Source organism: Notamacropus eugenii, chromosome 3, assembly GCF_028372415.1.
Source record: "Notamacropus eugenii isolate mMacEug1 chromosome 3, mMacEug1.pri_v2, whole genome shotgun sequence".
In the NCBI taxonomy this organism is placed as follows: domain Eukaryota; kingdom Metazoa; phylum Chordata; class Mammalia; order Diprotodontia; family Macropodidae; genus Notamacropus; species Notamacropus eugenii.
This window is the reverse complement of record NC_092874.1, coordinates 194,544,629-194,685,691: the sequence shown is the minus strand read 5'-3', so window position 1 is coordinate 194,685,691 and position 141,063 is coordinate 194,544,629. Positions and strand designations below refer to the sequence as shown.

Below are 141,063 nucleotides of genomic sequence, written 5' to 3'. Positions count from 1 at the left end.
TGGTGGATGCAGGGACCACCCTGTCAGTCTTGGATCCTTGCAAATTCCCTGCCTCCCTCCTTCCCCCTCCGGAATAATGATAGTCTGTTGTGGCAGGGGATTTCTAACAAGCCCCTCTGAGATTTTTGGACTTTCCCTTTTCCTGTCGTTCTAAAATTAGACTTGCATGTACTTGTCAGTTTGTCTGTGTGATGTTTGTGTGGTGAGCTAGATTCTGTTTCCTTGAAAGATTTAATACTCAGCCAGCCCGAAAAACTTCGAAGTATTGTAGAAACTGGGGAAGATTTATTAACTTTAGTAACTGCCACCTTAGGCTTTCCATGGAAGATTAGTTTCAAAGGAAAAAAAGAAAAGCTGGTAAAATGTGTGCGTGTGTGTGTGTGTGTGTGTGTGTATGTGTATGTGGTCCCAACACTGGTCAAGATTGTAGGAGAGAACTCCTGAGACTTCGGAGAATTAAGTAAACCCCTCTGTCTTTCCCACTCCCTCTCCCCAGAGTCACAAGTATATCTTAGTATGAGGATTGCTAACAGTCCATGGCTCCCCTGATAACCCTTCTCATCTCAGATCAGATTAAGAAAAGAGAATGCTGGAGAAATGTGTATATATATACATATATAATATTTGAATCATCCTTCCCCAATGGCAGAAGGGGGAGGGCAGCCATAGCAGGGGCCCCACTGGAAGTGACCCCAACTGCCCTGTGGCCCTGGATATTCTGCAGCCCACCCCTCTAGGCAAACCTGAAGGTATCACTCAGGTGCAGTATATCCTACCCACCCTGCCCCAGCCTCAGCAGCACCTGCAACTGTGTGTGTGTGTGTGTGTGTGTCTGTGTGTGTGTGTGTGTGTGTGTGTGTGTGTGTGTGTGTGTGTGTGAGGGTAGAGGGAGGTGGGTCAGTTCCCACGGTCAGCATTCCCTGAGCCCTACCACCAGGAACTACTGAGAAGGTCCCAGCACCAGCTACTCTATCCCCTAGGCAGTGCCCTCTGTTGTACCCCCCTCCCCCCCAAAGCCCAGTCCCCAGGGCAGGGCCAACCTTCAGCAGGTCCCAACTAGCTGCTACCTGGCAGTGCCTAATGTGGCAATAGCCAGCCCCTGCCCTTGGTAAGTCTACCCTTCTCTGTTCCAGTTGCAAAAATGTATTAGCTATGTAATTTATGGCAAGTTATTGTATCTCGGTTTGCCCCAATTTCCTGATTTATAGAGAAAAATAATAATGGTTGTTGTGGGATCAAAATGATATAATGATTATAAAATGCTTAACACAATGACTGACATATACTAAGCACTAAGTTATTATAATTTCTCTATTTTAATGTAATTGTTCCACACCTAATATCTTTAAAATTTTTTTAAAATGCCAAAGGTAATAAGATCAATGATTTCTATATGTGATAATTTGGAAATGCAATTGATGTCATCTGAAGTTTACTGTTTTAATTATTGTATTTCCAAATTCTCTTATAATGTAAAATTTGAGAGACCATCATAAAACAGAAATTGTATTAAACGAAGCAATTTTTAATCTGGATTTTGTTGAATATGAGTTGGACTTTTAAAAGATTGTGATAAAAAATTAGATAATTTGAAAACTGTTAAATGTTTAGTGATGTAGATTTAATTATAAATAGACAACAACAGTAATGGTAATGATAACAATAATATTATTATTGTTATAATAATATAATAATATTATCAAATATAATAATAATATTAATAATTATTATTGTTAATTGTAATAATTATTTAATTGGTAATTAAATGGTAATGATAACAATAATTTATTATAATAGCAATTTTTCATTTGGAAATTTTGGCTATTATGAAAGTGAATAGGGCAGTTTAGAGATAAAATTTCAACATATTAATGATGTCAACAAGCAGGTATTTGTTGTGTATCTGAAGCCCCAGAATATGGGTAGTTTTAATTTACAAGTAAAAGATAAGTGAAATGTTAACTGTTAAGAAAACATCAAGAAAGATATTCAAACTCTAAATTGTGGTATTGAAATTTTGCTATTAAAAGTAAAATTCTTGAGACTGTAATTTACTTTGATTATAGGGGTAGTTGTCTGAATTGTCATAAAGCCAGTAGTAGAAAATGGCATGTGCTTCAGTCTGGGAACTGCTAAAGGTGAATGTCTGTACCTGGGAAAAGTTTTGGGGATGACTGTGGCATGGCCCTGGTAGGATCCTCTTGACTCTGTTTCCCCATTGTGCTATTTCCTTTCTGAAAAAGAAAATTCCTACCTGGTTAATCCTGAGTCTTGCTTTTAACATCTTGTAACTACATAATTGACTATCAGATATGACTCATACCTGGAATCAAACACAGGCAAGGAAGTTTTTCCCCTCTGTTATGATATATGACATTATTATAACTATACCCCTCTTTTTCCATTTATAGAAAATTTATATAATTGAGAAGTTTTGTAAATACAATACTAAATCTATTAAATAATAGATTGATACTGGAACATCTCTGAGTTACTATAATTGGATGCAAACATGAACATCTTACAATCTTAACCTATATTGATGTTCAGATAATAATATAGCAATGATATACTTTTAAGGGGGAAATGATTAGACAAAGTAATAAGACAAAGATGTCATGTGATAGCTTTCTAATTAAATGGAATAATAAATTTTGAGAAAAGTAATAGGATTGGACTATTTTCTCTAAGAACCATATGCATATGTATGTGATTGGTTTCTAAAACATATCTATCATGGAAATTCCCATTTTGAGCATGTTTTGATAATAAATTCTCAAAATTGGATTTTACACATAAATTGTATGGATAATGAAAAAGAAAGTGAAATTATTTTCCCAATATTAAAGTATTTATCTGATAATTTTAAAAGGCAGAAGAGCTCAATTTATGGGTGGACCCTCAAATTTTTAAAAGATTTTTATTTCAGGTACAGGATTTAGATAAGGAAAGACACAGCAAATGGTATATAAACTGAAATTTTCTGAAGTTTAAAAATTGGAGAACCAAATTTAATTGATTGTACTAAATTATACTAAGACACAATTGTCTAGGAACCTTAGATTTGGAGCCAGAGAAGCAGAACCCAGTTCAGAACTGTTCTGAGAATAAAGCCAATAAAGTCCAAGAAAAGATATCTAGGGACCAGAGAACACATGAAATATCTGGACCTAAAAAGTACTGATTAAATGGACATTGAGAATGGGTCACTGGGATACAAGACCTGATGTTAGTTAACATTGGTGACAATGATTGTATTGCTTTGCATGCTTTATATTTAAGTTTCCTTGGTTACCTTGGTGATATGTAAGTCTCCCTTGTTAAAACTCCCTTCTAAGTAGTTTGATCTGTACCTGACAATATAATTAATGCAATTATGGGAAGTGTGAGAAAAACTTCATTGTGTTGTTTGAAGCTAGCCCTGACTGGGAAACTGGACCAACTCTATGTGCCTTTAACCAAGGACCTATGTTATGCTACCAGAAACTCAGATTCAAAGATTGATGCAGGGAGTTTTCTCAATTGTCAACTCATATGTCTTCTAAGGGCCCCTCCCAGGTCCTTCTGACCACCACAGCTGCCAGACTTGTGGATGTGGACTCCTGGATCATCTGACTATGATCCTACTCCTACTGGAAGTCTGCACCCATTGGAGGCCTTTCCCTTCATAAGGGCCAGAAGAGGACAACATCTGAGGCAGATGGCTCTCCCAAGAATCTGGACCTGTGAGAGGAAGGGTTCCTTGTCCACTTTAGCCCCCCTTCTCCAGATCCTTACATGTCATATGCTCTTTACCCATATCTCTTGGCTGCCCTGGCTTTGATTTTGGTTTGCTTTCACTGTGTTTTTCTTATACTATGCCCCTCATTCCCCCTACCTCAGGCTTCTTTTTTGTCTCCTTTTACTTGTTTTTGGTTGCATTGCAATGGCTGCTCATCAACTTGAGCATCTGACCACTCTGCCTGAGTCCTTCAATGGGTATGCTCCTTTTCCAGTCCTCACTCCTATATAATGATACCTCCCAAAGGAGACTGAAAACGCCAATTTGGGGCTGGGAAAATTGACCTCCATCAATCAGTTCCCCAGCTCTCTCTTGTTCTCTCTCAGTGTACCATCATCCCTGGCTATGTTCTTCATGTGTGGCACCTACGTGCCACTTGACTGAGGGAGTAGCTGTTGGAAACCAATGGGATGACATATTCAGCTTCCTTTGCCCCAGAGTAGGGCATTTAACCAAGATCTCTCCTTCTTACTGTCTTTGCTTTTATCTCTGAGAAAGAGTAAGGTTTTCCTCATACCTTCCTTTGGTCTGTAGATGGTGCCTTTCATGCCTCTTTGACCAAAAGGAGGGAATGTGAGACCCACTTGAGCCCCTCATTACCAGAAGAAGGTCAAAAACCAGGACTGGGCAATCAGAGAGGACAATTTGAGCTCTTTCGCACTGACATACCAGTAATGCTCTCTGAATGAACCTGAAAATCTTCCCACTATGTCAGCAACCACAAGACTAGTAGAACCTTGCACAGACATCCTGAGTCAGGAGCTCTTCCTTGCTCCATGGCTTTATAATCTGTGCAGTTATAACGCAAAGTGAGCTCAGTTACAACTGCATTCATATGCATGTCACCCACATGGAGAGAAATAAACACACATACAGCCTCATTCTGTTGTTCTTTCTTAGATCGAACACTGGAGGTTGATAGTCCTCAACTCTTGGCTTTTATTTATTTCAGGACTTGACTCTGTGAAATCAGGGCTTGATGTATTGTTTTATTGTCTAAGGCTTAAGAAAGTGTTGGCAGAAGTGTTAATTATGCAAATTAAAAACGTGTCCTAAATTTTTAGAGAGTTGGTTGTTAAACATTTACCAACACATTGCTGACTTTATCCCATATCAAGCTAGAAGAGTTTTTCCATAAAAGGTATTAAAACCATCCTTGAGATTTATCTGACCCAGGGGATTAAGGCTTGAATTATTGATACAGCTTCCTGGTGGACTAAATATAAACATAACCCATGCACAAGATGGCAAAGCATGGCAAGCAGAGGGAGATAAGCCCAGTGAATCCTTACTGTATCCTTGCTCGATACCATTTTCATGCTATAGGTGAGTAAATTTCTTTTTGTTCAGTGTTAAATGGTCTGTAAATTTCTCTTTTTTTTATTCCAGTACTGACTTGAACCACTAGACCCTCCTTAGTTAGGCCTGGCCTACATTATTTGTTGTAAGTTAGTAAGCCTGGATCAGAATGTGATTCCCAAGGAGAGGAATAGAGAGCTTTGGAGGAAGTTGGGTCTTGAGGATTAGCTTTGTGCAGAATGAAAACAAGCTCCTTGAGATTAGGAACTGTTTTATTTTTGTCTTTGTGACTCCAACATCTAATATAGTGTGTGGCACATGGCAAGTGCTTAATACGTGTTTTATTTATTGGTTGACCCATAAAAGTAGAACCGAAGAATCTTGGTTTGGGCTTTGTGGTGGGAAGGGGAAGTCATCTCTTTAGCAGTGGTAGTACTCCAAAATCAAAGGACTTTAGGTATCCAAAGAGCCCACCAAGGAGGTACTTACTTGTTCCCTAGTTGGAGAGCAGTGTTACCTTTATGTTGACCTTAGGGGAGATCTTTCTGAAAGCCTTGTGAGATTAAAAATGCTGTAAAGTTATTTCATGAAGTATCCGAGGATGACCCTAGTTGTGATCTAGGGAAGCTGTTTTGTGGACTTGCCCCACAGACAGAAAATTCTATGACTTGAGCTGTATAATTACTTTGTGTCTGTGGGTAGTGTTTTATTCAATTTTGTATCTGACCAAAAGTTCTCTCTAGTGCTTACAATTCCTCTTTCACTTATCTGAGGAATGTCAACAAGTCTTCCCTTAATATTATCATCCTATGAGTCAGGATTTAACTAGGAAATGTTAATACTAACAGAAAACAGGCTTCAGTTAGTCAAAATGTTTCAGGAGGAATGAAATAATAAAAATTAATAAAAGGAAATAAAAATGAAAATTATTATCATAATACAGTATGTGCTTAGTACATATAGGCACCTCATGCACAGGGCATGTGAATGTCTCCCCTGGACCAGCTGCTCAGCTGGGTTTGTTCTTCCTAGAGTGTAGAGTTGGGCTTTCTCCTCCTAATGTGTGGTCTTTCTGCTGTACTGGTCAATCCCCTGGTCTCCTAGCATCATTTTTTGCTTGGTAGTTGTTGTGGTTTGGGATGCTGGGAACCTTGAAATGCAAGGATACAGGGAGTCTGCCTTGAAAGAATCTGACCACTCAAGCCTTTTTTCAGTAAGAGTAGTGAGATTTACTTGTGAAGCCAATAGAAGCAAGCTAGGTTCTAAGTGAATCTGAGCCATTTAGTGGGGCTAAAATTGGTATTATATGTAAGAAAAGATAGTAAGAAGATGTAGATGGGATTAAAGAGTGGTAAAGGAGCTGGGGTGGGCCAGGTACAGATAATGAAAGGAATTAAGTGGTCAGAGAACCACAGTGAAAGGGCAGTTAAGAAAATTATTATCTAGGTGGGCTGGGATGGACTAGATGCCCCATGCAAAATGTCAGTATGGGAAAGTTCAGGGGGTTTTAGCATGGCCCCATCAGTAACTGTGGTCTTTCCCCACCTTTAACCACTGGCTGAACTCAGTCATTTAACACTTCTTCAGTTGGAGCTTATAGGAATGAATAAAATTCTTCCAGCTAAGTCCATAACCTTTATCTTGGGTTGGGTGGAAGCTTGTTTTATTTGCTTTTTCAGAGCCTCAACTCTGAAGTTATTTGTTATCACCTCTGGGAAGAGCCTTGCCTATTCCATCAACAAATTCTTCTAACTGACCCAGTTCAGTCATTTTCACCTCCCTTACAATTTTAAGAATCCTCTAGATGTGTGGGTAGGTACAAGAGTATGAATGCAGTGTATGGCCTGGAAGCATGTTCATTGTCTTCTGGCTTTTTTATATGCAATTGAAATATTCAAGTCTTTTGGCCTTTTTCATATGCAGCTAAGATATTCTCTCTGCCTCCAATAGTATTTTATTTTTTCTGATTATATGTAAAGATAGTTTTTAGCATCCACTTTTGTAGGATTTTGAGTTCCAAATTTTTTTCTTCCTCCCTACAGGCCCTCCTCTCTCCCTAACACAGCATGCAATCTGATATAGGCTATACATGTACAATCATATTAAACATATTTCCACATTAGTCATGTTGTGAAAGAAAAATCAGAACAAAAGGGGAAAGTCATGAGAAAGAAAAAAAAGAGAAAATAGTATGGCTGCAATCTGTATTCAGACTTCATAGTTCTTTCTCTGGATGGGGATTGTCTTAGATCCTTGCACTGATGATAAGAGCTAAATCTATCAAAGTTGGTCTTTGCACAATGTTGCTGTTAATGTGTGCAGTGTTCTCCTGGTTCTTCTCACTTCACTCCACATCAGTTCATTAAAGTCTTTCCAGGTTTTTCTGAAGTCTAACTGCTCATTATTTCTTATAGCACAATAGTATTCCATTACATTCAAACACCACAACTTGTTCAGCCATTCCCGAATTGTTGGGTATCCCCTCAATTTCCAGTTCTTTGCTACCACAAAAAGAGCTGCTATAAATATTTTTGTACATGTGGGTCCTTTTCCCTTTTTTTTATTATTTCTTTGGGATACAGACCTAGTAATGGTATTGCTGAATCAAAGGGTATGCACAGTTTTATAGCCTTGTGGGCATAGCTCCAAATTGTTCTCCAGAATGGTTAGATCACTTCACAACTCCACCAACAATGTGTTAGTGTTCCAATTTTCCTACATCTCCTCCAACATTTATTATTTTTCTTTTTTGTCATGTTAGCCAATCTGATAGGTGTGATGTGGTACCTTAGAGTTGTTTTAATTTGCATTACTCTAATCAATAGTGATTTAGAGCATTTTTTCAAATGACTATAGATAACCTTAATTTCTTCATCTGAAAACTGCCTCTTCATATGCTTTGACCATTTATCAATTGGGGAATAACTTGTAGTCTTACAAATTTGACTCAGTTCTCTACATATTTTAGAAATAAGGCTTTTATCAGAGACAATGGCCGTGAAAATTGTTTCCCAGCTTTCTGCTTCTCTCTAATCTTGGTTGCATTGGTTTTGTTTGTGCAAAACCTTTTACATTTAATGTAATCAAAGTCATCCATTTTGTATTTCATAATGTTCTCTGGCTCTTGTTTGATCACAAATTATTCCCTTCTCCATAGATCTAACAGATGAACTATTCCTGCAGTTAAGATATTCATCTCCCATCCTTCTGTTACTGTTCAATGGTATCTGATTCTTTGTGACCCCATTTGGGGTTTTCTTGGCAAAGATACTGGTGGGGTTTGCCATTTCATTCTTTAAGCTCATTTTTCAGATAAAGAAACTGAGGCAAACAGGGTTAAGTGACTTGCCCAGAGTCACACAGCTAGGAAATGTCTGAGACAGGATTTGAACTCAGGTCTTCCAGACTCCAGGCCCAGTGGCTCTCTCCACTGTGCTGCCTCGCTGTCTTCTAGGGTGAGGAATATCTGTTTTGCGTCTGCCGGCTTTCCTTCTTATTTTTTTGATGTATTTGTTGAAGTTTCATTGGTGCACCCTTTCCCTCCCCCTCTTTAATTCCATTTAATCCACTTAATAAATTTCAAATCTGGCCAGGACCCTGTTCAGCATCAGGGCTTCAAACTGTGCCCTGTGATCTTATAAGGAGCAGTTTAGGCCTTTGAGGGCTGTGTGACCCCTGGTGTCCAGAGGAGACACTGCAGCCTTTAGGAAGATTCTATTTATCTATAGCGTAAATGTGCAAGCTGAGGTTAGTAGTGCTCCAGGAGAGCAACACCTGGTGGACAATTCAGGTATTGGACCCACTCACAAAATAATACAAACATCCCATTGGCAACATAGTCAGTCATTTTGGACTATTGTCACTGCTGTAACTCCCCAAGTTTCACATAACAGGCAACAAAGTATTACATTGATAAGAAGAGAAAGTTAATTAAAACATTTCTGAAGTTTCATCTCACACCCAGAAAACTGACCAACAAGATAAAGTATGGAAACAATCAAAGTTGGTAGGGCTATGGGAAAACAGGCGTGCTGACATGTCTGTTGGCCAAGTATTTCAAAAAACATTTTGGAAATATGCTAGAAAAATGACTAAACTTCCTGTACCCTTTGAACACTGATATCCGTACTCAGCATTTATCCCAAGGAGAATTAAGACAGGTCCCATATTCAACAACGTTTGTATAGTAGGACTTTTTCTGGCAAAAACAAAATGAGAAACACAGTAGGTATCTTTTGACTGGGGAATGGCTGAACAAATTGTCATATACGAATGCAATGAATGTTATTATACCGTAATAAATAAGGATTATCAAGTCAGAGAAACTTGGAGAGATTATGAACTAACTCAGACAAAAATAATCCGAACCAAGAGAACATGATATACAATGGCAACAGTAATGTAAAGGAAAATGGCACTAAAAATCAAAATTCACATCAGTGTATTAACAGATCTTCAGAGGACTGATGATTAAAATATATCTCAATAAAGAAGAGGCAGACTACTGGTATATGTTGTTAGACATGGTTAATGTCTGTATGTGCTTTTGACTTGTACTTCTTTGTTAGTTGGGAGGGTTCTATTCATGTAATGGCATTGAGAAATTACAATGAGATAACTAAAGTGATAGGGAAGATCACACAAGATAAAACGAACATTTTCGATCATATAAAATTTAAAAGATTTTGCACAAACAAATCTAAGATAGTAACAATTAGAAGGGAAATGAGTAATTAGGGAAAAGTCTTTGCCACAAATTTCTCTGATCAAGGTCTTATTTCTAAGATATATAAGGAATTGAATCAGAATTTTAAGACTAAGAGCCATTCTGCAATATTTCAAAGGATATGAATAGAAAGTTTTAAAAGCAAGAAATCTAAGCTACCAACAATCATATTAAAGATGCTCTAAGTCATTAATAATTAAGTAAAAAGTAAAACAATCCTAGGTTTCTACTTAATGTTTTTCAGACTGACAAAGATGACAGAGGAAAATGACAGTTGTTGGAGGAGCAAGTTCAACAGATGCACTAGGGCGTTGTTGGTGGACCTATGAACTAATCCAACCATTATGGAAAACCATTTGGAAAATCACCAAATTATCCATATCTTTTGTTCTAACCATACCATTACTAGGCCCATACCACAAAGAAATAGAAGACAAAAATGATCTATATGTAGAAACATATTTATAGCAACATAGGGGTAGCCCCAAATTGGAAACTAAAGTGTTATCCTCCTTTTGAGGAATGAATGGCTAAGCAAATAGTGGTATATTAGTATAATGGAATAATAATGATAGATTACATTTATATAGTACCTTATGGTTTGATATAATATAGAAAATATTTATTAAAATATTGTAATTATGAAATATTTATAAATATTTCTCATTGATCCTCCCAACCTGGAAAGGTAGGTGCTATTTTTATACTCATTTTTACTGATGAAGAAACTGAGTCAAACAGAGGTTAGATGACTTACCCAGGGTCATACAGTTAGTAAATATCTGAGGCAGGATTTGAATTCGGGTCTTAACTGCCATTATGATGATGATGATGATGTCATAAGAAATAATGAAAGACAATTTCAGAAGAAATTAGTAAACTTTTATGATTAGATGTAGAAATAAGTGATCTGAAGAAGGAAAGCTATATATACAATAGCATCATTAAAAAGAAGAACAACTCTGAAAGCTTTTAGAATTCTCATCAATGCAATGAGTCCAAAAAGAATGAAGAGGAAATATGCCACTCATCTCCTGACAGAGAGGTGATGAATTTAAACTGCAGAAAGATTTATACATTTCAGACATAGCTAAAGGAAGATTTTCTTTTTCTGGACTGTGTAGATATACAAGGAAGCATTTAAAAATGATTGCTCAATGGGGCAGTAATGGGAGGAACAGATGAATAAAAATGCCTGAAAAAATTCCTTAATACAGTTTTAAAATGAATGCTAATGATATAAAAATAAGGCATAAATAAAGCATTTGAAATATTAATGGACTAAATTTGTGCATAAAATAGAAGATAACCAAGAATACTAAAAAAGAATTAAATGACTGTACACAGGTATACTTAAAATGAAGGACTGGAATAAAATATAGTATTATTGCTAATATAAGTACTGAATGTATTATTATATTGCATATCCCAAAATGATTGTTATTTAACAACAAAAGTATTCCTAAAATTAAAAAAATATATTAAACAGAATAGGCACCTGGAATAAAAAATGCAAACAAAACGAAACTAATATACAAGAGCTACAGCAGTGTAGATTCGATCTCTTAAAGCCAGCACGACTCAGATCACATACAATGGACAGTGATGGTTCCAGATTAATGATAGGAACTGAGCCCCTAGAGGATTTCGTTGACGTAGATAACTAGAAGGCATTGTTGAAGACAAGGATAACTGAAGGAAAAGGTGGGCCAATCATGTGGCAAGAAAGAAAGAAGAGCCAACAACAGACAGTCTGAATGCTAGATTGGGACCGCCAAGACAATAGGAGAGGCAGAGGAATGCCTCTGGTTGAACCTTACAGGCAATATTTATGGAAAAATATGTACACAGTAATCTCACAGGATGACTGCAAGGGTGTGGAGAATTTACGACCTGCCACAGTGGATGGAATAATATTGTCTGGGTCAGGCCTGAGCCAGGAGAGTCTGCTAGTTCATGTTCAGGATTGGGACAGAATGAAACGCTCAGTCATAGACTATCTAACAGGATGTCCAGCAAGGACACAACAATGCTTCAGCTGAGCACAGCAGCCCTGCCTGTGCCTTTGACAGTGAGCCATTGGTCACTGTCATACACAGTGTATGAAACCTGAGGAAGGATCCATGAGTCCATGGTTGTTAGCTCTTGTACTCAGGAGACCAGCCCACCATATCAATGGTCTGAACCTTAGTACCCTGGACCAATCAGATTTTGAGGAGTTTTACTCTTTTAAGGAAAATTAGCTTAGCCTGTGGTAGATGTTTCTACTTACTCCTTAAAGGTAAAGACCTAGAGTCATCCAGAGAACATTCCACCCTTTAAATGGCCTTAGGGCCATGACTGGACCACTGGGTTAGCCCAGGGGATAATAAAAAGTCTGGCACAGGCAGCCCTGGAAAAGGAGCTTTGAAAGAGGAGCAAAGAAAAACAAAAATGGATAGTACAAAAGACAACAAGTGATGTAATAGCCCCAGGAGGAGTGATTGAATATGGAGAACTGAGCCCAGAAAGCCCCAGACTTCACCATCTTGGTCCATTGGAGGGACTGGGTCTCACATCTGTTCCATATGGTGAATGAGACCAAAATTTAGTAGTTCACCATGGATCGTCAGATGTAAAGCAGAAATAGCACCAGAAACATAAGCGTCACAGGATGATGAGGACATGTCTGGCTATCACCAATCTTCAGCGTGAGCCAGAGGTCAGGACCCTGCTGTAAGCAGGCTGCCCCGGGGCAAAGGTCTATACCTGTGTAACATTGCCACTCAGGACCTTCCTTTAGTAAGAACTGACCTCTCTGGGAGCCCCATGAGGTGGGGGTAGAATCCAAATCGAGGCAAAATCTCTCTTCTGAGGGACTACCTCCTTTTTTCTTCAGGGGTGAGGGAGACATTTCACTTTCTATTTCCAGGCAGAAAAGCACCGACTTTTTGTTGTTTTCAGTCATGTCTGACTGTTTGTGACCTGATTTTTTTTTTTTTGTAAACATAGTTGAGTGGTTTTCTATTTCCTTCTCCAGTTTATTTTACAGATGGGGGCAGCTAGGTGGTGCAGTGGATAGAGTAGGAGTCAGGAGGACCTGAGTTCAAATCTCACCTCAGACACTTGACACTCACTAGCTGTGTGACTTTGGGCAAGTAACTTAACCCCTAACTGCCTCATCCTGGGTCATCTGCAGTCATCCTGATGAATATCTGGTCACTGGATTCAGATGGCTCTGGAGGAGAAGTGAGACTGGTGACCTGCACAGCCCTCACTCACTCAAAACAAAGTCAAGTGCAAGTCATGTCATCATGTCTCTGATGGCATGGTCTTCTTTGGGCAACAAAGGACGAACACACACATTTTACAGATGAGGAAACTGAGGCAAACAGGGTTAAGTGATTTGCTCAAGGTCACACAACTAATAAGTGTCTGAGGCCAGATTTGAATTTAGGTTATTCAAGTCTTTCTGAGTCCAGGCCCCAGCGCTCTATCCACTGAACCACCTGGCTGTCTTTTGCAACAGCTATGTCCTTTTTTTCCTCCAAGTTGTTACTAATGAAGAGTTGTCTGATGACCATTGGATACTATACTGGTAACAATGTCAAAATGTAACTGCTAAGACCACTTTACAGTAAGCTCAGGACTACCACTGGCCTGTCAGCCTATTGTGCTGGGACTTATAATGGCATCCATTCCATTGCTCTCCTTTGCCAAGATTAACACTGGCCTCTTGCTCCCCATATTGTACGGCCAGAGGGCTGCCTCTGCTCCCCAGTGCTTGGGCCCGAATGATTCTCCCAAATCTGTTAACAGTACATGCACAGGGAGGCCTACTATCACATGTTCTTAGATCTGCATTTATAAAAGGAAAGACAACTTTTGAGGAGTCAACAATCACTTTAATTACATTCAACAAACAGAAAATACAGAGAAATCAAAATCAAGAGACAGAGCTTCCAAACTGTCTGACATAAGCAACACATATATCATAAACCAACAGACAGAGCTCTACTCCCTGAATCAAAGCAATATTACTATACACTTTACATATATCCCTGGATCGAGAGAGCTTTTACATCTGAACAGTTGGGGGTCTGAACATATAGCCACTCGGAGTCTCAACCAGGGAATCACAAGATCCTCCTCATAAGCAAACTCTCAAAGTAAAATAGCAACCTCCCAGTATATACAATGAAGACTCAGCTCCTGATTGGCTGAGTCAGCAAGCATGAAACTCACATGATTCAGCATAGTTGTGCACCAGGGCTCAAAGGGGACCGAACCCCCCAGGTGCTCACAATTTAGTCTGAGCCGAGAAAACAACCCCCTAAAACCAAATCCCACCACACTTGCTATCACAATATCCCAATGTGCTGTGCTGCCCGAAGTTAGGGCTTGCATGTCAAGACTCACTGCCCCTGACTCATGTACCGTATTGATGGTGTCAGGAACTCACATATGCGATAGTTCAGGCAAGCCCAAGGGGGTTCTGGTCCACCAGGCCAGGGTGTGAATTCCTCATCCTGTCAGGGGTCATTCAGTCCATTTTCTACACGATAACTTCTGCTACCAGTCACTTCTGATTAGGAGACCCAGGAGCTCATGACCTCTTGAAATCACAAGAGTGCTACCAAGGTTAGGAATGTTCATCTCAGGATTGTACTTCATCTACCCATGCTCAAGGAAAGAGACACAAAGCAGAAAAGGTGATCCAGTCTTAGTCATCTAGGTCAGTAGATGTGAGAAAGTGTTAGAGTTCATAATTCTGGAGCAAGAGGGGAAGTTTTCTCTCCTTTTTTACTGACACAGCCCCCCTCCCCACCTTTAGAAATCAAATGGGATGCATTTGTCCATTATCTCCAATTTTGGAACAGTCTCTAGGGTTCTGAGCATATTTCCTTTCGGTGACTCAGTGTTTTTCACCAAAGAATCCAAGAAATTTCACATAGCACTACTTTCAGTGGTCTCCCAGACACCATATTAAAAAGTTCCAAGTAGTTCATTAAGCACATTTCTCAGAAAAGCCTTAACTGACCAGTTTTCAAGGAGGGCCTTGCCTATCACAGCTGGTAGGTCTAGAGGTCACAACCAACCCCACAAAGTTATACGGATTTGCCAAATGGCATTTTATGATGTTTATTATTGTCAAGACACAGTACTTAAGGATCCCCAAACACACGTGTTTAGTCTATCCCATAGATCTTTTGATTCCTAAACCCTTGGGTCAGTGTGGCTTCCAGTCAGAATCGCAGCCAGAAGCATCAGAGCACCTCATCACCCCTCTTTCTCCATGTTGCCTTCCCCCACTTCAGACATGAAGTCATTCTCATTCAATCCTCATAATTAACACCAGGCCATGTCTGATGCAGAGCCATTCCGATTTGGAATTAAAATGAAATACTTGAGAGGAAGCTTATTTGTCAATGACATGGAAAGGATATTCAGCAAAGATAGAGTGTTGGTAGAGTTGGGCAGATTGTCTCCACATTTGCCATGGTGGTCCCTACAAGTCAGAAGCATGTGTTGAACATAAGGAAGAAGACTTCTACATCATACACTGGCTTTGGACTCTGGTGATGAGAAAGTTAGATTGATAGTTTGAACCTTACTCTTCTGAACCAATCAGATCTTAAATATCTTTTAAGAAAGAGCTAAATTTCTAGCCTGTAAGAGGCAGATCTTGCTTCTACAAATGTTGCCAGACTCACCCAAGTATATAATTAATGGTAAGTTATAATGACTAAATAGTTTTTAAACATCTATATGAACCATGTTAATAGTTGTTATTGATAAATGACTCCATCCACCAAATCCAATCATATTCATGTACTGAGGTAGATATTTGGGGGTTCCTCATCATGGTGATTCCATTTGGATACGATACTTCAGTGTAAATTCTATTCATTTAAATTCAAACCAAACATTTATTGAGTTAAAAGCACTCCTTTTATGGAAGAGGTCAGATGGTACCATCTGCTCTAGCATTTTTTTCAGGTGCAAGTAGTCTCAATTAATCATTAGTATGAAAACTTGAAAAGATTCAATGGTTCTTTGCCAGGGAAAACAAAATATTGGTTCTTCCTGTAGGTAACCCTTGTTGCATGCAGATGCCTTTGCTGAAGTCATTTGGTTTTCTTTATGAGCGAGAATATAAGTTTAACTCTTAAGTGTCAAAAGACCTTATCCTCTTGAAAACTGACATTTAAAGTATATGGAGCCCACTGCAACTCTTAACATAGGATTATTTGCACCCATAGATACTTGTAAGAGGATATGAGAATAAACTGACATCTAGCACTTGTCAAAAGCTCATTTATGACATCTGATGCTTCAGAAACACAGCCCAATGGAGAGACTAGAAATCCATTCATCTAAATTTTCCAAGTTCTGTCCTTATTGAGATTATCTGAAAGGCAAGTCCCCGAACTGCATTTACTCAGCAGAAGAAATGTTTTCCCTGTATTTAATGTTCTATCCTATGCCTTTATAGAGAGTCCTTAGAGAATTATCTGTTCTATCAGCGTGTTTCTAAATCCTAAATGAATAAAAAAAAAAATCTTTCAGGCTTTCAGTCATCTCTTTATTTCCAAGTGGTTACACAACAATTTATAAATATGCCCACCATTTCCCTCCTCCCTACAAAACCCTACCCCAAATCTAAACCCCCAATCCCACTTAGTGGGACACCTTCTTTTCTTCTAGGAGAGTTCTTCCATTTGACCTCATTTCCAGGCTAGCTCTGTTGCAGTCCCTGGAGAGGTACTTACTGAGGCACTTATCCCACCCCTTGGGTCCCTGAGGCTTAGGGACTGGGATGAGTGTGCTTGAAAAGTTCCATCATCCCAGAAGTCATGGGGTGGGAATGCCTCAAGGCCAGTATCCATTCTGTGCTGGGTGGTGGTGGTGGTGGTGGTGGTGGTGTGTGTGGCAGAACCACTAGGCAAGCAGGAGTTGGCATCAGATGCCCTCACAGTATCTGTGGCTGGTATGGACAAGTCCCTGATGAAGTCTAGAATGCCCTTTGATGCCCTACTAGGTGCTGAAGTCCCTTGGCAGGATATCCCACACCTGTCCAATACCCATAGTAGAAACTTCACCTTTTGCAGTGTCTCTGATTCAACCCAGTGGTAACTCTGCCTTCCCAGGGGGCTGTAAGTCAGACTCCCCATAAATCCTGTGGAAGCAAGACTGCCTCAGGTGACATTTCCCTCAGGTACTTTCAGGAATAGTCAGCAAACTGTAATCCCTTCATCCCCAGCTAGTGGTTGTGGCATCCCAGGGTCTCAGTCTCAGCTAGATGCCAGGCTTTGCCGTCCTCTTGGTGTGGTCCACTGAAGTTCAGGGAATTTGGGGTACCCTCCTCTGGGATCGGGTAAGGGGGCTCAGGGGGTAGTGGAGGGTCTCCAGGCCCTCGTGTTCCTCCCAAGACTGGTCCATTATAGATATAGATGTTGCCTGTGACAGTGACTGAGCCACCTGTCACATGGATACCATTGGTACCTGGTAGAAAAAGGAGCAAAAAGTAAGGTAGGAGTACAACCTCTTTTGCCTCACCCTGCTCAGAAATCCCTTCTTTTCCAATTTTTTCCCTCTTCTCCTTTTAGGCTTTTAATATCTTCTTTTGTTGCTTGGGTTAGTCTCTCTCTTTGATTAAAGCAATTTCTGCATGAGACTCTCTCTAGCTGTCTGTCTGGATCTCTCAGTCTCCTTTTCTCTGAATTTGTCTGTTTAAGGATATTCTGTGTCCTTAATCAGCCCCCCTCCATGTGCTATCCCTCTCTCTTCCTACACCTTGTGCTCCCTAGCCCATCTTTCATCTCTTACCCCTCCCCTCTCCCTATATTTACCATGGGGCAGCTCCTGGCCCTGCTCCCCAGGCTCTGTGCCCTGCTCTCTGCCCTGGCCCAGAGAGCTTTGTTGATGTAGGATTTCCGTTTCCACTGCTGGTGGGGGAAGACGTTCATTGGGGGCCAGAAGGGCATCTCCTAGGAGTGGTTCTACCAAGTCAGGGAACTTCTGATTTGTTCTAGGGACATCTTGGTTTGGGGGAGGATTCAGATCCCCTCTCTGCAGGAAAAGAGAGCCTAATCAGTGACTTTGCCTTAAGACTCCAACAGTTTCTATGTACCCTTACTGCCCAATCCTGTGCAGAACAGCCCTCCTCCCCCAATACTGCCCAAAATATCTTTCCACCCCAGGTTGCATATTTCCCTCCCCTGTTCCTATAGATTTTGTTCTGTTTTCCACGCTGCATGCACCCTCAGTCTCTTTCCCTCCTACATTCTTCTTGGCTCTCTTTACCTCTGGTCTCCTCTTGAGTAGTAACCCTGCAACGAAAACAAAAATGACCTAAGGTCCCCGTTCGTCTCCCCAGGCCCCATCCTCTTCCTAAGTTCCCACATGCCATACCATTCACCTTTCTCCCCATCTAGAGGCCACAACTACTCCCCTCCCCACTCCAACCTTATAAAAAATAAAATGGGAAAGATGAGTTGGACCATTGAGGGTACAAGAGAATGAAGGGGAACACTGTGGAAATGGGGCATTCATTGATGCATCCATCCAGATCAGAGGCCCCAACTCCCTTCCCTCTCCTAGCCCTACTCCCTTTTACCCAGTTTCTGGCAGAGAGAGGGGTGCCTCTTCCAGGCACAGGAGAAGACAGCGATAAGGAGTAGAATGGAAACCATGGGGACCAGGATAGAGAGCAGCAAAATTGTCCCTATAAGAGAAAAACATAGAATTGAGATTCCTGAGCCTGAAAAAGAGGAGGCAGACAGGAGATCCTAAGGTGAGCTTCTGTTTTCCATCCTTTTCCTCTTCTGCCTTGTAAAGACAGAAAAAGGGAAAGATAGCCTTGTATTGGAACAAAAAGGAGCTAGGTCAGTATAACTGGCTTCGAGTGGGAAGGCATCTCGTTGTGTAGACAAGAAGACTGAGGCATAGGAAGGTTAAGTGACTTATCTAAGGATCTGTGGGCAGTGGAAGAACCAGGATTTGAACTGAGGTTATTTGCCATTACATTCAGTAATTTTTCCACTGTGCCACATGGATTCGAGGTTGTGATGTACCAGAATGAGGTTTCCAAAGAGGACTATCTCCTTTCATGGTGATGTTTGAAGATAGAAGAGATATCCCTCCCTCCCCATATATCTACGATGAGGATGGGCCAAGGAATAAGCCAGAATGCTCTGGCCCTCCTAGCTTCAGAGAATATGAATGACATTCTCATGTCCCTAAACCAGAACAGCTGCTCCCTCTGCTGGTACTGGTCATACGTTAAAGCATATAGAAGGTCAGACCTCCTGAATCTGAAACTTCAGATAAGAGAGGTGACTGTTCCTCTGAGCACAATCATCTTCTCTAGCAGGAGGAATCACCCCCAAAGGCAGCAGGGATTAGTTTCTGCCCTGTTGGGGAACCCAAACTTTGTGCATTTTTCAGGGGTACTTTCATAAGTTAGTGGATATTTGCCTAGCTTCATTTGTGAATATCTTCAATCCTCTTCTCCAGGCAAGGGAGTGGGTATGGGTCTTATGCATTCTACTAGACACTTGTAGAGAAGTCATAGGTTCAAATTCAGACGCTAAGATATTATGTTGGGGGTAGCCAATTTCCTAGCCCTTTGGGGGTCCAATTGTCTTATGTCTATAACTTAAGGAGAAAATTCCTTCTCACTCCCTCCAGAGAAAGTCCCAGGACAAAAATGTACACACACACATACATATACATGTATATGTATATACATTGTATATGAGTATATATATATGTATATATGTGTGTGTGTGTATAAAAACCTTGAACATTAAAAACCCAATAAACTCTATGTACACACACACACACACACACACACACACACACACACACACACACACACACACATGCATTGAAACCTCAGGAGCATTACTCTGGAAGCAACTTGACCTAATAGATAGTATTAGACTTGGAGTCAGAAAGACCTGATTTGAATGCCGACTCAAACATTAATGATCTGTGCAACTCTGGGTAAATCACTGAATTTCCCTCAGCCTGTTTCCTTACCAGTAAAGTGGAGATGATAATGCCATCTCCGTCACAGGGTTGTTCTGGGGATCTAGTGAGATCATATATGTAAAGCTCTTTGCAAACTTTGAAGTGCTACATAAACATAACCCGGCTATTTCTCATCCTAACTCGTGACTTAGGGAACCAGCACAATAGAATTCAGTTCCTGGGGGAATATGCATACAGAATGGCCGAAGAGGAAGAAGGTAAGACTTGAAGGTAAGAGATCTAGTCTGAGTTCTGATATGAACTAGATATTTGACCTTGAAAAAGCTACTTAGCTCTAAGGGCCTCATTTTCTACATCTCTAAAAAGAAAGGGTTGGATTAAATGATTAGGTTATATTATTAATAATTATTAATTATTAACAATTAGCACTGTGTCTGGAGTCAGAGGACTTAGGTTCAAATCTCCTTCTCTGATGATTACTACCTAGGTAGCTCGGTGTACAGAGCGCTGGGCTTGGAATCAGGAAGACTTATCCAACCTCAAAACTGGCCTCAGACATTTGGTAGCTTGTGTGACCCTGGACAAGTCACTTAACCCTGTTTGCCTCAGTTTCCTCATCTGTAAAATGAACTGGAGAAGGAAATGGCAAACCACTCCAGTATCCTTGCCAAGAAAACCCCCAAATGGGATTATGAAGGATTGGACATGATTCAATTAATCGTTAATCCTCCCTGGGTCTCAGTTTCCATATCTGCAAAATGAGGGGATTAGATGAGATGGCCTCTGAGGTTCTTTCTAGTTATAGATCTATGATACCTTTGGATACGAAACTATTAGTTCATAAATCTAGGAAGGATAATTACAGAAAAATGTTTTTATATACATATACACATATAGATAGAAATACATACATGCACATATTTATCCATATCTGTGTCTATCTAGCTATGATTCTAGTAACAATATTAAGTAATATGGCCACTTATAGTATACAAATTACTGTATAGGATCTTATCTGATAATAATGATGATAGAAATAATAATATTTAAACTATATACATAGTGGGAAATTATTTGGCACATACATTTTTGAAATATATATGTTTGTATGTAGATACAAAATAGTTAAGAACACACCTCGCAAGTCTTCTTTAAGGAGCCCTTGCTACCCCTTCCTCACCCTAACTTTGGGAAGAATTCGGACACTGATTTCTCCCCATTTTAGAGGTGAGGAATCAACTCTATATGGCGGGAAAAGGTATTGACTTCAGCTCTGCCTCACATTGCCCAATTCATGGACTCTCACCTGGCTTCTTCCAAAGTGAGATCTGGCATCTGGCATCAGACTTGGCAGTACCAGGAACAACAGTCACCAGGCCCTGTGCCTCACAACTGAGGAGAAAAGAGCAAATGGACCATGTACTCATTAACACTTTTGCCCACTATTATTACCTGGTGGGTCAGATCTGGTATAGGTTGGCCTGCCAACATTTTGTGACTCCCAGAAACAGTGGGGAGAAAATAAAGGTATGGCCACAAAATGCATGAGGTGAGTTAGAGACAGCTCATACTCAACAGGGAAGGGAGGGAAAAGAAGGCTGGCGACTCCTATTTCAGGGGAAAAGGCACTCACTTGGTATGAGGCTGGCACCGAACGTCAGGAGATGATATGTTCTGGAAGTACCCCTCTCTACAGGGAACACAGCTGTTGTCAAACTCTCCAACCTTATCTGCCAAAAGAAGTAGATGTGAGATGGATAATACCCACCTAGGGTATGGGTACCTTGCTCACCTGATGTATACGCATCTTCATGCCCTTCTGTTACTTTCTAATCTCCCCTGTGTTAGATTTGTCATAATCTGAAAATTCTTCCCAGTATTAGCTTCCAATTTGGTTTCTTGGTTTGTTCTATCAGCAAGCAGGACACAAAATCTTCACTTACCTGCTGTTTCTCCATCACTTTCTTACATCAATTTCCTTTCTTAAATCAATTTGGCCTCCTCCCTGCCATCATACAAGGGAGGTAAACATATGGGATAGGAGGGTTTTTTATCAAACAGAAGATCCATCTAGTACTCATTCAGCTCAAGATAGACTCAAGAGAGTGAAGGTATTACTGGAGTCCCAGAGGCTTATCATCCCCGCCCTTCCCGCTTTCCCTGGCTGCCCCCCCCCAATCCTTCTCCAAGTATCCAGTCATTTCCCTCTTTCTCTCAGCAACCTCTGACCTGTCAGTTCTGGTTCTGTGCCTGGTGGGCAGGAGCTGAGTGGCTCACAGTGTTCACATTCAGTACCCCTGTTGGGGCAGTACATGCCCTGGCGGCATCGACATTGGGTTTTCTTGCTGGCGTTGCAGGGAGTTATCTCCTCAAAGCCTAGCACTGGGATGGATGGGGAGAAACTCAGAAATAGTAGTATGGTTCCCAAGGAGAACTTGCGTACCCTGTATCTCACACGCCTCCACCCAGGGATTTCTCCCAGGCACCGTCTTGTGGTAGCTTACCTTCATCACATTGGCGACAAAGTTGGCAGCCACTGAGGTGGTTCCAGAATTCATTATAGGAGCCTGGCTGACACACAGAACATGTGGTGTTTCGGCGTCCATCACAGTAATTACTGACAAACATACCTAGAAGGATGGGGGGTGAATTAGCCTTGGTCTGTCTGCCCATCAGGGCTTCATGACACTGTTAATGAATACTGGAGTCAAGACTCTTAAGGAGGCTTCATTTTTAACCCTTAACATTTTTAAGTCTCTGTTTTCGTGTATGTAAACTGAGGCAATCTGCTTCTTGGGGTGTTTTGAAGAAAATATAAGCTGATAGGTATGACAGTTCTTTGAAAGAGGCAAAATACAAAAACAAAGTCAGGGTATTATTTTTTTTTCACCATCCCTGTTTCTTAGTGCCCACTCCAGGTTTCTCCCTGGTGGGTGATCTTCTCACTCCCACCTGGGGCTGGCCTCCGAATCCTTTCCTGAATTAGGTGAGAATGCCCGCCAAGGGAGGAAGAGGAGGATGGATTTGGGAATCACTGAATCCTGTTGCCCTGCATGGATCCAGCCTCTCCTCCACCTCTCCCAATCATCCTCTGCCTTCTCCAGCCCAGCTTCCTCCCACCATCTCAGTCTCTCACCTGGAGGGCAGCGGGAACAGCATATCTGGTGTTTGGCTTCATAATATTCCTTGTCTCCACACTTTGTGTCCGGAGGCCCCTGAGGGTGGATGCAAAGATGGGCTTCATTAGGGGTAGGGAGCTGATGGGATGGTAGACGGAAGGGAGGAATGAGCCACCTACCCCTTCTCCCTTTGCCCTGGTCCACCCTTTCCCTACTTGCCTCACCTGTCTGAGTTGATGGCCAGCCAGAAGCCCAAAGAGGCCTAGGATGAGAGGGCCCCAGACCAGGCCCTGAAGGGAACAGGCAGGGGACAGGCGCATGGCGTCCATACGAGAGAGTAGGGGAGGGGCAGGGGAAGTCAAGACTTGCAGAGGCCTGGAGAGGGACCCTGGGTATGCGAGTTCCACAGCCCCAAGCAAGGGAAAGCAGGGGGGCTTGAGATGCCCCCAGGGGGCCGCAGGGAGCGGCGCGGGCCTGGTCTCCCAGGCTCCTGGTGCTTAGCTCAGGAAGTGGGAGTGGAGCTAGGCCTCGGGGCGGGGACAAGGAGAGCTGGGAGCTGCCCATGGAGCCTGTTGCAATCGGGAAGAGGAACAGGCTGGGCCAGAGCCCACACTGGGCGGCTGTGTGTCTGGGAAAGCACGTGAGGGCAGGGCTAAGCTGGAGGAGGGAGGAAGGAGGGGTGAGCAGAGCAGGCCACAAAGACACAGAACCAGGGGCTGCCAGTATTTGGGGGGTCCAGCTGAGAAGGGAGCCAAGGGAGGAGTCTTCAGACAGACCTGGGACAGAGAGACAGCCAGGTCCCCAGACAGACAGACAGACAGACAGACAGACAGACAGACAGACAGGAAGACAGATGGAGTACCAGATAAGATGCAGGAGAGAAAAAGACTGGGGAAACTCAAATATTAAGATGAAAGAGTTTGGGGCCACAGCCACCTGGGATAAAGACCAGTAGCCTGGGGAGTCCAGGGGAAAGGGAATGGCTCCCTTAGCAAGTCCCCTGAAAAGCCCAACCAAGATATATTTCCCTTCTGCCTACACCCCTCCTTTTCAGGCATGCCCAATTCACTTCAAGCCTGGGGGCCGGAAGAAGAGGAAGGAGAAGCCCCCAAACCAAGAAGCTTACATCTGTCCACTCCATTCTCCTTTCCTCATATTCAGTGAATTCAACATTTGTTAAGTGTCTGCTGTGTTCCAGTGCTGGGCACTGAGTATATAAAGACCATACAATCACATATTCCCTGCCTCAAGTACTTTACACTCTACTGGGAGAAGACAACAACTCCATGACGTAGACAGTGTAAGTATTATCCACACTTTACAAGTGAGACACCTATACAAACATCTTAGTCTGAAGCCTGGTGACCCCAAATTCTCCAAGGCTATGTCAGTGGGGTACAAACAAGGAGTGATTCCCACGCCAATCCTGCTAACAGCCTACATTTGCTTTCCAAGGATGTTGGCCACTAGGATACAAATTTCAGGTGCGTGGCAACCCACCAAACATATAAAATATAAAATTTTCTTTAGAATTGGGCAGATTCCTATATCTTTAATAAGAGCAATGGAGTGGCAGAAAAGAAGGGAGAAGGTGCTAAGAAGTTGCAAAAAGGCAGATTTAGGTTTAATGTCAGAAAGAGTTTCTTAACAATTGGAGGTAACCGTAAGTGGAATGTACTTCCTCTAGAGAGTGGATCCTCTCACGGAAAGTCTTCCAACAAGGGTGGGATGAACACTTGTTGGCAATGTACTGGGGATTGCTTTTTTTTGGTATGGATTAGACTAGATGGCCTCAGATGCAGGCCACCAACTCCAAAATTCTGTGATTCCATTTTTAGGCCATCTAAAAACATTATTTGTATTGGTGGTGGTGCACTCCACCCCCAGCCCCCAATGTTTAACAATTTCACCCGCGGGGAAAAGATGCAAGCAACACATTCTTAAATTTAATTTGCATTATTAACACTTTCTTTAAGTCTAGAATATCAGCAAAACAATAAATCAGTCCTGAGTTGTAGCATTTGCAGATTGTTCTAGATAAATTTTGTGGTTTAGTCGTTTTCAGTAATGTCCCACACTTCTTGACCCCCTTTGGGGTTTTCTTGGCAAGGATACTGTAACAGTTTGCCATTTCCTTCTCCAACTCATTTTACAGATGAGGAAACTGAGGCAAACAGGGTGAAGTGACTTGCTCAGGGTCACACATTTGACTGCCCTTTCCAGGTAAATACTCACACTGAAAATTAAACAATAATCTCTTTGTAAACCCCTGGTTGTTATTCAAATTGATAGTCTATTAGAGGACATGAACAATATCCATGTTGTGCCATTTTCACTAAAATGAAATCAGAAGCCATAAAAAGGTTGAGGATAAGTAAAAGGACATATATAATCAGAAAAAAAGACAGATTGGTCACTGAGTCATAAAATAATAAATGACTCACAGAAGGGCCTCCATTGTGTTGGAAAAGTCTTCATGGACAAAAGTCACACTGGATGAGAAGGTACAGAATAGTTGCAATCTGCATTGGTGATGGGAGTACTCATACTGAAGAATTCTGTCAGTGGACAGATAAAGTGACTTGGCCAGGGTCATCCTGTTAATCAGATCCTCTTAATCAGAAGTCTGGAGGCTTTTTACTATGTTCTCAACTGTAGTATCAACAACCTGTTCCATGTCTCTAAAGGAAGAGATAGGAGAAAGGAGAGATGTATAGAAGTGGTGGAGAGAGCAATGATTGGAGCTGGGAAGTATGAGTCTTGGGGTTCCAGGTTTATCTCCAAGTCCTTCCAGGTAGCTCCTGTGGTTTGTGGGGTGTCTCTCTGTGGTGCAGCACTGACAAATCTAGTCACTTGAACAGATATTCCCTCGATGTCTATTGCCCATTTATTTATTATCCTGGATGCCCAGGGTGGTACTGTAAGAAAGAGAAGTGGAATGTATTGGGGTGTAATCATCTGAGGCTTTGGTTGTAGGTGAGAAGGAAGATATCTTTTGCAGTTCTGGGCACTTCATCCTCAGGCTGCAGCTAGAATATACAGACTGAAAGACTGGAATAAATAATGTTTTATCAGGTAGTGGACACCGACAACCCACTCCCCTTCCCTATTTGTACAGGTAAAGCCAGGTTAAAATGAACATTAGAGGGCAGCCTTGAAAAGCAGAAGGAGTCACAAAAGCACACGAAACTCACAAAGCCACATGGAAGAGGGAAATTGAAGCAAGGGATCATGGTTTGGTTTGGTGAAAAGTGAGGAGACTTGTGTTCTAATCCCTCTAAATGACCTTGACTAAGCTCTTTGGTCGTTCTTTGTCTCAGTTTTTTCATTTACAAAATGGTAATAATATTACCAGTTCTACCTAAACTCATACAAGGTTCAGTTCCATTCACCAAGCAAGCATTTATTAAGCACCTAATATGTGCTTATATTAAGTACCTAATATACCACAATACCAAGACAAAAAATGAAATATGGAAGATCCTCTAGAGAAGGCCACCCCATGATATTCTATAGGCCTGCATCTATTAAGCCATAAATGTTTCTCTCCTCTGACACCCCTATCATCCTGGTGCAAGCCCTCATCACTTCACACCTGGACAATTGTAGTGAACTTCTGGTTCTTCTCCTGCCTCACTTCTCACTCCACTCAGCTGTTAAATTAACCTTCCTGAAGCACAGTCTGAGCATGCCACTCTGCATTCAGTAAAGCCCAGTAGCTCTCTGTTGTCTCCAGGGTCAGATATCAGCTTCATTCTTTGTGTTCTTCACATGCAATGCCCCATAGCCCAACTCTGAGTATTAAAAGCTTTCTCCCTCCTATCTTTCCTTGGGTCTCAATTAAAGTTCTACCCTCAGCAAGAAGATGTTCCTGATCACCCCTAATGCTAGTACCTTCACTCTCTTGATTATCTCCAATTTATCCTGTCTATATCTTGTTTGTGCATAGCTTTTTTGGGTGTTGTCTCTCCCTTTAAAATGTGAACGAGGACTGTCTTTTGCTTTTTTTTTTGTATTGCTATCACTGAGCAAAGTACCCAGCACATAGTAGGTACTCAGCAAAGGCTATTTAGTTGATTGATTGTAAAGCACTTTATATATATAATTATATATATATATCATTTTAGCCTTACAACTCTGGGAGCTAAGTTCTTTTATTATCCCCATTTTTTACAGAGGAGGAAATTGAGGCAAATAGGACTGGATTAGTTATTTATAGCCAGAGGCCTGCTCTACTCCCCAAATTTTGATGTGGTCACCAAAAGTGGCACCTGGTCATGCTCCAAGAGTGAGGTGGAAATAGCACTCTGGGAGACTTGCTACATGAGTCTTCATATGCATCGAGGAGGCCTCTGTCCTGTACTTAGTGGCTGTTGTTGTTCAGTCATGTTCGGCTCTTTATGGCCCCATTTGGGGTTTTCTCAGCAAAAATACTGGAGTGGTTTGACATTTTCCCCCTCCAGTTCATTTTATAGATGAGGAAACTGAGGCAAACAGGGTTAAGTGACTTGCCCAGGGTCACACAAGCTAATAAGTGTCCGAGGCTGGATTTGAACTCAGGAGGTTGTCTTCCTGGCATCCAGGGCAGTGCACTGTGGTGCCACCTAGCTGCTAGACTTTTGAGAGCAGCTAGACTTTTGCAATATTGCATAGTGGATTGCATCTTTGCCATTATGTTAGGCATGTATCCGGCAGCCCTCTCCTTTCACTGGTTCTGGATCCAGGTCCTGCTGGGGGTGGGGGAAGCTTTTCGAGGGCTTGGGAACTCCCATTCCCGCAGCAGTTGCCACCCTCCGGTTTCCTTCCTCTGCTTCTCACTCACTTCCCTTCTGCCCCTTCTTTGAGGATCTGACACCGGAAGAAGGGGATGCAGCTAGTGATCTGGTCACAGCACAGTCTGGAAGGGCCCCCCCCCCTACAACTCTCGGGCAAATTTCTCTGGGGTGACACTCTGCCTGTTCCTGAGGTGCTTTTGCTTGACAGAGCCAGACTCCTTTCTTGGCTTTCTGCCTTCCTCCTGTTTGCCTCCGGGAGATCTACCTTCTGTCTTCCCCTCTAAGGACTCCAGCTGGTTGTAGCTGGGTTAGGGAAAAGTCCATTAATCCCCTTCCCTGCCTTGGATTCTTCTGGCCACTTTGTTTCATTAGCTCAGACTATTATGTAAATCTGGAGCTCTGGGTGGTATTGCTAAGGAAGGCAAAATGTTTAACATTTTAAAAGAATAACAAAGTGTGGGGCTGGGAGAACCTGGTAGGATTGGAAAGACACCTTTTTAACCAAGGAAGGAAGGCTGACAAGGTTGTTTTATATTTTGAGGAGAGGGAAAAGAATGAACTAAAAGGAACCCCTTGAAAAGTTTGTGTTTTTAAAGTAAAGTCTAAGTGTTAATTAAAAAAATAAAATCCCAAATTGTGTTAAATTTTAGTTTCATTTATTTATCACTAGTACCTAGCACAACACATGACAAATAGTAGGTACATAATAAATTCATGTTCATTGACTGATCACTAAAAATATGTTCTTTATGCCTGCACATTCAATAAATACTTGCCTTAAACATTAAAAAAAAAATCCCTGGGTGCACACCCTAATGTATCATGCAGTACATGACCATGACCTATGTACAATTGAATGAAAGATGTAGAAAATACAAGATTCCCCTGTTCCTATTGTTAATTTTTTTTGGAGAGGGGAAAGGCAATTGGAGCTAAGTGATTTGCCCAAGGTCACACAACTAGTGTGTTATTGTTGATAATAAAAAAGTATTTGATATTGTAAAGTAAAATACTGCCCTAAAGGCTCTCTTTCATCAAGGTGCCTGCATCCATTCACCCAAATCATTCATGGTTCCTTGAAAGATATAACAATTTCACAAACCTCTGAACATAGGAAGCAGGTGAGCATAACATATGGAGATGCATGCTTACCAAAGGTATTTGCCACTGTGATGGAAGATGTCCAGTGCAGAGTCCAAGTTGAAGAGAAATTACCTGTGGAAAGTCAAGTCCTCCAGATGACTTTCTTTGCAGAAGTGATGTTCTAGAACATTTCAGAACCTCCTAGAAGATATTTGGTAACCACTCAAGACCTGAAAGATTTAATATTTGGTAAGCGTTTGTCTCCCTATGTTATATTTCACCTGTTTAGGATCAGAGGATTATTGATATCTATTGTTATATTTTTCCAACCTGATCATCCACATAGGACAAACTAAGTGGATGACAAATGTCTCTTGCCTAAAATATAGGTGTCAGTTGAATGGAAGACTATAGGTATTGTCTACCAATATATAAATCTGGACTAGATAGTATAAATGGACATTGGGACCAGAATTAAGCAGGCAAAGAGGAGTAAGCTGAATTTTTTCAGGAAGTTGCATTGCTCCTTTAATGACTTTAAACTTCTCTGTGAAACAAAGTGTTACTTGATAATATTTAATATAAATTTTAGACTTTGATAAGGGCCAAAGTTTGAATTAAGAAGAGCCTGGACCTAATAGTCTCCTTTGTTATCTTAAGTAAACCCAGAGAATGCCTTTTGGTCTGTCAGGGAAGCAAATGGGGCTGACTTAGTAATTTCCTAAGGAGACTCTTTTCTTGGCATCTTAGTGATAAGGAAAAACACAGATGTCCTGGGTTGTAATTTCAATTAAAACTTTGTTAAAGCTACCCTTTCCTTGTCAGCAGGATGTCTGCCAGCAGAGTGTTGGGATTTTCTCCTTAGCTTATATCTCAGAGACATACGCTACAGAGAGGAAATTCACACAGCATGGAAACATAAAACTCAATGGACACTATTTTGTTAATTGTCTTATCTTACTAAATTTATGATTTGTTCAACTAAAAGAGTTCCTTTCTCACAGCAAAATTTCTGTACCGGACAGTCAGATAATTTCTGGCTCCATAATATTATGATTACCATTATCTTTAAGGGAATTGTTTAATTAATTAAATCATAAAATGTATGCATTTGACCTATTGCCTTTTCTTTAACCAAGTTTTCAGGTCAACATGCCACATGGCTGTAAGACATGGAACACAACATCCTTTGAAGAATTGAAAATGAATATCCCATAGTTGGCAATGGGGAGGCACCTGGAACTTTGACAACCAGGTATTAAGAATTTCATCTGAAAATAGGTGATAAAAAAAGATGAATTGGTCAAGTGGTAACAGTGAGGAATGTAGACTTTCCACCTGCTCCTCTGGTATCCTTTTGAAGCTAGAGTGAGCAGAGGAAGACCTCCTTTTGGGAGGATATGGACAAGAATGACATAATCTGAACCACTGTGGATGGTCTGTGATCTACAGAGTTAGAGGATAGATCCAAATTGATGAGATCATGGATCCATTTCTGTTGTTGAGTGGAAAGAATCAAAATACCTTAAAAATACCTTTCTGGCAGGGTGGGAGATGCATGATAGTGAGAGGTCAGTGAATCCAGAGGTAAGCCTACTTAGTGAACCTTGATTAATTGGACAGTATTAGGTGCTCTAAAAAGAATCAGTTCTGTGTTGTGAACCACTGTGGGGCATGAGGGAGGGAAAGGGTAGGGACCTTTCCTGCAGCTCCTGCCTATAGGTAATTCCTGGAGAAACCTTCCTGTGTCCACCACTCATCTCCATCCCAGGCCCCCATCCCTGGTATGAAGACATAATAGAAGAAAAGGGAGGAGCAGAGAGAAAGTGAAAGCATACATGGGTAAGTGTCAGCTGGCTGACTTAGGGGCACCTCTTGAAGTTTGAAAGAACTAAGAACAGGGATTGTGGGTAAGGTCAGGCAATTTTTCTCCAAACCTACTACTCCCCTCCTGTATACCTGTCTCTCACTCTGGAGCTCCCCCTCCAAAGACTCTACGCTTTTATGGAGTTTGTCCATTTCTCAGCTTGCTCTTCCCTCTACCCTTCCCCAGAGAGTTTCCATATTCTAAAATTACTCCTTATGGATCCCCTCCCCCTTCCATCAAAATTTCATCCTTCAGTTAGTCAGTCAGTCAGTAAACATTTATTAAGTGCTGTCTACAGGTCAGGCACTGTGCTAAATCCTGGGAGTGCAAAGAAAGGCAAAGACTGGCTCTCACCCTTGAAAAGTAACTGTTATGGGGCAGCTAGGCAGTGCGGTGAATGGAGCACTAGCCCTGGAATCAAGAGGACCTTAGTTCAGATCTGACCTCATCAGCTTACTAGCGGTGTGACCCTGGGCAAATCACTTAACCCTGATTGCCTTGTTTCTCCTCCCACTTCCTCCCAAAAGAGAAGTACCTGATAAACACTACCTCTTAGTGCATCATCCTTTCTAGGGCTATTATCAATTTATCAAGGACAATGCCTTAGCCCAAAGAAATGGAGCTTAGATGTGGAATTTTAAGTAACGTGGTAGGTAATGGAGGAAGATCTCTTTTTTTTGGTGGGGGCGTGGGAGAGAAGGGGAACTAATCCAGAGATATTTTATGCAAAATACACTATAACCATTAAGCATTATTAAAATTTGAATAATTGATAATCAGTTAATCTATAAGCATTTATTAACCATACACCAAGGCACTATTGATCAACTAGGTAGCACAATGGATAGAGCACTGGGCCTGAAGTCAGGAACACTCCTCTTCCTGAGTTCAAATCTAGCCTCGGACACAAGACTAGCTGGGTGACCCAGGGCAAGTCACAATCCTGTATGCTTTAGTTCCTCATCTGTAAAATGAGCTGGAGAAGGAAGTTGCAAGTCCTTCCAGTATCTTTTCCAAGAAAATCCCAAATGGGGTCACAATTAGTTGGACATGACTGAAAAAACAACTGACCAATGACAAGAACAAGGTCCTATTAGGGGTTGAAGGTACAAAGACAAAAATGAAACAGTCCTTGTCCTCTATAGCTTGCATTCTTTAGGGGGAGACAAGACATCTACCTAGAAGGATGTACAAAATAAACATAAGGCACTTTTGGAAGCATCTGGGCGAATCCAGAAAGGCTTCCTGTAGAGGACTGATGTTTGAGCTGGACTTTAAAATATAGGATTATTATCATCATTATTATTCCCAGCACCTTTAGAAATCATATCACGCAGGCTGCCATCTATTTTACCTTTGTCCAAGGCCACTCCTGGGATCAAATTTAGGAGAAATTAAAGAAAGTGCTTTATAGAATACATACCACAGTTCACTCAGTCAGCATGAACTATTGAATTGAATTGAAACTAATTGGTCTGAACTGACTACAAAGCCCCAAAAGAGGGATGCAGGATGAAAACAGAAACAGGTCCAGAAAAGTTTCAAATAAACCCAAAGAATCAAATACAACTGAAAATGACCGAACAACAACAAATCATAATACTTAAAATGCTTCACAGACTGTGCTACATATATGTAGGCATTATTATAAGGAACACCTGGGTTCTGACTCCCAGTGCAAAAGACACTTTTTCTCTGAATCAGTTCAATTCAAAGAATGTTTGTTGTGTACAGGTCTCTGTAGTAGGCACTGAAGAAGCTACAAAGATGAACAAGATATAGCCCATGACCTCAAGAGGCTTACAAAATTTAATTGGTGAGATAAGACAAGCATTATAACTAGTCCTTCTCTGTGTACGTGTTATTCCCCTCTTCCCCCAAGTAAAATGTAAGCTCCACCAGGGCAAGCCTATTTTATTTTTCTCTTTGTATTCCTTGAAAATAGTTAAATGAATGTTTGTTGAATTGAATCTGGATAGGTGAACTTCAATGAGCAGAAGTGGAGATTAGGTAGGTTATAGATCTTTTCTTGTGGGACATAAAGCCAGAGCAAAGGCAGAACGACTGAAGTGGTGACATTAGACTCATCTCAATAATTTAGTATCAAGAGGCCTGTAGTGTGCTTCAGTCTCCAGCGCTGACTGCGTGATCCTGAGCAAATCACTTAAATTCTCTGGGCCTTGGATTTCTTATCTGTAAAAAGATCTCAAAGGTCCCTAGGAGCCTCTCTATGCAGAAAGTACAAGCAATGTTTCCTAGTGGACAGAGCAGTTGTGCACAATTGATTTTGGTAAATGAGACATTGTGTTATGCCTTGTTTCCTTGAGAGCCGCCAAGGCCCTTAGGCAAGATTATGAAATAGCCAGCTTATCTTCTCCTGTTCCAGGATCCTGAGCCTTCCTCCTTTAAAATCTGCTTCTAGGGAAGGATCTGATAAACCTATTTACTCCAAAGTATAAATGGCTGGTGATACTTAAGTTTGGCTCCTATGGGGAGTTTTTGCATTTTAAGAGGCATCACATAGTCAAAAGGAGTAAACTTGTAATTTTAAAATTCCAAGTATCAGTCAGCAGTTGGGGCTGGGGCTGGGCTGTGTGTAATTTTTTTTTTAGAAGGGGGTGGGGTTAGGACATATTTTTTTTTTTGAAAGGGGATGGAGAGCAAATGAAAGATGGCTAGGTGGCTGTCTACTCTGCAGATAAAGCAAAATTATTTGGGGTTAGAACTGGGGTTACTGGGAATATCTAGTTAAGCTAACAATCAAATGGGGATTGTGTTCAAAGATTTAGCAAGACACCTATCCTAATGATCCAGAACCGGATTGAGGAAGTGTTGATGTAATAATACAAGTTTATTTGGGGATACCGGCTCTCCCTGTTTCCTCTTTGCTCTTGTGTGGAGTCAGACCCAGAGCATCATTTTACCACAGATTGGTGACTGGTTTAGCGCAGGAAGTGAATAACAAAGATAAAAGATATCTGGGGATATGGACTAGATCTGGCTTTCAATTCTAACTCTGTGGCTAATTTGCTATGTGATTTGGGGCCTTTGTTTCCTCATCATTAAAACAGGGGGAAAACCAACTCTTTCGAACTTCACAGAGGTATTATGAGCAGGTATTCTAATAAGAAGGAAGTGCCGAGTTGAAAATCCTTAGGATCTCTTTGATATCAGTGCTGGTCATAAAGGGGAAAAAAGACTATCTCTGGAAGAAAGCTTGTGTGTAATTAGAACCAGGGCCTGGATATGTGATTTCACTGGTGAAAGGAACTCCCAGGAAGGAAACTCCCTTGACCAAGGCAGAATGTCACCTTTACCAATGCATATTGGCATCTTCTCTGCCACTTAAGATCTTAGAAAGCTACTCAGAGCATTGGGAAGTTAAGTGACTTGCCAGTACGTCAGATAGCCAATAAGTCAGAGACAGGACACGAACTCAGGATTTGCTGGCGTTAAGGTTGGTTCTCCATCCAGTATGCCATGCTGCCTCTCCTGTGTAAATATATTAGATTGTTGGTGTCATGTCGCACAATTTAACATGTTACTTGCAAGTCCATATATGTTTGTGTGCTAGGATGCGGTAGCTATTTTATAAGAGTTTGCCCATACGTTTGTTTCTCTCTGTCCCTTCATCTTTAAAATGAGGGAGTTGGATTAAACAAAAGATTCTCAACTTTTTTTGTGTCATGGATGCCTTTGGCAGTCTGGTCAAATTTATGTACCCTTTTGCAGAATGATATTTGTACACGAATAAACTAGTATTGCCAAGGAAATAAATTATATTAAAATAGTTATTAAAAAAATTCAGGCACCCCACGCTAAGAACATCTGCATTGCATGGTCTGTAAATTCCATTTGTCTGCTACAACAACCTTCCTTTTCTCTCCTTTGCCCCTCCTTTCTGGCTGCTCAAACATTTCTTCCCTCCTTGGCCCAGCCCTCCCCCCCCCCCCTCCTCCTCCCCACCTTCAGAGGACAGTTCACTATTTACCTTCTAGATGGATTAAATTCTTTGCATAAGATAAGAGAAGAGAAGACTCTACCCCAGCGCTGAGCTTCGTTTTCCTTGCAGTCTTCTCTCTCCTTGTTCCCCATGTCAGTTCTGTGCACTACCTGCGCCACAGCTTCTGTAGTTCAGGGTACTGGAATTGGCTCTGTCTATGCCCACTGTCTGCACCCTGTTTTTGTCATTCTCTGTGCCTCTCCTCTCTCCTTGTCCACCCGTGGGCCTTCTCTTAGCGCCCTCCCATCGTCCTGTCTTTTGCTTGTCCCTGGTTCTACCCTGATCCTGCCTGGCTCACTTCCCCATGTCCACATTCTTGTCCCTTTCTGATCACACCAGTGGATATTACACATTCCTAGCCTGGCAGTCAATGGTGCAAAAAAGAACAGAATGTCCTGAGCCCTCACCCATCCCCCAAGCCTCACCTTGGCTCCTTCCCAGCAAAGCCAGTGTCTGAGAGGAGGAGGGAGAAGGGAAGGAGATGGTCTGGGCAAAAGGGAGAGGCGGGGTGGAGCAAGGAAGGGTTACCAGCATTAACCAGCAGGGAGGGACAGTGCACATTCTCCCAATACTTCCTCTCCCCTGTCTCAAGCAGGGTGGAACCAGCAGCCCACCCTAAAGGATGCTCTTTCCACTCTACCCTTACTTCCTCTTCCCTCTTATTCCTGAAGGCAAACTAGGTCTCACGCTTTACTTGCCCAGTTTCCAGCAGCTGGGGAGCCACTTACCTGCTGCTTGTCTCCTTTACCCTCTAATCCCATGTACCCCTAATGACTGATCTCTGCAGCTCTCATCCTGTTATGTCTGTCTTCCCTCACTCCATCACCCGAGGTTCACCTCTTACCCTATTGTCTCTTCCTTTCCAAATCCCTTTGTTCTTTCCTCATTCTCTTTACCTACTTCCTCTTTCCTTCGGTTCTCTCCCCTCCAGCATCTTGATTCCATGAGTTTCCCAGTCCCTTGCCATCTGTGAGACCTTGGCAAGTGGACTGCCCTCTTTGGGTCTCAGTTCCCTCATTTGAAAAAATGAAGGGATTGTATTAGATGTATTGAAAATATAATGCAGGACTTGTATGAGATAATTGATGAAGTCTCTTTCAGCTCTAAATCCTACGATGCTATTACCTATCTCTCATCCCCATTTACTTATCCCTGGTTGTCCTCAATTCAAAGTTCCTGTTCTGTTCACCTTCTTTTCCCCTGCCCTTCTTTTTGTCTCTGTCTCTTTTTACCTCTGCTTCTCTTTTCTTTCTGGTAGTCCACTCATCTCATTGTCCCTACCCCTAGACTTTCTTGGCATCTCCCAAGCAGCTCTTACACTGTTTAGTTCTTTGGGTTCTCTATTCCTTGTCCACCTTCCTCCCCATCAGTCCTGGCTCCTCCTCTGCTCCTCCCCTCAGCCCTACTCACCTTTAATTGAGATGCTAATGAGGCTTCTGTCACTTCCATCCTGGGCGGGCTGGCTGGCGGGGCCACTGCACCTGTCAGGTGAGGGGGAGGAGAGACCCAGCTGCCAGATTTAACTGGAAAGAAACCAGTCCCTGCCTAACTACGCTTGGGAGTAGGGAGCAGGAGACAACTCAGACCTCCTGGAAATCACAACCCCTGAGGCTTGAGAAAGCTGAGTCGAAGCCTGAGTGGGTAACTCAGAGACAGAGGAAGAGGTGGAGATATGACAGACTCAAGTGGGAGAGGGTGGGGGGGAGGAGGAAGGAGAGAGGAGGAAGGAGAGAGAGAGAGAGAGAGAGAGAGAGAGAGAGAGAGAGAGAGAGAGAGAGAGAGAGAGAGAGAGATGCAAAGAGACAGACAGTGAGGAAGAGACAGATAGAGAAAGGGATAGAAACAGAGAGGGACAGAAACAGACAGGAACCCGGAATGAGACAGAAAAAATAGAGAAAGACCTGTAATGCATAGGATAGAGACCGGAGAATCTGGGACAAAAGAGAGAAACTAAAAATTAGCCAGAAAGCTTTAGAAAATCACTCACTCTAAAGGGTGGAAAACAGCTGACAGAGAAGGAAGACGTGAACTAAATACTCTAGGACTGGCACTAACCCGCCCAAACCAGCAAATTAGCTGGTTCCAGAAGAAAAACAGGGAAGGCTAGGTAGGTGGAGAGGAGTGGGAATGCCCTCTCTCCTGTCCCCCTCCCCACCACTCCAGGAGGTTTGGTCCCAGTCCCAGCCTGGGGAAAGGAAAAGAAGAGTCTAGGTCTATGATAATGAAGGTAAGCAAGTCTATAGCCTAGCCCTGACTCACATTATCTACTCCTTAGCCAAGGCCCCATGAAGGAGGACAAAGTTGAGCATGAGGGGCAGCACCCTGAGCCAGGAGGCCCCCAGGAGGAGGAAGAGGAGGGTCTGATTGAGTTCCACCATTCCTACCGAGACCTCTTCCAGTTTTTCTGCAACAATACCACCATCCATGGTGCCATCCGACTGGTCTGCTCCAAGCACAATCGAATGAAGACTGCCTTCTGGGCTGTGTTGTGGCTCTGTACCTTCGGGATGATGTATTGGCAATTTGGCCTGCTGTTTGGGCAATACTTCAGCTACCCCGTTAGTCTCAACATCAACCTCAATTCTGACAAGCTCGTCTTTCCAGCAGTCACTGTCTGCACTCTCAACCCATACAGGTCAGTCTGCCCTTACTCTTGCTTGCTAAATCTCATTGGACAGAGGGACACTCTACCACCCCTTCTGCCATGGATAAATCCTGACTCCCAAGTGGAGTGACAGATGTCATTCAGAATTCAACATTGAGACAGACCCCAGCCTCAGCTAGGGCTAAGCCTAGCCTGTCTCTCCAGCTCCCCTTGCAGCCTGTTCTGGTTAGCAGTCACTTTCTGGGTTCAAATATTGGCTCTAATGCTCATTAGCTGTGTGACCTTGGGCAAATCCTTTAGCCTCTCTGAACCTCAGTGACCTCATCTGTAAAAAGGAGACAATAGTACTTGAATTCTCTACCCCCTATACTTGTGTCCCCTAAACCTTAAAGCACTATGTGAATGGGAACCCAAGACTGAACAGGGTAGAGAAACTCTGTCACACATCTGTTCCTTCCAAACCAAGAAGAGAGAAGGAGAACCTCTTTAAATTCAAAAGAGAGAAACTGATATGGGAAAGGGTAGTAGGAACTGGAGGGAGGTGGTGGTGACTGGCAGAAGCTGGCTCATCGTCTTCCTTTGGGGAGTGGATTGCTGTAGAGGACAGTCAGGTGGTGGAGTTGGGACTGCAAAGCAATGAGTGATCCTACTGGTGGAGAAGAGGAAGAAAAGGGAATGAAAGGTGAATAGCAAAGGGGGCATGAGAGAGCAAGAAAGCATCTCTCTTAAAGCCTGCCTGGTCCAAATGCCCATGCTATGGGATTGACTTGGAAGTGGCTGATCTGACTTTATAGTATTGCTCTGTAAAGACTTACAGTGTTGCTTCCCACACTGGAGGTCTGGACCTTTTAGTCTGCAGGAAGTTCCTTTCACTTCCTCTTTCTCTCTTGGCTCCTTTGTCCTTTATCATATGATATTTATCTTATCTGATCCCCTCTATTTCACTTCAGATTCTCCCTCTTCACTGACTCTTCCATCTCCTCGGCTCCCTTTCCCCCATGACCCCTTCTTTCCTCTAATATGTCCATCCTTGGGACCCAATTTGTTCGGAAGTTTGGGGACTCCATTATTTTCCATTGCCAGTTTTTGACTTGGGGGCTGAAAGGAACAACAGAAGGTAGACAGCAAATGAAATGTGTTGTGTATGTGTATACATATACATTTACAGTATCTCATTTAGCAAAAATATTTTGAATTTTATCTGTGAAGAGACAGGGTCCCTGCCCTCCAGAATACAATCCTGTATGTCTATGTAGTTTTGTTTTGGGGTGTGCATACATACACTGTATATCTATCCTGTGGGTGTAAATATGTCTGAGGGTGGGGAGTTTTCATGGGCAGGTAAGTGGCTATCCTGGTAGATGGATGTGGAAGATGGAGGTCCTCCCGTAAGTCTTCTAGCAGGTTCATAGGCCCCTTATGGATTGTAGTGGGGGTAGCGAAGTGGTGCAGTGGATAGAGCCACCGGGCTGAGTCCAAATTGGGCCTCAGCTTTGTGACCTTGGGCAAGACACTTGACCCTGTTTCCTCATCTGTAAAATGAGCTGGAGAAGGAAATGGCAAAGCACTCCAGTATCTTTGCCAAGAAATCCCCAGATGTGGTCATGAAGAGTCAGAAGTGACTGAAATGACTCAACAACAACAATGAATTGTAGAATAGGGTCCAGGTCTGATGTGTCTTTGACTAACCTCCATTTGTTCCTTCAAGTGGGAGGCATGGATGGTCCTATGAGGATGAAGGGATGAGTGGAGAGGCATGTAGAGGAATATGTACTTAATAAGTGCCATTTAGAATTATGTTCACATAATTTACATAGCATTATATTTACTCATGTGTGACAAGATTCCCTCTAGGATTTTGTCCTTTCCTTTCCTTTTAGCCCCCCTCCCAACTTCTAGGTCCCTTTGTTTTTGTTCAGTCACATCCAAATCTTCATGACTCTGTCTGGGTTTTTTTTCCGTAAAGATACTGGAGTGGTTTGCCATTTCCTTCTCCAGTTCAATTTTACAGCTGAGGAAACTGAGGCAAACAGGATTAAGTGACTTGCCCAGGGCCACACAGCTAGTAAGTGTCTGAGGCCAGACTTGAATTCAGGAAGAGGAGTCTTTCTGACTCCAGGCATGGTGCTCTAGGTCCCTTTACTAGGTCTCTATTCCTCTCACTTTGACACTTCCAGGCTGGGCTCACTTACCATCCTAACCTCTGGCTTTTTTTTATTCCTAAATGGCCTAGGCCATGCTTCCCTAAGCCTAGGGGGGTGGAGTGGGGGAGATGGAGTGGCCTAGCTGGCTCAAGCTGGGCATTTGGCCAAATGGACTTGAGTTAAGCTAGTTAGCCTTGAAGGCACACCTAGCTTGGAGGATCACTTGGCCTGAGGCAAGAGAAGGAGAGAAATTGGGAGGAGGTGTTAAATGCCAGTGTTTGTCACTAAACAAGTAAATGAAAGAGGCCCTGACCAATCAATTCTCTCGAATACTCGATTTATGGCCGTACTCTGCCAGGTGGGGGATGGGTGAGAATGAGAAGTTTTGGGTTTGTGCCCTCAAGGAAGTTATCACCTCACTGGGGAATCAGAACAAATACATAAAAAGTTAAATAACAACAGGAGACTATGTAGGTTTCAAAATAGAAGTACTTAAGTGCCACCTGAGTTTGGTAAAGTGAGGGGAGAGATCTTTGTGGGCTGGGATAGTCCAAAACAACTTCACAAAGGAAGTGAAATTTGGCACTTGAAAAACTGACAAGCCTGGGAAAGGTGGAAAAGGCAGAGGGAGGAAAGTCATAACAGAGTAGGGGAGTGGTGTCCCCTAAACCAGAACAGGGCAAATGTTCTTAGAGAACAATGAAACCAGTCAAATTGCAGCGGAGGCTCATGGAGATGGGGAGGCTTAGATTAGGGAGGTAAATTGGAGGAGAGTCTGGGAAGGGATAGAGTGAGGGAGGGAAGGAGAAGGGAACGGTGTCAGAGGAGGAGAACATGGTGGCATCATGGCCTGACTTGCAGGTTGAGGGAGAGAGTCAGAGTAGGAGGGGCAGGTTTAGACAGATTATATGGGTGATGACCTGGGCCTGAATCAGAGTTTAGTGGAAAGGGCAAAAGAGGGAGGGAGAGATGGGTGATACCACGTGGAAAAAAGGAGTAGGATGTGGTAATGGATGGAATATGAAGATAAGGAGGGTGAGGAGCTGGAGCAGATAACTATGTGTGTATGGGCACGCAGAATCTGCTCTCCCCATGAATTCCAAATACTCCCCCTCTTGCCTCTCTCTTGGGCTAGGAGAACTAGGAGAGGAGATGAAGGCAGTTTGGAAAGTAGGGGGAAATAGTATAGCTGAGAAAAGAGGCAGGAGTTTTAATCTTTTAGTTTGCAAAAGGGAAGATTAAATATTGGAGAGGAAATTATTTTAGCACTTTTTTTTTTGGTCATTGACATATTTTATAATTTAAAGTAGGGGGCCAGGTGAGTTCTATTTCTACTGGAATTAGAGCAAAAGGAAATTATTCCTTAGCTGAGGGTAAATTTGAGGAAGAAATTGGGGGTCTTTAGAGCAATGAAATGGAATGCCAAGGGAGTTCATAGTGATGTGGATACAAACAGTGTCCTAAGGGTCAGTAAGGGACACTTTCCCAGACTCTGTGAGTGGATTTGAGGCTTATTCTATAAGCCTATGCTGTAACTTGAGGGTGTCCTAATGCCCCTTCCCCCTTATCCTGAAATATCATGAGACTTGTACCAAAAGAATTGTTTTTGTGCTCCCTATCCTGTCATTCATCTTCCTCATCCTGTGTCAGGACAACTTTTCCTTATCTTGCAAGCAACCACCTTCCTCACCTTGTTTGTACCTATTCTGTTCCTAAACTCTCCAACCCCCATTAGAAACCCTAAAATTTACGTCATCATCTTACAGGCTGTACAGTTTCTGTCTATACAAATCTGCTTCTTTTCCTATATCAGTGCCTTTGTTTAGCTCCTTGATAAATTGCAGGCCTGCTGCTTTTGGGTCTATAAAGCTCCCAGTGGCTACCAAGAAGGTCTAGGTGAATGCTTTCAAATCTGAACCAGCTCTCCCAATTCTGATCCCTCATCAATAGTGCTGGGGAGACAAGGGCAGAGAGACTGAGGCAATGGGAGTAGGGAGTTGATGACTGGATTGAACATCGAGTGAGTACAAGAAGACCCCTAAAGAGAAAAGGTCATAAAGGGATGGAGAGACTCTCAAGTCATTGAGTACCATGATTTGAACACCCACCAACCTATGCAGGGCCTTATCTTTACAGTCACTATATGTCCTGGATGTTCTGAGACTGCATTAATTTTCAGGGGGAAAAAATGGAGGCTTTGCTAAAGAGTTATCCTTTGTCAGACAATGCTTAGTTCAAGAATTATGGTCACTCCAGTTCTAGTAGGGGATGAAGCAGTATAGAGAGAAGAACCATAGGATTCCAAAATAGGAAAGGAATTTAGAGTTTACCTAGTTTGAAACTCTACCCTGTAATACCCCATTCCATAACTTCCCTTGATAAATGGCATGCAAGAGAGCTGGTCATGGAGTCAGGAGATTTGCAGATGAATCCTAATTCTGACACTCACTGCGTGACTACGGGCAAATCATTTCACTCATAGTCTTGTAGTCTCAGTTTCCTAATCTGTACAACTGAAATAATATTTGTACCATCCACTTCCCCCGTTGCTGCAAAGTCAATGATTATCCCTTTAGTCAATCTCTTCCAGTATTATCTCTTGACCTCAGCCCTCTGCCTCTCAAGGCCTCTTCCATTCTATTTACAATTCTAATCCTTTAATTGTGTGTCGTGGATCCTCTGTTCAATAATTTCCCAAAGTGACTTCAGCATCCATGTAGATGACCCTTCCAATACTTTGGCCTCAATCTCCTCTTTTCTGGTGACCATCACACCAGCCTCCTAGAATGGGGGGACCTCATCCTCACTATTCAGTTTCTCCCTTCCCAATACCACACTTCTGACCAGTGCTTGTGAAACATGTTGTTTGATTGGACCTGCTGCCTCATGCTCTTTGATCTCATTTGGTTTCCCGCTGGGGCAAATGGAAAGTCCTTTCTTATTGACTCCCTATGGGGCTATTTTGACCTTTTCCCACTCTTCCTCAAACTTCATATTCAATTCAATTAAATAAGAGTTGATTAAACACCCATGTGACTTCCAGGGAATGTGATAGACCCTGAGCATACAAAGTTAAGAACAAAACAGCCCCCATCCTCAGGGGGGATGACATAATAACATGGATGCAGATAACTGAATATAAAAATTATTTAAGACATAAAGTAATTTTCTGAGGGATGGGGGACACAAACAACTGGAGAAATCAGTAAAGGTCTCTATAAGAGATAGTACTTGAGCTAACAGTTCTAAGAGGTCAAACCAAAAAAGGAGAAGCTGGGAGACACCCCATACCAAGGCAAAGTAAAGGGAGATAGAAGTTAACAGGAAAGAGGCCAGTTTGATGGGAACATAAGAAGATGGCAATAAAGTGTAGTTTGCCTGGAGAGATAGGTGGGAGCCAGGCTGTGAAGGAATAACTGGAGGCTATGAATTGGGGTTTGTATTTTTGCCTAGATGCAGTAGGGAGCCATTGAAACCTCTTGAGCTGGGGAACAACATTAAACTTTAGGAATATCAATTTGAACTGGAGGAAGGGAGCCTAAAGGTAGGGAGAGCAATTGAGAGGTGATACAAATTGAGAGGTGATAAGGGCCTGAACCAGGGTGGTTGTGGTATCAAGTATAGAAAAGGGGACAGATGTGAGAAATATGGTAGTAGAGGCAGTATGATTTAGCCGCAGACTAGATATGGGCGAGGGGAGGCTAATGAGAGTAGAGCAGACAGTCACTCCTTGGTTGCACACCTGGATTATTAGAAGAATGGTCTTGCCCAGAAATAGGGATGCTAGGAGTCAGGTAGGTTTAGGTCCATATTTTGGACATGCTGAATTTGAGATACTCCTGAGATCTCATTGTGGGGATGTCCAGTAAGACAGTTTGAGATGTGAGACTGGAAGTCAAGAGAAAGAAGAAGATTAGATATGTAGATTTGGGAGTAAATGGCATAGAGATGATGACAGAGAAGGATTGGTCTGAGAAGCAGGAGGAGTGTGTGTCTGGAAAGAGGAGCTGGCAGGGTTATAGGCAACAAGGAAACCGCAGTCAGTGGATAAAATTGCAGGTCTCCTGTATAGACAGATTATTTTTCCATTTTCACAGTTTAACAGAAGAGACTGGTATATATGAAGCAGAAGTAAAATATATACAATGAGCCAAGTGTGAATGACTATGGTATACAGTACAGGATTCAGTAGTGAATAGATACACATGAGAATAGGGAGTTTTATTTGCTTTTTTGAAAGGTGAATGTTATTGAATGGACCTTTTCCCCATCAAACTAAGGAAATAAATTTTGACTAAAGAAACTTAATTTTTAAAGCTAGCAACTGGACTTTACTTCAAAATAAAAACATCTAAAATGAGACACAAAATAAGACTTTTTTTTGAAGATATAATGGTATACCTGGGCACAAATCCTACATGCCTGTTGAAGACATTATGCTAAGCAGTAGAAGGACATCTACAAAAATGAGATTGACCCTGTCCTCAAGAAACCGTGTTACTGTTTTTCAGCTGTTCACTCATGTTTGACTTATCAGGACCCCATGGATCATATAGCACACCAGACCTCTCTGTCCTCCCTTACCTCTTGAAATCTGTCCAAGTTCATGTTTGTTGTTTTTATGACACTATTTATCTCATCCTCTGCCATCCCCTTTTCCTTTTGCCTTCGATCTTTCCCAGTCACACACACACACCCTGGCAGGAACGTTTTGGTTTGAAAAGGAGAATACTTCGACCCACCATTTCCAGTAGCAGTGGGAATATTGACTTGATTATGGTTCCAGGACTGCAAAAAAGCCAGGGCAAAAGAGGGATGAAAGACAAGCAGATTGTAACCTGATGTCAAGAAAATGTATATGAGCTGGAACCAGCTTAGACATAGAGTAGGGCAATTAGGGCAGTACAAGCTGAAAGGATTAAGTCCGTTGTGGTCTAGATCTTGTCACCTACAGATAATAGAGCTGCGGTGAAATGGTCAGGGCTGTCGGATGACATGGGGTCACAGGAAGTCCCTTGATAATAAATTAGTGACATATATAATACTTTAGCTCTCTCCTTAGGGTTATAGGAGTAATGGAGCCTTCCCCTAAGTATCCCCACAAACTGCTGAAATAAGATATTCAGGCTTAGACAACCTTAGGCAGTGAAGTGAGAGTGGTTTCATGATAGGAAAGCATTCAGGGACTTAGGCCCCTGTGGATCTCTGTCTCTGGCCCCAGAAAAAGTGAAGAGGGAAAATGTTTCTTTACATACCACTGGACAAACAGCCTATTGCCTTCCTCATTGTTCCCTATTTGTTAGAGAAATTAAGCTCTCACTGGGAGGGAGTCAGATAGAATTTCTTGGTAAACAGATGTTCAATATATGTAGTTGGTTGACTAATTACAAAATTTACCAGCTTCCATATTTCAACCCCAGAAAGACACATGTGCCTTTCATATTTCCCCTCTGCTTTCTTCCCCCCATTCTTCCCTGTCCCCAGTGTGAAAACTTTGGGGGTAACAAGAGGACCATGAAGTACAGATCATGGCACTGGAAACAGAATAGCTGAGTTCAAAATTCAGGATCTGAAGACTTACTAGCTCATTGATTCTGGCGGTCACTGGATTTCTCTGGGTCTCAGTTTCTTCATCTGCAAAATAAGAGTGATAAGGAAGTGATACATTTCAGTGGGAGGTTAGTGAAAATAAAGATGTAATTTTTTTTTCCCCATCTAACTTCATGGACTGCTAAAATCTTTCCACATTAGATAAGGTTAAGAATCCCTGGGGCCAAACGATTCCTTCCAGTTGTATGATTCTGAGAATAGGGGAATCACCTCTATTCATGTAAATGTGACAGAGAGACACTTCCCACTCTGTTCCTGTTTTTCCTTGGAACACGAGTAGTTTTGTTTTGTTTTGTTTTTTTTTGCAAAGACATTAGGATTAAATTAAGTGACTTGCTCAGTCTAGTAAGCGTCAAGTGTCTGAGGCTGGATTTGAACTCAGGTTTTCTTGATTCCAGGGCCAGTGCTCTATGCGTTGTGCCACCTAGCTGCTCCCCTCCCCTTTTATTTTTTTGTGAGGGACTGGTAGTCTCTTGACAGGACTCCTACAAGAAACTTGTCTTTTCCAGGTACACTAAAATCCAAGAGGAACTGGAAGACCTGGATCGCATCACAGAACAGACGCTTTTTAACCTTTACAAGTACAACTCATCCCATAGCTCCTCCAACAAGGCTCGGCTCAGACGTGAGCTCCAGGACACCCTGCCCTATCCTTTAGTTAGGCTTCCGGACCCTCAGCCCAGCCACCATCACCGAGCCTCAGGTGTCCAGGAGAACAACCCTCAGGTGGATAAGAACGACTGGAAGATTGGCTTCATCTTGGTAAGTCCCTGCTCAGACTCTTGTCTTCATCTACTCCCCTGGCTATCCTCATTTCCAGGTCTCTTTGCCCCCCTCTACCCTTCAACTCTCTATTCCAATTTCTTTCCTTAGTGAGGTCCAATCTCCTGATTCTATCCACTCACTCATTTGTTCATTTATCTAATAAATCTTTACTGAGCATATGTTATATGAAAGACATTTTACTGAATGCTGCAGGACACACAAAAATGAATGTAAAACTCAGGACTCTAACCATATCAGAGCATTTGAGGGACATTGAACCATTTGGGGATGGAAGTGCTCCTTAGATCATGACCAAATGATCTAAGAAGAGTATAAGATACATGAGCAAGTAACTTTAAAAAAAATATTTTTATAAATTAATATATTTTTGGTTTTCAACATTCACTTCCATAAGCTTTAAATTTTCTCTGCCTCCTTCCTCTCTCCCCCTCAAGACAGTGTGCAATCCAATATAGGCTCTACATATGCATTCTTATTAAACATATTTTCACATTAGTCATGTTGTATAGAAGAATTAGAACAAATGGAAGGAACCATGAGAAAGTAAGTCACTTATACAAGGCAGAATACAATTTGTATTCCTAAGAGGAATGCAAGAAGCATGCGCAAATAACTTGCAGAACATAATTTGTGCTGTTAGAGAAATAGAAAGACATCTAGATGTCCCTTGATGAATGAACGACTAGGCTTTCCCAGTCCACTTTTAGGGTTGTAGGGTTTTAACAAGGTGTGGTGAACAGGACTTTGTCTTAGGATGCTAGAATTTAGAGAGTGCTGACAGTGTTTGTAATCCTTCAGCAGTGTAAGAATGGACAACTTAGCTCTTTGTTAGCAAGAATTATTAGTTAATAGGAGCCACAGGAGCTTCCTGCATCTCAGGTGAGCTTGTATCCAGTTCCATCCCAAGTCTCCCTACCTTTGGATGACCTTCTCAGCAGTGGCTTCTCAGTGTGCCAGGGTCTTTCTCTCCAAGATGGCCACAACCAAGGTAAGCTCCCCCCAGTCCCAATCCCATCTGCTTTCCCAGTAGCAACCCTGGACTATTCATGAGTCCTCCACTCCATGTAGCTCATGCTGTTTGCTCCAGTTGCAAAAATGACTACTTATAGTCCTGCTTCGTGGTACCGTGTCTTCCTTAATTGCTCTTCTTCTATCTGCTCTTTTGTTTTCATCTACTCTAAGTTTATTTTCAAATGTTTTTAGTCTGGTGACAGGACCTTTCTCTCCTTCTTTTCTCTTTTGTCTCCTGGCTTCCTGACCTCCTCAATCAACATTCTAGTCTACCAGATGCTAGGACCTTCTCCCTGGCCCTCCTACCCCAGTAACTGTGGGTTAAAAAATAAAATCTGTGCTGTTTTTTCCTGTGTTGTTGTAGTTACAGTTTGTAAAATATTCATTTGGCTCTTTGAGTTATGGATTGAAATCTGCTTTGGAAAATCCCTTATAAAGAAACAACATACTTGAACGTAAGGGTTCTTTAGCTTTTGGGTGTCATGGATCTCTTTGGCAGTCAGCCTGGTGATGCCTCTGGACTCTCTCAGAATTATGTTTTTAATTTCATTAACTGAATACATAGGATTGAAAGAAAACCAATTATATTGAAATACAGATGTAATTCTTTTTCTGTTGAAGTTCATGGACCTCCTGAAACCATGTTGGTATGGTTTGGGGACCAGCCCAAGTCCTAGGTGGAGGCCCCTTCTCTGCTCTGGGCACCTTGAAATGGGAAGAGCAGCCACGTTCAGGTTGGGGGAAAGGTAACAAGTCTAGAAAGGGTAGAAAGAGAAGAGGAAAAGAAAGAAAAAAGTACACGAAGGAGAGAGTGATTATTACCTCCATCAGTGACTTCAGGGACTACCACAAATTTCAGGCATTTGGTCTAATGGAAATAGCTCCAGACTGAGATCTATTCTTGACTTGGACACCATTTCACCATGTGACTGAAACAAATCACTTTAGCTAGGTAGAACAGTGGCTAGAGGACTGGACATGGAATTAGGAAGATCTGAATTCAAATCCTCAGATACTAAACTAGCCATGTGAACCTTAGTAAGTCAGATAACCTTTATTTGCCTCAGTTTCCTTATCTGTAAAGTGGGAAATTATAATAGCACCTACCTCCCAGAGTGGTTGTGAGGATCAAATAAGATTATATTTGTAAAGTGCTTTGCAAATCTTAAAGTGCTATATGAATGCTTATTATTAATTAACAGCAACAACCTCTTTGGACCTTCCTGATTTTTAAGTAGGAAAAAGAAACCATTTCCTCTTTGCCCCACTTAACTGGGCTATCATAAAATAAAAGTGGTCTAATAAAGGAGGAAGAACTTTGAATAATAAAGAAGTGCTATACCAGTTAAATATATTAAATAGGAATTATTATTATTTCCTTCCATCTATACTATAATGCTAGGAGTGGGGAACCTGTGGTCTCAAGGCCACATGTGGCCCTCTAGGTCCTCAAGTGAAGCCGTTTGACTTAATCCAAACTTCACAGAACAAATCCCCTTAATAAAAGGATTTGTTCTGTAAAACTTGGACTCAGTCAAAAGGCCACCCCCAAGGACCTAGAAAGTCCCATGTGGCCTTGAGGCCACAGGTTCCCCACCCTTGCCGACTTTCCTGAGCCCTGTTGTCCCTATGAAATGTTCTCTTTTCCTGCCACCTAGGCTGATCTACTAATTCTCTTCCCCACTTTCTGGACTGGAGCTTAATCCACGAGCTTCTGTTTTCTCTTCTTGTTCTCTCTTCCTTCCCTCCCCACCACTGATTACCTGATCTCTTTCAATAGCACTCTAGTGTCTCAGACCTGAGGATTTCCTACCTGGTCCCTGAGGCCACCCACCTTTTCTTCTCTTCCTGTCTCCTTTCTGCCTTTCTTCTAACCCTTCTTTGGTACTTTTGTCTCAGTGTAACAAGAACAAATCAGACTGCTTCTACCAGACCTACTCTTCAGGGGTGGATGCTGTTCGAGAGTGGTATCGCTTTCATTTTATCAACATCCTGGCTCGTCTGGACTCCCAAGATTTGAATGAAGCCGCATTGGGAAATTTCATCTTTGCCTGTCGCTTCAACCAGGCATCCTGCAATGAAGGGTAAGTTCCTTTCCACTTCTTCCCCGCTTTCTCCCTGCCCCCCACCTTTTGGCCCTCTTCCTCTTAGACTGGGGCTCACTTTCCCCTTGAGCACTCCTGTTCATCCCCAGGTGCCATGATAACTTAACTGCTTCCCCAACCTTTGTGGATTTAGAGCAATAGGGCCTAAGCTTGCACCCTTGCTTTTCTTGTTAGTAAATGAATACTCTTAAGCAGTCCCATTACTACCTGTATAAAAATCCCTTTCAACTCTGAATCCTGTGATTGTGTCTGAGAACTGGGTTGTGTGATGGTTAGGGCAGTCTGTAGAGAACTGGTGTGTTGGTCTGTCTGTTTAGTTCCTATGTCGTTGTTATTTTCTGACTCTGCATAGATCCCAGAGAGGTTCCAGCAGCTGCCCAATTTCTTAAGGGGTTTAAAAAGGGAAAGTTTGTGGACAAGTTAGGGTGGATGAGAGACCTGCTCTGTATCTTGTTCTCCCCTCCCTTTTCCTCCCCTCTGCATCCTCTCAGGTTGCATTAAAAACAGGTTCAGAATGGGGGAAGTGGTTAGGATTGTTGTAAATTGGTCCTCATCAGACTAGACCATATCCATAGTATTATGTTAATTAGCTTCAGAGGTTGGGGGTGGGGTCACAGATAAGCCTGAATATGTCCAGAGGAAGATGACCATGTTATATAAGTTGAAGGAAACAGGGCTGGCAAAGAGAAGACATTTTGGATAGGGTGTCAATTGATTTCTGCACATACTTGAAGGGTTATCAAAAGGCTAGTGTGATAGAGGGGTAGGACATTTTGCATAGACTCAGCGGGGTGAGCTAGGACTAGTGGGTGGATATTTCAGACAGGCAGGTTTTTATTCAATATAAGGAAGAACTTCCTAACAGTTATAGCTATCCCCAAATGATGTGATCTTCTTGAGATGTGGTGGGTTCTGGCTCACTGGAGGGGCTCAGAGAGAAGCACTTGGCATCTGGTACAATGAGGATTGTAGCCTGAGGGTTCAAATGAAAAATATTTCTATTACAAACCATTCCAATATACCAGGGTAAAAATAGTTTTCAAGGCAGTTAAAAGCAGTTCAGGAAATAAAAGTAATAGGCAAGGAGGTTAAGAGCAGTCTACAAGAATGTTCCCTATGTGGGGGTCTCAGCTCCTGCCAGAGTCCTAAAAAAACACCTTTTGTTATTCTTGTTCTGGGGCCCAGAGCTAGATCTCAGGTCAATCCACCTGGGGGAAAGGTAGTTTACACTATTCCAGGTTTGAACTATAGTTTCTTGGCTCACATAGTGTAGGCTAGGATGTGGTGTGTGTGTGAGTGTGTGTAGATGTGTGTGTGGGGGGGGTGGGGCGGGAGGAAGATTGTTGTTATTTCAGGATTCTCTGTCTCCACCAGTATTCTGGTCTACAACAGAAGTCATTCTGGAATGTTGTAGGTCCTTTCCAACTCAAACTTCTGTGATCTGCTCCTACTAATTTAACCTTTTCCTAAAACTTCTTCAGTAGAGAGTCCTCACATGATCACTCTCATCCTCTCAAAATCCCTCAATAGAATCTCTTCTAAGGTAGCATCTGATACCTATTATACTGGGTCGCTAGGCCTTGCAAGAAAACAGCAAGTGTCCCAACTGCTCTGCCCCCTAGCTATCTTGTGACACCCTTCTCTCCCCATTTCTCCTACTTTTCCAAACCACGTTTTCTTTTCTAACTTGAAGCTGATGTTTGTTTAAGGACAGATCTTGCCACCTGGGAGGGTGTGGTATTCAGAGCACCTGGCTCTTGATCAGCCCATACCTCCCTCACAACTCCACCTGGCTCTGACTCTCCCCGTCTCTAATCTGTCTCTCATTTCCTGACCTTGAATGGTTCTGAAGCTCTTCCTTCTTGCCCTTGTTCCTCCCATCATGGACTCCATCTTTCCTAATAGTTCATAGTTCAGTTATACCTTGACATTTAGGATAAGATCTGGGAGAGTCTGGGAGGAGGAGTGTGAAAGAGATGAGTTCACCCTAGGATAATGCTAAAGCTAGAACTCAGAGAGAATTCAGAGATTAGATAGTCCAATTTTCTCATGTTAGAGATGAGAAAATTTAAGTCCAGAGAAGGTAAAGGATTTGTCCAAGGCTAGTTAGTGATAGAATCAGAACTCAGAAACTCAGGTCTACTGATACCCAGCTCAGAGTTATTTCCAACATACAATACTGCCTTCTTGCTCCTAAAGTCTATAAGTCATCGACAAATAGTTACAGAGACTCCGCAGCCTGGGTCTGTGCAGGATTTCCCTCACTCCTACCAACTGTCTACAACCAGATTTAGGGAGGAGGGGAAGATGGTTCTTCCAGTTACAGAAACTATTGATAACAATGATAATTTGGATTGTGGTGGAACCTTCTCTCAGAGCTCAGAGTATTATTGGGAGGGGATGGTCAGGGGGCCTTTTAGTCAATAGTCCTCTTTCTAATCATGCTTTATTTCTCTTTTACCAACCCTTTACTTTTCTTGAGAAGACTCTCTTCCTGCTCTTTCCTGAGCCTCTCTCATTCAAAAACTGGTTTGGGAGCAGAAACTATGTACAGAGACTGTGCTAGGTGCTTTCTCTCAGAGAATTTATAATCTGATAGCATATATAACACTGACTTCTTGAAAAGTCAACTGACAAGGCAAAAGTTTTAAGTTGCTGGAAATGATTTTTTTCCCCAAATGCCACTTTGTGTCACTTATTGGCATTTATGTTCTAAAATATACTTATTACATATTGTAGCGCCAATGTGATATTCACAGCACCTACGGTGGCTATGAATATCCTGGCACAATTCTGAATCACTATATACAATAGCCTCTCCACATGGAAGACAGAACAAAAACATTTATTCAGACACCAGAAAGTCAAATCCATTATAGTAACAATAATAATGCAGAGAACAACACCATCCCCAAGCCTTCCCCATGCTAGGCTTCTCCCACACCAGCTTCATTAAACAAATCACAAGTAGGTTCCCTTAAACAAAATCACAAACAAGATCTTTCACTCACAGTAGCCAGCTGCCTGCTTGCCTGCATCCTTCCTAGCTCTGACTAGATTCTGACCAATTCCCTCTTAGCTCTGCTCTAGTTCCACTTCTTCTTATTCCACCTATTCAGCAAGCTCCTCCATGTGATTTAAGCAGGTCACATGAGCCTATGAATGAATGGGAAAGATCTTCCCGTTTAAATTACCATTACATGTATCTTCATGCCTGCTAGATTGTAAACTCCTGGAGGGTAGGGATCCTGTCTTGTTCCTCTTTGTTTTTCTGTGGTTTAGCAGAGTGAATCCACCTAATTATTTGTTCAATTGGATTGACTGTGAGTTGTCAAATAACAACCAAACAAGTGGCACCAGACAGTAGGTACTACAGGAGTCCAGGGGAGAGAAGTGAGAGGTTCTTCTTGTACCCAGCCCAATTCCCATTTCCTTTCCCTGTCTCTTCTCTTCTTCCTCTAACCCTATTCTCTCTCCACTGCTCAGGAATTACTCCCAGTTTCATCACCCCATGTATGGAAACTGTTACACCTTCAATGGCAAGAATGACTCCAACATCTGGATGTCCTCTACACCTGGGATCAATAATGGTAAGACACTCCTAGGCTTTCTCTCCATTCAGCTACTCCTGTTCCTCACATCTTACCCTGTTTTCCCCAGTCCACATGCCAGGTTTCCTCAGCTGGATTTCCTTTTCCCTTAGTTGCAGTTCCATAGCAAATCCAGTCCATTTTGGAGGGGCGGCATATTGGATTTTTCCCTCTCACATGAGTTACATGCCCAAATTCATCACAGAACTGATAGGATCTGGTTCCAATTGTTCTTACTGATTGGTGTTATTGCCATGACAATGGTTCACAAATTCTGTGACCCTCCTGACCCCAGTTCTTCCTGACCTTATTCCCTTAAATTTTGGGGAGCTGGAAAAGATTGGAGTGAGGCAGGGATGATTTACTTCCCCTTAGTCCTGAGTGCCACATTCTCCTTTTCATAAATTCTTTCTTGCCTTGCCAACCCCTCTAGGTCTGTCCCTGACACTACGAACAGAGAGAAATGACTTCATCCCACTGCTGTCCACAGTGACAGGGGCCAGGGTGATGGTGCATGGGCAAGATGAGCCAGCATTCATGGATGATGGTGGCTTCAACATTCGACCAGGAGTGGAGACATCTATCAGCATGAGAAAGGCATGGGCACTATGCCTAGAGCCTTGGGTGTGGGGTGGGAGGAGTATAGGAACAAAAGAGAAGAAGCATCTCAGGCATATGAAGAGTACAGATGGCAATTAAGATGGCTGGAAAGGGCCTCAGCAATAACTTGGGACCACATTCTGAAGGGGAATAATTGTGTCTCAATGTCAAATTAAGAGTAAGTTAGAGTGTAGGGTTCCTACAGAATAAATATATAGAATGTGCATCCACTAGGAGTTGGGGATCCTGAGGAGCAGACATCAGGGACATGGTTATCCTGGGGATTAGGAACTGATGGAAAGGGGCATTCTGAGGATCAGAATCAAATGATGTAACTGTTAGTGCTTGGAAGCTAAGAGGGAAGAAAGGCTCTGGAGGACTTGAGAAGAATAGGGAGCTAGACATTGGGATGACGGCTGAAAGACATAGGAATTTATTAGTTGTCATAGGATTGTGGGGGCTGGTGGATTTAAGTGTAAGCCCTGAGGATCCAGCCAGGGAGAACAGAGCACTGGGGTAGGGAAAAGGCTAAATGTTTTGACTTAGACCTTTCTGGATTTGGGTGGGGTGGACAGGAAACCCTGGACCGACTTGGGGGTAACTATGGGGATTGTACCAATAATGGCAGCAGCGACGTCAATGTCACCAACTTCTATTCTTCCAAGTATACGCAGCAGGTGAGGTCTCAGTTCTATGACTCCTCTCTCCTATGCTCCCCACATCTTCCAAGTCAGTTCAAGACTCAGTAGCCAGGGTCACCCTCCCCTTCCCCAGGTTGTTATGAATTGTGGGAATACATGGTACAGAGGAGTTTGCCCTTTCTTTCTCTCTTCTTCTCTTCCCTGAGGTGGGGTTGTCACTAGGGAAAGGATGTAGTCCACAGTCTGAGCTCCTCCCCCCCTGCATTGCTTTTCTCCCCTAGGTGTGTGTCCACTCCTGCTTCCAGGAAAGCATGATCCAGAGGTGTGGGTGTGCTTATATCTCCTACCCAAAGCCTGATAATGTGGAGTTTTGTGACTACAAGAAGCACAAAGACTGGGGTGAGCCACTTGTCCACTTTTTGCTTTAGCACAGGGCTCCCATACTTGGAACCGTCTCCCTTCCCTTTTGTCTCTCTCTGTTCCTTGACAGCTCATCCCTCCCTTTGGTCTCTTGTTTCTCACTTTCATAACTTTCTTCTTGGCATTTTTCGTCTCTGTGTGCTTGGTTCTGCTCTTGTTTTTTTTTTCTTTGAGTCTCTGTTGTGGTCGCTCTGTGTTGATTATCTTTCTCTTTTCTTAATCACATGTTCTTGTCTCTGGTTTGTTGTTTCTCTTTCTGGATCTCTGTTTTTGATTCCACTTTCCCCCAGATCTCTGATGCTCTATCTAGGTTTCTCTCTTGGTTTCTTTTTGAGTATCAAAGAATAGAAGGGTTGTAAGGAACTCAGATCCTCAAATTTAACTTACAGTTCAACAAGAATCTTCTATATAACACAATTCTTATAGAATAGTAGAGCCTAAGGCATTTTTAGAGGTCATTTAGTCCACTTCCCTCATTGTAGTCAGTCAGTTGACAAGTGTTAATTAAGTACTTAATATATGTCAGGGACTGTGCTAACTAAAGAAAAAACTGGGGCTCCAAGAAGTTGTGACTTACCCAATCAAGGTCACACAGACAGATTGCAAATGGCAGTTCTGGTCATCCATCTTCCATTCAAAAACTTCCAGTGAAGGGGAAGGAACCATAGATCATTCCACTTTTGGGCAGCTCTTGAGCTCAAATCCATCTCTGCAACTTTTCTTATTGCTCCTAGTTCTGCCCTCTGAGGCCAAGCAGGACAGATCTGCCATTCTCCCAAATGATGGCCTTTCAAGTACTTGAACACATCTACCATGTCCTTGCCAGTCTTTTCCAGACTGAATATCGCCAGCTCCTTCAACTAATCGTTTTACAGCACAGTCTCCCCTTCACCATCCTGATTGTCTTCCTTAGGAGGAAATCAGAATGGGACACTGGACTCCAGATGTTCAAGTAGGGTAGAGCATAGAGAGACTATTATTACCCCTTCTGAACACCATGCCTCTCTTAAAGAGCTTAAGTAGCGTTAGCTATTTATATGATGAGAGATATGCTATATGATACTATTATAGCATTGACTTATACTAAGCAGGAAGTCAATGGAAACCCAATCAGTAGTGTTATCTGGCTGTGCTTCTCCCACAGAAGCTTATGTAGTTGGTGTTTTGAACCAGAATATAGGGGTTTGCATTTAGTAGAGTCAATCTATTGGTCTGCCCTATTGAGATCTTGTTCCTTTGTTTGATACTGTCTTTCTTTCTTTTCTCTCTTTCTTTTTCTTTCTTTCTTTCTTTCTTCCTTCCTTCCTTTCTTTCTTTCTTTCTTTCCTTCCTTCCTTTTTTCTTTCTTTCCTTCCTTTCTTTTTTCTTTCTTTTTCTTTCTTCTTTCTTTCCTTCCTTCCTTCCTTCCTTCCTTCCTTCCTTCCTTCCTTCCTTCCTTTCTTCTTTCTTTCTTTCTCTTCCTTCCTTCCTTCCTTCCTTCCTTCCTTCCTTCCTTCCTTCCTTCCTTCCTTCCTTCCTTCCTTCCTTCCTTCCTTCCTTCCTTCCTTTCTTTCTTTCTTTCTTTCTTTCTTTCTTTCTTTCTTTCTTTCTTTCTTTCTTTCTTTCTCCTCTTTCTCCTTCTCCTCTTTCATCCCCTTCTCCTTCTTCTTCTTTTCTGCTCTTCTTCCTCTTCCTCCTCCTCCTCCTCCATTCTCTTCCTTTTCTCCCCCTTCCCACTCTTCCTCCTCCTTTTCCTCTTCTCCCCTCCCTTCATTATTGGACGTCATCAGTCCATCAGTCACCAAGCATTTATTGAGTGCATACTTTGTGCCAAGTGTACTGGAGAACCAAAGACTGAAACAAAACAATGCTCACTCAAAAAAGAGGTTACACTTGGTCCAGTGAAACAGTGTGTTCTCATGGGACAGAATCACTAGCAGGTGAGGGATCAGGAAAGGTCAGCATAGGAAATGGCCCTTAAATGGAACTTGAAGCAAGCTAGCAATTCTAAGGAGTGGAAGTGAAGAGCAAAGACATTGCCAGGGTGTGTGTGTGGGTCAGCCTATGAAAAGACTTGGAGACGGGAGGAACAATGTGATATAGAAGGAACAGAAAGTAGGCCAGTGTTGCTAGCATTCAGAGTTCATGAAGAGGATGTAGTACAATATGATATGGCACAATACATTAATATAGTAATGTAACAATAATGCCACATTAATATAATAATGTAATGTATTAACATGGTAGTGTATTAATATAATTAATATATTATATAATACAATATAAAACATAACACATATATTAATATCATAATACCATATAATATATTAATAAGCTTGGGAAAGAGTTAAGTTAAATTGTGAAAGGCTTCCAATGCCCTCCTCTTCTAACCTCCTGGCAGTCGGGAACTGCTGAAACTTGTCAAACAGAGGAGTGACATAGTCAGACCCATACCTGAGGAATATCCCTTTGACTGCTATGTAGAGGATTATCGAGAGGGGAGAATTATGGACTGGGAGTCAAATTAGGAGATAAGTGGGATAGGAGAGGGGAGAAGTGAGGAGGGTCTGACTGAGGGTGGTGGTCATGTGAGTAGAGAGAATGAGTAAGGGATGAAACATAGAGGATGGAGGGGATAGATTTTGGGGAGAATAATTTTTAAAAAATGAAGGATGGTCCCTAGGTTCCTAGTTCTTCCTGATTCCTAGGAAGTAAAAAGTACCTGTGGCAAATGAACCCTGAAGCAGGTTGAGTGAGGAAGGCCTATTGAGCATTTAAAGGGTTGGACATTACCCAGAGGATGGGAAACAATGACTTTTCGTACCACTTAAGGGTGGTTCACTGACAATTGATAGCAAGAGGGATTTAGATTATATAATGATGATGATGATAGCTAGTATTTCTATAGTACCTACTATGTGTCAGGCACTATGCTAAGCACTTTACAAATATTATGTCATCTGATTCTTATAACAACCCTGGGAGGTAGGTGCTGTTATTATCTAAATTTTACAGTTGAGGAAACAGAGGCAAACAGCGGAAGTGACTTGCCTAAGGTCACATAGCTAGTTAGTATCTAAAGTTAGATTCAATTCTAAATCTAAAGTTGGATTCAGGTCTTCCTGAATCCTGGCCTAGTGCTCTATCCACTATACCACCTAGCTGTGTCTAGATAATGATTTCTTAATGAAAACCATATGAGACTAGAAGAATGAAAAAGTATGAGAAATTCCCTTCCTTGGAGAATTCTTAGAGGGAGTTTAAAGAAATAACCAAGGATGGCTTACAGTTAGGTGAATCTGAAATTGGTTGAATAACTGGATTCATAGAGTAGTCACAAATAGACCAATATCAACATGGAAGAAAGTCTCTAGTGGTGTGCCCTAAGGATCTACTTTGGTCCTATGTTGTTCAACACTTATTTTTTTGATTAACTAATTTATTTCCAGTTTTCAACATTCACTTCCATAAGACTTTGAGTTCCAAATTTTCTCCCTCTCCCTTTCCTTCCCTCACCCCAAGATGGTTTACAATTTGATATAGGCTCCACATATACATTCATATTAAACATATTTTAATATTCAACATTTTCTTATCAATTTGGATGAAGCAGATTTGTCAGATTTGATGACACAAAACTGGGAGCAATATCTAACACACTGGATGATAAATAATAAGTATTCAAAAGAAATCTACAAGCTAGAATTATGGTCTGACTGAAATTTAAGATATATTTATATATATACATACATATATATATACAAACATACATATATATGTATATACATATATGTGTAGTCTTAAACTTTGGATTAAAAAAATAATCTTCACAAGTATGGGATGCAGAGGTCATAAATGGACAGTTATTCCTGTGAAATTGGTCTGAGGTTTTAGTGAATTACAAACTCAGTGTGACACAGGAATCAAACAAGCTATTGCTATCTTAGGCTACATTAAGGGAAGCACGGTTTGAAGGAGGTGATACCACATTTGACGTATTTTATGCCACTTGTTTTTAGGAAGGATATAAGAAAATTAGAGCATAGCTAGAATAGACCCATGCTATAAGATCAGTTGAAGGAACTGGGGATGTTTCAGAGGAGAAGAGCTATCAGGCACATGAAAAATAGCTTCAAGTATTTGAAGGATGGTCATGTGAAAGGATTAGATTTCTTCTGTTGGCTCCTGAGAGCAGACCTAAGAGCAAGGGGCAGATTTCAGTGTGATACAGAGAAAAAACGTGACAATGAGAGCTGTCCAAGTAGATTCCAGCTTATCAGAGGTCTTTTAACTGAGTCTGGATGACAAAAGTGATCTTTTCTTAGGTATGGGGTTACACAAGATGGCCTGGGAGGTCCCTTGCAGCTCTGACATCATGTAATTCTGTGAATGAACAATAATAATGAAGACTATGGTGTATTGATAGAAATAGAAATAGAAGCTAGAAATTAGAAGAAACCCAGTCTAACTCTCAGCCAATGAACATGAGGGACAATTTTTGATGGGCAGACTTTTAAGATTTTGTGTATCTTTGCAACTTGTTTTACCCCTGCTTTTTTATTTGTAGAAGATCTGTTAGAAAATCTAAGAGGTGCTTGTGTACTTGCTTCAAGGATAAGTGTGTAAATAGATACTAGGAGATTGTGTTCCCATTTCACAGGGGACCCAGGAGAAGACAGACTATAGTTGGAACTTAGGAAGACTTAAGAACTCTGATCAATACAATGATCAGTCATGACTGAGGACACATACTCCCCTCATCCTGACAAAGTGGGGATGGACTCAAGATACAAAATGAGATACAATTTTTACCTGGCCAATGGGGGAATTTGCTTTACTTTGACTATGCATGCACACACATACACATATGCACATGCACATACACACATACACACGTGCACACACAGACACATATATCTTCCTTCCTTCCTTCCTTCTTTCCTTTCTTTCTTCCTTCCTTCCTTCCTTCCTTCCTTCCTTCCTTCCTTCCTTCCTTCCTTCCTTCCTTCCTTTTTTGGTTCAAAGGGGTAAAGTGGTGGGAGGGAAAGAAAATAAAATACTTGTTATTTTATTATTTTTAATACTCAGGACATTTTTTCCAGTTTATTTATTTTTAGTTTCCAAAATTTATTTCCATAAGTTTTAAATTTTCTCCCCTTCCCTCCCCCCTCCCTCCCCAAGACAGCATGCAGTCTGATATGGACTCTACACATGCATTCCTATTAAACACATTTTCACATTAATCATGTTGCATAGAAGAATTATAATGAAGTGGAGAAACCATGAAAAAGAAAAAATAATACCAAAAACGAAAATAGTCTTCTTCACTCTGCATTCCAACTCCATAGTTCTTTCTCTGAATGTGGATGGCATTTTCCATCAGGAGTCCTTTGGAATTGTTTTAGGTTCTTGTATTGCTGAGAAGGGCTAAGTCTATCAAAATCAGTCATCGCACACTGTGACAATTTTTGTGAACAATGTTCTCCTGGTTCTGCTCGCTTCACTCAGCATCAGTTGATATAAGTCTTTCCAGGATTTTCTGAAGTCTTCTTTTTCATTTCTTTTAGTACAATATTCAACCATTCCCCAACTGATGGACATGCCCTCAATTTCCAGTTCTTGGCCATCATAAAAAGGAGTACTATAAGTAATTTTGTCCATGTGGGTCCTTTTCCCATTTATATGGTCTCCTTGGAATACAGCCCTAGAAGCAGAAGTCAAAGGGTATGCACATTTTTATAGCCCTTTGGGCATAGTTCCAAATTACTCCCCAGAATGGTTGTATCAGCTCACAGTTCCACTAATGATGAAGTAGTGTTCCAACTTCCCCATATCTTCTCCAACATTTATCATTTTCTTATTTTATCATGTTAGCCAATCTGATAGATGTGATGTGGAACCTCAGAGCTGTTTTGATTTGCATCTCTCTAATCAATAGTAGTTGAGAGTATTTTTTCATATGAATATAAATAGCTTTAATTTCTTTCTCTGAAAACTGCCTGTTCATATCTTTTGACCATTTATTAATTGGGGGATGACTTATATCTTTGTAAATTTGACTCAGTTCTCTATATATTTTAGAAATGAGACCTTTACCAGAAACACTAGTTTTAAATTTTTTCCCCCAGTTCTCTGCTTTCCTCCTAATTTTGGTTGCATTGACTTCGTTTATGGAAAAACTTTTCAATTTAATGTAATCAAAATTATCCATTTTAATGTTTGTTATTTAAAAAAATAAATTAAATTTGAAAAAAGAAATTGTAATTGGAAGAATGGATAGTGGCATCCAAGGAGGGAAGCAGGAAGTCAGGTAGGTTAGACATAGTATTATAGGATTTAAAGTCAGGAAGGATCTTATGACCATCCAATCTAATCTTTTCATTTTACAGATGAAGAGAGGTCCACAGAAGTTATTTGCTTTAGATTACATTGCTGAACAGAGCTCTTGATTCCAACTTAGTGTTTTTTTGTATTGGACAAAGAAACGATCTAGGAGCTGCCTTAGGAGTAGGGCTTGTTCCAAAAGGTCTCTAGGTTTTTCTCCAAAAGGAGAGGCTTCCCTCATTCAGTCTAGACACCAGGGAATGACCCCAGGATGTATGTAACTTTCTCTTTCCTTCTCCTCTCCTCAGGTTACTGCTATTACAAGCTCCAGGATGCCTTCTCCACTGATAACCTGGGGTGTTTCGCAAAGTGCCGTAAGCCGTGTTTGTGAGTGTTGCCTCTTCTTTAGGAACATTTGTCTGGATACTATGAGGTCTCCAGCTGAACTACTCCCAGCCACCAAAGCTGTGAGGGAGGACTGTGGGGCTGTGGGGTTCTCTACATGGGGGATGAAATGGAAGGAGGGTGGGGTAGTTTCCCATTCTTTTTCCCTCACTCTCCTCCTCTCTCCCTAGAGTGACCAGTTATGAGTTATCTGCTGGCTATTCCCGCTGGCCCTCTGCAACATCGCAGGTAAAATGGGATGGGAAGGCATGGGAGGAAGTGGGTTAGAGATGCGTGCACCTGCCGTATATGTGTGTTGGCATGGGTACCGCTATGCTTGTGTGAGTGTTTGTATCTCAGTGTTTGAGTGGGAATGTCTGAATATGTGGAAATGTGCAAATATATAGTTATATATGTACATATATATATATATATATATATATATATATATATATATATATAGTGTATATGTGTGTTTGTGTCTGAAGTGGGAAGGAGAGAGGGAGGGAGGGAGGGAGAGGGAGAGATGGAGGGAGAGAGAGAGAGAGGGAGAGGGAGAGGCAGGGGGAGGGGGAGGAGGAGGGAGAGAGAGAATGAAAGTGACCCTGGTTGATTCCCTTTTTCTCAGGACTGGGTGTTCCAGATGTTGTCAATTCAGAATAATTATACCATCAGCTCCAAAAGGTATTCTGTCACCTGGTCCCAGGCCTCAGGATAGGTGCCCTGTCTTGGGGAGGGGCGATCCAAAGACTGGGGAAAGAAGAGGGGCTGGGAATAAAAAATACTTTATAAATCTCAAAACATTTTATGAACGTCAACTACTATTATTTTTATTCTTCTGCGTAATGGGTTGAAGAGGGACCAGTGAAGCATGGATTTGAGGATCTCTAAGTTCCTTTCTCTAATGCTCTGTATGAGGACACTGGCTTTGGTATTTGAGAGGGGAGGGATCTGTGGACATTTGAAGAGAGTCAATTACCTAACTTTATTTTCTTCCTCCTTCTGTCCATGTAGTGGTGTTGCCAAACTCAATATCTTCTTCAAAGAGCTGAATTATAAAACCAACTCAGAGTCTCCCTCTGTTACGGTGAGTCCCTTCTGGGGGGCTGGGCAATGGGATTAGGGGAGGAGTAGCTTGACAGCTCATTGAAGGGATCCTGGGGGCTGGGAGGGGATAGGCTTCCAGGATGGGAATGATAATGATAGGTTGGAGTGGGAGGAGCATATTTTAGGAGAGGGTGGATAGATAAGAGGGCCCTTGAAGGTCATGGGACAAAGGGGGATCCAAATAGGGGAGGTTAGTAAAGGGGGAATAGAATTTGGAAAGTGGCCAGGCAGTAAGAGTTTGGAGATCCTGTAAGGAAAGGATCAGAGGTTGGAGGCACTAAGGATGGGTGGACTGACCTTGGGAACAGGGGAAAGAAGGGACAGAGATTGAGATCCTGGGAGAAAGGAGCCAAGGATCCCCTCTGTCAACAAGCAGATCTCTAAAGTCCCTTCTAGCTCTAAGAGTCTGAAAATGGGTTGGGAACACTGGGGAGGGAGGGTCAAGGTCCAGGGACCCTGGAGAGGGGAGAATAGAAGTTAGGGATAATAGGAGAGGGGCCATGGGTTTGGGATGCAGAAGAGCTATGTTTGGAACTGGGATTGGAGTATATTTTTATGCTTGATGAATAAAAACGTGAGAGGAGTCGATATGGCTGAGTAGAAAGAGCCTTAGATTTGAAGTCAGAGGACCTGCATTTGAATCTTAACTTTGCTACTTACAACTAGTGTGACTTCAGGTATCAGTTTCCTCATCTGTAAAATGAGGGGTTTAGACCAGTTGACTTCTAAATTCCCTTACAATTTCTTCAGTCGTTTGATGAAAGTTGGCATTTCCATGATCAGCTCCCATGATCTTTTTCTTTGAGCCCAGGGAAGTGCCTTCCTGACTATCATGATCTCCTTCATGTCCCTCCCCTTTGCAGATGGTCACCCTCTTGTCCAACCTGGGCAGTCAGTGGAGCCTGTGGTTTGGCTCTTCAGTGCTTTCTGTGGTGGAGATGGTTGAACTGATCCTTGACTTCCTGGTAATCACCTTCTTCTTGCTGCTCCGAAAGTTCCGAAGCCGCTACTGGGCCCCCAGTCACACAACCCAGGCAGGCCGGGAGGTAGCCATGGACTCATCACTGCCCTCTTGATTCTCCTGCCACTCAAATGCCTCCTCAAACCAGCTTGGCCCTGATTCTTCTGCACCAGTCCCACCATCTGCCTATGCTACCCTGAGGCCCTCATCTGCTAATTAAGACAGACATGGTAGCCAGGACAATAGCCTTGAGGTCTAGTCTTCCTGGTTGATGCCAGACATCCTTGGACCTTCCAGTTGATGTGCTCCCCTCAATTCCATCAACCAACTATGATGTTCTCTCCTGTCCAAACTCTGTCTTCTTCATTCTTTGAGAAATTTGAGTAAATGGTAGCAATTTTCTCATGACATTCCATTCTCTGGTGTAACTTTTTCTTCATGTATCCATGGGCCTTGGATGTGTACTGGCTTGTGAGATTAAAGAAATTTTAGAATTTCTTTGACTGAATTGACTGATTTTGTCTAGGGCTTGAGGAAGGAGATATTTCCCTTCTGGTCAAAGAAAGGTCCATGTTCAGGGACTTCAGTGTAATCCACACCAACACTAACACCATTGCTCCAGAGATCCAAAGGGTCAGAGTTGGCCCAGGAGATGAATGTACAGAAATTATGGCTTGGAGCCCTGAGAAACCATTATTCTTCTATCAGTCCTTATTTACTGATTTGCATGATATCTAGCAAGATTTTAGGAGTTAAGGGTTGGGGGTAAATGCTGAAAAAGTATAACTCATTTTTAGTAATCATCCAATTCAGAAAACATGTATTATTTCCCTGCTAACTCCCTCTGCACACTCATCTTTATCCTACTCAGCCTTACCCCTCAATAGTCCTTTTCTTCTGTTCTCTCCTTCTACTGTGAATTTCTGGAAACCAACCACTTTCTCCCTCTATTTCCCTTCACCATAAATCTCTTTATCTTATTTTATAGATGGAAAGAAGGCCATTTAGTCTGTAGTAGAGCCAGATGGTCTGACTCTATAGCAAGCATTTTTCCTTCCATCCCGTATGACACCCCATCGTGATCTGGCACTTTGAAATCCCTCTCTCCCCCTCCCTATGATAATCTCCTTTCCTTCTATTTCTCCTTGCTTTGTTCTTCCTAAACTTTCTTTTTTTATTAAATACATTTATTTTTCTGTTATTCTGAACTTGAGATACATGAAATGGCGCTAGAGAAGGAAATGGCAAACGACTCCAGTATCTTTATCAAGAAAGTCCCAAAATGAGGTCACAAAGAACCAAATATGTCTGAAACGACTCAACAAGAAACTCTCCCACATTCCCCCCCAACAATCATCATTTTCCTCTTTTGTCATATTTTGTCAATCCTTTGGATATGAGGGAAAAATTCAGGGTTGTTTTAATTTGTTTTTATCTAATTGTTAGAGATTTGGAGCATTTAAAAAATATGGTTGTTGTATTATCCTTTCATTATCCTTGGACCATCTGTTTAGGGATGGTTTTTGTTTTACTTATTTGGATCAGTCCTCCATGTATCTTGGATAGAAGATCTTCATCGGATTAACATGTTCTGGATCTTCCTTGTTTTTCTTCTCATTTTAACTGTATTGTTTTTGTGCAAAAGTCAATTTTATGTAATTAAAAGTATCCATTACATCACCTATGATCCTTTAGTCCTTTGGGCAAGAATTCTTCTAGCCATAGTTACAACTACAGTTCTAATGTCTTTCTTAGTTTCTCTGATGTGACCTTTTATATGTTAGTCTTATATCTACTTGGAACTTATTGTGATATATGGCATGAAATATTGTCTAAACCAAACTTTCTTCAGACTATTTTCCAGTTTTGTTTGTTTCTTTTTAGCAGGTTTTGTCAAATAGTGAGTTTTCCCCCTCATATTTAGGACCTTTGGGTTTATTGAACCAAAACCTACTGTTTTTTTCTTTTGAGTTTTGTCTCCTAAACTGTCCCATTGATCACCTTTTCTATTTTTTGGATAGTGACAAATAGTTTGATTCTTGCTCTCTAGTGTAGTTTAAGATCTGATACAGCTAGATCCCTCTTCCTTCCCACTTGTTTTTTTCTTAATCTTTTGTTAAGATTCTTAATCTTTTATTCCTCCAGATTTGTTGTTGTTATTATTAGTACTAATTAGCTCTGTAAATTAACTCTGTAAAGCAGCTTGTTTGAACTGTCATGAGCAGTCTTACTTTCTGAAGTTGCTTCCTCTCTCAGGGGGCTTTCTGCTTCCATATTTCCATGTTGGGTTTTAAAAAAAATTTTATCATTAAGTTCTTAGAATGTATCCCTTCTCTTCTCTGGAGGCATTGGTCCCTACTGGTTTAGTGATATGGTGGCATGGTTGCTAGCAGTGATGGGGGGTGGGAGTGGTGAGTGTAAAACTCTGGACTCAGCCCTCTCCCTTCTTTCCTTTAGGTGCATGGGTTTATTTTTTCAAGGTATTCCCAAAGCTGGAGTCCACTGGTTGATTGACCTGATGGTTAACCATTTCTGCTGAAATTCATCTGGCTATTTAATGCACTGGCAGCTAGGTGGAGAAGTAGATAGGTCTTGGAGTCAGAAAGAACTGAGTTCAAATTTGGCCTCAGACACTTCCTAGCTGTGTGTGTTCGTCCTTCATTGCCAAAGAAGACCATGCCATCAGAGGCATGATGACATGACTTTCACTTGACTTTGATTTTTGAGTGAGGGAGGGCTGTGCAGGTCACCAACCTCACTTCTCCTCCAGAGCCATCTGAATTCAGTGACCAGATATTCATCAGGATGACTGGAGATGACCCAGGATGAGGCAGTTGGGGTTAAGTGACTTGCCCAAGTGCCAAGTGTCTGAGGTAAGATTTGAACTCAGGTCCTCCTGACTCCTGCACTGGTGCTCTATCCACTGCACTACCTAGCTGTCCAACTTCCTAGCTGTATGACCCTGAGCAAGTCAGCTTGCTCATCTCTAAAATGAGCTGGAGAAGGAAATGGCAAACCACTCTAGTATCCTTGCCAAGAAAATCCCAAATGTGGTCAGGAAGAGTTAGACATAATTGAAAAATGACAAAACATTTAAAGCTCCCAGAGGTATGGTTAAATTGATTAGTTAGCCAATCAGTCAGTCAATCTCTTCTTGACCCAAATCAAGAAGTTCCCATCTCTTAAAGAGATTACAAGGGTGTTTAGGCATTCAACACTTCATCTTTGCCCTTTCACTGATTACACTGCATTAGCTGAGGTGGGGAAGGGGTGTGGAACACCTCCCTCACTCTGAGAAAATTGAGACTGTGCATTCTCTCACTTCCTCAACTTCCATCTCAAAACCCTTCTGTGTCATCTCTTTTGTTCTAGTCTCTGAGAAAGAGGTATCCCTTATCCTGGCCAATTCCTATACCTGTGTCCTTGACCCTTCTAGGAGCGTGCCCTGTTATTGAACATTCTCTCCTTACCTTCAAATCTCTTCCTATCCACTGTCTCTTTCCCTGATTCCTGCAAATAAACCCTAGTCTCCCCATCTTAAAGATTAACTTTCATTTGACCCTGTTGTCCCCTCCATCACTGCCAACCTGCTAGGGTATGGTTTACTTTTACTAATATACATCTTGACCACCAGCTCATTTCTTAACCCCTTAGGATCTAGTTTCCACTTCCACCATGCCACTCTTTTTAAGGTTTTTTTTGTTGTTGTTGTTCAGTCATTTCCAGTCGCATCTGAGTCTTCATGACCCCATCTGGGGTTTTCTTGGCAAAGACACTGGAGTGGTTTGCCATTTCCTTCTCCAGGTTCGCTTTGTAGATGAGGAAATTGAGGCAAACAGGGTTAAATGACTTGCTCAGGGTCACACAGCTAGGAAGTGTCTGAGGCTAGATTTGAACTCATGAAGATGAGTCTTCCTAACTCCAGGCCCAACACTCTATTCATTGTATCACCTAGCTGCCCTCTTTAAAGTTATCAACCAACAATCTAAATCCTGTAGCTTTTCTCAGTTCTCATCTTTCTTTACTTCAAAGTTTCTGTTACTGTTAGTAAGTTCCTCCTTCTGAATACTCCCCCTCCTTTTGTGATTCCCATCTACTGATTTTTACTGTCCTGGTTCATCATGGATCTCTCACCTTTTAAGCCCGAGTAACCAAGACACTGGCCTAGGCTTTCTTTTTAAATCTTTGTATACTTTAGTGATCTCATCAATTAAGATGGGTTCAGAGATTATATCTATGAAGATAATTTTCCAACCCGTATGTATATCCAGCCCTAACATTTCCATTGAACTGCCATACTGTATAACTCCTCCCCTAGCCCTGCCCCAAACCAAGCCTCAGTTCTTGGTCAGGGGACTCAAGACTTTCCAACTACTAGTCATTTCTGTACGTTGTTCTTAGGGAATTCTTACTCAACCTCATTTTACTTGGTAGAAATAGAGGTACAAATAAGGAGAAGTAGATAATTGGAAGAGGGGGAGGGGAAAAGGGAAGAGTAGGGGTCAGGTCTAGGAACTGATGTGATGCCTCTCTACTTCCCTTTTCCCCTCAGAGCCTGACCGAGGGGTTATGTTGATTATGGGCAGAACTGTCACAACTTCACATTACCCTGCTCTGCCCACACTGGGCTTCCCAGCTCTGATTGCATACCTTTGTCCCCTACCCAGCGTTGACCCACACCCCTCAACATCACGCCTAAAGAGACTGTGTGACTCCTTAGCTGTCTGCTATTTTCTTTCCAAGGTGGTTGGAGTATGTGTATGGGAGGAAGCTGGGTCTGACTTGGAAGACAGGAAACAGACACCATTTCCTATGCTCCTCTCTACCTATTCCTACCCCTCCCTTCCTTTAGAGCCCATCCCCAGGATTCTCATCTCTCTCTTCCTTTATTCTTTCCATCTGGCCTAGGGGTCCAGAGGATTTACAGCTAGAGACTCATACTTTGAGAAGTTAAGTAAGTTACTCAATGTTGAATGGGAGTCAGTGACCTCGTAGGGTCAAGCCTCCTAGGCCCCCCAGTCCAACCCCTTTTCTATCACGCTTTGCCATCTTGCCTGAGGCATGTGAGGGGAGGTGCTGCTGGTGATAATACAAGTGTGTGACATGGAGTTGGCCAGAGTAGTTCTTTCCCAGTTTGCTTTCTGTAAAGGCTCTTTTTTTGTCATCTATTTCCTGGTCCATAATCATGTGTCTGACAGTCCTTTCACCATCTTCCTGCCCTCAAACTGTTATTTCTTTTTTTCCTCTCTTGTAACTTGAGGATCTTTTCCTTTGTCCAACTCTCTCATTTTCTTATTCTTTCTCTCCTCTCTCTATCATCTCTTATTCTAGGAGGGATCTGAGATTTCTGGACAGGGTTATGAACTAAGGTCCTTATAGCTCAGAGACATTTCTGTTTTGTAGATCCTTTGGTGGCTACATTTTCATAGGTATAAACTGAATATATTATGCTTTGTATACACCCTTGACATAGGTATATACATATACATGCATGAGATACCATGTTTTATAGTGGGGCCAGCTTCAGAGGCAGGACAATCTGGGTTCTAGTCCTCACCATGACACATATAGGTTGTGTAACTCTGGGCAAATTACTTAACCTGTCAGTAACCTAACTCTGCAAGGCTTTAAGGTGGATATCAGGTGACAATCTGTATTGGTAGAGAAAGTTTCCTTCCTGAACAGCACCCTATACAGATAAAACTAACGTCTACACATTCTGTCTCTCTGTGTCTAGCATTTAGCTATGTATGAACATATCTCCTTTAATTATGCTTTGCTTTAACAAGCTTCACAGATATTGAGTTATTTTCTCTCATCAACTGAAGATTTATGGCAACCTTGCATTGAGCAAGTCTATTGGCACCATTTGTCCAACAGCATACGGTCATATCATGTCTCTGTGTCACATTTTGGTAATTCTCACTAATATTCCAAACTTTTCCATTATCATTATATCTATTATAGTGGCCTGTGATCAGTGATCTTTGATGTTACTGTTACAATTATATTTTGGGGCTTCACAAACTGTGTCCATATAAGGACAATGAACTTAGTTGATAAATGCCGGGTGTGTCCTGACTGCTCCACTGACTCTTTTCTCTATCCCTTTCCTCCTTTTCAGGTCTGCCCTATTACCTGAGAAACAATAATATTGAAATTAGGCCAATTAATAACCCTACAGTGGTCTCCAAGTGTTCAAGTGAAAACTTCATTGTTGTCTTATTTTAAGATTGCCACAGTCACCCCAACCTTCAGCGATCACCACCCTGGTCAGTCAGCAGCCATCAACACTGAGGCAAGACCCTCCACCAGCAAAAAACTTACAGCTCACTGCAGGTACAGATGATGGTTAGCATTTTTATTTTTAGCAATAAGACTTTTTAAAATTAAGGCATATGCTTTATTTTTTTTAGACATAATACTATTTTACACATAATAGACTATAGTATAGTGTACATAAAGCTTTTATATGTACCGGGAAACAAAAGAAATCATGAGTCACTTTATTGTGATTTTTGCTTTAATGTGGTGGTCTGGAATTGAACCTGCAATATCTTCAAGGTATGCCTATATATATATATATATATATATATATACACATGTGTATATACACATTTACACATACACACATACATATAGCTATGTATGTAGGTGCATGCTGCCCATAGAGGTTATGTATATCCACATGGATTGTCTTAACTACAACTTTCAGGGAAGCATTGGTAAATATCTTTTTAGTCTTACACATGTCTCTCCAAGAGAGGCTTCATTTCCTGCCTGGAGGGGAGTAGGAGAAGGGGTCATGAGGTTGGTTGCTCTGTTTTCCTCAGAGAGAGGGGTGCCACACTAGAATTATAATTTTTCTCCACTTAAATATTGCTGATCTACAAGTATACTTTTTTGTTGTTGTTGTGTTAGATGTAAGCTGCTTTCCTGGTTGCTCTCCCTTAAAGGGGAAAGGGTAGCCCCAAACTTATACCTACAGACTTTTTCCCACCAATGTTAGTTACACAAAGACCATCACAAATAGTGAATAGAGAGTGAATCCATTTTTTCCAAGTTGGTGGTAGCAAAGAGAAATCATAAAAGTTCTACAGATTAAAATGTATCACAAGATGCAGGAAAGTAAATGAGCTCTTCAAGAGAGAATCAGCTGAGATCCTGCTCAATTAAGAGAGTCCCTGATTTTCTAAAGTCTCTGGGGAAGCGTACTAGATATCAGGGACCTACTGAGGAGTCAGTTTTCCCCTACATGTCTGCCTTACAAAGTCTTTTCTCCCTTTTCAAGGGTCTCTTCCCCAAAGAGATTCTGGAGCTGCATTTATCTCTCTCCCAAAGTAGAAATGAAGAATATCTCTCCTCTTCACAGCTTTTCTACCAACTTCACCCCTCATGTCTACCAGGCATTCTTATCACCAATTCTAAATCACATTCAACAGACAATAGGCAGCACAAGGCTGTATGTTCCAACCAAGCCTGATTGGGAGTTGTGTTACAAAGCATGACTATATGTATGTAATAGGGCTAGTCACTCCCCTACCTCTAACTAGAACACCCCCAGCATGTGTTGAGCTCCTCTGGCTACTTGTGGTGGAACATACATGTACTGACTCATTTCTGAGGACTTGGCATTTTGGCATAATGTAGCAATTCCTCCCTCTGTGTGATAGCTAGCAAGGTAATGTAGGTATATCAGAAGAAGCCACTGAACTTGGAAGAGATGCCTACTCAGAATTTAAGGGAAAAAAATATCTGTTCTTGATCTTTCTACCTCTCTCCTGAATATATGGGATCTCTTTCTTGGATCTCTGATGATGGTACATTGAGTACCTTTCTACTACCTTTTGGGGAGATCTTATATATGAATCATATCTAAGCTTAGGGTGATTTCCCTTGGGTCTCTGAGGTAGATGTATCAAGAGCCAGAGATAACAAGAAATAGAATCTCAATCTTCTCTTTAGTGGTCAGGTTTCCTTAGGACTGAACACAGTTCGTATGTATGAGCCTAGAGTTAGAGAGGGCATCCTCCACCACTCTGGATCATCTCCAGTCTAAATATTGAAAAGACGTCGATAATTTTTGTAAACCTCCATGCCTATTAGATAGTAGGACTGAAGTCAAGAAGATTGTAAAAGCTTCCTAACTTTCTATCTTTCTATCTCCAGTTTCTGTGATTCATTTGTATATGGCCATCAGAGTCATCTTTCTTAAGGCTCATTTGTCATTCCCTTGCTCAAAAACTTGCAAATGCTCAGTGCCTTGTCTTTGTATACTTCTGGAGTGTCATTTTTGAGGTAATGGCTTATGTTTGTATTTTCTTGTTTTCACCTTGGGGAGGGGGAGTGGACATTAGGTAGTTAGGAATGTGGGTAAAACACTTAAAAATTTTGCCAAGCAAGTGAGAACCTTCTGAATTGGTTAAGTGTGAGTCTAGGGTTGGAGAATGGGGTAATGCATATGATCCAAAGCTTAGTCAATGTATTGCAGTGTTCTGGCATAGAATATCATTGTATTATGATGTTCTGAGAATGCTAGTTGTGCCGTGGGTCTACGGAAGCATGGGGAATAGATAGAATGGACTAAAATTTAGCATTTTATTTTAATTGCCTATAATCTTACTCTGGGGAATTGTTTTCTTACTTTGCATACTTTCTCCCTTGTAAATTGACCCTTTGTAAAAAATAGCAAGAACCCCAACATACACAGGAAGGTCTGCTATCACAGGTTTTTAGATCTGCCTTTCTAAAAGAAAAGGCAACTTTTGAGGGGTCAACACTTTAATTGAGCACATGAACTTTGGAGAAAATACAGAGAAGTCAAAATCAACAGTCAGGGCTTCCAATTGCCTGACAGTAAGCAATACATATATCACAGATTAACAGACAGATAACTGTCTGACCATACATACAGTTATCAGAGAGGGAAGCACCAACATCTGGGTTTGCAAAGAGGGGAAGCTGCTTAGTGACTTCCCAGAGTCTCATCTGGCACATAAACCTTCTTCCAAAAACTAAACCCCAAACTAAAACCTCACCTCAGAGTATTTATACATTTTTCAGAGCCAGAGGGCATCTCAGCCCTTGAGAACCAGTGCCTCATTAGAAAATTAACAAAAGGTGTGGGCCTCCCCTAATCAAGCTTTCCTTAATGGGCAGGCCCATTAAAGATGGGGAAGAGCTTTAAGCTTTTTCATGGTTACTATTACACCTTAGAAACCTGTTTTTGTGGTTTGAAGTAGGTAGCAACAGTAGGTGGCAAGGAAAGAGGAATAGGCAGGATGGCAGCAGTTATAATGGCAGCAGGAGGATGAAAAGACTTTAGGGATCTAATATAGGGCAGCTAGGAAGCAGATAGAGAGCTGGGCCTGAAGTCAGGAAGACGAACCTTCCTGAGTTCCAATCTGGCCTCAGACACTTCCTAGCTGGGTGACCCTGGGCAAGTCACTTAACCTTGTTTGCCTCAGTTCTCCAGCAAAATGAGCTGAAATGACTGAAAAACAACAAAGCCCATCCAGGACCAGAAAGACTCAATAGGTTCAGACCTTAAGTTAGGACCCAGTAATCAAAAGGCTTAGGAGTTAATAAAGGTGAAAGTCCTGGGAACAAATGAAAAAACAGAAAGTTCTAATCTTCAGGAAGTTAGTTGAGGTCAGTGAAGCTAAAGATTCAGTGTTGAATGCTTTAGAATTGCTCCCAATTACCTATAAGATAATATTTATTCTTTATTATGACACTCAAGGCCTTCTATGATTTGCTTCCTATGTATCTTTCCAGACTTATTTGATCCTTCTCTCCAAGGGTATACTAGAGCCAGTTCTAACTGGTTTGTAAAAACTCATTGTTAAATTTTCAAGTGTCAGCTTTTATACTTCAGAAATCAGGAGCTGTTGCAAATCAGGGTTTGATTTACTGCTTTGCTTATTGACTAGACTTAAGAAAGTATGTATAATGCACTGAACTTAAAACTGTGTGTACATGCACTTTTTGGGGGAGAGGGGAACGGTACATTTCAGTTGTTACCAGACCACTACCGCTCCTTTTCTTCATGAATTTCTCTTTATTGTAAAATGAACTACTGGGGCCATGGAGTTAAGATAGAGGAGTGAGATGTGATGTTTTCTCCTTCGCTCCTCCACAACAACATAGAAACACTCAAACCAAATAGTAATTGGGAAAGCCAAGGAAAAGTCACAGTGAGCCATTTTTTCTAGTTCAGAGCAGCTTTGGAAGAAAGGCTGAAAGGTCTGCAGACACTGGTGTGGGGGCACTGTGTAGCAGCAGGAGTAGAGATAGCTGTAATCATAGCTTTGTCTGGGAGCAGCCCAGTGCCAGGGGATAGTAAGGGGACTGAGCACTAGATAAAAAGATATGCCACAGGACCCCTGTAGTAGTGTAGGGAGCAGGAGCTGGTGCCATCTGGCAGCTTTGTCACTCATTACTCAGTTCCAAGATAGAAAGGGGTGGTCATGATTGTGAAGGAGCAGGGGCCTTTCTTATGTAAGGAACAAGGAACAAGTTCCAGAACCATAATTGTGTGGCTCTCAGTCCAAGAGCAAAGCAGAGTTTCAGTTCTAACCTTTAACCCTGCACATAGGCCTGCAATGGGATAAACCAGGGTAGGAGACCAAAACTAGGGGTTTTGGTTAACCAGAAGTTAGTCACTCTGAACCTACAGAAACTTCTAATGGGCTAATAGTGATTGAGTCCAGAAGCATCTATGGAAACTCAACCACACACAAGCCGACAGACGCAAACCTGGGTTAGCCACTTGCAGAATGAAAACCAAGAATGCAGTGAACAGACTTCTCCCTGGATCTTTGGAAGCACAGAAAACTTACAGGCTCTCAGACTGAGCTGTAAAAGCAGGAGAAGGAAATAAAACACCAGAAGCTCAGGTGAATCTTCACCCCCATAAATGAGCAGAGCCTAACATTAATATAAAGTCCAAAGTCAAGAAGTAGGTTGAAAAAATGAACAAACAAAAAAAGAACTCCACTATAAAAAAATATGACAGACAATCTCAAGATACAAACACAGGAGAATTCAATGACTTGAAAACATCTATAAAAAAGTGTCAAAGAAAAAATGCACATTGAACACAAGTCCAAAACGAATTCCTAGAAAAGTTAAAAAGACTTTAAAATTTTTTAAAAACTTATTTATTTGATTTTAGCTTTCAACATTTGCTTTTATAAGATTTTGAGTTCTAAATTTCCCCTTCTTCCACTCCCCACTCTTCAAGATGATATGCAATCTGATATAGGCTACATATGTATGATCATATTAGACATATTTACATATTTGTCATGTTGTGAAAGAAGAATGAGAACAAAAGGGAAAAGCCATGAGAAAGAAAAAGCAAAAGACAACAAAAGAAAGAGAAAATAGCATGCTTCGAGAGCTGTCTAACAAAGTTGGTCATCACACAATGTTGCTCTTACTGTGTACAGTGTTCTCCTGGTTTTGCTCACTTCACTTAGCATCAGTTCATGTCAGTCTTTCTAGGTTTTTCTCAAATCCATCTGTTCATCATTTCTTTCTTTTTCTGCGGGAAATTGACTGGGCCATTCACTTTTATTGTCATTATTTTTCCCCCAAATTTATTAATTTCAATGAGTTCCAACTTTTCTCCCTCTCCTTCCCCTCCCTCCCCAAGAACATGCAATATTATATGGGCTGTACACATACATTTTTATTACAAACATTTTCACCTTAGTCATGTTGCATAGAAGAATTAAAATGAATGGGAGAAACTGGGAGAAAAACAAAATAAAACATAACAAAAGAGAAAATAGTCTGCATCATTCTGTGATCTGACTCCACAGTTCTTCTCTGGATGTGGATGGCATTTCGCATCATGAGTCCTTCGGAAATGTGTTAGGTCCTTGTATTGCTGTTAAGGGCTAAATCTATCAAAAACAGTCCTCACACACTGTGGCTGTTGCTCTGTATAATGTTTCCCTGGTTCTGCTCATTTCACTCAGCATCAGTTCATATAAGTCTTTCCAGGTTTTTCTGAAGTCCTCCTGTTTATCCTTTCTTATAGCACAATAGTATTCCGTTACATTCATATACCACAACTTGTTCAGCCATTCCTCAATTGATGGGCATCCCCTTGATTTCTAATTCTTGGTGACCACAAAAACAGCTGATATAAATATTTTGTACATGTGAGGCCTTTTCCCATTTTTATGATCTCTTTGGGATCCAACCCTAGAAGCAGTATTGCTGGGTCAAAAGATATGAACATTTTTTATAGCCCTTTGGACATAGTTCAAATTGCCCTTCAGAATGGTTGGATCAGCTCACAGCTCCACAAACAATGAATTAGTGTTCCAACTTTCCCACATCTTCTCCAACATTTATCTCTTTCCTGTTTTGTCATGCTAGCCAATCTGATAGGTGTGATGGGGTACCTCAGATTTGTTTTGATTTGCATCTCTCTGATGAATAGTGATCTAGAGCGTTTTTTCATATGACTGTAGATATTTTTAGTTTCTTCATCTGAAAACTGCCTGTTCGTATGCTTTGGCCACTTATCAATTGGGGAATGACTTGTATTCTTATAGATTTGACTCAGTTCTCTATATATTTTAAAAGTGAGGCCTTTATCAGAGACTCTGGCTATAAAGATTCTTTCCCAGCTTTCTGCTTCCCTTCTAAACTTGGCTGCTTTGGCTTTGTATGTGCAAAAACTTTTCAAAGAATGTAATCAAAATGATCCATTTTGTATTTCATAATGTTCTCTATCTCTTGTTTGGTCATAAATTCTTCCCATCTGCATAGATCTGACAGGTAAACTATTTCTTGCTCTCCTAATTTGCTTACATAGTTTCACCTTTTATGTCTGAATCATGTACCCAACTTGATCTTATCTTGGTATATGGTATAAGGTGTTGGTCTATGCCTAGTTTTTGCCATATTGTTTTCTAGTTTTCCCAGCAATTTTTGTCAAATAGTGAGTTCTTATCTAAGAAACCGTAATCTTTGGATTTACCAAATAGTAAATTACTATAGTTATTGATTACTATGTCTTGTGTATCTAACCTATTCCACTGCTCCACCACTCTATTACTTAGTACTAAGTAGTTATGATGGTTGCTGCTTTGTAATATAGTTTTAGATCTGGTATGGGTAGGCCACCTTCCCTTGCATTTCCTTTCATTAGTTGAGTTCCTTGATATTCTTGATTTTTGTTCTTCCAGATGAATTTTATTATTTTTTTCCTAGCTCTATAAAATAACTTTTTGGTAGTTTGATTGGTATGGCACTGAATAAGTAAATTAATTTAGGTAGAATTGTCATTTTTATATGAGTTTGGTCTACTCATGAGCAACTGAAATTTTTCCAGTTATTTAGATCTGACTTTATTTGTGTGAAAAGTATTCTGTAATTGTGTTCATATAGTTTCTAAGTTTGTTGTGGCAGGTAGACTCCCAAATATTTCATATTGTCTACAGTTATTTTAAATGGAATTTCTCTTTCTATCTCTTGCTGCTGCACTTTGTTAGTAACATATAGAAATGTGGATGATTTATTTCGGTTTATTTTATATCCTGCAACTTTGCTAAAGTTGTTAATTATTTCAAATAGTTTTTTAGTTGATTCTCTAGGATTCTCTAAGTACACCATTATGTCATCTGTAAAGAGTGATAGTTTTATTTCCTCATTACATATCTAATTCCTTCAATTTCTGAGATTTTTTTAGAAGCCAAAAATTTTAAAAAAGTAGTAGAGGAAAAATTAGAAAAAGAAATTAGAGCTTTGCAAAGATAATTATTGAGACAACAAATAGTTTAGTAAAAGAGGTACACAGAATACTGAAAAAAATAACTCCTTAAAAAATCAGAATTGAACTATTGGTAAAAGAGGTATAAAACTTCCCTGAAGAAAACACCTTAAAAGTTAGAATTAGCCAAGTGAAAGCTAATGACTCCAGGAGACATAAAAAAACAATAAAACAATGTAAAAAGACTGACAAGACAGTAGAAAATATGAACTATATCACAGGAAAAAAATGCTTTTGAAAATAGGTTGAAGAGGTAATTTGAGAATCATTGGACTATTTGAAAACATAAAAAAAGAGCCTATACATAATATTTTAATTACAAATAAAAACTGCCTAGATACCTTAGAATCCAAGGGCAAAGTAGAAATTGAAAGAATCCACTGGTCACCTCCCAAAATGAAAACTTCCAAGAATATTAATGCCAAAATCCAGAGCTTCCAGGTCAAGGAGAAAATACTGCAAGCAACCAGAAAGAAAGAATTCAAGTACTACAGAGCCATGGTCAGGATTACATAAGACTTAACAGCTACAACTTCAAAGAAATGGAGGGCTTGGAATATGATATCTAGAAGGCAAAGGATCTAGGACCAAGAATAACTTTCTCATCAAAACTAAACATAATTCTGCAGGGGAAACAGTTGATATTTGATGAAATAGAGGACTTTCAAACATTCTTGATTAAAAGATCAGAGCTGAATAAAAAACCTGACATTCAAACACAAGACTCAAGAGAAGCATAAAAATGTAAACATGAGTGAAAAGTCTAAAAGGACTAAACAAGGTTAAACAATTTACATTATCATAGGGGAAGATGATACATGTAACCCCTCAGCACTTTACAGGTATCTTAGAGGGAATCTACTAAGAATGAAGGCCTAAGTATGATTCTACTGTGTTGAGATGATCTCAAAAGAAAGATGGAAGGATGAAAAAGAGGAATGCCTTGGGGAAGAGAAGGGATAAAAAATATAGAGAAAATGATATCATATAAAGTGGGGTACACAAGGAAGACCTTGTACAATGAAGTGGAGAATGGAGGGAGTGGGCAACAGTTGAACCTCTCATCTGAATATGTTCAAGAAAGGAAGAAAGAATATGTATACACATAGCTGGGTACAAACATCTTATCCAACAGGAAAATAGGAGGAAAAAGAGGTTAAGAGAAAGGAGGGAAGGGATGAAAGAGGGGTAGATTAAGGGAGGTAGTGGTCAGAAGCAAAAGAGATTTGAGGAGGGCACAGTGTAACAACAGAAAAGGTTAAATATAAGAGAATAGGATGGAGGGAAATACACAGCTTGCAATTGTAACTGAGAATGTGAATGGCATAATTCACACATAAAACAGAACAAGAGGGTAGAATGACTTAGAAACCAGAATCCAGTAATAGGTTGTTTACAAGAAACACACTTGGAACAGAAAGATATGTATAGTGTTAAATTAAGGGACTGGAGCATAATTTATTATGCTTTAGCTGAAGACAAAAAAAAAGCAGGGATAGTGATTATAATCTCAGAAAAAGCAAAGGAAAAAAGTGGATTTAATTAAGAGAGATAATCAGGGAAATCTTATTTTGTTAAGATGTACTGTAGAAAATGATGAATTAATATTAATACTAAAATATATGCACCAAATGGCATGGCATCTAAATTCTTGAAGAAAAAATAAATGAAATAAATAGAAAAATAATGGAATAAATAAAAAAAATAAACATGAATAGATAGAAAGCTATGTGAGTGGGGGATTTATTCCTCAACTATCCCTGTCAGACCCAGATAAATCCAATTATTAAAAAACCACAAACAAACAAAAAAGTTAAGGAGATGAATAGAATTTTAAAAAGTTAAATATAGTGGGGTGGAGGCAAGATGGAGGAATAGAAAGACGCACATATGCTAGCTCTTCCCACACAGCCCATAAAATACCTGTAAAGAAAGACTTTTAACAGATTCTAGAGCAGTAGAAGCCACAGAACAATGGAGTGGAGGAAATTTCCAGTCCAGGGTGACCTGGAAGGCCTATGGGAAAGGTCTGTTGTAGCTGATGTGGAATGGAGCCCAGTCTTACAGCACTGGGAGGCGAACCGGAGCAGGCCTTGGGAGCGGAATCTCGGGTGGTTCACAGATCCCTCAACCCACAGGCGCCAAAGGTCAGTGAGAGGGTTTTTTCAGCTGGCCAAGAAGGGAGCAGGGTCTTCCCATAACTCTGGCCCCAGGAGAAGCCCCTGAGGGAATTGAGCAGCTGATCTGAATCTCAGTCCCCCAGTGCTGGCATAGTGGAACTGGAGGCAAGGTGGTCTTGGACAGGAAACTCTACTATTCTCAGATTCTGGGCACAAAAGTTTTGAGTTGCTCCCAGATTGGTCTTCAGGCTTGATTGTGCCACGTTGGAGGAACTGAGATCTTACAGATTCCCAGAGTATACCCTACTCTTGACAAAAGATCCAAAAGTCAAGTAACTGGTTGAGAAAATGCCCAAGAAAGGGAAAAAAATACGACTATAGAAGGTTACTTTCTTGGTGAACAGGTACCTTCTCCCCTCATTTTGGATGAGGAAGAACAATGCTTACCATCAGGAAAAGACATAAAAGCCAAGGCTTCTGTATTCCAAACATCCAAAATAAATATTCAATGGTCTCAGGCCATGGAAAAGCTCAAAAAGGATTTTGAAAATCAAGTAAGAGAAGTAGAGCAAAAATTGGGAAGAGAAATGAGAGAGATGCAAGAAAATCATGAAAAATGAGTCAACAGCTTGCTAAGGGAGACCCCCCCCCCCCAAATGTTGAAATAACACCTTTCAAAATAGGCTAACTCAATTGGCAAAAGAGGTTCAAAAAGCCAATGAGGAGAAAAATGCTTTAAAAAGTAGAATTAGCCAAATGGAAAAGGAGGTTCAAAAGCTCAATGAAGACAATAGTTCTTTAAAAATTAGAATGGAACAGATGGAAGCTAATGAATTTATGGGAAACCAAGAAATTACAAAACAAAATCAAAAGAATGAAAGGAAGATAATGTGAAATATCTCATTGGAAAAACAACTGACCTGGAAAATAGATCCAGGAGAGACAATTTAAAAATTATGGGACTACCTGAGAGCCATGATCAAAAAAAGAGCCTAGACATCATTTTTCATGAAATTATCAAGGAAAACTGCCCTGATATTCTAGAACCGGAGGGCAAAATAAATATTGAAATAATCCACTGATCACCTCCTGAAAGAGATCCAAAAAGAGAAACTTCTAGGAACATTATAGCTAAATTCCAGAGTTACCAGGTCTAGGAGAAAATATTTCAAGCAGCTAGAAAGAAACAATTTGAGTATTGTGGAAATACAATCGGGATAACACAAGATCTAGCATCTTAAGGGATCAAAGGGTGTGGAATATGATATGCCAGAAGTCAAAGGAACTAGGATTAAAACCAAGAATCACCTACCTAGCAAAAATGAGTATAATACTTCAGGGGAAAAAGTGGGTCTTTCAATGAAACAGAGGACTTTCAAGCATTCTTGATGAGAAGACCAGAGCTGAAAAAAAAAATTGCCTTTCAAACACAAGAATCAAGAGAAGCATGAAAAGGTAAAGAGGAAAGAGAAATCATAAGGGACTTACTAAAGTTGAACTGTTTACATTCCTACATGGAAAAATAATATTTGTAACTCTTGAAACTTTTCTCAATATCTGGGTAGTTGGTGGGATTACACACACACACACACACACACACACACACACACACACACACACACATATATATATATTTATAGATAGATAGAGAGAGACAAAGACAGAGAGATAGAGATTACAGGGTGAGTTGAATAGGGAGGGATCATATCTAAAAAAACAAAATTAAGGGGTGAGAGAGGAATATATTGGGAGGAGAAAGAGAGAAATGGAATGGGACAAATTATCTCTCATAAAAGAGGCAAGAAAAAGACTTCAATGGAGGGAAAAAGGGGAGAGGTGAGAGGGAAAACGTGAAGCTTACTCTCATCACATTTGGCTCAAGGAAGGAATAAAATACACACTCAATTTGGTATGAAAAATCTGTCTTACAATACAGGAAAGTAGGGGAGGGGGGATAAGCAGGGTGGGGGGGATGATGGAAGGGAGGGCAAATGGGAGGAGGGAGCAATTAGAAGTCACCATTTTTGGGGAGGGACAAGGTCAAAAGAGAGAATAGAATAAATGAGGGGCAGGATAGGATGGAGGGAAATATAGTTAGGCTTACACAACATGACTATTATGGAAGTCATTTGTGAAACTACACATATATAGCCTATATTGAATTGCTTGCCTTCTCAATGGGGATGGGTGGGGAGGAAGAAAGGAAAAGTTGGAACTCAAAATTTTAGGAACAATTGTTGAGTATTGTTCTTGCATACAACTGGGAAATAAGAAATACAGGTAATGGGTTACAGAAATTTATCTTGCCCTACAGGACAAAAGAGAAGATGGGGGTAAGGGAAGGGAGGGATGTTAGAAGGAAGGGCAGATTGGTGGTAGGGGTAATCAGAATGCTCAGCGTTTTGGGGTGGGGGGAGGGATGGGGAGAAAATTTGGAACTCAAAATTTTGTGGAAATGAATGATGAAAACTTAAAATAAATAAATCATAAATTTTTTTTAAAAAAAATGTTAAATATAATACACCTTTGAAGCATATTGAATGGAAATAGAAAGGAGTATAGCTATTCTCAGTTGTGTATGGTACCTTCACAAAATTTGGCAATATATTATGGCATAGAACTCTCACAACAAATACTGAAAGTAATAAAAATTAAATTCATTGTTTTCTTATCACAATGCAATAAAAAATACATTGAATTACATTGAAAGTTGCATTGAAAATAAGGCCTTTGAAATATAGATTAAAAATTAATTCAAAACTAATCTAATCCTAAAGAATCAATGGGTCAAATTACAAATCATAGAAATAAACATAATTTAATTAATGATAATGAAAATTATGAGACAACATACCAAAATTTGTGGGATGCAGCAGCAAAAGCAGTATTTGGGAAAAATTTTATATCAATAACAGGGACACAGAACAGATAATGAATTAGACATTCAGCTAAAAAAACCCCTGGAAAATAAAAAAATTAAAACCTCCAACTAAACATGAAAACATAAATTTTGAAAATCAAAGGAGAGATGAATAAAATTGAAAGTAAAAAAATCCCCATTAAACTAATAAATTAAACTAAGATCTATTTTCCCAGAAAAAAAAGATAAGGAGGCAGGTGCTGGGGTTTAGTTTGATTTTAAAAAAGAAAGAAGAAAATCTAATTTTTCATATAAAAAATGAAAAGGATGAGTTCACAACCAATGAAGATGAAATAAAGGCAATTATAAAGAACTATTTTGCCCAATTATATGCCAATAAAACTGATGATCTAAGTAAAATAGATGAATATTAACAAAACTAAAAATTGCTAAGAACAGGAAATAGAATACTTAAATAACCTTATCTTTGAAAGAGAAGCTGAAGAAGCCACAAATGATCTCCAGATGATTAGACTTCTCTAACCTCTATCTAATCTAATCTCTAATCTTACTATATATATGATTTTGTGCAAGACACCTTAATTCTCAAGACCTCAGTTTTCTCATTTGTAAAATGAGGGGGTTGCACAAATTGACCTTTAAGATCCCCTTGAGCTCTAATTATAAAGTGGAATAGTCATCCTGATCTCTCTCACCTCACATTTGCTCATCATCCCCCATCTTCCTCCACACCTCCACAATACTTCCAGTTGGTCAACTAAGCCATCTTCTTGCTATTTTGCCCTGACACTCAACCCTTTTGGACCATGCCCTTGTGGACTTAATACATCTAACTTTGGAACTCCTGCTCTGGGATTGAAGTGTCCTGATTGATGAGCCAGATATAGATATAGAGCCCACTATATCTGGCTGGCTAAAAACTATCAAATCATATCTCCAGAAATCTCTCCTGAAATCTTCTTGACTTGCTTATGTCCTGGTTCCTCTGACTTCTCACCTTCACCTCTTGCTCTGAAAACAATAACCCAATCAATGCGCCCATTGTTTCTAGAAAAGAACATAGTGTTTACTCCACTATGGTTCCATTCACTATCGTTGTGACTTCTTAGACCAAGATATCCTTCCTTGGCTGTTGTTGTTGTTCAGTCATGTTGAACTCTGCCAGTGGAACTCTGTCCATGAGATTTTCCTGCAAAGATACTGGAGTGGCATTTCTTTCTCTAGTGGCAAACAGAGAATAAGTAACTTGCCCAAGGTCACACAGCTAGGAAGCTTCTGAGACTGGTTTTGAACTCAGGTTTTTGTGATGCCAAACCTAGCAATCTTTCCACTGCATTACCTAGTTTGTCTCTTTCCCTGTCCACCATTCTCCTATATGTATGTTTCCTCCTATTAGAATATAAGCTCCTTGAGGGCAAGGACCATCTTGTATTTGTATCCCCAGCATTAATCACAGTGCTTGGCACATGGTAATCATATGATAAATACTTTTTATCCATTCACTTATGACAATTGATTCCTTCTATTACAGTCTAGTTCAACTGCCACCTCCTTCATGAGGTTGTCCTTTATCCTCCCACCTAGGGTGGAGCTTTCCTCTTCTAATCTCTTATATCTCTGACCTCAACGGTTATTTTTAAAATTCTCATTTGTAGAGTATTTGTGACTTCTTTTGTGAGGCACAGTAATCCCAGGATGATCAGCAGCAGGTATTTGGGGAAAAACCTTGGAGGCTTGTGCATGCATGTACATGACTTGGTTCAAAGATTGCTGGGTAGAAGAGATGGGGGTGGATGGAGAGGGAGAGAGATAGAGAAAGATAGAGAGACAAAGAGATAGACAGAGAAAGAGACACACAGAGAGGCAGAGACAGAAACAGCAAGAGACAGAGAAACAGAACACTCAATGGAGGGTGAGAGCTGATTAGTCCAGTGAAAGTCTACAACCACTGATTTCTTTTCTTTTTTTTTTTTTAGTGGTTTAATATTTTCCTTTTTTTCTTTTTTACTTTTTTCAATTATATGTAAAAACAATTTTTAAGATTTGTGTTTTTTTTTAAATTTTGCGTGCCAAATTCTCTCCCTTCCTCCTGCCCCTCTCATCTCATTGAGAACCCTGAGTGGTCACACAAAACAATTTTCCATATTAGTCATGTTGTGAAAGAAAACACAGATTCCTCCCCCCCACAATAGCCAAGAAAAATAAAGAAAAAAAGTATTCTTTGATATACATTCAGACTCCCTCAGTTTTTTCTCCTGAGGTGGATAACATTTTCTCTCAGGAGTCCTTCAGAATTGTCTCAGAGACATTGATGTATTTTCTGATTTCAAGGAGCAGTACTGGAGAAATACAGTTCATTGACATCTTCCTTGTGGTTGGGGGGAAAGGGGGTGAAGAAAGAGTGATTGCATGGGGCAGTCTCACTCTCTGGATATGATTCCATTTACTTCTTCCACAGAACAGCATCTTTGCGGTCATTGGTTCTCACAGTCCTGCTGGAGGCAGGTGCTGGGGAGACCTGGGATGGGGTCTCCTTGAAGTAGCCCACATGTCTTTTCTCAAAATGAAAGTTCCTCTACCCTTTGAGCTTGTATCTCTCCCTCTCATCTTCTCAGAAATCTCTGAACCAGTCCAAGTCACGTACACACAGTCACACATGCATACAGCCTCTGGGGTGCTCCCCAAACATCTGTTGCCATGCATCCTGGGATCCCTATTCCTTGCAAAGTGTATTACGTGCTAATTTGGTTATATGGCTCATCTCCCTACTAAATCAAAGGCTCCTTGGGGACATTTCATTGTAGTATCCCAATATTGAGCACATATGCATACACGTATTAGGCATGTAAGCCATGCATCATACCTCAGACACGGTGGTTCTCAATAGTAATCTCTACAGTTTGTGTCCTACTTCTTTCTTCCCCCATCTTTGTTCATCGTAGCAACATCAGAATCTGACTGGTTTGGCTTTACTGCATACAACTTCCCTACAAATACTCAAACTGATGAATCCATTACATTTGGAACAGATTTTACTTAGAGAAAAGCAAGTTTTCCCAGGTTTGGTATAGATCTCTGTAAGCTCACAGCACTATGTATAGTTAAGTTGTTTGTAGGAGAAATTGAGGCCCTTCTCCATAGACCCAGCTTCAGTACTGCCATCTCTCTATCTGACATCTTCCGTCTGGGGTCTATACATCTCTCCTGCTCCACTATCCCCATCTCTGCAGTGGTGCCAGCAGGAGCACCAAAGCACAGGAAGCTTTGATAATAAAAATATCCATCGTATTGGCCTCTCTATAGGTAAGCTGAGTTTCCTGATGTTCTGCTTTCTATCTGCCACTCATAACCCAGTCATTCTGACCCTCAGTATTGCCTCTCCCTACTCCCCACCAGCTCTTTGTTCCACATGGCCCAACATTCTGGAAGAATCTGCCCTGGGCTTCCTTTCCATGAGTCTTGAGGGCCTTTCTCAAACAGAAAAAAATACTCCTAATGCATGTCCACTCCAGGCACTTAATATATTTTCCTTTAATTAAATTTTTGAGTTAATATTAATTATTTTGGTCTAGAGTTTTCCTTCTGTGTTTTATCTTTCCCAAGTTTAGGTATTAGATCTATTTTTGTTTCATAAAAAGATTCTGGTAGAGTGCTTTCTTACTCTGTTTTTTAAAAAAAATTATTTATTTTTAGTTTTCAACATTCATTTCCACAAGATTTTGAGTTCCAAATTTTCTCCCCATCTTTCCCTCCCCCCACCCTAAGACACTGTGCATTCTGATTGTCCCTTCCCCCAATCTGCCCTCCCTTCTATCACACTCCTAGCTTCCCTTATCTCCATCTCCTCCGTTTTCTTGTAGGGCAAGATAGATTTCTATATCTCATTACCTTATTTCCCAGTTGCATGCTAAAAACAATTTTTAACATTTGTTTTTTAAAAGTTTGAGTTCCAACTTCTCTCCCTTCCTCCCTCCCCACTCATCCCCACTGAGAAGGTAAGCAATTCAGTATAGGTTATACATGTGTAGTTATGCAAAAGACTTCCATAAAAGTCATGTTGTGTAAAACTAACTATATTTCCCTTCATCCTATCCTGCCCTCCATTTATTCTATTCTCTCTTTTGACCTTGTCCCTCCCCAAAAGTGTTTACTTCTAATTACCCCCTCCTCCCATTTGTCCTCCCTTTTATCATCCCCACCCACTCCACTTATTCCTTTCTCCCCTACTTTCCTGTAGTGTAAGATAGATTTTCATACCGAATTGAGTGTGCATGTTATTCCCTCCTTAAGCCAAACATGATGAGAGTAAGCTCCATTTGTTCCCTCTCACCTCCTTGCTTTTCCCCTCCATTGAAAAAGCTTTTTCTTGCTTGTTTTATGAGAAATAATTTGTCCCATTCCATTTCTCTCTTTCTCCTCCCAATATATTCCTCTCTCACCCCTTTATTTTATCTTGTTAGATATCATCCCTTCCTATTTGTCTCCCTCTGTGCCCTCTGTCTATATGTATATAATTCCTCCAACCACTCAAATACTGAGAAAGATTTCAAGAATTACAAATATTATCTTTCCATGTAGGAATGTAAATGATTCAATTTTAGTAAGTCCCTTATGATTTCTCTTTTCTGTTTACCTTTTCATGCTTCTCTTGGTTCTTGTGTTTGGAAGACAAATTTCCTATTCAGCTCTGGTCTTTTCATCAAGAATGCTTGAAAGTCCTCTATTTCATTGAATGACCATTTTTTCTCCTGAAATATTATACTCAGTTTTGCTCGGTAAGTGATTCTTGGTTTTAATCCTAGCTCCTTTGACTTCTGGAATATTATATTCCACACCCTTTGATCCCTTAATGTAGAAGCTGCTAGATCTTGTGTTATCCTGATTGTATTTCTACAGTATTTGAATTGTTTCTTTTTGACTGTTTGCAATATTTTCTCCATGACCTGGGAACTCTGGAATTTGGCTACAATATTCCTAGGAGTTTTTCTTTTGGGATCTCTTTCAGAAGGTGATTGGTGGTTTCTTTTAATATTTACTTTTACCTTCTGGTTCTAGAATCTCAGGGCAGTTTTCCTTGATAATTTCGTGAAAGATAATGTCTAGGCTCATTTTCTGATCATGGCTCTCAGGTAGTCCCATAATTTTTAAATTGTCTCTCCTGAATTTATTTTCCAGGTCAGTTGTTTTTCCAATGAGATATTTCACATTGTCTGCTATTTTTTCATTCCTTTGGTTTTGTTTGATAATTTCTTGATTTTTCATAAAGTCGTTAGCTTCTATCTGCTCCATTCTAATCTTTAAGGAATTATTTTCTTCAGTGAGTTTTTGAATTTCCTTTTCCCTCTGGCCAATTCTGCTTTTTAGGGCATTCTTCTCCTCATTGGCTTTTTGGATCTCTTTTGCCATTTGGGTTAGTCTATTTTTTAAAGTGTTATTTTCTTCAGCATTTTTTGGGGTCTCCTTTAGCAAGTAGTTGACCTGTTTTTCATGATTTTCTTGCATCACTCTCATTTCTCTTCCCAATTTTTGCTCTACTTCTCTTACTTCATTTTCAAAATCCATTTTGAGCTCTTCCATGGCCTGAGACCAATTCATATTTTTCTCGGAGTCTTTGGATGGAGGAGCTTTGACTTTGTTTTCTTCTGTTTGCATGTTTTGGTCTTCCTTGTCACCAAAGCAATATTCTATAGTCTGATTCTTTTTCTGGTTTTTGCTCATTTCCCAAGTCATTTCCTTGACTTTTGAACTCTTTATCAAGGTAGTTCTCTGCTTCCAGTGGGAGTGGGGGGTGTATTGTCAGCCACTCGACTCCCCCACAATCTGTGGGCCTAGAGCTCCAGAAATAGTGACTGCAGTGATCCCTGCTGCTGCTGTGGCTGTCTAGGGTTCCTCCTTGCCCCCCACCCCCAGCCTCGCTGGGGCTGGGGCCTGACCACTCCACTCTCCTGCACTGGTCCACAGGTTTTTCCCACTGACCTTCCAATTTATCCTCAGCATTTTGGGGTCATGAAGTCTGGAAACCATCACAGGTCTGAGAGATTCAGTCTCCCCAAGGCCTGCTCAGGTCCCCTCTGTGCATTCACTGCCCACATTGGACTGCACTCTGCTCCCAACGTGGCACAATAGACACTTCCTGGTGACCTTCCAGGCTGTCTTGGGTGGATATTTGCTTTACTCTGTCATTCTGTGGGTTCTGCAGCTCCAGAATTTGTTTAGAGCCATTTTTTACAGGTATTTGGCTGAGCTTGGTGGGAGCACTCTAGAAAGGCTGTGTTGTTACTCCACCATCTTGGCTCCACCCTTACTCTCTTTTTTAGAATAATTTATGAAGTATTTGTACTAACTGTTCTTTCAAAGTTTGATAGAATTCTGTTGCGAATCCATAAGAACCAGGGGTCCCCCCAGGGACCACCTCCTCTTTGGTAGTTCCTTTATAACTAGATCTATTTCCTTTTCTGAAACTGGATTATTTAAAGTCCCTATCTAGTCTCCTGATAAGTTGAGTATTTTAGATTTTTGAGTATATTCCTCTATTTCTTTTTTATAGTCTCAGAGTTTTTTTGTGTGTATAATATACTCTATTCTTTTGTTTCTTCTGATTCTGTTGTAATTTTACCTTGTCTATTTGATATTTTATTGACTTAATTTTCTGTTCTCTTCTTTTTAATCAGATTAACTAAGGGTTTATCAATTTTATTTTCAAAGAACAAATGTTTAGTTTTATTTATCATTTCTATGGGTTTTTTTGTTTCTAATTTATCTATTTCCCCTTCTAATTTTTAATGTCTCCTCTTTTGTGCTATTTTAGGTTTGTTCATTTGTTGGTTTTCTAATTTTTTAATGCACATTCAGTCATTAGTTCTCTCTTTTTCTATTTTGTTAGTTTAAGTTTGTAGGGATATGACTTTTCCCTTGTGAACTGTCTTAGCTAAATCTCAGAAATTCTGGTATGCTGTTTCATCATCATCTTTATCTCTGTCATTTTCTTTTACATATTTATTAATTGTTTCTATGATTTGTTCTTTAACCTGCTCATTATTTAGAATTTCATTGTTGTCTTCATTTGTATATGTATCTTTTTCTTGTGGTCCCTAAATTAATTGCTATTTTTATTGCATTATGGTCTATAAAGGATGTATTACCTGTTTCTGCCTTTTTACATTTGTTTGCAACATAACTGTGTCCTAATGCCTGGTCAATTTTTGTGAAAGTTCCATGTGGAGCTGATAACAATGAATGTATACATACATATATATGCATATTCTTTTGTAGTTCCATTTAGAAAATGCCATAAGTCTTTTAACTCTAGTTTCTCCAACAATTTATTTAGTCTCATATTTTCCCTTTTATTTATCTTTCTGTTAGACTTACCCAAAACTGAGAGAGGAATATTGAAGCCTCTTGTCACAATTGTATTAGTATGTCTTCTGGTAGCTCAGATAATATTTGCTTTATATAATTTCCTTGTTTGTCTCTTTTTACCTTTTGGATATTTGTTTTTTTTTTTTTTATCAGATAGCATGGATGCAACTCTTGCTTTTTTAGATCCACTTGACACATAGCAATTTTTTTTCATTCCCTCCATTTTATTTAGTTTATGTCTTTGTTTTTCATATACAATTCTTGTAAGCAACAGATTGTTGTTCTGTTGCTTCAGTTGCGTCCAACTGTTTGTAAGCTCATTTGGGGTTTTCTTGGCAAAGATACTGGAATGGTTTGCTATTGCCATGAGGCAAAAAGGGTTAAGTGACTTGCCAAGGGTCACTTAGCTAGTAAGTGTCTGAAGCCAAATTTGAAGTAACAAAGAGAACTTACTCCAGGTCTGGCACTCTATCCACTGTGCCACCTAGCTGCAACAGATTGTAGGGCTTTTCGTTCTTATCCAATCTATCTTTCTTTTTCATTTTATTGGATTATTTAATCCATTTACGTTTAAAGCTATGAGTTTGGTTTATATTTCCTCTGTAATATTGGTTTTCTCTCAAGTTAAGATTTTTCTCATCTTCTGCTGTAAACATTGGTGCTATGTTCCTTTAATTACTTTTCCTTAATATTTTTTAAAGTGGTCCTTTTTTCACTTGTCCTCTGTCTCTTATTCATGGTATTCTCTCATTTGTTACCCCTTTCCATTTTGGATTTTACTTATTAGTTCCTTTTTCTTTATACTTTTACCTAGTTATATAGAGATAATATTTGTAAAGCACATAGCATAGTGCCTGGCTTAATAAAATGTTTATTCCCTTGTTCCACACTATGAGTGTCCAATTTCATTTCAATCTTGAGCCTGAACTATCTGATAAGATTGAGTTAGTATTGCCCTACAGCATTTTGGCATAGAAGGCAGGGTTGGATTGATATGGAATTCTGACTTTCACTGTAATTAAAGTGGGGGAAGGGTAATTCATATGTGGATAAAGATAGTGTCATTTTGAACATTCTATGTTTATGATAGTTAATTGGCACAATGCATTCCCCAGCTAAAAACAGTTCTTGGTTTTCAAGTCAGTCAAGTCAACAGGTCTTCAACCAGCATTTATTAAGTATTTACTATGTGCTACGCACTGTCCTAAGTGGTAGGGGTACAAGTAGGGGGCAAAATCAATCAATGGAGGAGACAACATACAAACAACCATGTATAAGACATGTACAAGATGAATTGGAAATAATCTTAGAGGGAAAGCACTAGGGACATGGAGGCAGATAAGAGCATGGAAGGTCTTTGTAGAAGGTAAGATTTGAGCTGAGTCTTGAAAGAAGCCAGGGAAGTTAAGTGGTAGAGGTGAGTAGGCAGAGCATTCTAAAACTGGGGAACAACCAGTGAAAAGCTAGTTAGGAGATGGAGCATTTTGTGTGAGGAATAGAAAGAAGCCTAGGTAAGTTGGATTTGTGGAGAGGAATGTGTGGAGGGTAGTGAAGTTTAAGAGGGAAGGGGTAAGTTTGTGAATGGCTTTAAAGTCAAAGAAATTATATTTGATAGGTGATAGGAAATCAGTGGAATTTACAGAATAGTGGAATGACATGGTCAGACTCATGCTTAAGGAAAATCACTGTGGCAGATGAGAAGAGGATAGACTAGAGTGAGGAGAGAACTGAGGCAGGGAGACCAACCAGAGGATTGTTGAAATAGTCCAGGAATGAGGTGATGAGGTCCTCCCCCTTCCAACAGGAGGTAAGCTTACCCCTTTTCTTTTTCCCTCCTGCAATGGCATTAGCTTTCCCTAAAAGGAGACAAAGTTGTCAGCTGATCCTGACTTCCCTGATTCAGCTTAGTGGCCACCTAAGGTCCATGTGGACTTTGTAGATTCCTGAAGACCATACAAGGGACCATGTTCTTCATTATATCCTGCCCTGATGACTAGATGGAGTGTTGTGTTTGAGGAATAGTAAAGGGGCCAGTGTAAGTGGATTGTGGAGTATGTAGAGGGGAGTAAGGTATGACAAGACTAGGAACCACTGTATTTTATTGAGTAGTGGAGTGACATGGATCAAATCTGCTTTTTAGGAAAATCACTTTCACAGATGAATGGAGGATGTATTGAAACCTACATGAGGTAGAGAGATCAACTGAGTTATTACACTATTATGTTGTTTTAGGGTGAGAGGCACTGAAGGTCTGTACTAAGTGGCTATGTGAGTGAGGGGATGGGGATATATACAACAGGTGTGAAAACAGAAATGATAAGATTTCACAATGGATTAGATACATGGGTTAAATCCAAGTGAGAAATCAAGCATGGCACAGAGGTGGTAGACCTGTGTGATAGGAAGATGACAGGGTCATTGGAAGTAATGGTGAAATTAAAAAGAGGAATGTGTTTTTTTTAATTTAATATTTTATTTTTCCCCAATTACATATAAAACCAATTTTAACCTTCATTTATTTATTTATTTATTTTTACAATTTTGAGTTTCAAATTCCCTCTCACCTCTCATCAATGAGAAAGCAAACAGTTTGATGAAGGTTGTTATACATGTGCAATCATCAAAAACACATTTCCATATTCATCATGTCGTGAAAGAAAACAAAGACCAGAAAAACTCCAAGAAAAATAAAGAAAAAAGAAACAACCCAGTATGTTTTGATCTGCATTCAGAATTCATCAGTTCTTTCTCTAGAAGTGGAGAGCATTTTTCACCATAAATCCTTCAGGATTGTCTTGGATCTTTGTATTGCTGGGAATAGCTAAGTCATCCATAGATGATCATTGTACAGTATTGTTGTTACTGTGTACAGTGCTCTCCTGGTACTGCCCACTTCACTCAACATTGATTCATGTAAGTCTTTCCAGATTTTTCTGAAATCATCCTGCTCATCACTTCTTATAGCACTATTGTACTCTGTCACAATCATATACCACAACTTGTTCAGCCATTCCCCAATTGATGGGCAAAGAGGGCAGACTTTAATAATAATAATAGCACTTTAAGGTTTGCAGAGAGATTTACAAATATTATCTTATTTTGTCTTCACAACAACCCTGTGAATTAGGTGCTACTCTTATTCCCATTTTACAGAGAAGGAAACTGAGGCAGACTGTACCCAGGGTCACACAACTAGCAAGTGACTAGATTTGAACCCAGGTCTTCCTGACTCCGGGTCTAGTACTGTATCCATTTTGCCAACCTAGCTGAGAGAAAGATAATGAGTTCTAGTGAGTTTGAGATGTCTATAGAAGTTTCAATTTGAGTTGTCCAAAAGATTGTTGGTGATACATTTAGTGAGTATGACTTAGATGAAGATACAACAAAGAATACCAAGAAAAAGTGGTCAGACAGGAGAAAACCAGGAGAGAGAAATATCTTGAAAACCTAGAGAGATTAAAGGGTTCAGGACAAGAGGGTGATGATCAGTGTCAAATATCTCTGGGGAAGTCCCAGAGGAAAAGAATTAAGAAAGGGCCATTAGGCACTGTTAGTTGAATTGTGAACTGATCTAGCCATTCTGAAAAGCAATTTGGAACTATGCCCCTAAAGTTAGTAAACTGTGCCCTTTGAATCAGCAATATCCTTAACAGGTCATTACTCCAAAGAAATCAGAGAACAAGGAAAGAGACCCATATGTACAAAAATAATTGTTACAGATCTTTTTGTGGTAGCAATGAACTGGAAACTAAGAGGGTGCCCATTAACTGGGGAATGATTGAACAAATTACAGTATATTAATGTAATGGAATACTATGATACTGTAAGAAATTGTGTAGGGAATAGTTTTCAAAGAAACCTGAGATGACCTGCATGAATTAATTCAGAGTGAAGTGAGTACAACCAAAGGAACATGGTATATGGTAACAACTCTGTAAAGACAAACTTCTTTGAAAGACTTAAGTACTCAGAACTTAAATAGTCCAGGGTGTTCATGGTGAAACATGCTATTTCCTGACTGAAAGGTGATGGACTCAGAGTATAGATTTAGACATATATTTTTGGACATAGCCAATACAGGAATTTGTTTTACTTGATTATGCAAATTTGCTACAAGAATTTTATTTTTCTTTCCTTTTCAATGAGGAAGGAGTGGTGGTAGGAGGAAAGGTGAATTTTTGTTAATTGTAAAAAAATTAATTTAGTTTTTTTTTTTAAAGAAAGAAAAACAGCAAATTTTATCAGTTAAAGAATCAGAGGTAACTATGAAGAGGGCAGTTTCGGTTGAATGATGAAGAAACAAGACTCACTGACAAGAAGTGAGTGAAAGGAGAGGAAATCGGGGGACCTAATGTACATGACTTTTTCTAGGAATTTAACCACACAAGGGAGGAAAGATATACAATGATAGGTGTCAAAGACACTTAGATCAACAAAGAGTTTTTTTTTTTGGGTTGTTGCTTATTTGTATTTAAGAATGGGAATGATGTGGATGTGTTTGTAGACAAGAAGAGAGGAATCAGTGGATAGGATGAGATAGAAGTGAGATAGAGAGTGGGGATGAGTGGGTGATGTGGCGATAGTCTGCTGGAGAAGAATGGAGGGATCAAGGCTGCTTGTAGAGGGCTTTGCTTTGGCAAGGAGAAGGGCTATCTCTTTAGGTAAATAGGGTTGAAGGAGGAGATAGTGGGGGAAGATGTCAATGATTTGAGATTTGAGGAGAGAAGGAACTCTCCCTGAATGATCTCAGTTTTGGGAGGTGGTGTGTTGAAATATGACCTTAGAGGGTAGAAGGAGGAGGTATTGTGTGGGAGGCTTAATGAGGGATGAAGAGATTTGGAACAGCTGCTCTGATGAGTGGGATCGTGAATTGATTAGGGAGATATTGCCTTGGCACAGTAAAGGATGGCTGATGAATTTGGCAAAAGCAAGGAAAAAATAGCTGTGCTATTGGGGATAGGAATCAACCAACCACAATAGGGAAATGAAGTTGTGCTAGAAAATATAGGTCCCACTGAGATCATGGCTCTAAAGCAAGAGAATGGGAGTGGGAGTCAAGATGAGAACAGGGAATATATTCCTGTAGTAAGAGAGGTTCAGATGTACTAGCTTCACAGGGAGAAGGGTGAGTGGGCTTTCCCCGCTAATGGACTGGCAAATTTGTAGAAGTTTAAACGACAGTAGCCTAATGAGCCATTAGAACAATGGTTACTGGGACATTGTTGATCCATTGGAGTCAATTTGGAGCACCTCTCTACAACAGAGTTCCATAACTTGGGCACATTATAGAAGACTTACTTTCACAAAGTCAATTAAATCAATTTCTTTTTTAAGTGGCTAAGATGGGGAGCTGGGTACACTTGGCCCCATGAAGATGAAGATGAGTTCCTGTTGTAATTGATTCCCCAGGGCGAAGGTAACAGGTAGTCTTTAAAGGGGATAGTCTATAAAACCTGTCAAAAAAGTGGATTTGGAAGAGTGAATCTGTGCCATAATCTATGACTAGCCTAACTTGGGGGCAATTATTTCTTACCGTCTGGGCAGAGCATCACTCAAATGCCATCAGGATTTAGTTATTAGCTTCCCTTGACAGATCATCACACAGGCATATGTAGGTTACCTGGCTAAATTTGCACAAGACATCACTATGATAGCTGTCATTGGGGTAAATTCACCTATTGGTACAAATAAGCACTCTGGGTTTAGGGGGAAAGATACACTGATTTCTCCCTGTCCAAATGCAACTTGGTGGACAGTGATGAATTTTCCTTTCAGGGAAAGTTTTGGGTGTGGCTCCTGAAATGAGGGGTTAAGAAGAAAATAGGGTCTACTGATAAAACTGTGACATAGCATTCAGCACCAGGGCAGTGAGGGCCCCCAAGGGGGCCTGTCCAATCCTAAGGCATCTGTTAAAACTTCCACCCCATTTATACAAAGGATATACTGGAAACCAGCAGTCAGGCTACAATTGTACCAGGGCACACCCAATGGGTTCATGAGGCATCCCAGTTTCCATAGGGGTTTTAGAAGGCAGATGACTGAGGGTAGGGGCATCATGAGCTCTTAGATCTTTCATCAATATTTGTGTTATGGTGGAGAGGGTCAAATAGAAATCTTGAAATTGCTTGAACTGTCTTGTATAGTTAATATCCAACAATTTAAATCACTGCAGAAATGAAAGAGCTTTCTTTCCTAGTGATGGAGATGAGGGAGGTCAGAATCCTTTGCTATCCTAGCTCCCCTTACAGTTAACTACTCTTTGTAGTTGGTGAGAAAGGGAGATGATGGCCTAACGGCTTACAGTATACTATAAGGAACTAAACAAAATTGTCAGCTGCTCTTGATTTCATTAAGGTAGTGGACCAGGTAGCCAGGTCCTCCAGGGCATGGTAGGGAATGTCAACCTCACTAATGCCTTTTCCTCTATTCCTATGGATGAGACTCACCTGGAAGGGAGCCCAATATGCTATATCATTCTTCCCCAGGGCTTCCTCCAACTGTCACAGTCTGGTGGGCAGAGGCTTGAAAAAGACCCTAGTTTTTGAAGGCATTGAAGTCTACCACTAAAATGATGACATTTGTTATATTGACTGGACCAGACAAAGCAACAATGGTAGAGGCCCTAGCTGATTGGTTGCCCTTATGAGGGACAAGAGGTGGGAGCACAACCCAAAGAAAATTCAAAGTCCAGCCCACTCACAAGTTTTGGGGAATGCAGTAGATTTTGAGAACTTGTATGATTCTGGATATAGTCCAGAATAAGCTACTGATACTTCCTTACAGTTTAAAAAGGAACGCTTCTTTTTCAGAGAACTCACATTCCCCACCTGGGTATCCCAATGGCATCCATTAACAAAGACACTTGTATGTCTGCCTTTTTTGAATGGGGCCCAGAATAGGTAAAGCTCTGGTAGACATAAAGTGGGCTGCCCAGTAGTTCCACCTCTATCCCCACTCCAAGCCCTTATGACTTCATGAGGCTCCTATTTTGAGAGATCTGTCTATAAAGACCAGAATGAGTGGAGCCTTTGCCAGATGGTCAGAGCAAGTAACCATTAGGCTTCTACAGCTGCAGTCTCCCCAAAGTGGCAACTTGTGATACCACTTTGGAAGAGTGGTTGCTTGCTTGTTACTGAACTTGATTATGCAAAATCAAGTACTCACCCTCCTCTATCCAGAGTTGCCTATTACCATTTGGATGATGCAAGATAGTTCTTCTAACAAAATGGGTAGGGTACAGGAGATCTCTATCATGAAATGGAAATGGTATATTCAAAATAGCTTTCATCCAGATCTTGTTGGAGTTAGTGCTCTTTGAAAATAGGCTGCCACTCTTCCAGAGGTTCAGATGCCTCATCCCAGCCCTGGCATTTTGATTCCTGTTAGCCAAGTGGATGTCACCAGTCCCTGCTCCTCAACCAGAACCTGGCTCCAGAGGAATGTTCTGAGCTCCAAGTTGCATGTCTGATGTGTAAGACAGAAAAGTCTGAAAAGATCATCATTCCTAAGTGGTGGCCATGGGCCTGAATATGTGGTCTAGGGCCTGGACAAAACAAGACTAGATAATCAAAAGTTTTCCTTTTTGGGTTCAGAACAGTTGGAGGAATTTTGTTGATGCCTCCCACAGTTTGTAGAGCAGCCAGGTGGCACAGTGGATAGAAAGCCAGGCAAGGAGTCAGGAAAACCTGAGTTCAAATACAGCCTCAGATACTTATTAGCTGTGTGACCTTGTCATGTAACCGTTTGCCTCAGTTTCCTCATTTGTAAAATAAACTGAAGAAAGAAATGGCAAACCACTCCATTATCCTTGTCAACAAAGTCCGAAGTGTAACTATATGAACACAATTACAAAACACTTTTTACATAAATAAAGTCATATCTAAACAATTGGAAAAACATTAATTGCTCATGAGTAGGCTCAGTCAATATGATAAAAATGACAATTCTACCTAAATTAATCTATTTATTCAGTGCTATCTTAATTAAAGTACCCCAAATTATTTTCTGGAGCTAGAAAAAAGTAACAAACTCATCTGGAAAAACAAAAGGTCAAGGATATCAAGGGAATTAATGAAAAAATATATGAAGGAAGGTGGTCTAGTCATAAAGGATCTCAAAATATATTACAAAATGGTAATTATCAAAACAGTCTGCTATTGGTTAAGAAATAGTGATGGATCAGTGGAATAGATTAGGGTACACATTACATTATAACAAATGATCATAGTAATCTAGTATATGATAAACCCAAAGATCCAAGGTTTTGGAACAAAAATTTATTATTTGACAAAAACTGCTGGGAAAACTGGAAAACAGTATGGCAGAAGCTAGGCATGGACCAAAATCTCACAATGTATACCAAGATAAGGTCAAAATGGGTACATGATTTACACATAAAGTTGATACTGTAAGCAAATTAAGAAAGCATGTTATGGTTTATTTGTAAGATCTATGGATAAGGGAAGAATTTAAGACTGAAAAAAATGTAAAGAACATTACAAAATATAAAATAGATAATTTTGGTTACATAAAATTAAAAAGTTTTTGCACAAATAAAACCAGTGCAACCAGAATGAAAAGGAAAGCAGAAAAGTGGGAGAAAATTTGTTCAACAAGTATTTCTGATAAAGGCCTCATTTATCAAATATATAGAGAACTGATTCAAATTTGTAAAACTACAAGTCATCACCTAATTGATAAAGGATCAAAGGATATGAACAGGTAGTTTTCAGACAAAGAAATCAAATCTATCCATAGTCATATGAAAAAATTATCTAAATCACTATTGATTAGAGAAATGCAAATTAAAACAAATCTGAGGCACAGCCTCACACCTATAAGATTGGCTAATATGACAAAAAAGAGAAATTAAAAATGATGGAGGGGATGTGGAAAAACTGGAACACTAATGCACTGTTGGTAGAGTTGTGAACTGATCCAACTATTCTGGAGCGTAATTTGGAACTATGCCCAAAGGACTATCAAACTGTGCATACCCTTTGATCCAGCAATATTACTACTAGGTTTATATCCTAAAAACATGCAAAAAAAGAGGAAAGGATCTATTTGTACAAAAATATTTACAGCAGCAGTTTTTGTGGTGACTAAGAACTGGAAATCAAAGCGATGCCCATCAATTGGGAAATGACTAAACAAGCTATATCATATGATTGTAATGAAATATTATTGTGCTATAAGAAATGACAAGCAGAATAATTTCAGGAAAACCTGGAAAGATTTACATGAACTGATGAAAAGTGAAGTGAGCAGAACCAGGAGAACATCGTATATATAACAGCAATATTATACAATGAAGAAATGTGAATGATTTAGCTATTCTCAGCAATACCACTATCTAAGACAATCCTAAAGGACTAATTGTTAAAGCAGGCTATGTGTCTCCAGAGAAAGAACTGATATTGTCTGAATATAGACTGAAGCATCCTATCTTTTTCTTTCTTTCTTTCTTTCTTTCTTTCTTTCTTTCTTTCTTTCTTTCTTTCTTTCTTTCTTTCTTTCTTTCTTTCTTTCTTTCTTTCTTTCTTCCTTCCTTCCTTCCTTCCTTCCTTCCTTCCTTCCTTCCTTTCTCTTCCTTCCTTCCTTCCTTTCTTTCTCTTTCTTTCATTCTTTTTTAAAATTCTAATCCTCTTATACAAAATGACTAATATGGAAATGTGTTACTTGATTACACATGTGTAATCTATATCTGATTGCTTACCAACTCAAGGAGAAGGGAGGGAAGGAGGAGAAGGAGGGATAGAATTTGGAACTCAAAACTTAAACCCCACATGTTAAAAAATTGTTTTAACACATAATTGGGGAAAAAATAGAACATTATACATATATGTGTATGTATGTGTATGTATACATACACACAGATGCACAGACATGTGTGTGTATATATATATATATATATATATATACGTATATACATATAAGAAAACCCCAGACAGAGTCCTGAAGAGTCAAATAAATATGACAGAAACTACTGGACAATCACTAAACTATAAGAAGTGGGGAAAAGCGTCCACTGCCTAATGGGAAGTTGGAGTCATGATGTTGGGGACTGCAACACGTGATACCCCTAAGGATAAGGCAGCTACTTCTTTCCAAAGGAGATCTTTATGCCAATCAGAGCACCTATCTATCCTTTGTAATCTTTGACCTGCTCCCAGCTAGCAAATTAACCCATTTTCTCCATCCTCCAGCAAGAAGTTTGTCCCTATGAAACAAGTTTCCTCATCATGCCTCTGAAATTCCAGTGGTTCCTCAGATCAAGTTAGTATCCTGGAAGACTTATCTGATAAAGATGGGCTGTTTTTAGACATAGCCCTGGTCCGTTCTTTCAGGCTTTTCCTTGTTCCTTCCCTTTTGGGGAATCACCTGGGTCTCAAGGTCTGCTTCCTCAAGGGGCTCCATACACGTTGGAGAAACAACTCAGGTTTCCCTAAGTTGACGGTTTTCTTTTCCCTTAGGATAGTTCAGATAACTCTTTCCCAAAAAGGATTTGGAGAATCATGGGTAGAATTGTTGGGAAGTGCCTTCCTTTCTAATGATATGGGGGAAGGTGAAACTGTCTCTGTATAAATATGACAATTATAAATTTACCTGGAAGAAAGAATCTTTTAGTTGACAATGGTAATTTTGAGTTCTTGAATGAAGGCTAAGGAAAACCCTTACTCTCAGAACTCATAGAAGAGGGTGGACTCTTAACAGAGGTCTCTAAAGAGACAAATATTTGGTATCATCCTCATGATGTGCTTTCCAGGGAGGACTAAACCCTGGTGGGCACAGACCCCGGCAATATGACAGGTTATATTCAAGAGGGTAATGACCTTTCTACCTTTTTGTTGTTCAGTCATGTCTGACTCTTCATGACCCTGTGGATCATAACACACCATTCTGATGTCATATCTTTTAGCATTTTAATTTAATTGTCTATGGAGTTTTTCTAGGCAAAGATATTGGAATGGTTTGCCATTTCCTTCTCCCGTGAATCACCTTTTATCAGAACTCTCCACTTTGACCTGTCTGTCCTGAGTAACCCTTCATGGCATATATCATAGTTTCATTGAGCTATGTAAGCCCTTCTGCCATGACAAGGCAGTGATCCCAGAGAAGTTTCTCTTACTTACCTTAATTCAAATGACCTTGATCTGTATTGAAGTTTGATGATAACAGAAAGTGTCATGTGAGCAGTGGCTCTGTTGTTTCTGATGCTTTTCAATGCCTGCTTTTCATCATTAATAGCCCCACTGTGAATGCAAAGATGTGGCATCGCCCTCTACGTGGCCCAGATTGGCAAGATTCAGTTCTTTCCAAAATGGGGAGGGAAAGCTGAGGGTTTTCAGTCTTCCCTCTCTTCCATATTCTGTTACTCCTTCAAAGAGCTGTGAAATTATTGCTGTATTTTTCTGATTAGTTTTTCTCTTCATCCTCCAATGCTGCTTATATCAAGCTTCTTTCATCCCTGAGACTAGGTTTGTCGAATAATGACCCTAAAGCTCTGTAAATGGTAGAAAGTCCCTTAAAGCAGGGTTGTCAAACTGCAGCCCCCAACACTCCCCAGTTTGGCCAGCACCAGACTGAAAGGTAATTGGGAAGTATTTAACAAAATGAATAAAAAATGCAATAAAACAAAGATAATATCTAATATGTACTTTTCTAAGTCAATACACAGCCCATAGGGATCTTTATGTTGAGTTTAATGGCAGCCATTTCTATTTGAGTTTGACAAGACTGTTTTAAAGGACTTTGCTGGCATGGTGTAGGGTGTGATAGCAGCAATATGGGCCAGGGTCCCCTCACATGAGGTTTTTAGCCTCTGGTCCTTATTACAGCATTGGCCTGGTTGTTTAATTCAGCACACAACATATGATATCTTTAATCAGTGCTAACACACCCCACAAACAACTGTGCTGTAGGAGGCATCAGAAAAATTCTTTCAGTGTTTTTGAACCCAAAAAGACCAGGTTAGTTTTTCCCTAAAAGGCAAGAAAATTGTCACTGAGACTTGATTGGCCCAGGGGAGTAAGGGGCAAGTCTTTGACTTAGTATTCTGATCATTAAAGGTATAAAAGAGGCCAGTCTGTGAGGAATCCATACACATCAGACTTGGTGGATGTCCCTAACTCTGTCCAAGTTACCACACCCAATGGGCTGACTAGTTGATGAGGGAATGACTTCTATCTGAGCCAAGGATTATGATATTGTCGAGTATCATTTCCATACTATAGTTAATTCAACCTCCTTTTTGATAATGGTGTGAACTTGAACTATCAGATGGACCTGAGACATATCCTACCCCTAGGGGCATCAAGTAAAAGAAACCTCTGGTCCTTAAATCCAATCTTGATGCCACAGTTCCCTTCAAGAACAAGGACAAAGCAAGCAACAGTAACAGGAAGAAGTCACTTCATCAGAAGGAACCAGGGATGGCATGCTTAGATCTACTGGAGACAGCACTATGCTGGAGCCAGATCAAACTGGCTGTAGAATTGATGGTTAAATTTCAGTATGAGCACTTACACCTTGGACATCAGTAAATGCTTACAAATCAGGGCTTTATTTATTGTTCTGTTGATTATTTAGACTTAAGAAAGTGATGAAGAAAATATTAATTTAAATTAATTATAATTAAAATAAATTATAATTATTGTATATAATTAAAATTATAATGTGTTATATATAATTAAAATAAATTAATTAAAAATTAATTTAAATATTAATGCAGATTAAATTTTAAGACATCTAACACCTACAAAGTCCTCTCCCACTCCCTCAGGCAATAGTTAAACATTTACCAGCATGTCTCTGAGAGGATGGGCTCTTGTTCAGTAGATGTAGGTATGGTGGCCATCATGATTATTTCCATTACACTTACAAGAAATGTGAAGCAGCCTTGGACTTGGAGTCAGAAGGCCAAGTTGGAGTCCAGCAATATACTAACTGTGTGACCATAAGCAAGGCACTTTTCCTCTCTGAGAATAATTTTCTTTGTTTCTAGGGTTAGGGTTAGGTCTGTCCATTGAGCATAATACACACACTGTCTACTTCAAGGCATTGCTGTGAAGGAAGTGCTTTGTAAACTTTAGAGCCCCATAGAATTAATTTTTCACTGTCACTGCATCATCATTGGAACTATTATTATTTTTATTGGCAAATGATGCAGCTGGGTTGCACAGTTGCTGGTTCTGGAAGCAGGAAAACTTGAATTTGAATTCAGCCTCAGACCCTTACCAGCTGTGTGACCCTGGGCAAGTCACTTAACGTCTCCGTGCCTTAGTTTCTTCCACTGTATAATGGGGATAATAATAGTTGTGAGGATCAAATGAGAGAATATTTGTTTAAAAAAAAACCCAACTCCTGGCACATAGTAGGTGTTTAATAAATATTTATTCTTATTACTATTAACTAGATGAGAAAACTGATGCTCAGAGTATTCAAGGTCCTACATGGGATTAGTAGCAGAATGGGAAGAGAGCCCAGAATCTCTTGTCTCCCCATCATGTGCTATTTCCCCTTCCTTCCCAAAAGGGGAGGGACAGGGAGGATTTTCAATGCCCTGGGATTTTTGAAGGGATTAAGTGATTTGTGGGGTTGAGGTGCTGGTGTTTGGATGGTTCGTGTCCTATGGTGGAATGGAAGAGGGGAAGAATTTCTCTGCCTTTTTGTATGGAAGTCATCAGAGATCTGGGAACCCCCCGAAGTTTCATCCAGGACTCTTGAATCCTTGGCTGGGCTAGGGTTAAAAGTCTTAAAATTTTTTTTTTTTAATTTTTTACCTCCCCCGCTTCACCCCGCCTCCTCCTCGGGCTCTTCCTGTCCTAGCAGCGGTTACGACACCCTGCTCGTTCCCTCCCTCTTCTCCCCTAGCTTTCTCGGCTCCCGCTGCCTGCTCAAGGTCCGACCCTGGCTCAAGCCGGGACTCAAGTTTTGGTGGCAGCTGCCGCTCCGGTTCGGTCTTCAGGGTTGTCGGCATTTTGAGCTTAGATCTCCATCCTCAAGAGCCTGGCTCGGGTCTCTGACCTCGGAATCCTGTGCTCCGCTCACGACTGGCTCGCTGCTCCCGCAGCGGCCGCCCCGAGCCCTGATGGGGGAGTGAAAAGCTACAGCCAGGCCGGACATGGGCCACCCCACCCTGCCTGGCTTGGTGCCACTGGTGAGAGATGGACAGGGAACGGGACATGGTCGGGGGGTGGACTCGGGGATGGCTTTCATACAGCCCACCAGGGCACCAGGCAAAGTTTGGGGGATCAGACCCCTGGTCTTCCCACTTCCCTTGCCCAACCTCTCCCTATCAATGAAAAGTACCGAAGTATAGGTCCTCAGGCAGGTCACCACATTTGTCCCCTGGAGACAGAGACTGAAAGGTTTGGGGATTTAGGGAGAGGGAGACTGGTCATATGGGGGAAGAAGGAGAGTGTCTTCAAGAAAAGACAGGTCCCAAGACACTGAAGGACCCTACAGGCATCAGGAGAGGGCAGAGGACAGGTTTTCACTAGGGGCTGAGGGAGCTTGCCTGTTGAGGAAGACAAAGGTATAGTGGTGGTGAGAGGGCCAGCTCTGAGGAGTCAAAGTATTTTGAACTTTGTTCTGCCTGGCGAGAACCCTGTGAGAGGGAATGAAGAGAGATCTGTGGAGAAAGGAAAAGACAATGTTAGGGATGAAGGGTGGTATGGTACGGGGCAAGGGGAACAGAGCCGTGGGGCAGGGCCTGAAGAGTGGTGGTCATTTTGGGGTGTTAACAGGGGATTTTTTTTGAGACAGGGAGCTGTGTTGTGGGGCTGATTAAAGTATTCCTGTGGCTTGTCTCAGGCTGGTTTTGTCCATTCTTTTACTTGGGGGTCACCTCCCACACTTCACAGGACTCTAAACTTTTACACCTAGCCTGAGAGGGTTCTTGGATTGTACAGTCATCTCCCTGAAATGACAAGGCAGAGTGTACCACTCTACATCCCACCCCTTCCAACCCCCAAATGGCTGTAGTTCAGTTTCTTATCCTACAGCCCAATTTGAGGAAGTTGGAAAGTTGTCTTCGTCATTAGAAATGTCCCTTTCTCTCCCGTCAGCCCTACCGGCTCTAGGCCTCTCTCCACATCTCCCGTTTCTTCTCTCACTACCTAGGCCTCTCTAAAAGTCTTCATTACCATATTGGACTCACTAATTTCATGGGCTTTTGGCTGTTTCTATGGCCTTCCTATCTTCCTGAACTTTTTGTTCTCTTTTCTGCTTTTCAGCCTCTCTCCACTTTTCCTTTCTTTTCTTTCCTTAGCCTCTTGATCACTTCTGCTCCTCCATTTTCCTCTTCTATCCCAGTTTGTCTTCTGTCCTCTTCCCCTGATTCCTGCTTCTTGTCTTTTGCCCATATCCTTTGTTATTTTCACCATCACTTCTCTTTTCATTTAACCCTACATTCCCTTTCCTCTCTTCTTCTCTGTCATTTGACTTCTTCGTCCTTCCCTCTCCTTTCTAAGCTTACTGAGGGCTGAGCACTAGAACCAGGAAACACTAGTCAAATGTAGGGGATTGGTAGGTTGGGCGCACAAAAGGTGGTTGGAGTCCTGGCTCTCCTATTAGAAATCACCTGTGTGATTTAGGGCCAGTCACTTGACCTCTGTAGGCCTTGGTCTCTTTACCTATAAAATGAGAGTTGAACCGATTAATCTTTAAGGTCCTTTCCAGCTCTAAATTCTATGATCCTAATATGATATGTTGTAGGGGCAAAAGAGAGAAATCAGTAAGAAGGAGTTAGCCATCAGAAGCTTTGTGGAGATGTTTTGAGTTGGGAGACATTGATTGGGAGAGAAGGGTGAAGTTAAGGAAAATGACGTAAGCCATATAGAAGGAAGAGAACAGGCATTCATAAGGAGGGCAGTGAGTAGATCACCTTTTCTGTGGTGGAGTTTGAGAACTGTGGTGAAATTAAAAAATGGAAAGGGAGAGATTGGGGAGGAAGTGAGGGCCTTAAATACAAATCTAGACAAAGATCACAACTGATATGACCTTAGGAAACCATAAAGTTCTTGGGCAGCCAATGATCAGATTATATGATTCAAGTGTTTGAGGTAGAGATACAGATTCAAATCACAAACAGTAGATATCTGGGAGATTTTTATTCATTTTCATTCACTTAGTCAACAAGTGATTGACTTCCTGACTGATACCTGAGAATGAATGACTACAGCTGTACATGGGATAAAGGGAGCTGGGAAGGAAGACAAGAGGTGGTTGCTAAAGTTTAGGTGTGAGTCAACGAGGACTTGGACTACATACAGGGTAATGAAGAGGAAGGGGGTGAATCTATGAGTAGAGAGGAAGAATTTCCAGGATGGATTGATTGGATTGGATTGGATCAATAAAATTGAACCACAGGAATCATGAAAATGATGCTTAGTGATGATGTCTAGGTAGGCAAAGAAAGTGATGAGTTTGGTTTTTGATAAGATTATTGCAGATTATGGTAGATATCTGGGAAACATCCAAGTGTAGGCATCCTCAAAGCATTGAGGGGTATGAAACTAGAAATATGATGAGAAGTTGGGGCTGAAGATATATTATCCCTTTTCTTTCTTTTTTTTTGGAGGTAGTTGGGGTTAAGTGACTCACTCAGGGTCACATAGCTATTAGATATCTGAGGTCAGACTTGAACTCAGGTCCTCCCAACTTCAGGGCTGGTGCTCTAATCCATTCTGCCACCTACCTGCCCCTCCCTTTGATTTATTTAAGCATTTATTGAATTCGCTGCGGTTGATGTGGTTCTCAACACCAAGGAAACTACTGTTTAAGAAGACATGTTATGAAAAGTGCCAGGTGAGCACTAGAGACCTATCATAAAGGCCAAAGAAGCATTGTGGCCCAGAATGGCTATGGGAGCTCAGGGGAGGGAAAGACAGATTATAGCAGATGAGGGTGGTCAGGGAAGGCTTCATGGAGGAAGCAGGAATTAAACTAGACTTGGGATATTAAAGTCTGAGACTAGATGAACTCCACTGAATTCCCCAAGGGTCCTGATAATAAGTGAAAGTTATACTTATAGGTTGATTAATTGATTTAAAAGCCTGAGTACTTTGGCCAACTGACTTTGGGGATGAATGGGAGAAGGGGTTGAGGGAAGGAAGTACAAGGAGTCCAGAGAGAACTTGTTATGGGACGCCTAGGGTCAGTCAAGGTTGGGACTGAAGAATTAATTGAGCTACACTCTGACTTTTATTCCCCACTTACCTTAGCACAGGAAATCACACTGACAAACTCTCTACAACCGGAAACTGTGGAGGAGGCAGGGGTGGGGGTGGCTGGTTACTGGGCCACCCCCTCGGCAGCCTCCCACTCTCACTAGAGTCCCAGCTCCTTGGGCTGGGACCTAAAGACCAAGTGTTGCTTTCTATTTGAAGGGCACATTTAGGGCAACTAACAACGGGCAACAAGCATTTAAATGCTCACTATATGCTAAGCTTTGGGGGTATATATGTGAGCAAAAGAGAAAGACAATCGCTGTGCTTGAGGAACTTACATAATAACGGGGAAGAGACACATAAAAGGAAGCCGAGGCAGTGGGGAGGGGGTGGGCAGACAAGGTCCACTGGAGATGATGGTAAAGTCGGGAGAGTCAGGAGCCCAGCCAGGAGGAGGAGGACGAGCTTGAAGTTGTCTAGAATCGTAGATCCGGTATCAGGAGACAATGTTGTCTAAGATGTCGAGCTCAAATAATGGCTCTGTTACTTGTTTACCTGTGGGATCATTTTGTCATATGTAAGGCAAAGGGACTGGACTTAGATAGTCTCTTGCTGCTCTCAATCTGGCCACAGTATTTCTCTAAGGAGTAGGATTAATTGGGATTTAGCTGAAAGGGGATGGCTCAACTGGGAAGAAGATATGGGGGGGGGGGGTCTCAGTGGGAAGATATTCAGGGTTATTGTGGGAAATAATGAACTGAAGGGCAGGGGGGATGGGGCATGATCTGATAGAGAGGAAGTGGAGGTCAGGGGATATTTCCCTTTGGGATGGATTGGGAAAAGAGAGTTGCTATTTCCTGGAATCTGTGGGCTAAACAGGATTGGGGACTGTTAACTGGACCTTTTTCTGGTGGATGGGGGAAGTGAGGAGGGGGATCTTGCACGTGAATGCCAGGGGTAGGCATACAATCTGAGGCCGTTGAGGAAGGGGAGGATGGTACATACACCCTTGCTACTATCTCATCCCCTTTGTCTTTCTGTTGAGTCATGACCCTTTCATGGCTACGAAGGTTGCCTGAGTCACTGGGCGTAGATGCTGGGAAAAGATTTCCCTTTCCCGGAGTTGGATTAACTCCTTAGGTGCTGGAGTAGAAAGAAATATGAACCACAAGACTGCTGTCTCTCATTCCGGGGAGTTTAGTACTCAATAGCCCAAGGCAGAACTCTTCTGGAAAAGATTTTTTCCTTAGGACAGATAGAGTGGGAGTTAAGGCTTCTGGTTCTGGTTCTTTTGTGTAAAACTGGCACACCGTCTTCCTTTCTCTGGGTCGCACTCTTCAGGGGAACAGTCCTTAGGGTCAGGCAAATCCTTTCTCATAATGAACCTAAATCTTTCTCATGTTGATTTAAAACTTATATCTTGTCCTCAGAGGAGGTGGTGAACAGCTTGATTCTGGGAAATGTCTCTGCAGGGAACTAGAGATGATGTGGCTACTCTGTATTGTTTTGGTATTTGGGAATAGACTTCTTCAATAGCCCTGTATTTGAGGCTTCTGGGTATGTGTCAGAGTGAACTGAAGTTATTCACCAGCTTTATGTGTACCTTGTGGGTTACACTGGTGCCACTGCAGCTAGGTGGCACAGTGGAAAGAGTGCCAAACCTGGAGTCGGGAACACTCATCTTCCTGTTTAAATCTGTCCTCAGATACTTCCTCGCTGTGTGACCCTGGACTTGTCACTTAACCCTGTTTGCCTTGGTTTCTTATCTGTAAAATGAGCTGGATAAGAAAATGGCAAACTACTCCTGTATCTTTACCAAGGAAACCCCAGAAATGGGTAAGAGAGAGTGGGACTTGACTGAAATGATTCAACAACAATAGCCCTGCAGCATTAGAAGCAGTCCAAATGGCTTGTGCTTGGTCTTTAAGGCGACAAAAGAGCAATGAATCATGATGCTTGACTTGTCCACAAGGTGGTGCTATACTCAAACCATGAGGGACACACTCGTGCGAGAATCACGCACTGCTTACACCACTGAGTGACACACTTTTATTCAGTTGGGTAAATGAAAACTCATACTAGCTGGGTTCTGAAGTTAGTGATTGGGAATGACATCAAATATTTCTTAAGATCGTTTAAAAAAATTTAGGAAGTCTGTTGCTTCAAACTCATCGCCCATTTTGGCTTTCTTCTCCCTGCTAAAGCCCCCTTCATTTGCAGAACACAGGCAGACAACGTACTGGGGCCACTTAGTTTACTAGTGATAGTAAAAATGAAAGAAAAGCTCAAGTGTTCCCTTAGGGAGCCCTCAGTGCAGCCATCTCCTGCCACTCCGGACTGTCCTCCCTGCTCTTGGGTGCAGTGTAGGATTTCTGAACCTCACTCACCTACACATCATGGAAAACAAATAAGGGGAGGGTGGAGGAGGTACCTGTCATGTGGGTCTTCACAATAGCTGCTATTTTCCTGCCCACGAGGTCTTCCTCTAATTCTGGTCTCCACTTCTATATCTGGTCTTCGAACAACATTGGTACATGGCCACTAGCCACAGTCCCGTCTTAGATTTTCTGCTCTGGGTTCTAGTCACCACACATAGAAATGGGGGCCATTGCAAACAGCAACTCAGATATCTAACTCTTAAAGTTCACCAGTCTTAGCTGTTTCACATGTGGGGACCTTTAGTCTGACTGCACTCTTCATATTTATAAAGTGTTTAACAGCGTGTCTGGCACATAGTAGGTGTTTAACAAATGCTCACTGCGTTCTCATCTCCCTGAATTTGCAGAAGAAATCTCTTTTGAGGGCAAAGGAAAGGAAGGAGAGGAAACCCAATTCTGGACGCTTGTGTCCTGCACACTCCTTTCCTCCATGATTTCCTTCTGAGGCAGAATCTCCTCCGCACCCTCCCCCAGGAATTCTTACCTATTTGAAATGTTTCCTCTCTTGAAACTCAGGGAGGCTTGCATAGTGATCATCAGCATTCTCCCACCGTCCTCAACTCGTTATCCTCTGAGGGTATCAGTAAAAGATGGTTTGGAATAGTTAAAGGCCTGACATTGGTCCAGGTTACATTTATCTGAAAGAGTTGATTTTTGAACGTAGCTGTTACTCTGCTGAGGCTAAAGGGTTAGATCAGTGGTGGGGAAGTCCTTTCTTCCTCTTGGCTGTGTTTTCTCTGATATGATTATAATAGGGGTACATCATGTTCCTGTAATGGAGTTATCCAGGATGGTTTCCAATAATGGCCCACAGGAGGGAGCTGCTGTTTGTTAGGAGAGGCTCCAGCACAAATTTTGGGAGTTCAAGTTAGAAAGATGGTGAAGGACTGGAACCTAGGAGAACCACTCCATGAAAGGGAAGGGGCAACCCTCCTGGAGTTGTATTTGCCATGGCTCTGGCTCTGGTCTGCCAATTCCTTTGGAGTTGATAGACAGAGTTGATCTCATAGGTTTCCAACCTCCCCCATCTCTGGAATGTGCACCCACCAAGGGAGGGTCGCTGGCATCTTCTGCTTTGTAGACTGTTCCAATCTGGGTGCCTGCCCATTGCAGCGCAGGAATACATCAAGTCTTTTCTTTCCATATGACTCTTTTCTTCTTCTGATATAATCACTGAGTCCAGGTAAAGTCCTGTGAGATTCCAACTCCTGGGGTGCTCTCTGATGAGCTCTCTTGCTTTGGAGATTATGGGTATTTAAAGATATTCTTGGAGAGTTCCTTTATAGGCATTTGACATACTCCTACAATTATGAGTACCACCAGCTCATAGTCCTGACCTCCCCAGAAGTTAGATTACTTTGAGGACATGTATTTCTACTTAAAGAGAGACGAGAGACCATACTCTCCAGTTTGCAAAAGGAAAAATGATGGCCTAGAGGGAGCAAGGGGCTTACTTGTGGCTCTCCAGCCAAGTTGGAGATGGAGTTAAGATCTAGGAATTCATGGGACCTCTTTTAGCATTATGGTAGTGAAAAAGGGGTAAATGCCCTGGGTACACAGCCCAGAAAGGGGTTATGAAGTATTTCTTCCAACCTGGAGAGTGCATCCCACTGTGGCAAAGCATAAAATCAGACTTTGGAACTTGATTGTCTTAAGACAATCAAGATTTCATTCATCCTTTGACCCAAGATAAGACCTGTTCATGACCTCTTCCTCTCTGACAGGTACTCCTGATCCATATGCCTTTCCCCATTCTTTTATTTACCAAGTCTGTGTTTACTGTTACCCAGCATTTGCCCCACCTTTACACTTTTCACCCTGGGCCTGGGGGCAGAGGTTACAGAGATATGTACATTAGTGTTATAATTCTTGGCATTTGCCTTGGAACATTAGAAAAAAAAACCTACTAAAACCTCCCCTCACTAAAACTCTGATTGTATTTCTGCCCCAAATCACTCTTCTTCTCAGGGCTGTTCATTGGAAGGAAAATGATTAGGAAGGAAAATAAATTAGGACAACTGAACTCCATTTGAGGAGGAATGAAATGGAATGTAGGCAAAGCATAAAATGTAGTTGTCTTTGACGCCCCTGCTATTGATAAAGGAGAGACAAGATAACTACTGGTGAAGTAGTTAGAGATGGAAGGCTTCTTGGAGAAGGTGAATCAAATTAGACATTAAAAGGTGGGAGAGATTTGGATAGGATCAAGACCTCTCAGGTTTCTGTGCCTTCACCATTTTTCCCTGATAGGTTGTTTTTTTTCTGTCTGATTTTTCTCCAGGTGGCCCTGGCCCTGATGGTGGGACTATACCTTCCTGTTGCTCCTGGCATGTCTACCCACAAGAGGCATCAAGAAAAGAGAGACATTGAGTGTCCCCAGGGGAAATATAAGCATCCCACAAATGAATCTATCTGTTGTCTCAAATGTCACAAAGGTATGAAGTGGTGATAGTAGTGGATTCCTTCACAGAGCTGATCACCATTTTTGGGGGTAAAAATAAATTTTTGTTAGTATCACACATCACTTACATTTCCTTAAAAATTTTTTTCATCACCTATGTATTGTTACCTCCTCCAGTCATTCTTTTTATAGTAGAGTAAAAAAAAGTTCAGCAAAATTAACCAATGTATTAAAAAAAAGTCTGATGTTATGTGTAGCATTCCACACTTCATAGCCCCCTACTTCTGCAAAGAAGTGAGAAGTGTCTTCTCTTAATCTCTTTCTTGGGTACCAAATTTGGTCATTAACTGGATGCTTTTCCTAAAGGCTTCATGCACTTTCATACCCAGGGTCTCCCTAGCATACCAATTTCTCTGACTTCTCTCCAAAATAGATCCCCACATCCCCTGGTCTTGTCCCTGTTGGGATAGAGATCCTCTCTGATCCTCAGTTTACTCTCATGCCCCAGCTGACCTACCTAGTCTAACTCTCTACCTTACTGTAGGGACTTACTTGGAGGAGGACTGTGGCGGCCCAGATCTTGCACCTAACTGTAAGACTTGTGAGAAGGGCACATACACAGAGATAGAGAACTACCTCTCAAGGTGTCATAGCTGTTCTATCTGCAGAAAAGGTGAGTCCTTGGGAGGCAGATGGAGCCCATTAGCAGGGAGGTTCCATAAATGGTGTTCTCAATGAAGGCTGGTTAGAGGGTGGATAGCATGAGTAATGGTAAGAAAAGAAATAACAGACAATAGAGTTGGTTTCTTAAAAGGTCTTTCATCTCTTCTTAACAGAAATGGGCCAGATAGAGAAGAAAAACTGCACTGTCTCAAGAAACACAGTGTGTGGGTGTGGGGAGAACCAGTATCAACAAAGACAAGGGAGAGAAGATAATGGACTCTTTAGATGTGTCAACTGCAATCCGTGCCTCAATGGCACGATACAGCATCCATGTGAGCACACCATTCCCCATAACCTCACAATTTCCTCTGACCACAAGTTCCTCTCCTTCCTTTTTGGAATAAATGTTTTCATTTCCCCACTAACATCTCCCTTTCCCTTTTCGGTTGAATGAACATTCCCTTTTCCCTACTTCCTAAAGTGGTCTCTATAGTTCATTTACCAAAGGCTTTCTCCACCATCCAAAAAGCACATCCCCTCCCCTGTGTAGTGCCAGGTCCTTCTTCCTGTCTTGAGAGTTCATTTTAATGCATTCCATTTACCTACAGGTCAGGAGAAACAGGATGCTGTGTGTATCTGTAATACAGATTTCTTTTGGGACGATAACAAATGCATCTCATGTAGTGAGTAAGTATTTCTTGTCAGTCCTTGGGGTGAGAGGTGGGTGTTGAGGGTGGAAAGGAAGAAAATGGTTAGGGAAGCTATTGGGAGGACTAAGGGAAGTGCTGGTGAGGGATGGGAAGGTACCATATACCCCACTGTCTCTTTGCTCCATTCCAGAGACCATAGAGCTCCCTTCCCCGCTTTTTACCCTCACATTGAGGTCCCGTGTGTCAAGAAGATTTTGAGAAGGATCAATTTAGAGAAGCAGACATACGCTGTCCAAGCTCCAAAGCTACATTTTAATGTTTTATGTATCAGTAAAGCCCTTCATTCAAGCTACCTTTTCCACTTTTGTCTATACCAACACTCAGAGCCCTATACCAGATCTCATCATCTACTAGGACTAATCCTCTTTTTTAATAAAATAATGTTATGGAGGAGAGAAATGGAATGTAGGCAAAGCATAAAATGTAGTTGTCTTTGAACCTCTTACTGTTGATAAGGGAGAGACAAGATAACCACTAGTGAAGTAGTTGGAAGACTTCTAATAAAACTCTTTTTTGTTCAGTCATTTTCAGTTGTGTCTGACCTCATTTGGGCAAATTCTTGGCAAAGATACTGGAGTGGTTTGCCATTTCCTTCTCCAGCTCATCTTACAGATGAGAAAACTGAGGCAAACAGGGTTAAGTGACTTGTCCAGGGTCACACAGCTAGTAAGTGTCTGGATTTGAACTCAGGAAGATGAGTTTTACTGATGTCAGGCCTGACACTGTATCCACTATGCCACCTACCTTCCGAGGACTATGTTTAGGAATTATTAAGTATGTGACAGAACTGTATATCTTACTGAATACCACCTCCCTCCCCCCAACCCCCAACCCCCAATCTCATCAGCTTTCACTCAGTACTTGAAGCTGGAATACAATTTGGAAATAAGGCATTTAATAATGATAACTTAAGGCAGTGAATCAGGTCTGGCCTACCTATGCTAGTGCCCAATTTATTGTGACTGTTATGGTTCCATCAGTTTTGTGGTTTGGGGGCCTGTTCGTGAGGTGAACTTCATTTATTCTTCTAGACAATATGCTTCTAGCTGTTGCTACCAAGTGAACACTCTTGCCTTCCCCCACCCCCAATATTTTTTTCAGGTATAACTTTAGAACTAGAAGACAAAGAACCCAACCTATCTATATTTAAATAAAAATAAAAATGTTTCTTTATGACCAAAAAAAGGTCAATTCAATTACCAAAAATAAAGTAGAATTTTAAAAAGTACAAAAAAATAATCTTTTAATTTGATTGTGATAGAACTCTTTTTAATTTGGTCTATTATCCACTGTTTTAAATAAAATAAAATTGTTCAGTTGTTTTTAAATAATATTTATCCCTTTCACAACGAAGGGGTTAGAGCCTTGGTGCCCCCTCTTTCCCCGCCATGTGAGAAATCCAACCTTCCTTCATACCAGAGATGAAGTCTGATTTTTTTTCTTCTATGGTGGGGGTGGGTGAGGGGTTCTATAGTACCTTATTGTAAAATTTGGATTAAGTATTTGGTCATAGGCTCTATGCCATCTGTTGGCCAAATGGTGTCTTCAGTTTCCACAAAACTCTCCCCCAAATTCCCATTTAATTTCTTATGCCAACTCGTAATACATCAAAACTGCGATGAAGAAAGTCGAGATGTGGAAGGGATAACTGTAAAATTAGTGTTTAGAGACTATATGAATAAAACTTTGCAACAGACTTAATTACTAAGAGCTGTCCACCATTTGGGTCCTGACATGTCTCTAGCCCTACTCCCCTTCAGGTACTTCTGTGATCTGGCCAAACTGAGCTTCGTGCTGTTCTCCAAACTCAGCATTCTGTCTCCTGCCTTTGTTCTTGTCTCCCCTAGCGGGAATGCATTCCTGCTTCACTTCTGCCTTTCTCAGATTCATCTGGGGCTGCGGCTTTAGTGCCACCTCCTGGTGAAGTCTTTTCTGATTCCCCTTGAGACATTAACGTTCTCTCCCTTAAACTATTCTTAAAACTGTTGGTCTGATCTTTTCTTTGCCCTCTTCCTTCTTTACTCTGTGTTATACTTATCTGTGTTCATATTATTTCTCCACTGGAGAAGGAAAGCTTATTGGAAGCAGGGACATTTTTTTGTCTTTTTGCCATGTATATAGTGTGTGCTTAATAAAATATTTATTGAATTCAAGCAAGTGTCCTCAGGACTGTCCTAAGCAGTCTCTTATACAGAAAGCAATCTTTATTGCCCATTTGCTAATTATGTTGTTAGTTTATTAACTACATAATTAGCCACCTTTGGCTGGTGTTTGGTGAAGGTAAATATTTGTGTCATATACATTTCTTCACTCAGGATAGAGAATTCATTTAAATTTCCTTCTTTACATGATTTGTCTCAGATCCTACTTTGGGGCAATCTTCACTTGGTGTTCTGAAAAATCCTTCCTGGGGATCACTTGTACACAGCAATTCTGGTACCCTGGGCCCCTGTACATGTTTCTCCTACTTCTGTCCAACATGTCTTGTCTCTTCTGGTCTCTGTGTTTGTCCTTCATTTTCGAAGAAGACCATGACATCAGAGAAATGATGACATGACTTGCACTTGACTTTGTTTTGAGTGAGGGCTGTGCAGGTCACCAGTCTCACTTTCTCCTCCTGAGCCATCTGGATCCAGTGACCAGATATTCATCAGGATGATTGGAGAAGGCCCAGGATGCGCACTGGGAGGCCTTGGTCTCTTGTGGTCTCTGAGCCTCTGCAGGAGAATTTCAGACTGTGGAATCCCTAGGGGAAAGAGCACTGGACTTGGAGTCAGAAGGCCCATGTTTTAGTACTGCCTCCAGAACTCACTAGCTTTGTGAGCTGGGGTAGTTATATAACCTCTCTGAGTTTGGGTAAAAGGAAGATAGCAATACATTATTATATTTATTATACAGTAATACATGTGCCTCTCCCAAAGAACTGTTGTGAAGAAAACACTTGGTAAATCTTAAAGCACCATATAAATGTATGGAGTATCTCCATAGCCTTATCAACAAACTGTTCTACCCCTTCTTTTTAATCCTCTTCAATTCTCACCTTCTCTAGGGGTTTGTCTAAACTAGCTGGACTCGGTTCCGACCACTCTAAAACATTCCAAAAGCCCTCACCGTTTGTACTAATAAAAAGAGCTGTATGTACAGGCAGGGGTGCAGTGGGAGATGTTTAACCACAATGGACAATTAAGTTTAATTGGCATTATTAATTATTTCTCCTTTGCTCTCTTAAACCTAAACAGTTAAGAAAACAATAAATGCAGCCCTGATTTGTAGTGTTTTCAGATTTCTGAGGAGTAAATACACTGAAATATAACTTTATACTAACTGCCTGGACATTCTTAATTACGGTCTTGTTTCTGTTCTATTTTTCATAAGTGTCCATTTGCTTTATTTTCTCCTTTAGGCCCTATGTTACAGAAAGTTTAGGATATGCAAGGGAGCTTGGAAGTCACCTAGTCCAGAGATTTCAAATAGAAAACAGAGCCACTAAGCTGTACCTCAGGATCCCTGTGAGCTGTTATTGACTTAGAAAACTATATGTTAATATTATGATCTATTATATATATATGTAATATAGATATACATGTGTGAGTGTGTATGTGTGTGTGTGTGTGTGTGTGTGTGTGTGTGTGTGTGTATACACAGCTAAGTGGCAAAGTGAATAAAGCACCAGGCTCAGAGACAGGAAGACCTGCTTCAGACACTTGCTAACTATATGACCCCGAGCAAGTCACTTAACCCTATTTGCCTCAGTTTCCTCATCTGTAAAATGAGCTGGAGAAGGAAATGGCAAAGAAATCTAGTATCTTTGCCAGGAAAACCGCAAAAGGTATCATAGTTGGATATGACTGAAAAACAACTGAACAATTGTATTTTAAAATTTATTTTGATATTTTGCAGTTATATTTTAATCTGGTTTGGGCTGCACTTGGGAATATTGTGGGCTGCTGAGAATATATCTGGTATCTCTGATCTAGTCCAAATCCCTGATTTTACACAGAAAGAAACAGGTCCCAGGGAGATTTAAAGTCTTACCCATACCTTTCATATCTAAAATTCTTTGATTTTGTTTTATTTCTCTATATTTTCCATTAGCGTGTAGTGCAGGCCAAATGCCATTGTGCTGAATAAAGTTATAATGAATGAATTTTCTGTATAAGATTTCCAAGACCCCATCAAAGGCTTGCTTAATTAATATATATATGTATACATGAACATATATACATATATTTAGTATATTGAAATGTATTTGAAGTAAAATAACCAATACTGTTACAAAAGCCCATTTAAAAGTTATTTATTGAAACAACATCCAGTTCAGCCAAATTCCAACATGTTATATGTACAGCATTTTGGAATTTATTCTAAAGAGATGTCTTTATATATGACTCTAAGAACAGCTTATGGTTTTATATTACTTTAACATTTTTTTACTTTTATGTTTTTGTATTACTTTAAGCTTTTCAAAGTGATTTACATAATTATCTTAGTTAGTCTTCACAACAACCTGAAAAGTACTTACTACACAGGATGAAACGGAACTCAAAGGACTAAAGTAACTTCTATTAAGGAGGCAGAATTTAAATCCAGGCCTTGGTGCCTGCGTGGACTACTCTGTCTAAGAATAGCCTTAGTGATGCTGACTGACTGATTTGTATTTGGCCAGAAATATTTACCCATTTCTTTCTCTTCTTTCAGGTGTGTGCCAGGGAAAAAGTGCAGTGTTGTCTGCCCCTCAAGGTCTATTCAGGAGGAATCAGGTGAGACTTAGTTAACTAGAGTACAGGATTCTCACAGTCCATTTCCTCCAGCCTTGCTCCCCTCTATGCAGCTTCCCCTCTTTCCTTCCTTTTTTTTTTTTTTCCTGTTCACATATTAAGACTTTCTTTGCCCTTAGGTTCAGTGCTGATGCCTTTGGTGATCTTTTTGGGATTTTGCTGCCTCTCTCTCATCTTCATTGTTTTCTTTTGTCATTACCCTCGATGGAGGTCCAAACTGTATGTAATTGGTGAGTAGAGCCTTGGGGTGGTATTTGGTGAGGATAAGAGGAAATACTGTGGGATGGGCTGTTGGGTAACTGGTAATAACTTCATGTATATAGCTTTAAGGTTTACATAACTTTTCGCCCAACATCTGTGAAATTGGTAGTAGAAGCAGTATTACTTCCATTTTACAGCAGAAGAAACTCAGACTGAGGGGGGAAGTTGAGCAGCTTCCTGAGGGTTATGTAGCTGGGGTCACAGGTTCATAAAGTTAAAAATGGAGGAAGATTAGAGGTGATCTCGTCTGACCCCCTCATTCTGAAGATGGGGAAAGGGAGGTCCCAGACAAGGGGGAAGTGTTAAGAAGCTTGCACCTGGGACACAGATGACCTTTTGCTGAGTCAGAACTTCCTTCAGACTGAGAAAGCACGCAGCCTCTTGTGCGTGTCATCAGAGGTCCCCATGGTAGTGAGGTTTTTTGGGGGGGAAGAGGGTGGTTAGAGAAGGGAAAGGGAAGGCATGGATGGGGAAGTGAAAACTGTGATGTCTTTGTTTCTCCTTTTTCAGTCTGTGGGAGACAGTCTGCTCCTGTAAAAGAGGTAAGGATGAGACCAGAGGTGGGACCCCCTTTAGCTCCCCTCCCCTTCCCCTTGCTGGCGGTCTCTACTCCCCTCATCCCTCCAACACCTCACTCCCTAAATCTCTAACCCACAGCCCGAACCCCCTAAATCATTTCTGCCCTCTCCCCCCTCCCCTAATTCCTCATCTCGCCTCCTTTATCAAGGCTCGGGGCTAAGCCCCTCCTGCCCCACCTACTGCCTTCAGGCTCCATGGTAGGGATGGCCCGCGGGGATACAGACCAGGCAGAGAGGGGGCGTGGCTCCCCATAACTCCTCCCCATAATTCTTCCAGGAAGAAAATGAGCGGCCTCTGGTCACACCCCCTACCTTGAATTTCACTCCCTCCTCCCCCCAAACCCTCCCCTCCCCGCCTCCCCCCACCTACGCACCTGTCTCCACGCCGGCCCTCCCCTCGAGCAATTGGTCGACTGTGTACAATGTACAACCTATCGTGACTCTGGCACCACCCCACCAGCGGGCGGAACCCTTCATTCCGGGCGCCCAGATGCCTTCGGACTGCGTCACGTCTGACGTCACCGCCCTACGCCTTGACAGTGAGTGCCCCGCCCGCCCAGCTTGACCTCGGAGGCAGCTCGTCCCTCCCCCAGGATAGGAAAGGAGCGCGCTTGCGCAGGGTCTTACTTGGAAAAGGGATGGGTTGTGGGGCAATCTGGAAGGCAGATGGGGTGAGGGTGGTAGGATGACTGCATTGATAAATACAGAGCGGTTTGGAATTGGTCTGTGCCAGCCCCCCCCGCCAAGTGCCTGCAGTGGCTAGGGTACTGAGTGCGAGTCAGGGCTGCCCCAGTTTCCGATTCTGACGTGGAATCCTGAACAAGTGCCCACCACTCTGCCCCGCTTTCCTCATCTGCGAAAGAGGGATAACTAGTATCCTCCTTTATTGTTTTTGTTCCACTGGCTGTTATCTAACAGTGAATTTTATAGCTGTGCTTGCTATACTAGTAGCACTCACCTTACTGTTTTAAGGATCAAATGAAATAATGTTGCTAAAGCCCTTTGTAAACCTTAAAAGTGCTATATAAATGTTATTATTGTTATAGGTGAAAAAACTGAGGTTCAGAGGGGTTATGACTTGCCCAAAGTCACAAAGGTGGGGGAGTAGGTCACAGTGGTGGGGTCCAAGTCCAATCCAGTAAATATTTATTAAGCGTCTATGATATGCCAGGAACTGACAGTGCTAAGTGATGGGGATGCAATTAGTAAAAAGGATAGCCCTTGCCCTCAAGAAGGTTACATTGTAACTGGAGTTCAGGTGGGGGTGGGGAGACAACATAGACAAGAATTGATGAAGTGCTTACTCAGTGCAAAGCATTGGATTAAACTCTGGAGATATAAAAAAGCAAAGTAAGGTGCCCAGGGAGGTCACATGCGAATGGGGAAGAAAATGCAAGCCAGCCTTTCCCCTCTGCCCTGTGCTGTTGAAGCTGATTAGCCATCCCTTCATATGCTTTCCCTCTTTCCATCCCACAGAACCAGCCAAGCTGTATGTAGTGGTAGACGAGGTGCCCCCCTCCCGCTGGAAGGAGTTCATCCGTCGTTTGGGACTGGGAGAGCATTATATTGAATTCCTTGAGATGCAGAACCCCCGATGCCTGAGAGAAGCCCACTACAGCATGCTGGCAGCATGGCAGAAGGGAGTACCCCAGCACCAGGCCACTCTTGAAGTGCTGGCCCAGGTGCTCACTGACATGGGTTTAGACGGTTGCCTGCAGAACATCAAAGAGACTTTGAAGCTGGGCAGCCCCTCAGGACTTTTGTATCCTCTCCCTAGGTGAGGCTGCACCAAGCACAGCTTTCCCTTTTTGTGGCCTCATCCTTCCTGGATCCTTCATGCATATGGGACCTAGTCCCCAAGACTTCTTTCCTTTCCTAGGAAGGACTTAGAAGAGTCCCAGGGCAGGAGTCCCAGGGCATCCCGTCCTGGATGGAAATACCCTGTGCCTTTCCAAGTCGGCAGTCTTTGGGGGCCCCATTTCTGGAACGCCCCTACTCAGCTCATTGTTTATTTGGTGCTATAGGCTGTCAGGGGTGTACCAGTCTAGCACCCTGACTTTCTCAGCTATTTATGCACTCTGTGAATGTGGAAGAGTAAAAGGAACACTGCTAAGTAGGGTGTGGTTTTTACCAAACTCTGCATTGTCTGAGTACAGTTGGGGATCTCTGGGATGTATTTGAGGATGCAGCTAAAACATGGCAGGCTTGTGCCTGGAGCACTAATGGATGGAGTACAGGTCACTCAGGGCTACAGATAAATAGACTTGGGCCCCCTGGCTTGATCACTGCTCCTCTATACATGGTAAATGAGCAATCTTTGTAACATTTTTTTTTACACTAATGTAAACCCAGCATCGTTCCTTCCTCCTCGTACCTCCTCACATGGTTTCCTCTTTTATCTCAGTTTAGAGGAGTGGGAGTCAAATGCTAGGTGTCATATGGGTTAGAAGGCTGAAGGCAGAGGCCAGAACTCTCTTTTTGTAAATATTGTACACTAAACCTTTTGGAATTAAAGCTCTGGATCACTTAGCAAATGGATTACATTTGTTGTGTTGGCTTTGGCTGTTTGAGGCCAATGGCTCTACAAAGGAAGAGATCAAAGGGGGCAAGAGGGGGCAAGAATACCACCAAGGCTCCAGATGACAGTAATTTGGACCAGCAGATGTGAGGATGGAGGCAGAACTGGAAGACCCTGAGAAGAAGGAAGATTGGGAGTGATGCCAAGAAGGTATCAATTTTCTAGTTTTGGTTGTGAAAGAATAAATATGTTGCCCAGGCTTGTGCTGCCCTCTTCTGGTTTCACCCCACCTACCACTTTTCAACTCACACCATACCACTCCAGTCACTATTATCTATACAGAATTTTATTTAAGTTTAAGGAGTGTTTATGATACAAAAATTTACAGTCTTGATCCCAGACTTTATGTCATGGAGCAGATGGGTGCTTCGGTCTGGCTCTTGGGCTGAGGAGGGTGGATGACCAATGCTTCTTGGATCAGATATCCTCTAGGAGAAATCTTAGGTGTCCTGAGTGAGGCTATACCTCCCTGGAAAGAGATAGAGAAAAGGGATGAAGGGAGTGTCAATAGCAATCTAATGTTTCAAATGCATGGGAAAGGGTCAAAGAGTGAACAGGGATTAGTTAGTAGTGCAGATTCTGGCTAGAGTGCCCCTTCTCTCCCTTTGACCAACCTTTTTATCGAGCATTTCACTCTCCATATTAGCCCTCCTCGCTACTGTTATTTATAACCCTACCCTCCCCCCAAAAAACTTCATTCAAACTCTCTTCCGGGCAGTACTTACGATGTGGTTAAGGGAGTATCTAACTGTATGATTTGAGACCCACGCATCCTTTGTAGTTCGGCTACTGTCAGCTTCCGGGGCTGTCTATCCCTGGGTTCTGTCACCGTCTCTGAGACTGCATCAATTCGCTGGTTGGCCAGGTCCTCCCGGATCTCCTGCAGCATTTCTTCTGCCCGCAAGGAGGAGGACGAGGAATAGCGCTTGGGTGCCAGAAACAGAGGACTTTCTTCCTCATCTTCCCCTGAGGAGTCCCAGGGGCTCTCTCCTGCAGAATCTACCTGAGATGGCGAGAGAGGCACCTGTCCCCGAAGCCTAGCTCGGTTCAGAGTCTCCATTACTACGTCCCCTCCTGCCGAGGACCCTTCTTCTTCTTCTTCTTTCTCAGACCAGGGTGAAGGCCCCCTCCTTGGAAGGCTATGCCCTCTCTGGATAATATCCTCAGGGAGGTCAGGGGCACTCCGTCTTTGAGGAGCGTGGGGATTGGAAGACTGGAATCTTCGAGGGATGTCTCGAAGGTCCAGGGTAGAGAGGGTCAATCGGGGGTCCTGGCGGATGGCAGGTCGGCGTCTACGGATCAGTGGGGATTGGGACCCTTGTAGAGAGCCAGGTATTGTGCCATAACCACTGTCAGAACCATCATCCAGACCAGGAGAAGAGTCTTCTCTGTCTTCTGTGACCACCAGGTGAGGGACATGGGCTGAGAACTCTGACGTTCTGCTAAGGAGGAGAACAAGACCCAGGTCAGATTTTGTCTTGAAAGTTTTTGCTCCAGCTAGAAGCAATCTCCCACTACTTTGGGAAAAGAATCTCTCTAAAGAGAGACTCCTTTTCTCATGCTGGTCCCAGCACTGTGGTGAGAAAGAAAGAGTACTAGTTTGGGAGTGAGGAGACCTCTGTGACCTGGAGCAATTCACTTTGAACCTGTTTTCCTATCTATAGAATACAGGAATTTAAAGTTTCTTCTAGTAATAAAATTCTATGACTGCATAAACACATTCATCTATACTCTGAAGGTGTGAGAACTCATAATTTGTGTCTCCATCATGATTACAAAGTGCTGGTCTTACTTCCCAGGCTTACTAACCCCCTAGGCTTGTCTAATGCTCTTCAATTAATATCTGATGCAGTTACCCATCACTTAGTCTAGCTAGCTTCGGCTCCAAATACTCAGGACCCATTCCATTCCTTTTGAATGATCTGCATTACCCTTGTGGTCCCACTTCCCATAATTCTGTTGTTTGGGGATGTGGACAATCTCATCTACCTCCTCTCCAGACTGTGTTCTTCTACACTGCTCTGGGAGCTGTCAGGAGAGGGGGTTGGAGGCCTCGTGCCAGGAGACTCGATGTCCCTATATAATGCCAAGAGTTCTCTCTTCTGATGCACATATTCTTCTGTCTTTAATTTCTGCAGGGTGACCTGTTTGAATGAAAGGAGAAATAGACAAATTCAGAGTCAAAGAAAGGATCTTAAGAGGTGGAGGCAGGACTACAAAAAACACCTCTCTCCACCAGACCAATGATAGTTTTCCTTTGCCAGATCCTTCTTTGATCAATAGACTGTCTTCTGCTTGATTAACCATTTTGAGAGAAGATTGGGGTGGTATGTTCTGAATACTCAGATTTTTTTTTGAGATAGAATACCACCAAGGCTCCTAGGGGAATACTCAGATTGTTTTTTGAGATAGAATACCACCAAGGCTCCTAGGGGATGATTTGGGTTGGGGAGAGCCACCTCTAGCCTGGGAATGACAGGGGGAGAAATGTTTCCTGTTTTCTACCTCCTCTCTATTTTTATTCTCTTTTCCTCCTCCTCCTCCCTCCCCTTCCACTCTAGGTAAGCTTAACTTCCTCATTTGCCTTTAAATGAGTCAACTCTTCATCCTTTAAAAAAAAAAAAAGACACCTATTTACTCTGAAAAAACACTTTAGTTATTTCCTATATTTTTCCTAACCCTTCATTGCAAAACTATTAGAGTAATTTGTCCCTACTTCCATTCCCCTCTTGAACTCCTTGCAATCTGGCTTCTAAATCTCACCATTGTACTCAGTAGTTGGCTGTGGTCCTTCCTTCTTGTTCTCGAAGAGGACTAAAATGACATCACTATGCTAGAGTCAAGTTTCGACCCTAGTTCTGTATTCTACTGTGACTGATCAAACTAATATGAGCTCAGAATGTTCTACCACAGGTCAGGCACAAATAGTCCGTGTGAACATTTGGGGTGGATACTCTAAATCTGCGCATCCTGCATTTCCTTTGAGCTGTTTCAATTCTGCTTTGCTCACAGAGCACAGCACCATCTCTGATGTGGGAACGAATGCCATGCTGAGCAGTCCTGTGCCAGTGTCTCCCATGTCACACAATCAATTACAAAATTCTTAAAAGAGACCTTGAGACCTTGTATCACTTCTTCTGACCACCATGCAAACTCTTGCCCTATGCGAGTTCTCCAGAAAATAGTCTTTTTGGCAAGCGTACATTTTGCATTCGAACAACATGGCCAGTCCATCTGAGTTGTGCTCTCTGAAGCAGAGTTTGAATTCTTGGCAGTTTCGTTTGAGTAAGGACCTCAGTGTCTGGTACCTTATTATAATTTTCAACCACACTCAATACTTTCTCTGTGGCATCTAGGTGACCCAATAGATAGAGCCCTGGACCTGGAGTTAGGCAGACCTGAGTTCAAATTCAGCCTCAGATACTTCTGACTAGCTTTTCTGTAGGCAAATCACTTAACTGCTCCCTCCCCCAGTGTCCTCATATATAAAATGGGGATGATAATAATAATAACGGCTCCTACCTCTCAGGGTTATTGTAGGGACAAAATGAGATAATATTTGTAAAGTACTATGAAAATCTTAAAACACTATGTAAATGCTAGCCATCCCCATGATCAGCAATGGCTCCTTCATTGCCTAATGGTCTTTCGCAGTTATCTTCCTTGGCCTTTTCTCAGCATTTGATACTCTTGTCTTCTGTAGTACTATTGTCTCTTGGATCTGCTTCTACCAAGTTGACCATTCCTCAGTTCTTATTTATGGTGTGACCCTTTTTCTCCCACCCCCTAAATGTGAGCATCTCCCAAGTGTATGTCCTTGTCTATCTTTTCTCTAGTCTTTCCCTTGCCAAAAACATTCATTCCTATTGCTTCAATTGCTTTCTCTTATGTAGACAATTCCCAAATCTTTATGTCCAGCCCCAATCACTTCTTTAACTGCTTCTGAAACTGAGTTGGATTAAATGACCCTTGAAGCCCCTTCCAACTCGACATTCTGTGTGGGTGTGATCTGCAACAGATCCTTGGAATATCTCTTCATGTAGATTTTCCACATGTATCTCAAACTCAACATTTTTGAAACAATTCACTTTCTAATAAATTCTAAACTAACTCTTTCTGATAACTTGGGCACAAAAATCTTTGAATTATCTTTAACTCTTTTTCCTTCTTAACATTCAGTTAGCTTCCAAGTCTGGTTCATTGCATTTCTGATATCTCTCCCCACCAGTTCCCTCCTCTCCACTCACAAGGCTACTACCCTTGGTAAAGTACAGAAATAGAACTTTGTAGCCATACTTTGGCTGGGGGTCGGGGAGGTGGGTGAAAGAGAAACTAATAACATTATTATAGAATGACATGCAGTGGGGCTGAAAATATGTGTCAGGGGATACTGTCCCTACGCCCACTTGAAGATCTGAAATGGTCACCACTCTGGTTAACTACCACCTAGTTAAGGCCCACAACTAATTATATTGTACCATGATTCTTTGATACAATGTCTATATGATACATTAGCATTTGATACAATCCTTAAATATAACAATAGACTTATTTGTTTGTACGCTTATTGTATCCCACGGCTTGATTAACTGATAAGATCTTTGAGAGAAGAGACTGTCATTTTCATCACTCTATCTCCAGCACCTAACCAGAATGTCTTGTACATTTAGCAGCTTCATTTAGCTGATAAATTAATGCTGGATAAACTGAAATGCTGAACAACTTCCTCATCTATGTATTCATTCCTTAATTGGTATATCTAAATATCTCTCTTCTTCCGCTTGCCAGTACAGTATATATCTACATTTCTGGGCCCAGAATTCTATCTTTTCTCCAAAAATGGCTATTTGTGAAACTTCTAGAGACATAGTTTCTGTGCAATCAATCATTTTATTAATAATGCTAGCATTATTAATAAAAGGATGGTCATTTGGCTTTCTCTCTTAGACCAAAGACCCCTCGTAGAACCCACTCACTGCTTATAGGCCCTTGGATGAGTAAACCTTCCTGAGGGTGGAAATCAACTCTAACTGGTTAACAATTAGTGAGAGAATCAATATTCTGGTGAGAGGTGGACCTATTCTGATGAGAGCCTGCTGTACATGACTGATCAGTCAGTTTTGGTCAAAGAGAATTATCTGTATCCATATGCACATTTTCCCAGACCTGTCTGAATAAAACACAATGGACTGGAATCCATCAGTTCAACTCACTTTACCTTTTGAACAGATGTGAGTTCTCCCCCTCAGTATTAGTCCTGCATTTCAAAGGCTGCCTGAGTAACCACCTAGAGGGGCTGATTTCTGAATGAGGAAGTAGAGGAAGTAGAAAAGGGGAAAAATCTTGGTCCTAATTCAATAATTACTTATTAAATACAAGAGAAAAGCAATTATTTCTCTCCTATCCCTACCTGATAATTCAGTATCTGTCAGTACCTAGGTTAGGTAAGAAAGCTTGGGGCCATCTTATCTGTTCTTTCATGTTCTTACTTTGAAATCTAGGTGAGGTCTGCAGTATCCTCTGTTTTCCCTGTTACTTTTGAGGTCTAGGTGATCATTGCTTCATGGCTGGATTAGTCCTTTGTAATTGACCTCTCAGCCACAGGTCTCTCTCTCTCACTCTAGTCCACCTAACATATGCAGTTGCCTGGCAAATCTCTCAAACACTGATTTCATTGTGTTACTCCTTTTCTCAAGACTGTGCAAGGTCTCTTTATTTTCTACCATTGCTTACAAGCCTAAATTCTTTCCAAGCCATCCATTTGTTACCTGTCCCCGATCTATCTGCACAACTGTTTCTTCCCACTACTCCCTGCTACGTGACCTTCCCTCCCATCAAGCCGGTGTCCTCCTTCTCTATCATACGTTGCTCACTCTGCTTTTGCTCACACTGTTTCTGCTGCCTGGGATGCTGTCTCCTGATCTAAATCCTACTCAACCTTCAAGACCCAATTCAGATCTTAACCTCTTCCATGAAGCCAGGAGAGAATAGGACAAGATGATTTCTATGGCCTTTTCCAGCCCAATATGGGTAGCTAGGTGATGTGGTGGATCAAGTGCTGGGCCTGGAGTCATCTTCTTGAGTTTAAGTTTGGTATCAAACACTTCCTAGTGGTGTGACCCTGGGCAAGTCACTCCACCCTGTTTACCTCAGTTTCCTCATCTGTAAAATAAGCCAGAGAAGGAAATGGCAAACTACTCCAGTATCTTTGTCAGAGTCTGATACAACTGAAAAAGACTGAACAATAACTGAAATTCTGGCTCTAAATCCTATGATTTTTAGAGCCAGTATGGAATGATGGAAAGAACCTCGGACTTGGAGGAAGACAACGTGGCTATCAGAGAAGGCTGCCAGCTACGTGCTGGACCTGGAGTCAGGAAGATCAGAATTCAAATCTGGTCTCAGGCATTTTCTAGCTATGTAACCCTGCACTAGATCACTTAACCTCTGTCTTCCTTAGTGTCCTCATCTGTAAAATGGGAATAATATTAGCAACTAACTTCTATGATTATTGTGAGGATAAAAATCAGATAATATCCATAAAATGCTTTGCAAATGTTAAAGTGCTATATAAATGATATTATTATATCTCCTCTCTGAGCCTCAGTTTCCTCATCTGTAAAATTACGGAGTTGGACTGGATCACTAAGATCTCTTCTGTCGCCACAAATGGATGGTTCTATAAGCCTCTTTGACTACCCCAGCTCGCACTTTTCTTTCTCTGAAATGTCTAGTGTATTCGTATCAAGTAGTTCAGCCTTTTTGAAGTATGTAAGTTCTGTCTTAGATCCGCTAGATTATAAACTCTTTGAGGACAAAGATTACAGCCTATATTTTATTTAATTGGTGACTCTCCCCGTTCTGTTTCATGCATCACTGAGCAAATCACATCTCATCCAGAAGAGCCAGCACCCTAGGAGTCTAGAAACTAGTTATAGCAACTAACCTCTCTAACCCTTCTCTATGAGATAGTACCTGTACCCTCGGTCTTTCCTTTTCTCTCTCCCCTCCTCCCTCTCTCTCCTTTCCCCTCTTCCTGCTCTGTTTCTCAGCCCCAGTAGATCTCTCCATATGCCTTGCACCCACTCTACTCTGGGCTGTACCCAGTGACTACCTGGGCCTCCTGTATCTTCTCTAGCCAACGAACGCAGTCATTTGGACTGGGACAATGGAAAACAAGGGCACTGGAGACACACTGGAACTCAGTAAGGTGGATCATCAGGAAGCTGTCTGGGATTGAGGAAAAAATAGGAAATGTAGGGAGGCAGAGGGGAGGCTGCTTCCCTCTCCTGTTCCCTGGCTCCCTTCATCCCCCACCCCCCATTATTGAACCAAAGGGAAGAGGAAGCAGGAAAGATTAAGGTAAAAGGAGGAGGAGTACAGGAGAGGGGTTAGGGTAGGAATGACATACTGGGGTCTCGAAGAGCTTGACACACAAGCTTCTCCAGCATGAGGGGTGGGCGGATGACCTTAGCCTTGTCTGCCTTGCGCTGGGGTTTGGTGACCAGAACCACATCGGAGAATAGGAACAGGTACGCGTCCAACTAGGAGCAGGTAGGTAGAGAAACAGTGATAAGCTTGATATAGGATGGTGGGAAAGATGATGGGTTGAGGGAACTCTGGGTGAGAGTATACATGACAAAATGCGCCCAAAGAGACAGCAAGCACAGCTCAGAGGACCAGAGGAGACTTTTAGAGCTGGAATGGACCTTGGTCCAATCTAATCCATACATTTTACAGATGAAGAAATAGGGCAAGTGAAATCCAGAAACTCTGAGCCCAAAGTTCACGCAGCTTGTTAATAGCAGAGTTAGGGAGGGAATAAAACCCAAGTCTCATGACTGAGGTCCAAAGCACATGGGCACACAGTCCAATGTCTATGTCACATAGTGATAGACTCAGAAACATAGCTATGGATGCACAAAGACTTTGAGAGTCCCTGAGGCCCTTTCTGCCCCATTTTGCAGCTCTCTTGCCCTCCATTCCTATCTTCTCTGTCTTCTACTCCTTCTTTCCATGCCCCAAGCCTCTCCATCCTTCTTGCCCTCTCCCCATTCTTACTATCTTCTCCCAAGTCTATTCCCCTAGTTCCTTTATTTGTTCTCTCCCTAATCCCCAGTCTCTGCCTTCTCCCTCACCTTTCCCTCTCGTCCCTCCTTCATTCGAACGGAACCCTCTAGTAGAAGCTTTCGGGTGTGTTGGTGGTCAACCCCCAGCATGGGGGTGGTCAGATCTAGGTTAGAGAAGGGACGCAGGTTCTAGGAAGAACAAGGAGACGGTATTATTGGATGAGGCACATGACCCTAAACTCCAAGGAGACAAATATCAATCCTCTTTGTCTGTCTTCTCTCCCCATCCTCTATGCCTGATCTGGAATAATTTCATGCTTCTTATTTCCTGAAGCTGCCTTTTCCCTTAGCCTCCTCCTTTTGCCCATCCCCCACCCCAATCTCCTTCCCTCTCTCCCAACTCTCTGCCTGTCTGTCTGTCTATTGGGCTTTCTTACCTTCTCCACCTCCTCAGTGGATGGTTCCAGCACTTCATAGGGCCCAATGCGTTGGGCAGCAGCTGCCAAACTGTCATGATCCTCCCCCTGACGCACTTGGCTATTGATGTGGTGTAAGAAAGCCTCCACAGAAGAAATCTAGACCCAGCAAGAAGACTGTCATGGTTCAGCCCACCCTGGCTCTGCCAGTCCTCCCTCAAAGAATGACCAGAGACATAGAATCATAGCATAGAGAATCAAGAAATGTTGCACAATCATAGGCTGCTAGAGCTAGACTAACCACTTCATTTTAGAGATGGAGAAACAGACTTTTCTCAGGATGTTCCAGAGACCCCTTAAACTCCCTGGAAAACTTCCCTTTGCTTATCCTTACCATGGCACCGAGAACATCCTGGACCTGGGGCTCAGGGGTCTTCTTAAGCACAGCCTGAAGCAACAGAGGATATTTTGTGATTCTTTGATGGGGTTTGATGAGAAGGTCACTGAGTTGCTGGCGTCCAGACCTTTTGTGTTTCTCACACCACTGGGGTTCAGACAGAGAGAGAAAGATCAGGAGTCCAGGAAGTACCAAGGACGGAGGCAATAATAATTATAAAAGAATAATTTCCACCAAGTGCCTGAGGCTCCAAAGCACTTACATCCTTTCCTCCTTAATAGAGCCTGGGACAGCTAGGAGGTGCAGTGAATAGAATACTGACCCTGGAGTGTCAGGAGGATCTGAGTTCAAATCCAACCTCAGACACTTAACACTAGTTGTGTGACTTTAGGCAAGTCACTTAACCCTAACAGCCTTGCCTTCCCCCCTCAAAAAAAAAAAAAAAAAAGATGAATAGAGCCTTAGGTCCCTCTCTTGGAGAGGAGGGATGGCTGTTGAGTACCCCCCTGGAACAACCAATAAGAGTCCTTCCAATAGGTAGACACTCTCCTACCTTCTGTCATGCCCCACCCCCCACCCTTCTCCCCCCACAATGGCTTCCTTCGTGGACTAACACACCTGCACATAAGTATGGAAGAGAGGGTTGTTTTCCTGCTGTTCCCGAGCATAGGCCATGGTCTGCTTGACATGAAGACAGTACTGTATATATGGCTGGAATCGCTGACTAAACTTGGAGTGTTGGTGGATGGGAGCATAGAGGAAGGTGGTAGAGAAAAAAAATGATTAACTTCAGACATTGTCTGTGGAGATTGGTGGGTGGTGGGTGGTGGTGGTGGTGGTGATAGCATCACTTGGTCCTCAGACAGACCCATAGTCAAGGCTTAGGCCAAGCCCCATCTTCTAGCATCCCATTCATGTTGGAATTTTTGAGCAAGCTTGGTGCATAGAGCTGTGGGAATACTTTTTGTGTTATGTCCCTCACTAGCATTATAGAAGAAGTGTGCGTTCCGCTTATCACCTCTCTGTTTTTTCCAGCTATGGTCCCTGCTGTCCCTTCCACATCGATAATGAAATGGAAATTCTTATCAAGTGAGGAGAGAGGGGGAGGTTGCCATTTCTCCACTGGAGGCAAGTGAGACCTCAGGGGAAGCCCAGCAGATATCTCTTCTTGTAGGTAGAAGACTTGAGATTTCTGGAAAGGACTGCTATGATTTTCCCCATAGCTGTTATGCTATCCTTCAGGTAGGATGTGCAGAGTCTGTTCTGGCAAAAACTCTGTTCCGGCACATTTGTCTCTGGGACTTTTGTCCCCTCCCAGTGGCTTCTCCTCTCTTTGCATCAAAGCAAAAATGTCAGGTGCTTGTTTCCTTCTATAATCTATTCTTGTTTTCAGCAAGCTGTCAATGAATCCTCCTAAGTTTTTAAATAAATTATTAAGAGGTTTTCTTAAAAAGGGCTTAAGGTATGATCCCTTTTAGGACTATTGTCATTTTACTATGAGGCACCTAAAGACCCCCATACCTAAAAGACCTGAAGAAATGAAGTGAGAATGATAGAACAGCAGTGGGGTTGATAGTTTGAGATGGAATCCTGTTCTGTCCCTTGTGCCTCTTCAAACCATAGTGTAGTTTAAATCATATAGTCTCTAACCACCTGATGATCTGACTCAGGGCTCAGGATGGAAAACTAACAGGAGGGGTCAACATGCCAGCTACCATCTGAAGTCCTCAAGCACCTGCCTGATCTGAAAGTACCCTTTCCCCCCATTCCCAGCCAGTGCTCACTGTCAGGAAGCCTTCTTTCAGGTTGAGAGGGTCCAGAGGCTGGCCGGAGACACGAGTCTTCTCCAGGGTAGGCCTTAGCACCTCCTCCCAGAAACTCTGATGGGCTCGGATCAGGTTTGGTACATTTCCAAACAAGGACTCAACTATAACCTTGAAAAAAGGAATGGAGATTTATCAGGGCTTCTGTTTTCAGCACCCACCCCTCCCCCAAGCATATAGTAATTGAATAGCATTGATGATCTGTGGGTGGGAATCCCTAATGGAAATTGGCAGCAAGTAGAAAGAGAACCAGACAGTAGGCCTGAAATATGAATAGCTCTGCTTTTTTCCCTCCTCATGTTCTCATCACCTAGGGTTGGTATGGTTAAGAAAGGAGCTAAAAGGAGTTTTGGCTGCAGGTAGGGACTGAGAGTTCTCTGCACCTGGGGAGGTGGAGGACAGAAGGGGCTTAGAAAGGCAAGAACTCTGGGAAAACGGCATTAGGTGAGGAGCTGAAGGTATCCCTTCTATGACTGATGGTTGTGGCAGGTGGGAGGGGAACCATTTTCACTACTAGAATTCAGTGTTTAGGGCTGTGCCAGGCCATGACTACATCTGCTACCCACCAAGGCCACCCAGCCCTGCATTCAAGCGCCATACTCACTTCTGTTAGAAGCCCCACTCTTTGTAGATTTAGTAGACCAGCAGCCAGAAGCTAGGCAAAGAAAGACAGAGACTAGGAAACACAGACCTCTGAAGCATGAATCTCCACACATTTCTCATTACCTTGCATCAAATAGCTCTGATCCCCTCACCCCTTGGCTTATCAATCTGAGGTCAGGGAATATAAACCCAATATAGATATTCTCCACAATTCCCATCTTTACTCATCTTCCTCCTTTTTGGGACCTTGCAGTTGAGGGCAGGGGGAGAGCTGAGGAAAGGTAGAGGATGCTGGTCAAAGTTGGTGAGTTGGAGGAAACCCATGGGTGGGGAAGGGTCCTGGGAAGGCTTACGTCAGTCATGATCTTCAGCTTTCGAACATAGCACAGTTCTGTGGTCATTAGCTCCCAAAGGGCCTCCTGTTGGTGACAGAACTCCCGGCTCATCTCCTGGGGATGGATGAGGTCAAAGGGCTGGCTCAGTAAGAGGCTGGAGGAGATGGCAGTGGGGGTGGGGTGGGGCAAGGAAGGAAGGAAGGACAGACAGGCTCTCCCAACCAGGATTCTGCTTCTTTGGGTCACCTTTTCTTAGAAGAGTGTGTGTGTGTGTGTGTGTGTGTGTGTGTGTGTGTGTGTGTGTGTGTGTGTGTGTGTGCATGCATACTCCAGTATGTATGCAGGTCTGTATTCAGGAATGAACGTGCATGTCTGTGATTGTGTATACATATATGCATATATGTATACATATAAGTATGTATGCATATAAGTCTTCATGGATATAAGTGCACAGGTATTTCGTGTTCCTAGCCTTATCCTTACCTTATGTCCAGGTACCAGTTCTTTCCAGGATTTCTCGATTGTCAAGCCGCTATCCCCACCCTCTCCAATCTCCCAGTATCTCCGGTCTTCAGGGGGCAGACGGGGCATCCCGAACATGCTGAATGTATGCAGCCTCATCTCTAGCTGTTGGGCCTTGGCCACCTCCTGGGTGACATAGAGGTGAAGGTCAGGGCGAGAGCCCATGCGCAGAGTACCTAAACTGAGCAGTGGAAGGCCTTAGGGTAGAGTCATTGGCATTGGAGGGAGTAGGGGCAAATTCTAAGATTTAAAGCATGGTAGTAGGAATATGGCCAGAGGGGTCCCCTATCCTTCAGGCCCCCTCAGAGATGTTCAGACTGCACAGAGGGAGCTCTCTGGATGATTTAGACAGATCCCAAAGTATCTAGGGACCCTGCTTCTTTCTACCTCATAGAATCAAGGCAGCAGAGTTGGAAGGGGCGTTAGATCCTGTTTCATCCAACAGGTCCTTTGGACAGAAGAGGAACCTGAGACCCACTGAGGTAAAATGACTTGCTCGGGTTCACTAAGATTCAAAACCATAGCCATAATTAGAACTCGCATCTTCTAATTTCCTATCCAGGAGTTTTTTCAATATTTCATCATGTCATTCTTTCTTTTATTTTCTTCTACTACTTTCTAGTTTTTTCCCCTTGAAGACACTTTTATTCCCTCCCTCACAGGGCTGTTGTGAGGATAAAATGAGATAATATATGTAAAACTTACAGATGATGTAGTTAAATTATGAGAGAATATATATTAAAAATAATAGATAAATACCAGTTATTTTTGTCATTACTATTCTCAAAATTGGGGTTAACAAATAATCACGTGCAGTATATGGTTCCCTTTCTTTCTTTCCCTAATACCCTCAAAAGTCTGCACTAGGAAATTGGGAGAGATTCCGGATGCAAATTGCACTCCATCCATGAATGGTGAATTTGGAGTCAGAGAATTCAGTCAGACCCAGACTCTGCCACTTATTACTGCCTAACCTTGAAAACTACTTGACCTCACGGTCGCTTTGGCTCCCTCATCTGTAAAGTGAGGAGGTTATGGTAGATGACTTCTCTGGTCCTTCCCAACACTAAATCTATGATCCGTTACTTAGCAGATAAATTATAAGGATTGGTTTAAGATCCATAGAGAGTAAGTGACTTACTCAACATCACATCGCAACAAAGTGTCAAAGATTAGATTTGCACATGAAAGTCTAACTGGACTAGGATACGTATTTGTAACAAAATGACTTGGCCTATAGAATTTCTTTTCTTTTCTTTTCTCTTCTTTGTTTGCTTGCTTCTGTCTTCTTCCTTCCTACTTCCCTCCCTTCCTTTCTTTCTCTTTCTTTCTCTCTTCATTCCTTTTTCTTTCTCTCTCTTTCTCCCTGTCTTCCTTTCTCTTTCTTTGTTTCTCTCTGTTTCTCTTTCTCTCTCTTTCCTTCTTTCTTTTTGTCTTCTTCCTTCCTACTTCCCTCCCTTCCTTTCTTTTTCTTTCTTTCTCTTTCTTTTCTCTTTCTTCCTTCCTTTTTCTCTTCCTTTCTTTCTGTTTCTTTCTCTTCCTTCCTCCCTCCCTTCCCCTTTGCCCCTCCCTCCCTTCTTTCTTCCTTTCTTTTTCTCTCTCTCTTTCTTCCTTTCCTCCTTTCTTTCTTTCCTTCTTTCTTCTTTTCTTTCTTCATTTCTTCCTTCTTCCTCCTCTGTATTAGGAATTTTCTAGGACAGCAAAGAAGTAAAATTCAGGAAAGGGTCCTTTACCTTGATTTTGGGGGAGTTTAAAGGGCCAGATCCAAAATATCCACCATATTTTTTCTCAGCCTCTGAGTCTTTCAGCCTCAGTGGTGATAAGCCTCTGGAGTGGGCAGAATTCTTGGTGAAAGAGACAAAGTCCTGCAGTCGGTGGTGAGAGGAATCCTAAGAGAGAAGAGGGAGTAAGAAAGGGGCATTTCTGGGCATGTTCATCAGGGGCAGCAAGGATTCTTGCTGTCAAGCTTTTGCTCCTGGTCACACCCTCTCCTGTCCCTCTACTGAGGCTCTGTTTCCCTAAACCACTTCCCCCCTCAAACAAGTTTGGTGTGGTGGCCCCTCCCAGCTTTGAGTCACAGAGGGTGATGCCAGAGAGACTTGGCCGAGCAGGGGCATGTTGGCCTGGCATTCAGAGTAGGCCCTGGGGCAGAAGTTGATGCCTCTTCTGGAAGCCCAAGCACATGCATGTATACATGCAGGTACTTGTATAATACCTACAACCTTCACACAGGTGGGCTCATGCCACCATGTGATATCATTTCACACGGACAACTTCACCATTGTGTTCCATACAATCTTGCACTGGCATGACTATAATGCCTTCATTCAACTTCATGTGCTTGTCCCATAGTGCACCTTGATCCTGCATGTTCATACTTTACCTTCTTGTTCATGTATGTTCACACTTGCCATATACATCACCCTCTATATGTGTGTTCACACATGCATGTGCATGTGCAGAGACTATTTATGGTCTATATCCTACCTTGAGTGGGAAAGGACTGCCCTTCCCTGGGCAGGTTCAACCACATTCTTCTTGCCTACATGTGGCCTGAATCATATCTCCTTTCCTCCACCCCTTCCCTAGGCCACATGCACACCCCTTCTCCTTCCCTCAGTTTGAGCCCTCAAGAGGTGCCCTGGAGCCCTCACTCTCTAGGAAGCTGAAATTTGAGGAAGCATCATGGTATAGTGGAGAAGAGTGAGGGGTGGCATCAGGAGAGACAGGGATTAAAATCTGATCTCTGACACTGTGCCTGAGGACAAATCACTGCAACCCGTCAAACCTTAGTTTCCACATCTGTAAAATGGGGATAATAATAGCACCTACCTCACAGGATTGTAGTGAGGCTCAAATATGGTGACAAATGTGAATATCATCTTGACAACAAAAGAAGAGAAGAAGTGAGGGGAAGATGGTGAAAGAAGGGAAGGAGGGTGGGAAGAAAGAAGAATGGGGAAATGAGAGTGAAAGAAAGGTCAAGGAGGGGAAATAGAGCAAAGGAGAAGAACACAGAAGAGAATGGAGGAAGAGAAGGAGGAATGAGGGAAGGGAAGGAGGATAAGAAGCTGGGACTGAGGAAGAATCAGGAACCTAAACAATCCCCTGTCCCACATCCCCACCACTACCCTAGTGCACTCAGCGAAGTGGGAGAAAGTTTACCTTCCTTTGGGAAAATGAGAAAAAATTAATAACCAAGATTTATAAAACTCTTTAAAGTTTGCAGGTCTACTTTTTATCTTATTTGATCCTCACAACAACCCTGTGAGATAGGTGTTATTATATATATAATATGTATATTATTATGTATTTCCATTTTACAGATGAAGAAACAGGCTACATAGAAAAGGTGGAACACAAAGATGGGAAGAGCACCCTGGAGCAGTTTACACCTGTCCAGAAAAGAAGTAGTTAAGAAACTTTCATTAGATTACTCTGCCTTCTCGCCTGTTAATACTCAGGAAGGTGGAAAGGGGGCAAGAGGGGAGGGCAGGGGAAGGGAGAACCAAACTCTCACCTGGTGATTAGTCCTTTGAAGGTACAGGTTCTTGGGGTTTCTATTGTTTGGGGCCCTGTGGAGTCTTCCCCCGTAGGTTTCAATTCGAGAGGCCACCAATCCATGGACCAGGTGGCCCTCATCTGGGGTGCTGAATCCCTTCATACCCTGTGCTTTTGGTCATCTCTGAGGTAGCATGGCTGAGAAAGGAGGCATCACCTGAGGCTGCGACAGAAGGGAAAAAAAGAGGTCAGTCTCATAGCAGATTTTGGTGTGGGGATGTGTATGTGAAAGGCATGAAACACATGCAGAGAGGCAGACCGAGACAGAGACAAAAAGAGAGAAAGACAGAGAGACAGAGACAGAGAGTGAGAGTGAGAGAGGCATAGAGAGACAGAGACAGAGAGACAGAGAAGCAGAGACAGAGACACACACACAGAGTGCCAAGAATAGGGGTCCTTAACGTCTGATAGAGGAGCATAAGGAACACCATCCTGGGGAGTGGGGTAGGGAGCTAAGGCCCAAAGCAAAGTTTTTTTTTTGGGTAAGATTGGTATGTGTTTGACAGGTCATGGAAGGGATGGGCGTGATCATAGTGGTCTGTGGCTGACCAGTTAGTATATGCATGAGGGGGTGTTTGTTGACACTGGTGAATAGAGGACACTTAGGTATGTATGTGTGAGCAGGTCATGTATATAGAAAAGTCCTTCTTTGGGAGGTGGAGGAGGATGAAAGGAACACAGACATGCATATATAATACATAAATAGATATATGTTTATATGCATACATATACACATAACAAAACAAAAATACACAGGGCAAAGTCCTCCAATCCTGTTCTAATTTAGGAGCAAGACCTTGCCTCATTGGGGAGTGGTGGGTTCAGTGACTGGTCTAGCTTTCTCTTCTTATGGCCCATCCTCCAACAGGATACTCCTTCCTGGATCCTAGACCCTTTTCCCTTGGTGTCATCTTATACTTTCTGCCCCTATATTCTTAGGTAAAAGCCACAGGGAGAACAATACTATGGGGTGACTGGATTAAGAAGACCAAGTAGCAGTACTCAGGTGAAAGTTCTCAGAAAGGGCAGAGGAGAAGCAAGGAGACTGGAGGGTGGCGGGGGGGCGGGGGGGGGCCGGCGGAGAGGAGGATGAGGAGTGGAGACACATGCAAAGGAAACTGGAAGGTGAGGGTACTGGGAGGGAGGTATTGTGGGAGTGTACCCTATTTCACACCTGACCCCCTCCCCTGAAGAAAGACCTGCTCTCCCAGATGTATTGGCTCAGAATCCTGGTGATTCTCCCAGATTTACTGGCTCAGAGCCCTGGTGATTCTCCTTCTCTGTCTCTGTCTCCCTCTCCCCTCCTCTGCCCCATCCACTGACCAAGCAGAATTTTGTAACTTTTTTGGGTGTATCCTGGGGCCCTTTTAACAGCTGACAAAAACCATAGAGTCCTCAGAATAATGTTTCTTAAGAGAATAAAATAAAATATATAGAATTACAAAGGAAATTGACTTTGTATTGAAATAATGCCGTAATATTTTTTTCCATCTCAGTTAATGGAGCCCTTGAAATCCACTCATGGATGAGAGCCTGGCTTCATGCACTCCTGGTTAAAATCTTCATGCTAGAGGATTCATGTGTGGGAGTGGGAAGGTCAGGCTAAGAGACTGTGGGAGCAGAGAATCGAATCATGACTACTTCTGTCTGCATCCTTTTCCCCTCTTTCTTCCTCAAGTCTGCAAACCCTTTTCATTTGCTTCTTGGCTTCCTGGGAGCTTTCCATAGTGCCGATCTCCCAAGCCCCCAAACTGTCTCCCCCTCTTATCCTCACTCCTCATCTCTAGCTTGTTTTTTCCTCAAATCTCTTGCCTCCCCTCTTTTCTCCTGAGCTTGAACCTTTCTGTTCCTAGTTTCCTGGACTCTGTGCCCTGCACCGGACCGGCCTCCCCATTCTCTCTCCTCCCAGTGCCTTCCTTGCCTTCCCCAGAGCTGTCACCTGCTCGCTCTGTTCTGGGCACCTCCTCCCCTCTTAATCCTTGTGCCCCCAGGGCCTTGGCCTTGGGGCCCTCCATTTCACCGCCCCTACCCCTGCTGGTGCCCACACCTGCCCCTGCCCCCACCCTCACTGCCACTCCATTTGTTCCATCCCTCCTCCTCTAACCTTTTCCCCCAGGTGTTCCAGCTCCTGTTGCTCCTCCAGGCGTTTCCTCCAATCCACAGGTCCCTGGATAAGGTAGCAGGGCCAGTCCAGACACCTGGTCCGGCAGGCACTGGGAAAGAGCAGACCTGCTGGCACTGGGAGCAGAGCTGGTGTCAGGCCCGGGAGGCCAGGAAGGAAGAAAGGGAGGGGCTCGGCTACTGTACCGCCCAGCCTCCTCAGGACTGGGACGGTGCATGTACTCTGTGGGAGGTTTCCCTGAGTTTCCACCCAGCAGTTTACTCACTGTCCTCTCTACTTTCTCTCCCATCAAGATATTGTAATGCACAGTTGGACACTCCTCCTCTGTCAATTTCTACTGTACACTCTTAAAAGGGAACCTCTTCCAGGCACAGCTAAATTAATTACTTAAGTACTGTGGGGCTCCCTGTGTCTTTCTTCATGATCCGTAATGTACATCCATATACACCCCCACGGATCCGCAGATGGGAACCACATGAAAGATTATTGTTATTATTAATTACCACAGTGTTAATTGCATCATTATCACTACAACTACCACTTCTAATTTTTTTTTTAAACCAAAGAAGCCCCTAAAAGTCATGGGACACATACAAAGATAAACAACTCGAGGTGATCATGGGAAATGAAGAGGCAACTAGTGGAAAAAGATACCCAGAATACAGATTTTCTCTTTAATCAAGCATATATAAAACTTGAGAGTTATTCCTAATCTCTGTTAATTTTCATTGCACACTCATATGGTTTTCCTTTCAAAAAGATTTCACTTTACGGGTGGGATCTATATTCAAGGGTGGCTTATGTTTGAATCAATAAAATAATTCTCATTTGGACTTTGGGAGTTCCTAAATGGATGATGCTCCTCAGATATTCCAGTGTAGTCATTGGTGGTAATCTCGTGGTAACTCCAGACCCTGTGAAAAGTAACATAGTAAATATCATGATAAATGCCTAACAGGGTCCTCTAGGGAAGACCTCCTTGGGGCAAGGAGGATAAAGCCATGACCATAGGACACAATTCTGGTTGAACTCAGTGTCATGAGGAAGGGCAAGATACTTCCCTTATCTGGCCCTGCCAATTTCCCCCACTTGTCATGACACTGAGGCACATCTTCTAAATAGAAAGAGGTATGTAAAGACCATGAGGATAGGAGGATGGGACCTGGGTATCTCCTGTCCTCAGCCTCTGAAGAGTTAACTGTTGGGCTTGCTTGGCTATGGAGTCCAAAGTGTGATCCTTATCTCTGAGGATGTCCCGAGCTTGCCTCCTCCACCCTGGTGCTGGGGAGAGGGCAATTTGATCAGACATTGTTCCTGGACTCTGCCCCTGGGGATGGAATCTTATATGGCCTTGTGCCAGGTGGCGGTTTCTTTCCCCCATCCCCAAGAGACTGGGTTTAGGCTGAAGCCCAGATAGGCAATATCCTCAAATCCTAGATAGATGGAAGGGGGATCCTACTCCACATACAAAGATCATCCCTGATTCTCTTGAAAGGACTTTTTGCTGCTTGGGATATCCCTCCTCTTTCCTGTCTGCCTCCTCCCAAGTTCTGCTCAAGATACTCCTCCAGGAAGTCTTCTCTGATTAACCTCACTGGCTTTGGATTGGTCTTTCCACCAGTATTCACAGACTTAGTAACCTCTGCCCTGTTAACCTTTCCTTGGTGCATTCTTTTGGGACTCACAGGACTCCTTGAAGCAGCCTTGGTAAGAAAGGCAGGAGTATAACATCCTGCTAGGCCTGAGTGGATCTCAAGTGATGGTTACATTTCAGTCACTTTATGAAAGGTGTCAAAGAGTAGTGGATAGAGTACAGGCTTGAAGTCAGGAAGATCTGGATTTTGCAGTGTGACTCTGGGGAAGTCACTGAACCTAAGCCTCAGTTTATCCATAAAATAGGAGTAAAAATTCCTGTATTGTCTGTCTCACAGGATCTTTGGGAGGCTTAAATAAGTGGTGTATGTAAAGCACTTTGCCACCTCTAAAGCTGCTTTTAAATGTTAGCTTTTATTACGGACATTGCAGCGTTCGGACATTTATAAAATGAGTGAATAGGACTTACTGTATTAAACAATGTATTAAACACATGGTCACCATGGCGTTGGAAAAGTCAGACCTTCAGACAGAATTTTCAGCATTGATTGGGATCAACTTCAGTCTTTCAAAATGCTGGTAGAATATTGCAGAATGGAAATCAGTATGTGAAGATCCATGTTCGCTGTGCTTACAGGAAAATCATGGATATCTTGGTGGGGAGTATTTAGGGATGATTTCTTCAGACTAAGAATGGATTGAGGGAAGTTTAATTTTTTTCTTCAAGGTCTGAGAATCAGAAAGATTATCTGAGGAAAAAAAAACTAGGTGTCTTTGTGCTGGGCCTGGGCCTTGAGTCTGGAAGACCTATGTTCAAATCCAGCCTCAGACACTTACTAGTCATGTAACCTGGACTAGTCACTTAATAGCTTATTTATCTCCACTTCTTCAACTGTAAAATGGGGATAATAATAACACCTAGCTCAAAGGGTTGTTGTGAGGAGCCAATGAAATGTTTAACACACTGCCTAGCACAGGTAGGTAACAG

The 141,063-nt window shown here is 41.7% G+C and overlaps 4 protein-coding genes across 16 annotated transcripts; 2 read left to right on the top strand and 2 right to left on the bottom strand.

Moving 5' to 3' along the window:
• Positions 1-16,349: 16,349 nt before the first annotated feature.
• Positions 16,350-25,977, bottom strand: LTBR (lymphotoxin beta receptor). 2 transcript variants are annotated; one of them, XM_072653726.1, is made up of 10 exons: positions 25,348-25,977; positions 22,921-22,999; positions 22,289-22,414; positions 22,014-22,166; positions 21,418-21,514; positions 21,091-21,176; positions 18,406-18,513; positions 18,093-18,118; positions 17,639-17,858; positions 16,350-17,291 (listed from the first exon to the last, which is right to left on the bottom strand). In XM_072653726.1, exons 3-10 carry the CDS (start codon positions 22,410-22,412, stop codon positions 17,050-17,052), a joined length of 1,056 nt encoding a protein of 351 aa, XP_072509827.1. In that variant the 5' UTR covers positions 22,413-22,414; positions 22,921-22,999; positions 25,348-25,977; the 3' UTR covers positions 16,350-17,049. The 2 variants fall into 2 exon arrangements, with proteins under 2 accessions (XP_072509827.1, XP_072509826.1); XM_072653725.1 differs by lacking the exon at positions 25,348-25,977 and adding an exon at positions 23,128-23,500.
• A 10,049-nt stretch (positions 25,978-36,026) lies between these two features.
• SCNN1A (sodium channel epithelial 1 subunit alpha) lies at positions 36,027-63,396 on the top strand. 6 transcript variants are annotated; one of them, XM_072653719.1, is made up of 13 exons: positions 36,027-36,119; positions 36,907-37,266; positions 45,500-45,752; positions 48,687-48,871; positions 52,379-52,482; positions 52,916-53,079; positions 53,658-53,759; positions 54,005-54,122; positions 60,755-60,833; positions 61,022-61,079; positions 61,459-61,514; positions 61,845-61,917; positions 62,801-63,396. In XM_072653719.1, exons 2-13 carry the CDS (start codon positions 36,917-36,919, stop codon positions 63,011-63,013), a joined length of 1,755 nt encoding a protein of 584 aa, XP_072509820.1. In that variant the 5' UTR covers positions 36,027-36,119; positions 36,907-36,916; the 3' UTR covers positions 63,014-63,396. The 6 variants fall into 6 exon arrangements, with proteins under 6 accessions (XP_072509820.1, XP_072509822.1, XP_072509818.1 ...); XM_072653721.1 differs by having other exon boundaries at positions 36,038-36,119; positions 36,912-37,266; XM_072653717.1 differs by lacking the exon at positions 36,027-36,119 and adding an exon at positions 36,181-36,268.
• Positions 63,397-69,055: 5,659 nt separating this feature from the next.
• On the top strand, positions 69,056-120,833 carry TNFRSF1A (TNF receptor superfamily member 1A). 2 transcript variants are annotated; one of them, XM_072653723.1, is made up of 10 exons: positions 69,056-69,237; positions 110,947-111,100; positions 111,611-111,739; positions 111,903-112,061; positions 112,338-112,416; positions 117,138-117,199; positions 117,337-117,447; positions 117,989-118,020; positions 118,334-118,595; positions 119,533-120,833. In XM_072653723.1, exons 2-10 carry the CDS (start codon positions 110,962-110,964, stop codon positions 119,835-119,837), a joined length of 1,278 nt encoding a protein of 425 aa, XP_072509824.1. In that variant the 5' UTR covers positions 69,056-69,237; positions 110,947-110,961; the 3' UTR covers positions 119,838-120,833. The 2 variants fall into 2 exon arrangements, with proteins under 2 accessions (XP_072509824.1, XP_072509823.1); XM_072653722.1 differs by lacking the exon at positions 69,056-69,237 and adding an exon at positions 102,647-103,214.
• Positions 120,834-120,904: 71 nt separating this feature from the next.
• On the bottom strand, positions 120,905-138,716 carry PLEKHG6 (pleckstrin homology and RhoGEF domain containing G6). 6 transcript variants are annotated; one of them, XM_072653712.1, is made up of 16 exons: positions 138,465-138,706; positions 136,320-136,523; positions 134,533-134,688; positions 132,761-132,925; positions 132,296-132,391; positions 131,944-131,994; positions 131,301-131,450; positions 130,135-130,245; positions 129,514-129,663; positions 129,141-129,278; positions 128,773-128,892; positions 128,046-128,178; positions 127,749-127,864; positions 122,624-122,778; positions 121,360-122,073; positions 120,905-121,103 (listed from the first exon to the last, which is right to left on the bottom strand). In XM_072653712.1, exons 2-16 carry the CDS (start codon positions 136,461-136,463, stop codon positions 121,094-121,096), a joined length of 2,409 nt encoding a protein of 802 aa, XP_072509813.1. In that variant the 5' UTR covers positions 136,464-136,523; positions 138,465-138,706; the 3' UTR covers positions 120,905-121,093. The 6 variants fall into 6 exon arrangements, 4 of the variants coding, with proteins under 4 accessions (XP_072509813.1, XP_072509812.1, XP_072509814.1 ...); XM_072653711.1 differs by having other exon boundaries at positions 121,360-122,076; positions 138,465-138,704; XM_072653713.1 differs by lacking the exons at positions 136,320-136,523; positions 138,465-138,706 and having other exon boundaries at positions 121,360-122,076; positions 132,761-132,975; positions 134,533-134,655.
• Between the last annotated feature and the right edge of the window lie 2,347 nt (positions 138,717-141,063).

Excerpts from the sequence above, each read along its gene's own strand:
- SCNN1A (XM_072653721.1), top strand. The coding sequence starts at position 36,053 with ATGCTAATGAGGCTTCTGTCACTTCCATCCTGGGCGGGCTGGCTGGCG. Across the intron at positions 37,267-45,499 it reads TGCACTCTCAACCCATACAG|GTACACTAAAATCCAAGAGG; the intron begins GTCAGTCTGCCC and ends TGTCTTTTCCAG. Across the intron at positions 53,760-54,004 it reads CTTCCAAGTATACGCAGCAG|GTGTGTGTCCACTCCTGCTT; the intron begins GTGAGGTCTCAG and ends TTTCTCCCCTAG.
- PLEKHG6 (XM_072653711.1), bottom strand. The coding sequence starts at position 136,463 with ATGAAGGGATTCAGCACCCCAGATGAGGGCCACCTGGTCCATGGATTG. Across the intron at positions 132,392-132,760 it reads AACTGGTACCTGGACATAAG|GAGATGAGCCGGGAGTTCTG; the intron begins GTAAGGATAAGG and ends ATCCATCCCCAG. Across the intron at positions 131,451-131,943 it reads GAGTGGGGCTTCTAACAGAA|GTTATAGTTGAGTCCTTGTT; the intron begins GTGAGTATGGCG and ends CCTTTTTTCAAG.
- LTBR (XM_072653725.1), bottom strand. The coding sequence starts at position 23,232 with ATGGACGCCATGCGCCTGTCCCCTGCCTGTTCCCTTCAGGGCCTGGTC. Across the intron at positions 17,859-18,092 it reads TACTCAAGAGGAGACCAGAG|AGAGGGGATCTGAATCCTCC; the intron begins GTAAAGAGAGCC and ends CTTTTCCTGCAG. Across the intron at positions 17,292-17,638 it reads GGGCCAGGAGCTGCCCCATG|GTACCAATGGTATCCATGTG; the intron begins GTAAATATAGGG and ends TTTTTCTACCAG.
- TNFRSF1A (XM_072653722.1), top strand. The coding sequence starts at position 103,179 with ATGGGCCACCCCACCCTGCCTGGCTTGGTGCCACTG. Across the intron at positions 112,062-112,337 it reads TGGCACGATACAGCATCCAT|GTCAGGAGAAACAGGATGCT; the intron begins GTGAGCACACCA and ends ATTTACCTACAG. Across the intron at positions 118,021-118,333 it reads AGTCTGCTCCTGTAAAAGAG|GAAGAAAATGAGCGGCCTCT; the intron begins GTAAGGATGAGA and ends TAATTCTTCCAG.